Source organism: Lemur catta, chromosome 21 (assembly GCF_020740605.2).
Source record: "Lemur catta isolate mLemCat1 chromosome 21, mLemCat1.pri, whole genome shotgun sequence".
NCBI lineage: Eukaryota > Metazoa > Chordata > Mammalia > Primates > Lemuridae > Lemur > Lemur catta.
In genome coordinates this window covers 9,477,768-9,618,325 of record NC_059148.1, presented here as the reverse complement: position 1 = coordinate 9,618,325, position 140,558 = coordinate 9,477,768, and the positions used below count along the sequence as shown (strand labels likewise).

The 140,558-nt window shown below is 48.3% G+C and overlaps 7 protein-coding genes, 1 pseudogene and 3 gene segments (V, D, J or C); all 11 read right to left on the bottom strand.

The window, feature by feature from the left end:
* Positions 1-2,175: 2,175 nt before the first annotated feature.
* Positions 2,176-8,699, bottom strand: LOC123625966. The segment is given in 4 exon segments: positions 2,176-2,260; positions 2,492-2,611; positions 3,864-4,203; positions 8,654-8,699. Coding segments are annotated over 4 exon segments (591 nt in total).
* A 5,694-nt stretch (positions 8,700-14,393) lies between these two features.
* LOC123625965 lies at positions 14,394-14,935 on the bottom strand. The segment is given in 2 exon segments: positions 14,394-14,716; positions 14,824-14,935. Coding segments are annotated over 2 exon segments (369 nt in total).
* A 5,693-nt stretch (positions 14,936-20,628) lies between these two features.
* Positions 20,629-21,332, bottom strand: LOC123625673. The segment is given in 2 exon segments: positions 20,629-21,103; positions 21,223-21,332. Coding segments are annotated over 2 exon segments (384 nt in total).
* A 3,009-nt stretch (positions 21,333-24,341) lies between these two features.
* Positions 24,342-64,603, bottom strand: LOC123625964. Its single transcript, XM_045534709.1, has 12 exons — positions 64,521-64,603; positions 60,090-60,185; positions 59,109-59,194; positions 58,850-58,942; positions 55,969-56,036; positions 55,481-55,505; positions 53,765-53,832; positions 53,251-53,275; positions 51,217-51,270; positions 30,108-30,233; positions 25,192-25,508; positions 24,342-24,430 (listed from the first exon to the last, which is right to left on the bottom strand). The coding sequence occupies exons 1-11, from the start codon at positions 64,601-64,603 to the stop codon at positions 25,225-25,227; spliced, it is 1,008 nt and encodes a 335-aa protein (XP_045390665.1). The 3' UTR covers positions 24,342-24,430; positions 25,192-25,224.
* Positions 64,604-67,132: 2,529 nt separating this feature from the next.
* LOC123625683 (calcineurin-binding protein cabin-1-like) lies at positions 67,133-95,180 on the bottom strand. Its single transcript, XM_045534198.1, has 5 exons — positions 95,129-95,180; positions 72,799-72,875; positions 72,154-72,246; positions 69,751-69,864; positions 67,133-67,161 (listed from the first exon to the last, which is right to left on the bottom strand). Exons 2-5 carry the CDS (start codon positions 72,799-72,801, stop codon positions 67,141-67,143), a joined length of 231 nt encoding a protein of 76 aa, XP_045390154.1. The 5' UTR covers positions 72,802-72,875; positions 95,129-95,180; the 3' UTR covers positions 67,133-67,140.
* On the bottom strand, positions 82,873-83,194 carry LOC123625963 (annotated as a pseudogene).
* Positions 95,181-97,442: 2,262 nt separating the features above from the next.
* Positions 97,443-100,605, bottom strand: LOC123625601 (D-dopachrome decarboxylase-like). Of its 2 annotated transcripts, XR_006730591.1 has the most exons (5): positions 100,585-100,605; positions 100,046-100,228; positions 99,538-99,713; positions 98,740-98,865; positions 97,443-97,680 (listed from the first exon to the last, which is right to left on the bottom strand). XR_006730591.1 is itself a non-coding variant. In XM_045534075.1 (4 exons), exons 1-4 carry the CDS (start codon positions 100,588-100,590, stop codon positions 97,608-97,610), a joined length of 438 nt encoding a protein of 145 aa, XP_045390031.1. In that variant the 5' UTR covers positions 100,591-100,605; the 3' UTR covers positions 97,443-97,607. The 2 variants fall into 2 exon arrangements, 1 of the variants encoding a protein (XP_045390031.1); XM_045534075.1 differs by lacking the exon at positions 98,740-98,865.
* Positions 100,606-101,641: 1,036 nt separating this feature from the next.
* LOC123625745 (glutathione S-transferase theta-3-like) lies at positions 101,642-107,763 on the bottom strand. Its single transcript, XM_045534278.1, has 5 exons — positions 107,502-107,763; positions 105,988-106,075; positions 104,112-104,262; positions 102,390-102,566; positions 101,642-102,053 (listed from the first exon to the last, which is right to left on the bottom strand). The coding sequence occupies exons 1-5, from the start codon at positions 107,611-107,613 to the stop codon at positions 101,859-101,861; spliced, it is 723 nt and encodes a 240-aa protein (XP_045390234.1). The 5' UTR covers positions 107,614-107,763; the 3' UTR covers positions 101,642-101,858.
* A 1,443-nt stretch (positions 107,764-109,206) lies between these two features.
* LOC123625744 (glutathione S-transferase theta-1-like) lies at positions 109,207-118,784 on the bottom strand. Its single transcript, XM_045534276.1, has 5 exons — positions 118,574-118,784; positions 115,995-116,082; positions 114,447-114,597; positions 109,884-110,060; positions 109,207-109,677 (listed from the first exon to the last, which is right to left on the bottom strand). The coding sequence occupies exons 1-5, from the start codon at positions 118,683-118,685 to the stop codon at positions 109,483-109,485; spliced, it is 723 nt and encodes a 240-aa protein (XP_045390232.1). The 5' UTR covers positions 118,686-118,784; the 3' UTR covers positions 109,207-109,482.
* Positions 118,785-122,748: 3,964 nt separating this feature from the next.
* LOC123625743 (glutathione S-transferase theta-4) lies at positions 122,749-127,095 on the bottom strand. The gene is made up of 5 exons (XM_045534275.1): positions 126,967-127,095; positions 125,920-126,007; positions 124,571-124,721; positions 123,828-124,004; positions 122,749-123,121 (listed from the first exon to the last, which is right to left on the bottom strand). Exons 1-5 carry the CDS (start codon positions 127,076-127,078, stop codon positions 122,924-122,926), a joined length of 726 nt encoding a protein of 241 aa, XP_045390231.1. The 5' UTR covers positions 127,079-127,095; the 3' UTR covers positions 122,749-122,923.
* Positions 127,096-131,572: 4,477 nt separating this feature from the next.
* On the bottom strand, positions 131,573-134,509 carry LOC123625742 (glutathione S-transferase theta-2B-like). Its single transcript, XM_045534274.1, has 5 exons — positions 134,361-134,509; positions 133,515-133,602; positions 132,433-132,583; positions 132,171-132,344; positions 131,573-131,838 (listed from the first exon to the last, which is right to left on the bottom strand). The coding sequence occupies exons 1-5, from the start codon at positions 134,470-134,472 to the stop codon at positions 131,629-131,631; spliced, it is 735 nt and encodes a 244-aa protein (XP_045390230.1). The 5' UTR covers positions 134,473-134,509; the 3' UTR covers positions 131,573-131,628.
* Positions 134,510-140,558: the final 6,049 nt, after the last annotated feature.

The window sequence follows — 140,558 nt, the reverse complement described above, 5'->3', positions numbered from 1 at the left end:
TGACCTGCATCCTGCATTTCTTCTCTGGAAACTTCAGGGCTGAAGGATGAGCTGCATGAGGTCCCAACATCCTGCCCCGATGACCTAATTGTCCCCAAACCTAACCCCTGCCCTGTGAACATTTTCTTGCCTGCACAGGTGAAATGACGCCGCGCCTTCTTTGTCGGTGATTAGAGGGCCCTCCTCCCCCCAGCAGGGAATTGAGCCCCCTGAGAAATCTCAGAGCCTGTGGCTGGGAGTGCGAAGGAACAGGAGTTTCCGGCTGGCACAGTCTGTAAACTGTGTGCAGTGGCAGCAGTGTGGGGACCAGGGCTGCGGGTGTGACACACAGAGTGGCTCTGCCAGGCTGGGCTGCTGACCCTCCCTCACTCCAAGTAACTGCCCATAACCAGCGGGAGCTTCAGTGGAACTGCCTGTTCAGAGGAGAAACAGCGTCATCATTAAAGTAAGAGATTCATCCAGACTACACACAGAGCAAAATAGACATGTGTCTCATAATCAGAATTTTTTTTAAAAAAATGTAATGTGTTTGAGTGATTTGGGGTGAACATCATGGAACATTTAAACATGCTTCATTTTTCAACAGTCCTACGGAGCAGAAGGAACAGGGACACCCGTGTATCTTTGTTTTAACAAACTCTATTTTTATCTCATCCATCCATAAATTTCCATTTAGTACAATTACTGATATTGCTTCTGTGTCTACCTTTTTCTTTCTTCTTCTGGGCTTTGTGGCTTAATTCCTCCTTTCTCACTTTTTATTTTTCATGAATCAAGCATTTCCACTACATTATTTTATACTTAGTAACGATTTACTTTTAAATTCTACTATTTTAGTAGTGACCCTAGATACTGCCAGTTGCAAGCTTGCCTTCTGCAAACTCACATTAAGATTTTTGGCTAATTTCCCTACAACATAGAGTCTTAGAAAAGTTTACAGAAAGCTTATCCATTTTGATAATTAATATTGCTAGATGTTGTACAAGTCCACATGTATTAATTATAAAATCTATTTAAACTATGGCTATTGCTGGCAGTGGTGGTGTTCCCAACATCAATAGAACTGTGTACAATCAACACATTTCCGTCTCCCTGTGCTGTGACCCTGCAGGACTTTCAAGTGAGCCCCTGGCAGGGATCTATCACATCAGCACCAAGAAATTGTGGAAATTCCCATCTGGCTTCCAGAAGTTTCTACGCATCTCTTTTACCCCTGCCACACGTGGGATGGAATGCAGCGTGTGTTTTCACAAGGGCCTAGTGGTGATTTAAAACCCTCAATGTCCAATTTGTTTTTATACATTAAAGAAATGATTTACACGCAAATGTCTATTAATATCCTTTGGCACAATCAAGTGTCATTGCTTTGTTTATTCCAAAGTCTGCACCTCTTCTTGCCGGATTTTTTGGGGTGTCCGAGTCATCCAGTCTAGGGAATGTTCCTGCTCCATTTGAGGACAATCACAGAAATCTGCAGACTTCGCAAGGCTGCCTTAGGTAAAGCCAAGGGCAGTGACACGTGTGAGTTTCCTCTTTGACTTGTCAAAGCTCAACATCTTTTTCCTGGACCCATACAGTGACCACACTCACTCCTAACCACACACCTGTCCTGAGACATGGACACAGACACACAGCAAGGACACATGACTGGACATCTGAGATGACCAAGGGCATTTTGCACCTGAGCTGCCAGCCTATGTGGCAATGACCTCACTGGGACGTCTTATCCTAACAGCTTAGTATTAAGATTGGCTGGATAGAAGGTTCCAGGTCCCGGGAAGTGCCTCAGAACTTTGGTCCTGGCGTGAGAAATGACTCCAGGAATGTCCCTGACCATGGTATTGGTCATAGGATGATAAAGTGTGTCTATGGACCAGGATGGGGGAACAGACAGGAGACTTGTGCCTCATTGCCCTGTGGGGCAGGTGCCCTGGGTTAGCACTGGGCTCCTCCCACATCCTGAGCAGTAATCATCGCCCTCATGTTCAGACAGGGCCCAGAGTATTGTAGGGGCTCCAGTGGCCAGGACTGAATCAAGAGATATGATTGGGACCCTGCAAGTTGGGAATCACCAGGTATCACCATTTGTGGCTTCTCCTGGGAGCCAGTGGTGCCAGGTCACACTGCCCATCCCACTGTGTGCTTGTTCCAGTGCAGGAGGAGGTGATGTTACTCTCAGATGATGGGGAAGCTGAGTGAGCACAGACTGAGTGCAGGCCCCTGGAAGGGCACAGGGTTCACATCACTGCCGGCACAGAGCCTGGCACAGGGAGGGCAAAGCCATCGCTGTGTGCTGAACAGTGACTTGTGTTTGTTATGCAACAATCCCTTTCTTGAGTTCATCCCTGAAATGAAAGCAAGACCTACTGGGGTAGGATGACCTGGAGTCGAAAACAAGAACTGAGAATCCAAGAGTACGTGGTTGTTTCAAAGGGTCTAGAATTATGATGCGATATCCCCAGTGAAAACATAACAAATATGACCATTCTACCCAGTACTGTTATGTCTTCCAGAGCAGTAGATGGTTTTCTGTCCTGGTGGCCTGGACCCTGCAGGAGGCTGGACCAGCAGGGCGAAGTCCAGAGACCTGTGAGCACAGGGCAGGATCCTCCTAAGGGTGGGCAGAGCTGGAGAGGGAAACCAGCAGAGGCCCATGAGCCTGGGCCTGCATAAGGTTTCAGAACAGAGAGGAAGAGGGGACCCGGGGCAGGATGGGGTCAGCTCATAGCCTTGCCCTTTAGGATCCAAAGTGAAGACAGAGCTTCCTTCAATCTCATTCCCTGCCCCATTCACAGTACAATGTCAGAGGCACTTTGTCCAAATTGTCATCCTTCTCTTTGTGTTTCTGGCCTTTCCTGGGTCTTGTTCTGTGGAATATTCTATGGTAACTGCTGGAGGATGGGGCAGCCTGTGCCCTGAGTTCTACAAAAGCCCTCAGATGTCTGAGTCTCAGAATTTTCCCATATGCATCACACCCCACTCTGTACCCCCACAGGACCAGGCCAGCAGCACCAATCTGGGCAGGGACCTGCCCACCCATTCTGGGACCGCCTGTGGCAGCTGTTAGAGGGGGTGTGTTTTGTGAGGAAGGACTTTGTATTGCTTGGCAAAAGATTATGGTTGGAGGTTCCATTTCTAACTTTGAAAATACAATCAAGAATCTTGAAATTATGAGGTTATCATCTACTCTGTAGAGACATTATGCTGATTCCCTTCAAATAGGTTGCAGGTCATGCTTCACTGGGGTGAGGGGACAATGAACCACATCCCCTTAAGTCCACACTGCAGGTGACAGCACAGTCTCAGGCCAGCAGTGCCCAGCCCCGGCCTGCTGCTCTCACACTCTGCCCATTGGCCTCAGAGCAGCGAGTCCTGCACCCGGTCTGGGCCTCTGCCCCGACCACCTTGTCGGGTTCCCCTAACTTCCTGCCAGCTGCCTACGCCTCCCCTTCCTCACACACCAGCAGGTCACGTGCACCCAGAACAGCATCTCCCAGGACTACAACCCCACTTACATCTTACCTTGGACTTTCTGCCCTGTCCTAGACATGACCCAAATGAACTTCTTTTGGTCTCCTCTAAAGTCTCTAATGACAGAATTTTTATCACAAATAAGGAATTTCTGTTGCAAAACATGGACAGGGTGAGAAGAAATGAACAGTGGATTAGCCTAGAAGTTGAACTGAAGAGCAGGGTATGACAATGTCATATCTGCTTGCCCAAGAAAAATTAAACAGTGTTTGAACATCTGGCAACAGAAGTCACCCATTGAACTAGACTTTCTCAGAGCCACCAGCAAGGGGTGACTGCACCAGACCAGAAAAGTGTGGGGGGCAGGTTTTTGTTCCACTTTTCCATGTGACCGTAGCACTATACAAGTCCTAGAGCTGCCATGCCATGTAAGACAGTAGTAGTCAGCCTCGTCCTCAGGCTGCAGCCCAGAGATGTGCAGGATCCCTGCGTTGGCCGAGGCATCTTTGGAACCAGAGAAGCGGCTGGGGACCCTGGAGCCCTGGTGCTTATCTGCGTCTGAGTGGTAGTACAGCAGGTACCGGGGAGGGCTCCCTGGCTTCTGCTGGTGCCAGTGTATCCAGAAGTTACCAACACTGAAGCCACTGCTCAAGGTGCAGGTGAGTCTGACAGAGGCTCCAGGAGATGCAGAGAGGGAGGGCGGCTGGGTCAGCACAGGCTGGGACAGGGAACCTGCAAACACAGAAGTTCATGGGTGCTGGGGCACCTGCCAGCATGAAGCTGCAGGGAGATCTGAGCCAAGGGGACCAGTCAGGCTTGTGGGGCTGACCCTGGATGTGTGAGTCCTGTTCCTACCTGAGAAATGGGAGAGGACCAGGAGAAGGAGAGGGGCCCAGGCCATGGCGGACACAGTCCTACTGAGTTTCAGTGCTGGAGGGGCTGCCCCAGGCTTCTCTTATCCCTCCACTGGCCTCACAGAGGAGGGGTTATGGATGCAAATGTGTTACCCTCACTGACTGTCCCCACCCTTCTTCATGCATTTGTTCAGCCTCCGTGGCCTGATGCAATGCCAAGGCTAGAGGCAAGCCCTAAAAGGAGGCCGGTGCTGGGGCCACACCCAGAGGGTGAGCTGCTGAGTCCTCGTCGGTGAGTGGAGGCCCCATTGCTCCTCCCTGTGGAGTTTGGTGGGTGGGCAGCTGTGGGTGCCCCCTGTGCAGACGCTGGGAAGACCCTCAGGTCACTGTGCGAACTGCAGTCTCTCAGTGGGCATCGTGTGAGTGGAGTCACCTGAGAGCCTGGTCACTGTCAGTCCGCAGCATTCATGGGCCACACCCTGGTGTCTCCCGAGTAACCGATGGTGATGAACAACCTTTGCAGGGAGGACACCTGGACTACTAGGAGACGCCGTGTGGGAACAATGACGACCTGCAGTGTGAGGAGGCTGCAGTGAGGGGAGGACGCAGAGGGCTGTGGGGACAAAGGTCTGAGCAGCTCCTTTTGTGGGGACCAGGTAAGGAGGAGACTGTGCCCTGGGTGTGAGTAGAGAGTGGGGCCCTGCTGTAAGGCAAGTCCTTACACAGCATTCCTAGAAATGGTTCAGGAATGATAGGAAATTAGCAATGTGGGCAAACACTCAGACACGAAAGAGCACAGCATGTTGAGGGAATGGCAAACCCACAGGTCACTGTGCCCTGTGCTGGATCCTGGGGCGCCCACACCCTCTGCTCCCAGGTGCAGCCCCCAGAGCTCTTTCCCCCTCCCCATGACTTCTCCCTCTTGTGAGTTCCCAGGGACTCCCAGGTGGGTTGGGTCCCTTAGGGTCCCTGGGAAGGAGACCCTGTCCAGAAGGAAAGAGAAGAAACTGCCTCCCTTCCCCAGCAGGCCTAGGGCACCCTGGCACTTCCTGATGAAGGAGGCCCGGGCATTTGGTCAGGAGGAAGAGGAATCCCAGGGTCAGGGGGAATAATTCACAGTCATAAGACACAGGGGAAGGGGGACAGCTATCAGGAGTGTGGGGACAGAGGGTGACTGAACCTTGGGGCTACATGGGACAATGCCACCTTGGCCCAAATGCCACATGCCAGGGCTGCCATAGGTCAGGGGGTGCTGCTTATCTCTGCAAGAGAAGGATTTTCTCTCATGGAGACTCTTGCAGCTTTACTCACAATAATTGTATGCTGTGTCTTTATTTTGAAAAGAGTATGCAGTGAAATAATGGCAAATAAGAACAATTAACATTTGAGAAATAGCATCTGAAAACAGGCAAGACCATATTTCCAATCAGCATGATATTGTAGGCTTTTCACGTTGTGTGCCACATTCTGACTGTCCGTGCTCTGTGGGACACTTGTGTGTATGGGGACTGGGATCTACAGATGCTGCTGTGAGCATCACGAGTTTGCAGCACTTTTATTGTGAAGTGGCATCGTGGGATATGGGTGGACCCCTGGCTGCTTTGCTGTCTGCCCACTGAGGGGCATTTCGGTCGTTCCCAGTTATGTACTATGGTAAATAGAGCTGCCACGAACAGTCAGGTATAAGTTTTTGCAGGCATATACATTTGTCTCTCTCTAGCAAAATTTCTCAGAACTGCAATTAAATTAAAAGGTGATAAGGTGAGTATGTGTGTGTGCATTAACTGACATATCTGTTCATGCCTTTGACCATTTCAATATGTACATGCTGTTAATATTTACCATAGTGACTTTGCAGTCGTACACTTTCAGCAGCAATGCTTCATAGACCCATTTTCTCCTTGTCCTCACTAGACTTCAATACTATTTTTTCCTAGCTGTTCCAATCCATGTATACTGATATCTCATCTTAATCTTAATTTGCGTTTCTCCAATGGTTAGTTTGGTTGAGCATCTTCTTATATGCTTATCACTTGTATATTCTATTCATGAAATATCTGCTCATGTCTTTTAATCCTTTTCTGACTGGATTTCTTATTTTTTAGTGTGGAGTTTTAAAAATCCATTGTATGTTCCAACTACGAGTCCTTTGTTAGATAAGTGATTTGAAACTACTTTCTCCCAGCCTGCATGTAACGTTTTCGTTATCTCACCAGGATGTTTCACACAGCAAAAGTTTTCCTTCTGATGACATCCATTTATTGATTTTTTAAAATCTTATGGATTGTGTTCTTGGTTTCTTGTATGGGAACGTTGAGACCTTCCCTAGACGCTGAAGATTTTCTCCTATGTTATTCTCTAGGTTAAGTTTTATGATCAAGTCTATGATACATTTTAAGTTACCTTTTGTTAAAGATAATAAAAGAATTGAAAATGTATTATCACTTTTGAGTGAATGTAAATGATATTGTAGTTTCTGTTTCCTCTTGTTCTCTGCACGTATGCAAAAGTCTAAGTGATCTTTCTAAGCTGACCTTGTATCCTGTGGCCTGGATGAAATTATTTATTAATATCAGTCTCAGCATTTTAAAAATATACACTCATAGATTCCTATGTATTTTATATGTAGACCATCCCACCATGTGAGAATAGGGGCAGGTGCATTTTATTCTTTATAGTATGTTTGCCTTTTAATTATCTTTCGTGACTGATGGTGCTGGCTGAACTTTCTGGCCCTGGTTGTGCTGCAGTGCTCAGAGGGCACCTGCTTGCTTCCCTTCCTACCTCCAGGGAAATGTGGTCAGTGTTTCATCTTCATGTCTGATGTGAGCTGTAGGTGTAATAGAGGCTGATTATCACGTTGAGAAAGTTCCTCTCCATTCCTGCATATCTGAAGAATAATTTTATCATGAATGGGCATTGAGTTTTGTCAAGTTATTCTTCTGTATTGATTGATAAGGTCATGTGCTTGCTCTTCCTGAGCCTGAACAGATGGTGGATTGACTTGATTGATCTTTGCGTAGTGAAACATCTTTCCAATAAACTGCATCTGGCCATGATGTGCACTTTTCATTATCCGTCCCTAAGGTATATTTGGTAATCTTTTCAAAAAAAATAGCATTTTGTGTTTCTGAGTGACATTTGATTTGTTTTTTGTTGGTCGATTGGTTGGTTGCTTTTTCTACCAAGAGGCTGTTGTGCCAAAAACAGATTGTTCAGTTAGGGAAGTATTATTATCTCAAAAATATTGTGGCTTTGATAATTGTGTTATTTAAATAACAGACTAAGAATTACTATTTATTTATTTAATTTTTGTTCATTTCCTTTTCAATGTTTTATAGTTTTCAGGGTACAAATCTTTTGGTTTTCTCACATTTATCTTTAATTTATCATGTTGATGCTATTATATACTAAATAGTGATTTTCAAAATAATGTTTGGCAATTCATCACTAGTATATAGAATAAAAATTATTTCTGGATGTTGCTATTGTATCACGAAACCTAGACTGAAGCATTTAGACCAGAAGCATCTCTGAGTCACTCCTAGGCACGGAAGAGGGTATGGTCAGAATCAAACTCATTTTGTCTCTTCCAATGTCTCTAATGAGAGCTTGTTTTTATTTAACCTCTAATCAAACCATTTTTTGCCTCAGAAAGCATGAACATAATATGAATATATTAGCAATCTAAAAGAAAAACTGAATAAAAGTTTACAACATTTTAAGATGTACTGATTTGAAGAAAATTGAGTGTTGGTTGAAGATGTGACAGTAGAAGTCATCCCTTGAGCTAGATTTGGTCACAGCCACCAGCAGGGATCACTGCACCAGGTCAAGACAGTGGAGTGAGGTTTTTGTCTCATTTCCCCATGCCGCTGGAGCACTGTGTAAACATTAGTGTTACCATGCCATGTACTGCAGTAATAGTCAGCCTCGTCCTCAGGCTGCAGCCCAGAGATGTGCAGAATCCCTGCATTGCCCGAGGCATCTTTGGAGCCAGAGAAGCGATTTGGGACACCAGAGCCCTGGTGCTTAGTTGAGTCTGAGTAGTAGCTCAGGAGGTACCGGGGAGGGCTCCCTGGCTTCTGCTGGAGCCAGTTAATCCAGTAACTACCAACACTGAAACCACTGCTCAGGGTGCAGGTGAGTCTGGCTGATGCTCCAGGAGATGCAGAGAGGGAGGGCGGCTGGGTCAGCACAGGCTGGGACAGGGAACCTGCAAAGAGAAACACTCGTGGGTGCTGGGGCAGAGTTCAGGGTAAAGTCCTTAGACAAAGGGGCTAATACAAGATGGAAACTGAGACTCAGTTTAAAAGGCCTGTCCCTACCTGTGCAGTGAGAGAGGAACATGAGGATGAGCGGAGCCCAGGCCATGGTGGACACAGCCCCTGGTCCCCACAGTGGGGCTGGGCGCCCCAGGCCTCCTTTTGTTCCCACCCTCTGCAGAGGAGGGGCTGCTCATGCAAATGTGTTTCCATCCAGGGACTGCCCAGCCCCTCCCTGAGCCCTGGGCTGGAGCTCAGCTCTCCCTGCACACTGAGGAGGAGGCAGCTTTGCTTTGCCCCTTGGGGGAGCCCTGGGAGGAAGCCCCTTCTGAGACCATACAAAGTGCCCTGCTCAGGGGACTGTGCCAGGCCAGAGAGGACACAGCTGCTGAGTCCCCATCAGTGAGCACAGGGCCCAGCCCTGAGGCCCAGGATCCTTGGAGTGAATTGTCCTCACTGAGCAGCTGTGTAGGGACCACAGGGCAGTCCCCCAATGCTCCCTTCTGGTCACAGGCACACACCACCCCATGGCCCAGAGACCTGAGAGCCCAGCTGGTCTCTGCAGCTCCAAAGTCACTGTCTCTGGTCACACAGCCATGGCCTGACTCCCTGGTGGAGTGACCCCAACACACTGTGAGTGATCACTGGGGTTTCTCACTCCCAGAAGGAGCCCTGGACTATGAGAGGTGCAATCATGTGCATATATAACATTTTTAGGTACCAGCTCCCCATAATTTTCTACATTCTACAAAAACCAAAATGTCCCTCGTGTCCCATCGTTGTAGGCACCACAGATGCTGATACAGTTGTGCTGATTTAAATGGCAGGGACAGGCTGTGCAGGGCAGTGGAATGCAAGAACAACGTTCCCTTCCAGGAATTGGCTCAGTAATGGGTTTAATATTCAGCAACTCAGAAAGCATTTGAAAAGTCACACAATGATTTTAGAATGTTGATAGTGACCAAATTTGATTTGTGAAAAATTAGTAGCTGGGTGTGGATAACATTTACTTGTTCATAGTGTAACACATTTCTTAATTTTATGAAGTGAGTTCTATCTTCCTAAATTTGTACTTTTCCGATTATCTGTGTTTTATATTTCTTATTAGTGTTTTGTTTTAGATAGAATATAATTTGCTTATATTTTAAACATTTCCTGTTTGTGTTTTCTTATTCATATTTTTTACAGTTTATTAAGAAGGTCAGTGTGACATTTTAATGTCCCTGCAGAAATGTTGATGCCTGCGCAGATGAATGCAGACACCATCCCTTCCTCTCTGCATCCCAGATGCAAATCTGCTTTAAGTCTAAAAATCATCCCCAAACTCCTAGATTCTGAGGTTCTTCTGGTAAATAACTATGACCAGAATTCTCTGATTCCCTCAGGCCTCTCTCCTCAAGACACCAGGAGAGATCCTTTGCACTCAGGTCAGGCAGGTCACCCCGGGATTCAACTCCATCAGTGACTCCCCATGGCTGTTTGCAGGAACCCCACAGTCCCGCCCCCTCAGCCCCTTCCTGGTCTGGCCCCGCCCACCCCACAGCCCCCCTGCAGCCCCTCCCCTGGCTCTGGGGCTCCAGCCACGCCCACTGCTCTGTCCTGGGACACCCTGAGCTCCTGCCCCTGCCCTGGCTGCAGCCAGCGCCTGCTCTGTCTGTGGGAGAGACGGGCTCCAGATGGAGGCCAGGGTGGGAGTGACATTCTGAAATAGTCTTGGATACATTGTGTGTGTCATACATGGTTCTGTACTATTTAGTCATGTATGTAGTGGTATTTATTATGTGTTGTCATCTGGACGGATTTCACCTTCTGTTCCACAGTTCTTTTACCAGTGTGAATTGGAGAGTAATATTAGTATTTTTTAGTACCTGTAAAATTTTTGTGTTTTGATTAAAACTTTCCAGAGACTCTCTGGGCATCTTGGGCAAAAATGGGACAGAGTCCATCAGAGACGGCCCATGTGGAATCCTGGTCCGGGAGGCCATGTCACCTGCTCTGGAGCAGAGCACAGAGAGGATCTCTCCGGGACGATGGCTCAGAGGAGGGGCCCTTGCTCGGGATGCTGGGTGTCACTAGGAGGTCACCGAGGGGGAAATGGGGTTCATAAAGGGAACACAGACTGTGGGGATGCTCAGCCCTTTCCAGAGCAAGGCTCAGAGAGGGGATGGCAGACACTGGTGTGGGGGCAGAGGGGGTGGGGGTGGGGCTGAGGCATCCAGGGGGACAAGGCCCAGGGCCATGAGGCTGATTCTCCTTCACTTAAGGGGAGATGTTTACCCACAGCTGTGCCTGTCCTCAGTTACCCTAGTAGAGACTCAGCTCTAGGACAGGAATTTTCAGAGACCTTGAAGCTCAGACCTGGCAGGAAACATTCCTGGGAGGCTGGAGGGAGATGACAGCAGAGGAAATAGCGAAGGGGTGGAATGGCATGTGCCTCTGAGGTGGGACATGGGGACAGAAGACTGAAGCCCAGCCTGTGGGAGAGGAGGTGACAGTCCAGAGTGTGCAGTGGGGGAGGGTGACTCCAGAGAGGCCGTGATGCTGCAGCTGATGCAGGGAAGGCCGCAGGGAAGAGCAGGTCTGAGGGCCACAGTAGGGCTGGTTGTGCATTTGTCACCATGGAGTGACAGACTGGAAAGAAGTCAGCACAATTTAGAGACATTCATGCCCAGGGAACTCAATTGTCTCTTCATAGGAGTAATGGGGGTGTGAAAATAATCATCTGTCAGGGAACTTAGGCTGACTTATTCATTCATTCATTCTTTAAATGAGTATTTTTTTTGGAAGGCCGGCCATGTATTAGGTGCTGGGAATGGAACAGGAGTTTAGGGACAGGACCCAGGTGACTGGAGCAGGAAGAGCCAGCACTCGAGTAGGATAAGGATGGCTCCAGAGGACACCCCAGGCCTGAGGACCTCAGTTTGACCTCAGAAGAGTTGACTGCTGTGAGTCAGTCCTTCCACAGACTCTGCTCCCTGGCATTCAGCTTGGGTAGACGGGGTGACTCAGTGGCTGCAGGGCCTGTGGGTGCCCAAGGCTCCCAACCCCAGGACACCTCAGGTTTGACCTTGCTTGGGGTGTATGTGCAGCAGGACACAGCCCTGTCCTGAGGGTGGACACAGCAGCAGAGGGCAGTTGTGGTCATGGAAGTGCCCGCTCAGACCTCTCTCCAAAAGAACCTGCAGGGAGGAGCACAGGGGACTGACCCCTTCCCCTGGGCTGGCTCAGGCAATGATGAGCCCGGGGTCCCTGCAGCCAGGTCTTCCTGCAGGAAGCAGGATCCTCCAGTGGGCACCCCATGGGCAAGGACCTGCTCAGCCTGCTGGGGCATCCTCAGACCTGCCTGTGGTCTGAGGCTGGTCCTGCCCATCCTTCCTCCCTCTCTGTTTTCACAGGGGTCAGAGCTGTGGTCTGAAGCCCCTCCCCCACCAGTCCCCTCCCCATGTGTCTTTCAGCAGTGCCCCACCCCCACAGTATATCACTTCCTTGTCATATGATTGTCAGAGGCTCCAAACTCAGATCAATTTTAATTTACAGAGAAAGATCCATCCATGATGTTGTGAGAAATACTATTGTGTCATTGGTAGCCTGGAGCTCAAGCTGGAGCCCAGCGGTGACCGAAGGCCTAGCGCTGGGGACGCTTCCCTGGATCCAGAGAAGTGGCTGGAACCCTGAGCCCTGGTGCCCACTTGAGTCTGAGTAGGATCTCAGGAGACCCCAGGGACGGCTCCGTGGCTTGCCCAGTAAATGTCAGAGCCCACATCAGTGACATCACCTCATTGTGCTTTCTCTCAAGATCCCAGCCCTGCACTACCTGCTACCTTAGGATGGAAAATTTTGAAGTCACTATTGTCCCGTTCTCAGGTAGTTCCTGAGTAGTGAAAGGCTTTCTATGCTATTCCATCAGGGATGGGACTGTTCTTTTAAATTCACAGAAAAGATTTTTTTATATATATCATTCTGAATCCCATTTTGTTCAAAATTTAGAAGTAATGTTTTTATAATGATTCATGCCTCTGTTTGGTCGTTGAGAGCGTTGTGTTTGCCACATGGTACTTGAAATCTATCCTAATGCATTCCATCGCTAGGTCTGTTTCCCAGCTGTTAATGAAACTTTGTTGTATCTGTTCCAGCAACAGCTTTAGACTGTCTAAACTAATTTTGCTTTAAGCTCTGTCTCAAAGTCTAAGTGTGTGTCCACTGGACATCCCCAACAGTACACTGTGCCTGTTAGCTGTGATTGCACCCTTGGTGTATTAAATACAGGTTTTTTATATTTTTGTTAACAAAATCCTACCCATTGATATGGTCCACCTCTACACTTACTTAAGTCTCATTTTATTACATTTAAAGGAATTTGTATTTTTTCATAGAACACCGTTTTGCATTCTCTGTCATGAGGGTGTCTGGATGCTGATGGGCTGTTTGGCCACTGATGCTGGCACCGTGTGAACACAGAGAGAAGTGACTGCAGTCACATCCCCATGCAAGTCCCAGTTCCCAGTGGAAAATCCCCTGCTGAGGCACCGGGGGACCCTCACTGAATGTGCTGTGTGTCCCCCGTGGTGAGTGACAGAGTGGCATGCTCAGGAGCAGGCTCTAGAACAGGCCTGGAGCCCTGAAGCTGCAGAGCCCAGCATAGGTGGAGTCTGCAAGATGCTTTATCTTCTGGGCCTGGAATGGAGGTTTCCCCTCACTCTGCCCATTCCACTGTCTGTGACAGGAGCTCTGCTCCTGAACAAAAATGTTCTGCTTCATGGAGGGGGGCAGGCTGAGTGTGGGATTCAACACGGCCTCAGTCCCAAGTGACCTGAAGTCAGTGACCCATGAAGGGCCTCAGACCTTCAGCTGCTCTTGTGTGACTGGAAGCAGGATGGCGTTTGCATAGATCCCCAACACCACCAGCCACTAGGGAAATGCAGTCAAGTCTAAAGAGATAGACCACTGCAGACCCATTGGGGTGGCTATAAACAAAGTGACAGGTTATGACAAATGTTTATGGAAATGTGGAGAAATTTTAACTCTTATATATTATTCATGGAAAGTAAACTGGTGCAACCCCAGTTTCGAAAGCACTCAAACATTTCCTCAAAAACAGTAATTTTATCACCCTGAACGTCCACTCCAACCAAACCCAACAAAAACACACACATAAGTCCACAGGGAAATTTGGAACGTGTGTACCAATGATTACAGCAGTGTTACTCATAAAATGGAAAGTCTTAAGCAAAGTAAATGTCCAACACTCTCGAATGGTTTAACAACATGTACTACATACATACAGTGGGATATTTTTTGGTAATAAAAATAAATGAAGTACTAAATTATGTCTTGATATATTTCATATATGAAAATTAACCTAATAAACATTTTCATGCATTAATCTGCTAAGTTATGGAGAAAACAAAAATTCGACTTATAAGCCACACTTATAATAATACTAGCTATTAGACTAATAATTGTTTATCTGTGGAGTGATGAAAATATTCTAAATTCATGTTATGGTGATGGTTGCACAACTCAATAAATACTAAAAAGAATTTGAAGTGTATACTTTAAATGGGAGCAATTTATGACATACACATTATGATATATCTTAATAAGGATGTTTCAAAAAACAACATGAAAGCGGGCAAGGTCACTGGCTTTGGAAGGTCCCTGACCATTGAAAGCAGGTCTGTGCTCTGAGAGTTGGATCTTCAGATGTGAATATCCTGGGGTTGGCCACAGTCAATCTTTTGCCTGGAGTTTGAAACAGGCAGTCATGACAGTGATGACAAGAAAGCAGGGACAGGTTTTTGTCTCAGTTCCCCCTGTGTCTGCAGCACTGTGGAGCACCCAGGCTGCTCTCATAGGACTGGCAGTAATAATCAGCCTCGTCCTCAGCCTGGAGCCCCGTGATGGTCAGAGAGGCCGAGCTGCCAGACTTGGAGCCAGAGAATCGGGCAGGGACCCCAGAGGGTCTGTTGCTATTATCATAGATGAGGAGTCTGGGGGCCGTTCCTGGGAGCTGCTGGTGCCAGTGCACATAACTACCCTGGATGTTGCTGCAGGAGATGGTGACCGTCTGCCCCGGGGCTCCAGACACCGAGGGCGGCTGAGTCAGCACAGACTGGGCCCAGGACCCTGGAAGGGGAGAGACACAGACAGGGTGATTCTGGGTCTGGAGACAAGAGGACAGAGCAGGGCCCCATGGTGTTCCCAGGGCCCTTCCCCTGCCCGAGTCAGGTCACCTGCGCAGTGAGCCAGGAGGGTGAGGAGCAGAGGGGCCCAGGCCATGGTGGAGACTGTCCCGAGTGCTGCCTTCTGTGCCCGCAGCTGAAGCAGCTTCCCCAGGTCTGTCCTTCCCCTCTTCATCCCCTGAGAGGGGAGGCTCCCTCCATGCAAATGAGCCCCATCTTTCTGCCCCCACCCTGGGCCCTGCTCAGGCCCCTGTGCCTGAGGGTGTCAGGGGTGGGCAGGGGCGGAGCTGTGCGGTCCCAGGGGCTGGGGAGGTCACAGCTGTGCCCTGAGCAGAGGGGGCACCAGGCAGGGCAGGTGGCTGGTCCCAGCTCTGATCAAACCACACCCCTCGGGAGCAGTCCCTGCGCGCCCCCTGGTGTCCAGGCCCAGACACAGGATCGTGTGCATTTTGACCAGAGTGTCCCAGGGCCAGCCCTGTCTCCCCACTGCTCTGTCCACTGCCCAAGTCTCATATGACCCTGATTTGTGAGCACCATTAGGAATGACCCTTCAATGTACGGGGTTAGGAGAAAACAGGGTTATACTGAATGAGGAGTGTTGTCAATCTTGTTAAAAATGACAACATTCTAACAATTTCTCACCAAAATGAATATGCAGTGTATATTATTTTGACATAAAAAGAATAAGGCTTAGCAGAAAAGATAATTTCAATTACTACAGCCACAAAAAGCAAACAAAAGCTTGTGTCTGACTAGAAAACTTCTGGAAATATTACATGTGCACCAGACTGCCGTGTGTGTGTGTGTGTGTGTGTGTGGTGTGTGTGTGTGTGCGTGTGTGTGCGTGTGTGCAGGGTGATGTGCAGTTATTTTTCCCACATTGTCCACTTTGATTATCCCCGGGTCAAACCAGGTCCCTAGCTCTTCACTTCCTCACTCCCTAATGTTCACTTTATTCTCACGTGGTGGGAAAACCTTCCCCCGTGACGGATTCTCAGATGTTACCAGCCCTTGAGTCCATCCTGAACTTTCTTTTTAAAATTCCATCTATTATATTCTTTGGTTCTTTAGTTTTTATTTGGTTTGAATGTATATATCTTAATTTTCTGATATTTTCTCCTTTCCCATTTGTTTACAGAGTGGTCATAGTTACTCAAGGAAGGGATTTTATGGTTGTTGCTTTACAAACCTCGGTGACGTCATTTAGCGTCTGAGCTGTTAATATCACAGTGTTCATGTGTGTTGATTTCATCTCTCATTTAAGTTGTCATTTTTCTGGTTCCTGATAAGACGAGTGGCAGTTTTTGGGCCCCAGACACTGCGGGGTTCTATTAGGAGACTCTGGCTCCCATTTAACCCTCTGTTGTCAGGGGACCCTCCTGCCCAGGCGAAGCACAAGGGCCCGGGGTCGCGGCTCAGCTCCCCACTGCCCAGCAGAGCGGGGCCCTGACTCTCGCCGCCCCAGGGCTGCTCACACCTTCCTGGGGAGAGGGGAGCTGATTTGCACAGACGTGTCCCCTTCAAGAGGGCTGGGAGATTAGCTGCCCACTGGACTCTGCTGTGTCTCACTGACACCAGGCAGGGGAGGGGACAGCTGCAGAGCTAGTGACCCGGAACCCTCCCTCTGTCCAGTGTTCTCATCACTGGGGGGAGTCAAAGCTCCGCTCCTCACTGGCTGTCAAGATCCCCCAGGTCAGGGGTCAGGGTGGGGTCCTGGGGTGCTGACTGGCTGTGCCTGGTCCCACGTCATTCATCTCGTTGCTGGGGGTGGGGGTTCAAGTTTGAGTCTGCACTGGGCCCAGCCAAACTCACACGGGGGGATTGAAGACAACCAGCTCACGCCAGCACTGCCCTGCCCGGCCTTGTGGATGCTGGTTGGGGGTGAAGGTTTCGCTGGTCACTGAACCCCACCGACTCTGCCCAAATGGGCCATCGGAGCACGGCCAGCTCCTGCTGGGCAGGGAGGTGTTGACAAAAGTGTTTCTGAGTCACCACAGCCTGGAGCTGCTGGGACCAGAATAAAATAACATAAAATCAACAGATGCCCACAGCCAGCATCGCTGCTGCTTCTAGGGAAGGAAACGGGGCCGTCTGCCCCACACGCTGGGTGCTGCCGACGGTCACAGCAGCACAGACGGGGTCCAGCACCCTGACCTTCAGGACAGCAGAGTGAGGGGGTGGGTCAGGGGACAGAGACACACCCAGGATCCCTGGTCCTTCATCCCCAGCCGGACACCTGGCCCAAGCCCTTCTAATCCGCACCAGCTGTCCAGGGGTAGAGAGAGACCCTTCATGTATCCAGTCACCCCCTGGGCTGTCACAGCCCCACCCTGAACCCTGCCCCTGCCCCCTGCCTGGAAAGCTGACCCTGGGAGGGGTGGGTCTGGGCAGGGCTGTTCTGTGGCTCCCCAGGGACCAGTGAGGACACAGCTGCTGGCCCAGTGAGCAGGAGACAGAGGGCTCCAGACCTGGGCCAGGTGGGGCTCCCAGCTGGGTCCCACAGCACAGGCCTCAGGGACAGGCCACAGTGCCCCCTGCTTCCCAGGGCCCAGACACACCCATGTGTCCTGTCTGCTCCACTCTGCACTTTTCCTCCCCCAAAAGGATGGAGCTGGGCAGTGTCCCTGCCCCACACACCTTAGTCTCAGGTCTGCACACAGCCTCCTCCCCTGCCCAGCGTCCTGTGAGGTTCACAGGACAGTCCTGGGAGCTCAGCCTCCCTGAAGGGCTACCCCTGGGGACACAGAGCAGGAAGCCCAGTGGGGACAGGGAGCACCTCCCTGCAGGGCACCAGGAGCTGCTGCCTCTTCCTCCTCCCAGGCAGAGCAGAGGCTGCTCCCCAGATGGCCAGGAGCTGTCCTTGGGCCCAGCGGCTCCCTCTAGGACCCCTCTTCCTCTCAGCCTCTTGCTGACCTGCATTGCAGAATGAGAAGAATATAAATACTCAATATCTGCCAATCCCAGACATAAATGGCATAGTGGCGCAGACACTGAGTGTGACTTTGAGGGAGAGGAGGCCACTGAGCCCTTTGGCGGGAGCCTCCTGTGTCCTGACCCCTCTCCCCCCTCACCGGGCACTGAGCGGTGATCAGCGCCTTTTACGTGGGGACCAGCAGCCTCTAATCACGCTGTGGGCACGGGGACCAAATGCTCCTGCCATCTCAGAGACAGCCCTGCAGAGTGTGGGGACAGTGCTGGGACGGAGGCCCTGGGCTGTGCAGGGCCCTCAGGCAGCCCTGAGTCCTCACCTGGGCTGAGCCTCAGTGAGCAGAGGGAGGGAGGAGGGGAAGGGGGGAGTCCAGGCGTGGGGAGCACCTCTGAGCTCTGCTCCCCAAGGCCCGCTCCTCACCCCCCCACACCCGGGGCGAACATGGCCTGTTACCATCTGTGCTTCTCCACTGGGCTGTGCAAGCCCCACTCAGGGCAGGGTGTGACCTGCTCCTGGGAGCTGGTGCTGGGAGGGAGACCACTGGGAAGGGTGTGACCTGCACACCTCAGAGGCTCTGGGTGGGACAGCAGGTGGGACAGGGAGCCATGGACACAGCACACTGAACATGGATCTCATGTGATCTTCTCCAGGGACACTCAGGGACAGGCCCAGGCCCACTTCAGCTCCAGGGCCCGGGTCCTGCCAGGTCTCTTCTATTTCACAGCTCTAGGTCCCATGTTTCCTCCCTCTTAGGCTCACAAAGGACAATGTCTTCTTCATTGCACACCCCTGTTACCACAGGATGCCCCATGCCTGTCCTCCAACCTCCTCTGCAGACCACCCCCTGCTCACTGCAGTTTGCTTTTCTGCATAATCCTGGGGTCTCAGCCTCCCTGAGGATGTCTCTGCAGGAAACTCACACTGCAGACAGCTCAGCCCTGGACAGGACAGCTGGGCCTGGGTCTCCCAAGGCTGAGCTTCGCTCTGACTTCTCTTCTACCCTTGCCCTAGGACAAGCCAGAGCCCCTCAGAATGATGAGCCTGTGTGTCCTTAAGTGTCAGACTGCACTGTCACAGCCAGTTTCTGAGGATCAGACGTGGAGATGGAGATGTTGTCTTCAAAGACTATTGGAAGTGTGTTCTGATAGTCGCAGACGGAAACTGTCTACCCATTAAGCAATGGCCACTCCCACCCCCCAGCCCCTGGGCACCCATGGAGCACAGGGGGATTGGGGACCTGGATGAGGCAGAAGAGCCCAGGTCCAGGAGCCCATCATGATGCAGGAAGGAGCAGGGAGCAGAGAGCAGCTCCCCTGGTGGCTCTTGGCAGATGCTGCTAGACCAGGTGACAGCTTTCTGTGGGCTGTGACTTTCATCCCTCTTGTCCCCAGGGAACTGAGGTGCCTTCCAGCATCATCCCAACCAAAGCCCCAGAGAGGGGAAAGAATAAGGCTCATGGGATTAAAGTCGGGAAGGAAGGCAGTGCTGGATCCCAGAGCCACCTCCTCACAGGGAGGTCTCCTCCTGCACCTGTGACTCCAGGGGCTCCCTGGGGACACCCTCTGAGCATACAGAGGACCCAGCTTCACTAAGGCTTCAGAGCTCAGGGAACAATCCCCAAAGCCTCAGCCAGGTGAAAGGAACATCTCAGGGACCAAACAGAGGGATCCTGGGCTTCTGGGTCTAGCACCGTCTGCTCCCCGAGAGCCCCCACCACACACATGGGTGCTCTTACAGCCTCTGGAGAGAAACATTCCCTTCGTGCTGGGATGCCAGTCAGAGAAGGTGCTATTGTCATTGACGTCTTAAAGATTAGCAAGTTAAAAGCATCAGACCTTCTGGGAGCAGAGGTGACATCAGACCTGAGCAGGTGTTGGTCACAGACAGGGACAGGGGAGAGATGGATTTGATGGCGGCATGGAGGGCAGATCCTTGCCTCACTCCCCCACGGATGGGAGCTTCTGGTGGCACCTGGTTATATTCAGCTGTGACAATGATGATTAGCCTGTCCCTCAGCCTGGAGCCCAGGGGTGTCAAGGAGAATCAGCCTGGGACCCCTGAGGGTCCATCACTCCTGTCCTTGGTCACAAACTCTGGCTTTCTTTCTAGAACCCTCGGTGCCAGTTTCCATGGTCGCCCCAATCTCTCTGCAGCTCCCTGTGTAGTAGAAGGTGACTTTGGGACCTGCGCACATCACAAGCTGCAGGGGGGATGACACCTGCGTATCTTGGTGAGTTTCTGCTCCCTGGCGTCCTTCAGCTCCCACATCACAGCCTGGACCATTGAGAAGCCCCAGTGGGGCAGGACAGGAGAGGACACAAGTCAGTGCCCGTAGGCTCAGGAAAACCCACCCGTGGGGTCCACGTGGTCCTGAGAGGGATGAGCTGGTCACATTCATGGGACCTACTTCCCCCGACTCCCCTGGGGCAGGCTCAGCATTTCCCAGCAGTGGTGGGCTCTGCCCCTCCCCCTCTCTCCTCCCACTGGGAGCTTTGCTGGTCTCAGGGACACAGTTGCCTCCACAGTTACCCCCTACCTAGACCTGACAGCTGCAGGTTCAAGCAGCAGCAGGGGAGCCAGGCCAGCTCTGTGCCTGGAACCTGTCCCTGACCTGTGTCCTCAGGCAGTATTTTGCATCTCACTTCCTGGTCCCTGTGACACAGGGGGCCCTGGACAGCCCTGAGCACACCTGACTGTTGAGGGAGGCGGAGGTCTCCGCTCTGACCCCTGGAAGAGCAGAGTCCATGCTGTAGGGGACTGTCCCCATTCTGGGTTGGTCCCCAGCTCCTGAGCAGGATATGAGGTAAAAAGGGATCACTTGCCCCTTTCAAGAAAAAAAAAAAAAAAAAGCTCCACATGGATAAGGGGTCAACATTTCAGTGTCATCAGGATTTTTATTTTCATTTTTAGTTTTCCTGAGACTTCAGAAACATTGAAGGAAAATTAAGAGTAGAAATATTTGAAACCACCAGGTGCTTTCAAGTTTGTATACGTTTAACATATTTTAAAATTTGAAAATCGTCACAGAACAAAACCCTGAGCAGGCTGAGGTTTTTGTCCCACTTCCTCATCTGCCTGTGTCACTGTGATTTTTACCACTGCTGTCCCAGGTCTGACAGTAATAGTCAGCCTCGTCCTCAGACTGGATGTTGGAGATGGTTAAGTAGTGGTCAGCCCCGGAGCTGGAGCCCGAGAAGCGATTGGGGATCCCGTCCCCCTTGCCTTGGCTTCCATCACTCTTAACATACATCACGTACCGAGGGGCCTTCCCCGGCTGCTGCTGAAGCCACGCAATGGTGTAGCCGCTGTGTCCACTGCTCAGGGTGCAGGTGAGCTTGACCGAGGCTCCCAGGGAGGCAGATGCAGAGGGCGGCTGAGTCAGCACAGGCTGGGAGAGGGACCCTGGAAACACAGACACACATTATGTCCTGGAGGAAGGACAAGAGGGAAGGGCAGGGTGGCATGGGTCTGGGAGGTGGCGTCAGTGAGCTGGGGGTCGGGATGCTGAGGACCGTCCTGACCTGTGCAGTGGAGGAGGAGGGTGAGGAGGAGGAGGGGGGCCCAGGCCATGGTGCAGACGCCCCAGAGCTGTGCTGAGGCTGCCACGCTGCAGGTGTCTCTTATCCACCCTCCAGCCCCAGAGGAGGGAGGGGGCCCTGCATGCAAATGTGCTGCTCCTCCCCTGCCCACCAAGCCAGGCCTGGGCCTGTGTGCAGCCCCAGTGTCTGGGTGTCATTACTGGGAGGGAGGCCTGGGCTGGGCCTGGTGCAAGTCTCCCCAGGGGCCCAGACAGGACCCACCTGCTGTCACCAATGAGCTCTCAGCAGGGGACTGTGCCAGGCCAGAGAGGACACAGCTGTGAGTCCCCATCAGTGAGCACAGGGCACAGTCCTGAGGCCCAGGCTCCATGGAGAGAATGGTCCTCACTGAGCAGCTGTGTAGGGACCACAGGGCAGTCCCCCAGCACCCCTGCTGGTCATGGGCACACACCTCCCCATGGCCCAGAGACCTGAGTGCCCATCTGGTCTCTGCAGCTCCCCAGTCACTGTCTCTGGTCACACAGCCACGGGCTGACTCCCTGGTGGAGTGACCCCAACACACTGTGAGTGATCACTGGGGTTTTTTACTCCCAGAAGGAGCCCTGGACTACGACTATCATGTGCATATATAATTTTTTTTAGGTACCAGCCCCATATAATTTTCTACATTCTAGAAAAACCTAAATATCCCTCACATGCCATCATTGTAGGCACCACAGATGCTGGAACATTGAGCTGATGTGAACGGCAGGGACAGGCTATTTGGGGGAATGGGATGGAAGGACAACATTCCAGGAATTGGCTCAGTGATGTGTTTAAAATTAAGCAACTGAAAAAACATTTCAAAACTCACACAATGAGGATACTGACTAGACATGATTTGTGAAAAATTAGCAGTTGGGTAGAAATAACGTTTACTTGTTCATAGTCTAACATATTTCTTAAATTTTTGAAGTGAGTTTTTTCTTCCTAAATTTGTACTTTTTTGATTATCTGTGTCTTATATTTCTGGCTAGTATTTTGTTTTAGAGAGAATGCAATGTGTTTGTATTCCAAACATAGTTTTCCTTATTTTTATTGTCTTACTCATATTTTTTATAGTTTACTAAGAATGTCAGTGTGACATTTTAATGTTTCTGCAGAAATGTTGATGCCTCGACACATGAATAGAAACACCATCCCTTCCTCACTGTATCCCAGATGCAAATCTGCACACAATGGTCCCAGACTCCCAGACTCAGAGGCTCTTTTGGTAAATAACTATGTCCAGGATTCTCTGATTCCCTCAGGCCTCTCTCCTCAAGGTACCGAGGGAGATCCTTCCATTCAGGTCTGGCAGGTCGCCCTGGGATTAGACTCCATCCTTCCCATTGATGTAGTCCATCTCTACACTTACTTAAGTCTCATTTTATTCCATCTAAAGGAATTTCTATTTTTTCATAGAACACTGTTTTGCATTCTCTGTCATGAGGGTGTCTGGATGCTGATGGGCTGTTTGGCCACTGATGCTGGCTCCATGTGAGCACAGAGAGAAGTGACTGCAGTCACGTCCCCATCCAAGTCCCGGTTCCCAGTGGAACATCCCCCGCTGAGGCCTCAGGGGACACTCACTGGATCTGCTATGTGTCCCCCATGGTGAATGACAGAGTGGCATGCTCAGGAGCAGGCTCTAGAACAGACCTGGAGCCCTGAAGCTGCAGAGCCCAGCATAGGTGGAGTCTGCAAGATGCTTTATCTCCTGGGCCTGGGATGGAGGTTTCCCCTCACTCTGCCCATTCCACTGTCTGTGACAGGAGCTCTGCTCTTGAACAAAAATGTTCTGCTTCATGGAGAGGAGCAGGATGAGTGTGGGACTCAACACGGCCTCAGTCCCAAGTGTCCTGAAGTCAGTGAGTCATGAAGGACCTCAGACCTTCAGCTACTCCTGTGTGACTGGAAGCAGGATGGCGTTTGCATAGATCCCCAACACCACCAGCCACTAGGGAAATGCAATCGAATCTAAAGACATAGACCACTGCAGACCCATTAGGGTGGCTATAAACAAAATGACAGGTAATGACAAATGTTGGTGAGAATGTGGAGAAATTAGAACTCTTATATATTATTTATTTAAATGTAAACTGGTGCAACCCCTTTGGAAAGTACTCAGATATTTTCTCAAAATCAGTAATTATATCACCATGAATGTCCACTCCTACCAAATCCAACAAAAATACATCATTCCACAGGGAAATTCGAAACTTGTGTACCAATGATTACAGCAGCGTTACTCATAAAATCAAAAGTCTTAAGCAAACTAAATGTCCAACAACACATCAATGGTTTAACAACTTGTAGTACATACATACAGTAGTGTATTTTTTGTCAATAAAAATGAATGAAGTACTAAATTATGTGTTGATATATTTCATGTATGAAAATTAACCTAATAAACATTTACATGCATTAGTATCCTCAGGTATGTAGAAAACAGAAATTGGATTTACAAGCCAAAGTTATAGTAATACTAGTTATTAGACTAATAATTGTTTATTTGTAGAGTGTTGAAAATATTCTAAATTCATGTTACAGTGAGGGATACACAACTCAATAAATGCTAAAGAAAATTTGAAGTGTATATTTTAAATGGGAGAATTTATGACATACACATTATAATATATCTCAATAAAGATGTTTCAAAACACAACATGAAAGAGGGCAAGGTCACTGGCTTTGGAAGGTCCCTGACCATTGAAAGCAGGTCTGTGCTCTGAGAGTTGGATCCTCAGATGTGAATGCCGTGGGGTTGGCCACAGTCGATCTTTTGCCTGGAGTTTGTCACAGGCAGTCATGACAGTGATCACAAGAAAGCAGGGACAGGTTATGTCTCAGTTCCCCCTGTGTCTGCAGCACTGGGGAGCACTCAGGCTGTCATCCCAGGCTGAACAGTAATAATCAGCCTCGTCCTCAGCCTGGAGCCCCGTGATGGTCAGGGAGGCCGAGCTGCCAGACTTGGAGCCAGAGAATCGGGCAGGGACCCCTGAGGCTCTATCACTATCACCATAGATGAGGAGTCTGGGGGCCGTTCCTGGGAGCTGCTGGTGCCAGTGCACATAACTACCCTGGATGTTGCTGCAGGAGATGGTGACCGTCTGCCCCGGGGCTCCAGACACCGAGGGCGGCTGAGTCAGCCCAGACTGGGCCCAGGACCCTGGAAGGGGAGAGACATAGACAGGGTGATTCTGGGTCTGGAGACAAGAGGACAGAGCAGGGCCCCATGGTCTTCCCAGGGCCCTTCCCCTGCCCGAGTCAGGTCACCTGTGCAGTGAGCCAGGAGGGTGAGGAGCAGAGGGGCCCAGGCCATGGTGGAGACTGTCCCGAGTGCTGCCTTCTGTGCCCACAGCTGAAGCAGCTTCCCCAGGTCTGTCCTTCCCCTCTTCATCCCCTGAGAGGGGAGGCTCCCTCCATGCAAATGAGCCCCAGATTTCTGCCCCCACCCTGGGCCCTGCTCAGGCCCCTGTGCCTGAGGGTGTCAGGGGTGGGCAGGGGCGGGGCTGTGTGGTCCCAGGGGGTGGGGAGGTCACAGCTGTGCCCTGAGCAGAGGGCACCAGGCAGGGCAGGTGGCTGGTCCCAGCTCTGATCACCCCCAGACACCTTAAGGAATAGGCCCTGAGCACCCTCTGGTGTCCAGACCCTGACAAAGCCTCATGTGACATGGTGACCAGAGCACCCCAGAGCCAGCCCTGCCTCCCCACTGCTCTGTTCACTGCCCCTGACTCAGGCCAGGCCAGGCAGCCACTCCTGCGTCCTCCCCATTCCCTCAATGCAGTCCTCACGCCCTACTGGGCTCCTCAGTGTGACCCTGTTCACATCCCCAGGCTGTTCCTTGGTCAGGACTGAGGTGGGGTCTATATACAGAGTCCTTGTAGGGCAGGATCAAATCCAGACCAGGGACAGTCCCCATGGACTCACTTCCCTGGCCGTGGAGGATTCCAGGTCCTTTCCTCATATGTGGTCCCTCCGGGTGGCCAGAGCTGTCCCGGCTGTGGGTCCTGCAGTGCTGAGAACAGGATCTCTTCTTCCTAGGGACGGGGAGGTGACAGGAGAAGCCCTCAGGGGCATTCCTGGAGAGTTGTCTGGGGAAATCTTTGTTTCCTGTCTAATCTCCACAGACTTGAAATAATAGTCAGACGGATACTGCGACCAGGGATTCTCTCCCAGGAATCTGTCTTCCAAGACCCTAAGGCAGGTCTGCAGGGGCCAAGGCAACTGTCTGTGCAGCATTTTTCCTAGGAGCAAAAACGGCAAACATGCTCAGTAGATGAAGGTGGGAAGAGTTAAGAATTTAAATTTCCTTTGCCAGTGTCTGATCCCAGGTGAGCCTGACACCTGGTGGCTGTTCGATCAACCTCTCCAAACAGGATGTTTAGAGAATAAAAATAAATGGCTCATATTAAGTAATGAGCACTGTCAGAGGTGTAAATATGAGAGCAATTATTGATCTCTAAATTGTAAGATATCTAACACATAATGTATTTGAAAAGCAATTAAATAAAAGATGATTCCTTTTAAGAAAACAAAACAAAAAAAAATAGAACAAACTATACCTATGACTGCAGGAGTCTTGGCATTATATTGCCCTGAACTCTTAACAAATTTTTATTTGGGGGGTGGAGGAGGGCGAAGAAGAACATCAGGATTGACATGTTGATATTTATGTTGGTGAGTTTATCACTAGGCAGTTGCAATACTTTAAAAGATGGAACAGTGACATCTACTGTAGTCATGTAAATAAAACCAGCCCACATAGATAACTGAATATAAATGGATGCCACATTTTAGGTTTGCAAGTCATGGGTGTCCTCATTTGAAATGTTCTTTTTCTTTGCAAGCTGTGTGTTTTACCATATTTTTAGATTCAATTTTTAACATATTTATTGGGTTTACAAAGGAAATATTAAGTTCTATTTTTTTAGTAAGGAGAAAACATATCACAACTGTGCTTGATTCCGTGTTTTGTTGTCATTGCTTCCTCGGTGATGGTGCACATGTTCACAGTGAATTGTGTTTCCCTTTTCCTCCCACTTGAATGCGCAGGATTCACCCAGGCTGAAGTGTCTCTCACACAGGACGAGGCTGCCTGTGCCCCTCCCTGCCCACACTGATAGTGAATTGCAAGTTTATCTTTCCAGGTGCAGAGCAGAGATAAGATCAAACATTCTTCCACCTACCCAGGGACATCTACATAATTGATGCTTCCTTTACTCCCCTTTTTCCCTCTTCTAACAGATCTTTATCTTATGTAAAATGTACATTTTCCAGGTCTCACAAGAATGTAACATTTTTTCTCACTGCCCACCTTTTGCTTCTTTGGTTTTATTCTGTGTACCTAATCCCTCTTAAATACTGCAGTTCCCAAATGCCTCTTTGGAGACAGCCACAAATTTCTCTGTGGTTTGTATTTTTTTTCTGGACACAACCTCACATGCTGGCTTAATAAACCTCCATTGATCGAGATCATTGCCTCAGTCACTTTTTTGGATTGTCAACCTCCTTAATCATATTTGGATCACAAAAAAGCTCATTTTCATACATAAATTTTCTATATCATGTGAGAATCAAAACTATGCCAATGTACTTTTTCTCCCCCTGGAAAGATTCTGTGTCCTGAGCTAGGAGTTGTTGCCCACATAGGGATGAGGCTCAGAATGTCCTATTAGGGATGGTGAAGATATGCTCTAAGTGACAGCTCCATGGGAGGGCTGCAGACTCTCCCAATGGGGCATAAGTGGCTAAAATTGTCACCACTGATGATGGATGGTGTCACAGGAAGTGAGAGCTGACAACGCAAAATGATTGACTGAGGAAAGGGTCTCAATCAATGAAGGTTTATTAAGGAAAACACAAGCCAGAGAAACATGTATAACTGTTTATTTCAAAGAAATTTTTAGCAGGTTCAACATTTATACACTTCCACAAAGGGTGGGGCATGTGGGAAGAGGGGCAGGTAGGCAGTAAGGCAAATTATTATAGTCTTATGAGATTTAATTTAGCGCCCAAGAAATCTATGTTTTAAATAAGATAACATGAATGTTTAAAGTGAAAAAGAAAGTAAAGGGAGAATCAATTATGCCACGTACTAGGTAGCTGGAGGAATGATTGATCTTCTCTTGTTTCTGTTCTGCACTTGGAAAGACAAACTTGTAGCCAACACTATCAGTGTGGTACAGAACAGACTTTAGTTTTAGGAGCTGGACTTAGCCTGCAGACCTACAGTCACAATGTGCATGTCCTTGTTTATGGGAGGCCAGCAAAGAATCTCCTTTAGAATTATGGGTGGGGATAGTCCTTCCGGATGCCTGAGCCCTTCCGCCTTCCCCTGGGGATCTGCCGAATGCATAATGTCGGTAGGAACTGTTCTTTAGGAAGGGAGTGTGGCATGATTCAGCCTCCAGGCTTGATCTTCCCCTTTTGCATAAGTATATGGGGGGAATGGGTCCTGAGATTTTTACTTTCCTTTGCAGGGCCTAGTGAGAGCCCAAGCAGCACACGTAGGGGGTTTGTCTCCCTTTCTCCTTGGCCTGGAGCACAGTGTAGGCAGCAGCCCTGCAGCCATCTGAGAATAATAATCGTCTTTACGCTCAAGGTGAAGGTGAGAGAGAGCTGGGACTCCAGTTAGGGGCTGCCAGGCCCCCAGGCATGAAAATAAAATAAAATCTTGAGTCCCTTCAGGAGAAGTCTGGAGCACCTAGCTGTCTTTCCAACAACGGCCCTCCAGGCAAACCAGAATCAGAAGGTGTATTTAATCCCTATGGAAACTGGACATATGTTTTTGAGTTGTGTTTCAAAAATACCCACAAGATGGAGAATTTAGACAAGGGAGAACTGAGGAATTGAACTCTGATCTCTGTTCCCTGTTCTAAATTTCCTCCTGAGGGGCCTGTTGCACCCACCCTAACATTCCTTCCCACTAATCTGAGAATCTGAATCCATCTGTGCTCCCAGCCCAGTTCAGGACATCCTGCCTGTTGGGCTGGGCAATGTATAACTGCCATATATTGATCTGCAGTTTTGCTTGCCTGAAATGTACATCTCTGCCTTTAAAACCCTGACTTGTAAGCCATCGGGGACTCTGCATCTTAAGCATTAGCTGCCTGCACTCCTTGCTGGTGCCCCCTGCAACAGAGACTTCTTCTTCGCCTGCACCTCTCAGCCTCACTGTTCAGCTTTACTGCACTGAGCCAGCAGACCCTAGTGTGGTTTGGTAACAAAGGCCTGAGACACCCACATAACCTGAGTATCTGGGGCCCCCGTGCCATGGTGCTTATTAGAGTCTGACAGATTCTAAGGAGGTAGTGGGGAGGGCTCCCTGATATCTGCTTACACCAGAAGACACTTTTGCCACCAACACTGAAGCCAGCGCTCAGGGTGCAGATGCGTCTGGTTATTGTTCCCAAGGACACAAAAGGAGAGGGTGGCTGAGTCAGCACAGGCTGGCAGAGGGAACATGGAAACACAGACATTAATGGTTACTGGGTCACCTGCTGGTCGGAAGCTGCTGGAAGATGTGAACCAGAAGGGACTGGAAAAGCCTGGGGGACATGTCCTGACATATGAGGCCTGTCTCTACCTGAGAAGTGAGAGGACCAGAAGCAGGAGAGGGGCCCAGGCCGTGGTGGGCACAGCCTTCCTGAGGTCCGGAGCAGAAGGGGCTGCCATAGTCCTCTGACGTCTGCTCCGCTGGCCTCACTGAGGAGGGGTTATGGATGCCAACGTGTCCCCCACTGCCTTCCCCCTCCCTGCCCCATGCATTTATTCAGGACCTGGGGGCCGGTGGAGGGGGAGGCTGGCAGGCAGGACCTGGGAGGAGGCAGGAGCTGGGGTCACACCCGGAGAGGACACAGCTGCTGAGTCGGCATCAGTGAGTACGGGCCCCACTGCCCCAGCCCTGGCAAGTGTGAGGGGTGGTGCAGCTGTGGGTGCCCCGTGGGCAGACCCTGAGACACAGCCATGGCGTCCCCTGCTGCTCGCGGGCCACACTGCAGTCTCTCAGTTAATACTGTGTTAGTGGAGTCGGCTTGGTCACCGCCAGCCCACAGCACCCACAGACCGCACTCCTGCTCTGTCCCCAGGTAACTGATAGTCACAAACAGCCTTTCCAGTGAGAACATCTGGATACTGGGAGACGGTCAGGCGGGAAATATGCCCATCCAGAGGGAACCCAGACACACCTTAAAACTGAGTTCCCAGCCATGACAAGATGGGAGGTAGAAAGCACAGTTACACATGTGCATGATTTCTCTTTTCATAAATAGTCACAACTCCTCCTGCATCTTGTTAAATACGTATATTTAGCCACCCCACTCAGTATGAAATCCGGTTTGTTTTGTCTGTCCCTTGAAGCACATGTTCCTGGCTTGTGGCTGAGACGTGTTTCCCAGCTTGGCAGAATGGCCACTGCAACCTCCAAAAAGGCCCTTTATGAGAAATAAAGGTCTCCTCCCAAAATATAAACCTCATTATTTTTTAGTTAACACTACTCACCCCCTTCTTAGATACAGTTGTGTCAGGTGGAACTTGAGCAGGGTTAACCTAGGGCCATGTCTCATTGATGCCTTTTCTTACACTTCTTATTTCTTTGCTCAGCGATCTACATTATCATTCCCTAAAAGCATATTTTATAGGAAGACCTTGCAGTGAATCTGTCAAACAAATAGGGAAAAATTATTAATTTATCCATATTGAGTGTTTGGAAACACAAACTGAGACTATAGTATTTATTCATTTATTTACAATAATATTTCTTTAATTTATCTTGCATTGTTTTGTCCCCAAGGCATCTTTGGATCCAGAGAAGCGGCTGGGGACCCCAGAGCCCTGGTGCTTACTTGAGTCTGAGTAGCAGCTCAGGAGGTACCGGGGAGGGCTCCCTGGCTTCTGCTGGTACCAGCGTATGCTGTAGCTAGTGACACTGAAGCCACTGCTCAGGGTGCAGGTGAGTCTGGCTGATGCCCCTGGGGATGCAGAGAGGGAGGACAGCTGGGTCAGCACAGGCTGGGACAGGGAACCTACGAACACAGACACTGATGTGTGACAGGGCACAGACCAAGATCAAGTGTCTTGGTGGTCTCTACCAGAGAAGCTGACACAATCTAAGGACCTAAATCTGGACACCTGAGGCCTGTTCTCACCTGTGCAGGGATTGAGGAGCTCGAGCAGGATAGGGATCCAGGCCATGGTGGGCACAGCCCCCTGTGGTCCCAGTGGGACATGCTATCCTCATTCCCTCCCTGTGGGCCTTGCTCAGGAGGGGCTGCTCATGCAGATGTGGTCCCAGACGCCATCTACCCCACCTCTCCCTGGGCACTAAATCAGCATCCTGAGCTGAGAGTCTTGTGGGTGGAGAAGGCTGAAGGGAAGGGAGACTCTGCCTGCCCCACAGGGGAGGACAGGGAGGAGGCAGCTGCTGGGGCAGACCCCAGGCCTGTGAGCAGGGGCTCTTCCAGGACCAGGAGGGCCCTACCCTCAGTCCCCACCGCAGCCCCGGCTTGCTGGCTGCAGAGCACACCCCCTCAAGAACCCCGCAATGGGAGCCTCAGTGCAGTGCTCGGTGTCCCTTGCCATCCACAGTCAATCTTCTATCTCCTCAAGGGCTCTAGGACTTTCTGTCATCTCACCTGGTCACTGCCATGCAATAAACAGTGACTGGAAATCCTGTGTGTCAGGGCTGTGACCAGCTCCTGTGTACTTTATATTTATATATTCCACGTCTTTTGGAAAAAAAACCTATCAGGCCATCAAAAGACATAGATATAACCTTAGACGAATATTACTAAATGAAAGAAGCCGATCTGTAAATTACACAGCAATGTATGATTCCAACCATATTACCTTCCAGAAATGAAAATAAAAAATCATAGGAATAGCAAAAAAAAAAAAAAAAAGGCATTCATTGTCTTGGGTTAGGGGAGAGGGAGGGGTGAGCAGATAAAAGATTTTTAGGGAAGTAAAAATACCCTGTATGATACTATAATGGTTGATATATGCCTTTATAACTTTGTCAAAACCCATAGAATGTACAACTCCAAGAGTAATCTCTGAAGTAAACTACTGATTTGTGGTGATAATGACCTGTCAATGTGAGTTCATCAGGTACAGCAAATGGACCTTTCTCACGAGGCCTGCGGATAAGGCGGAGGCAGCGGGGCCACAGGGTATGGGGTTTCTCTGCATCTTTCTATTTTGCTGTGAACCTAAAACTGCACCAAAAATAAGTACTTACAAATACCATGCAAAATTTTAAAAATAAAATATTAAGTAGCTGAATTCAACACCAGATTTATAAAATGATACATCATTGTCAAGTGCAATTTATTTCTGAAGTGTAGGTTGTGCTCAGTATTAATAAAGCCTTGAATAGAATACACCATGTTATTACATCACAACACAATATCATATTGGGTCAATGGATTTTCCAAGAATCTTTGTCCAATTTTAACAACTATTCCTAATAACAAAAAGCAGCTAAGAGTAGAGAAACAGAAAAAAAATCTGTTTAAAATATGGTAACATGCACACACAGACAACACACACGTTAGACCTAAGCCAGCTTCTCACTTCATGGGGGACATTTACACTTAGATCAGGAAAATGCAAAGGGACCTCCTTCCCCTTACCTCCCTCATAACTCAACATTGATCTGCAACTATTAGATGGTAAAATTAAACAAGATAAATCAATGGTTAGGTCTAAGCCTTAAGAGGAACAGTAGAATAGACAGCGTTACCAAGTGAATGTATGACCTTAGACACTCAGGTTTTTGTTTCAGAAATGAAAGATATATTTCCAATGAGCTAGAGTTGGTGACAGGCAGTGAGAGGGGATCAAAGTGCCAGACAAAGGCAACAGAGGACAGGTCTTAGGGATTTTCCTGGGGCCAAGAGCACAGCGTCACCTCTGAGGCTGTCATCCCAGTCTGCAATGATGACCAGCCTCCTGCTCAGGGTGCAGCCCGGGGAACAGCAGTCATCACCTTTACAGAGGCTCAGGATGGGAGCTGTTGGTGCCAGACTGCATTAAAGATACCCACATTTCTGAAGCATCCGTTACAGACGTGGTAAGCTCTGACCAATGATCAATACCCTGAGACAGAGAGCTGTGAGTCTGCGGTCACAGCACACCTGTGCCTTTTGGACCAGAATAAGAAGGCAGGTTCTCTGTGACCTCAAGGGCCCCTTTCCCTAACACCCTGGCAAATGTCCCCTTTTATAAAGGATGGAGGGAGAAAGACTCCAGGGCATGGTGGAGATGCCTCAGAGCTCTGTCTCCAGAATCCCCACCGTGGGAATTATGATCACAGCCGTGTCCCATCCCCTGGCCAGGCTATCACAGGAGCACAACTGCTCCATCCACATACGTCCTGGGTCCTCACCATCTACAAGCACTTTCTGTACCAGATTTGGGCAAAGCCATTAAAGAGGATAAAGAGGTGATGCCTCCAATCTGAAACAACGGATTGGGACAGTCGGACTCAGGAGCAGATGGGGTAATGGGGGGCTCACAGAGGGAGGAAAGTCACACACCAGTGACAACACCATTTGGTCAACTTCCCTAGAGCTGAGTGGTTAACCAGCTGTCTGCACAGCACCTGCCTCTCAGGGCATCACACAGCGCCCCCTGCTGGCCACAGGGCTCACGTCCTGCAGCCACTGTGACAGCTCTAAGTATGTGGGACAGCGTTCTTTTCACACAGTAGTTTCTCCTGGTGTCACAACCCAAGAAAGTGGGGAGAGAAGGGGTCTCTGTACATCCATCGTTGGAACCCTGATGGTTCCACACTTTGATTTCCATCTCTGTGGAAAGCCATCCTTGAACTAGCTATGATTTGTTCTTTTTTCAAAATGTCAAAATTGTTGTCAATTGGACCCCAAAGCTCCTACCTTGCCTGCTGTTCCCAGACACTGCTTGTGGTGTGTCAGAGAGCAGTGAAAGGGCACAAGAACACACAAGTGGGGACACTGTCCTGTGTGGAGGATGGGGGTACACAGGGAAGTGGGGCCGAAGAAGCCTCAAGCAAGAGAGGTATTCAAGTCTGGATCTATAGGATGAGTCAAGGGATCCTCATGACAGAGGGGGTCGGGGTGTTCTCACGAGAGCTCAGGACATGTGCCCAGGCCACAGGAAGGGAGGTGGTTGCTGGTGGCCCTTTTGAAGGGACTCTCAGGGGCAGGGAGATGGACCATCTGACCACTGAGTCTAGCACCTCCAAATGGAATGGAAAAGAAAAACACGGGAAAATAAATAATTATTTAGTTAAGCTCTGTATTCCTTTATACCAAATACTAGTGCATGTGTCCGTTTATATATGTACATAGCCACAAATATATTCACAGTGACGCTGCCTACACAGGTCTGCCAATAAGACAGGTTCAGTCATTTTAACTCATGGTATTATTTTAAATTGCCCTGAATACTATACACTATTATGACTTGGGACCAGCCCTTGTCTTTCTTCAAGGCTAGTTTAGACAATGGCCTATGTTGTCCCCAGGTGCTGAGTGAGGCCAGGGGAGCGCATGAGTCTTTGTCTCACTTCCCCACTGACCCGAAGCACTGTGCAAGCACTGAGGCTTCTGTCCCAGGCTGAACAGTAGTAGTCAGCCTCGTCCTCGGGCTGGAGCCCAGAGATGGTCAGGGAGGCCGTGTTCCCCGACCTGGACCCAGTGAATCTCTCTGAGATCCCTGAGGGTCGATTGTTATTCCTGGGCATCAGGAATTTGGGGACTTCACCCGGGTCCTGCTGCAGCCAAGCTGCTCCCTCGTAGCCAACATTGTTGCCATCCCCAGTGCAAGTGAGTGTGACTGTCTGTCCCAAGCCCTGGGACACTGATGGTGGCTGAGTGAGCCCTGCCTGGGCCACAGACACTGTGAGGGGAACAGAGAGGACGCTGAGAACAGGATCACAGCCCACTGTGCGTGCGAGCGAGGAGTGGGGAGCAGAGTTGGGTGTGGATCCTTTACCTTCCCTTACCCCCCATAAGGTGCACCCTCACCTGTGTAGTGAGTGAGGACGGTGAGGAGGAGAGGAGCCCAGGTCATGGTGAGACTCAGACTCTGCTTCCTGAATCTCAGATTTAGAGATTGAGCTTTACTAATCCTTCTTATAGCTCCCACAGTCTTCATGGGGGTGGAGTCACTACATTCAAATAAGACCTTATCTGTCCATTGCTGGGCCACCTGCCCAGAAACTCACATGTCAGAAGGAGACAGAGACAGAGGAGATGAGCTGAACCTGTGGGTGGAGGTGGCCTGGCCCGTGATGACCCATGGGTCCTGGCAGGTCATTGTTGCAGCCCAAACTTAGTGTGGTGAACACACTGATGGCTGAACTGCCCTGGAGGCCCTGAGAGGTTTCCCAGCTGGGTGGGGCCATCTCAGGAGTGTCCCCCTCTGTCCCTCACTGCCCACAGACTCCAAACCCTACCTGCCTCTCCAACACACCTGGGAATTCTAGGTAGAGGAACACTGGTTGTCATGACCCTCTTTTCTGAACTGCTCATGATGTTGGTGAGGGACACAGGACAGCTGAGAATTCTAAATATGGGAGTGCCAGGCTAAGTGATGGCCTTGTCATTAAAGAAGAGCTACACAGAGCTTGTCTTTCAGCTGCATCAGCACAGCATACATCGTCACTTTATTTAGATTATCTGTTACAGCTCCAAAAATAAAGAATATTTTTGTTTCCTTTTTTTGGAGTTTAGTCACACTTATTTTATTAACACTCTCATCATCAGCCTCTGAAAAGCCTCTTTATTGTTTGAATTTATCTTATTTTTAGAACCATTATAAATGTCTCTTTGTTTGAGGTCCTCCCACTTGAGTGTAAATAATAATATTCCTGTCTACTTTCCAAATAGCTCATTACATAATCTTGAAATTTCATGTGTGTCTGTGTTTTAAAATAAACAACTCACTTTTTTCGTTGCTTTTATATTCAGTGATTCTTTTTTCCTTTTTAAACTGATAATTATACTTTGAATTTTATCCATATTGTATATGAAATTGTTTCATTACTTCCAACTGGTTAGCATTCCATCTTCTATGTGTTGGTTATAAATCCCCTAGTGTTGGACAACTACCTTGCTTCCAATACTTTGCTCACAGTAAGGACCTTCTTGTAAACAGTCCCTGCATCTCTGCACAGGGTGGACATCTGCATGACACGTTCAAAAATGTTTATTTTCTTTGTGTGCTGAGGAAGTTTCCTCCAGATGGCTGAGTGTGTTTGTTCACCCAGCCTTGACAGTTTGTGATCTCACACATTCTCACTGGCATTTTATTGTATCTTATAAGTACTACATTCTGACCAAATGGGTTGTACTGTGGGATTGCAAGGGTATTTTGACATTAGAAATAATGTAATTTACTATAACAACAAAAACTATACAACCATGTCAACAGGTGCAGAAAACATTTGACAAATTTCAACAACCGTTAATAATAAAAACTATCAGCAAACTAAATATACGAAGGAACTTCCTCAACTGGGAAAAGGCTATCTTCAAAGATTCTAAGGAAATCATGCTTAACTGTGAAAGACTCAATGTTATCCCCCTGTGATCTGGAACAAGACAAGGATACCTGGCCTTATTCAACCTCATGCCACCAACTGAGCCAGTGCAATATGGAGAGAAAAAGGAAGGATACATATCAATACATATAGAAAAGAACATAATAAAATCCCCTCTGTTTTTAGATGACATGATTGAAAATGCAATAAAATCCATTTTTACAAATGTTAACTCATTCACTATTCAGAACCACCCAAGGGCAGATTCTGTTACTATCTGCACGTTGAAGAAGAGGAAACTGAGGTTCAGAGGAGAGGCTGTTGTGCAGGTCCTGTGGGAGAAGATGTGTGCTAGAGGAGGAAGTGGCTGGATAGCAAAGGACAATCACGCAATAGGAAGAGTCCAAACAAGTGAAGAGTAGAGGACACTTCCTGATGCATTCTATGACATTTGCATTACCCTGATCCCAAAGCCGGACACAGACAGCGCAAGAAAAGGGAACTGCAGACACGTGTGTGTCAGTGGGTGAGAAAAGAGCCACAAGAAGACTGTGTGCACATGTGTGTTAGAGCATGTGTGTGTCGGCTGTGGGGCAGAGCATGGATGACGGACTGAGACAAGGCATAACAGTGTGAGTGAGCAACACTGGAGAAGAGAGTGAGAGTGTATATGAGAGTGTGTGTGACAAAGGGGTGCGTGTGCATTTCTGAAACTATTCCAAAAGAATCAAAGAGGAGGGACTTCTCCCCAACTCATTCTATGAGGCCTGTATCACCCTGACACCCAAAACAGACAAGGATACAAGAAAAAAGTAAACTGCAGACTAATTTCCCTGATGAACACAGACACAAGAATCCTCAAGAAAATACTAGCAAACCAAATCCAACAGCATGCCAAAAAGATAATACACTATGGTCAAGTGGTTTTGTATAGCAGGACCACGGGGATGGTTCAACATACACAAATCAACAAATGTGATACATCACATAAGCAGAATCAAAGATAAAAACTATGTGATCACCTTGACAGATGCAGACAAATCATTTGTTAAAATTTAAAACCTTTTCATGATAAAAACCTTCAAGGAATTAGGCATAGAAGGAACGTTCCTAAAAATAACAAAGCTTATCAAACCTACAGCTAACATTATACTGATGGGGAAAAGTGGAAAGTGTTTCTTCAAAGAACTGGAAGAAGACCAGCATGCTCACTTTCATCACTCTCATTCAGCATAGTACAGGAAGTTTCAACCAGAGCAATCTGGCAAAAGAAATAAAAGTCATCCTTATTGGAAAAGAGAAAATCATGGTATCCCTGTTTGCAGATGATATGATCTTATACTTAGAAAACCCTAAAGACCTCACCAGAAAACTCTTAGATTTGATAAATGAATTAAGTAAAGTTGTGAGATACAAAATCAATGTACAAAAATCAGTAGCATTTCTATGTATCAATAATCATCTAGCTGAGAAAGAAATCAAGAAGGCAATCCCATTTACAATAGGTACAGAAAAATACCTAGGAATACATTTAACCAAGAAGGTGAAAGATCGCCACAAGAAAAACTACAAAACACTGATGAAAGAAACTGAAGAGGACACAAATGAAAAAAGACCCCATCCATGCTCATGAATCATGAGAATCCTGGTGGGATCAGAGACACTGGCTACTGCTCCAGGAAGCTCTCCTTTGAGTGCAGCATTCACTTCTTGGATCCCAAGGGAGTTGAGCCACACCTGGAGGAGGATGACCTGGTACATGGCTCAGCAGTTCTGTGTCCAGCAGAAAGCCAGGCAAGTGACAAGGGGGCCCCAAATACAAGGTTCCTCCTCACAGGGCCCATGCAAGAAGTAGGCTTGTTAGGGTCAGAGGCTGGCCTGGACGTGTACCTAGAGGCAGCCTTGCTTGCAGGGGTGCTGGGCCCTTGACTTGAAATTAGGTGCTTCTTCTTGGGCAGACCCCTGAGGATGTGGCTAAAAGTAGGGGCAACAGTGCCTCCAAACACAGAGATATTCATCATGCTGGTTCCCACACTCACCATGGGGGTGCCCTGGCCAGGAGAGTTCCAGCTCTTCAAGCCCAGGCTTCCCCCATAGCTTGTGTGGTGGTTGGGGCCCCTCTTCTTTCTGCTGTAGTGCTGAGTGCTCCAAAGGCAGAGCTCAGATCTAGGGCTGCCTCTCTGCTCCCAAAGCCCACTGGGGTTGGTGAAACCATGAGTCTCAAGGGGGGTGGGCTTGTGCTGCCCAGTATTGAGCAGAGATGCCAAATATTTGGTAAATATTGGTTGCAGGGCTGGGTGTGTAGGTGGCAACTGCAAAGCCAGAGGCAGTGCATGAGTCAGGGGAAAAATACAGTTTTGGTGCCAGCAAAGGCTGGCTGGGTGCTGGCATCGGTGCTGTAGGTGGAATTTGTGGTAACCACCCCCCTAAATCTGAGCATGTTGTGCTTCCCCAGGCTGGGTGACCTGGACAAGAGATTGGGGAGAAGAGGCTGGAGCTGAAGCTACCAGGTCTTCAAACTGGAGAGAACTCCAGTCAAAGGCAGTTTCAAGGCCTGCTGAAACGCACATGTCGAAGCTCTAATCTCCAACATGATGGCATTTTGAGGCGGGGACTTTGGGAGGTGATTAGATTTAGATAAGGTCATGAGGGTGAACCACCCATAAGATTAGTGCCCTTATAAGAAGGATAAGAAGAGACACCAGAGTTTTCTCTCTGTCCTCCATGTGAGGACTCACAAGAAGTGGCCATCTGCAAGCCAGAAAGAGAGTCCTCACCAGTAACCAAATCTGCAGGCACTTTGGTCTGGGACTTCCTAATCTCTAGAACTGTGAACAAAGTTTCTGTTGTTTAAATCACTCAGTCTATGTCATTTTTTTACAGCAGCCTCAGTGAACTCAGGCAGTCACTCTGAGAAGGTGATAATGTAAGAAAACCCCAGTACCTGTGTAGTCCACAAAATGCTCAGGCTGCCATAACAAAATGACATAGATTGAGCAGGAACTTGATTTTTTGGGAATAGTTTTCAGGAAGAGTGGTACTAGTTTTTATTCACACATTTGGTAGAATTTGGCTGTAAATCTATCCGGTCCTGGGATTTTCTTTGTTGGGAGACTTTATTACTGATTCAATCTCATTATTGTTCTGTTCAGGATTTCTACTTCTTCCTGGTTCAAACTTGGTAGGTTGCATGTTTACAGGAATTTATCTGTTTCCTTTTGCTATCTAGTCTATAAGCGTATAGTTCTTCATAATAGTCTCTGACGACATTTTATATTTTTGTGGTATTCGTTGTAATGTCTCCTTTTTCATTTCTAATTTTGTTTACTTCGGACTTATCTCCTGTTTTCTTGGTTAGTCTCACTAGCAGTTTATCAATTTTGTTTATCTTTCAAAAAACCAACTTTTCATTTTGTTAACTATTTTTATTTTTTACTCTGTTTTATTTAGTTCTACACTGATCTTTTTTCTTTCTTTCTTCTGATAACTTTGGAGTTGATTGGTTCTTGCTTTTCTAGTTTCTTGAGGTTTGTCATCAGTCTGTTAATTTGTAAACTTTCTACATTTTTGATGTAAGCTTTTATTGCTATAAACTTCCCTCATAGCACTGCATTTGTGCCATCCCACAAGTTTTAGTATATTATGTTTGTATTTCATTTGTTTCCAATTTTTGAAATTTCTATCTTTAATTTCTTCATTGACCTAATGCTCATTCAAGAGAATGTTTAATTTCCATGTATTGGTAAAGTTTTTGAAGTTCCTGTTGATATTGATTTCTTGGTTTATTCAACTGTGATCTGAGAAGATACTTCATATGATTTTAATTTTTTACACTTTGTTGAGGGGGACAAGGTAGATGACTACACACATTGCTTGCCAGGCCATCCTGGAGGGAAGACAGGAATTTTGATAAAGCAGAGAGAAGAGATGCAGAGTGGGTGTGGACCACAGAGAGAGGTGCCACAGCCACCAGGGATCTCATGGAGGAAAACTGCAAAGCAGAGAAGGTAGAAGATAAAGAAAGAAAGATATCAGAAATGCTCAAACCCAGAGAGACTCCAAGCCCAGTGACAGGGTAAGGGGGATCCCTCTCACCCTTCCATTTTGTGACCACCAGACTACCAAGTCTCTTGGGGGCTTTTCCACTCTCTCAAGCCTAGGCACAGCGGCAAACATGGTATAGTGGGGAGAACTTGTGTGACCCAGAGCTTGGACACTCTGTGTTGGGCTCCCCTCCAAAGAGAGTGTCATGAGAGGCCAGAGAGCTGGCTTCCTTCCATTCAGACACTTCCTTCCCTGCCCCTCCCTCACCCACTGCAACAACGAAAGCAGTTTGCACTGAGAATGTGGAGAGCGGCCTTCCCCACCAGTGGGCACATGCTACAGGCTGAGGCTCCCATGGAAAGTGGGACCCACGCCTTTCCCTCTGGGGCCTGCAGTGGATCCCGGATGTCTGATTTGGGAATTCCTGCCCAACAGTGTTTCACAGAGTGGCACGCCACTGGGTCAGACAAGCAGGCCAGACCCCATGCCTGCAGGACTCGCATGGGTTGCTGGGGACACAGGAGGGAGGTCTGTGAGTCGGACTCGGGTGGTGAGGGACCCCATGTGGACAGATCTGACAGTAGAACACTGTGGGGCTCGCAGACATGGCAAGCCGGGAGACTGCCCACCCCCCCATAGGAAAATCACTTCGTTTGATTTGGGTGGGTTCTACCAGAGGAAGAACACAGCTCTGGGTGCCATAGCAACCAGGCATGGTTCATTCAGACACTGAGGCCTCCCACCCATTCCAGTCAGGAGAGCAGCGTGTGCCAAGAAGTAGGCGAGCGGCTGCCTCCCTTCAGCAGGCGCGGGCAACAGGCTGAGGCTTCTGTGCAAAGTGGGACCCACACTCTCCCTCTAGCGCCTGCAGTAGATCCGGGGTACCTGATTTGGGAAATCCCGGCCCGGCGATGTTTTGGGGAGTCACATGCCAGTGGGTTAGATAAGCAGGCCGGACTCCCTGTCCCCTGGACTCGAGCTGGTTGCTGGAGACACAGTGGGGAGGTGTGTGGGTTGGACTCGGGTGTGAGGAAGCCTGTGTGGACAGATCTGACAGCAGAATAATGTGGGGTTCTGGGAGGTGGGGAGCTAAGAGATTCCTGCCCTCCCCCACACACACAGGAAAACCACCGTGTTTGACTGGGGCGGGTTCTGCAGAAAGGAGGAGCCCACCTCTGGGAGCCATGGAAACCAGGCACATCTTATGCAGGCCCTGGGGCAGACCAGGAGCAGCAGCCCCTCTCCCACCCATTCCAACCAGGAGAGCAGTTCCTGCCAAGAATTTGGCAACTACTCCCTCTCCCCACTGGGTGTGTAACTCCAGGCTGAGTCATCCACAGAGAGCACGGTCCACGCCTCTTCATTTGTGGACTTACAGTGGACCCGGGGTGCCCAATTTTGGAGTGCCCTGCCTGCCGGTGTTTCATAGGGAGGCACCCAAGTGGGGCGGGCACACAGGCCAGGGGGAGTGTGAGAGCTGGACAGTCAGATTGTGAATCTCAGATGGCCCCATCTCCACAAGCAGACTTTCTGGCTGAGCAGGGTCACTTCAGCCCCTCCCTGGCAGCTTTCCCAGAAGCTGGGAGCAGACCTTTGAGCCCTGTAGAAATAGTTACCTTACCAGCTTTTGTGGAGCCTGAACCCAGCTAGCCCAACCCAGCCCCGCCCAGCCTGACTCCCCCACCGGCCTCTACTGAGGCAGAGAATAAGGACGCCCCTGCGAGTTCCAGGGTCCCACCCACCACCTGGGGCATTAGGTGCTCCTCCTGAGGGAGTAGGGCCAGTCACAAAAACAACACGCAGCCTGTTCCTTCTGGCAAAGGCCATCTACTGACAGGGAGGTCAGCTTGCACAGCCCTTTATGACATTTACTGACTCAGTGGTACAGGATGAGATCGATGATCGATTCTAATGCACAAGCGCCCCCTCCTGTCTCAGAGATTAAACTGGTTGTGCCAGTAGGATTCACAGTGCTAGTTAGAACACACGCTGGGGAAAGAGCAAGGATTTCCAAGGCCTCCATCCTCTCTCATGAAAGAGAGACAAGGACTCTGTCCACACCCACAGCTCAGCACTCCTAGAGCATACAAGCAGCTGAGAAAAGCCATTACACTAAGGATTATTCATAACTAAGGCATCTGTCAGGAACATAGATCGCCATCAGAGCACTCCCAAACAAAGCCAAAGTTTCTTACCCAACATAAGCTACAAACAGCACCATGTGAGGTAGGGGGGAGGATAGGGAGTCTCATCTAAGCAAGAGAAAATCCAAAACTGTCTACGGCCATACCACCCTGAACACACCCAATCTCGTCTGAATAGGATTTTTAAAATTTTTACTTCCATCACCTCTTCTAGGTGGTTTCTTCAATATTTAAAAGAACTAATGATTTTAATGCCCATTATGGAATCTATGATATATGCTCTAAATTTTTAAAACCAGAAATGTGGCCTAAAGACCATGAAGTATAAATGCTAAGGCAAAAAAAAAAAAAAAAAAAAAAAGATTGCATAGAAAACAGAGTTGGTTAAAAACATGAAACAACTCGATTTTAATGGCAAAAAATAAAAGTCAACTTTAGTAACTGTGCATATTAGAGATTAGTCACAGGTGAGAGTGACTGTTCCCTCCTGGAACAGAATCAGCGAGGGCTCCTGAGTCCTCACAGCCTGAGAGCTGGACCCTGAAACAAAAACAGGCACATGTCATGAGTGAGGAAAGAGGACAGAGGATCACCCTACATGCTGGTTTGAACTCTAACGAATCTGAGGAGAGTGAGGAGGAGCAGCAGGAGAGGAGCCCAGGCCTTGATGGGGATGTGCCAAGGACACTGTGGCCACACAGCTGGTGATGCCTCTGTGGTGGCCTTTTATCTCCCTTCAGCTCCCTGGGGGCAAAGTTTATTTCTGGGTGGTGCTTTATTCCAGTCTGAGCCCTTTCCCACCCACAACCACACTGTTCTGTGTCCCCAGGCCCAGTTGTGGCTCCAGTGTCAGGAGGCTCTGGTGAGTGTGAGTTCTGAGTGTTTCCCTGGGCAGGAAGCAGCTGCTGTGACCTCCAACCCAGGCCAGTGAGCAGGGACCCAGGGCCCATTGAACTTGAACTTGCTTCTGGCCTTGCTCACCCATTAGCACACCTGTAGCACCCTGGTGACCCCTTCCAGAGAATGCTAATGGTGGTGAGTGCTATGCAGACTGAAAGGTCACCTTTATCTTCTAATAAATAAATGTTGATTAATCTGTTTAATGTTTCTACATTTCTTGCCAGGTCAAACCAGCTTCACTGTTTTTTATGTCTTTAGCTAATTCTTATTAGTAATTATTGTTCTCTGGTCGTGTGAAATAGCTTCCCACATCTCTGGAATAATATTTAGGTGTTACCTGTCCCTGAGTCCACACAGCGAGATTTTACTTTCTCTATCACGATATTCAGCCCTCTAATTTCTATTTTGTGTATGCATAACTTATCTATCATTTCTGAGATTTTCTCATTTTCCATTTGTGAAAAAGTGACTATTATTGCTCATCATAGTGATTTTATGATTTCCTCCCTAAAATGTGTGTCACAGAACTCCAGTAACTCCAGCATCTCAGTGTTGGTGTCTATTGATTGTCTTTCCTCAGTCAACTGGTGATTTTTCTGGATCTTGTTATGACGTGTGATTATCTTTATTGTATTTGGGCATTTTAGAAGTTATATTATGAGACTTTGGGTCTTACTGAATCTTCCTGTGGTCCTGGATCCTCCTGTGGAGTGCAGCACAAGGGCCAGGGTGTGTGGTCAGCTTCCCACTGGCCGCAGCAAAGTGGAGCCCTGACTCTCAGTGCTTTGGTGCTGCTGACTCCTTCCTGGGGAACATGGGCTGTGATTGATCCTGACTCCTTGCTTCCAAGTGACGTACAGTTCATTGTGCCTGTGTCACCTCCATCCCCATCACTATGGCCACTGTGCCATGAACATTTAGGCAATGACTGGAGTATCTGGGGAAAGATGCTGACAGATACACACTGAAAGGGACATCCTAACTCCATGAGTATAAAAGGACATCCTAACTCTACGAGTATTTGTTTGCGATGTGAACATTCACATCGCAAATGAATATCTTCTTGGTTTTTGTCCATTTAGACAGGTTCCTCCCTTATACCACTTCTCCAGACCTCCTTGTCACCAATTTCCAATCATGTCCCTTCCATGTCCCTGACCATCCAGAGAAACCATTGGCAACAGCTCAGAAATTTCTTCCAAGTTCTCCCCCATTGGGCAATGAAAGAACCATGAAAATGCTTTAGAAATTAAAGAAGGAAGCAGTGCAAAGGCCCTGAGGCAGAAATGAGCATGCTGTGTTAAAGGAATGACAAGAAGGCCAGTATGGCTGCAAAGAAATGGGGAGGGGCATTAACTAGATGGGGGAGCCACTCTGTACACTATTACAAGGCCATTTAAAATTAGAAAGAAAGACTTCATACAAGAAGGAAGAAAGAAGGAAAGATAGGACCACAAAACAACAAGCAATCAAAGAACAACATGGTAAGTAATATCATCCTTACCTATTGCTGGTAACATTGAAAGTGAATAAATTAAACTCCATAATCAAAAGACATAGAGTGGCTGGATGAACAAAAAAACAAGAGCCAATGATGTACTGACTTCAAGAAATCCACTTCACCTATAAGGACACACAAAGACAAAAACAATGGGATGAAAGAAGATATTCAATGCAAATGGAACACAAAAAAGAGCAGGGGTAGCTATGCTCCTATCAGACATAATAGACTTCAAGACAAAACATATAAAAGAGAGAAAGAGCATCTGTCTATAATGATAAAGAGGTCAATTCAGCAGTAAATATACATGCAGCCAACACTGGAAAACCTGGAAATATAAAGTAAATATTACCAGAGCTACAGAAACAGAGAGCCCAATACAATAATTGTTGTAGACCTCAACACTGCACTTTCAGCACTGGACATAACATTCGGACTGGAAATAAACAAAGAAACACTGGACTTTAATCTGCACTAGAGACCAAATGGACCTCATGGATATTTACAGAATGTTTCATCCAATAGCTGCAGAACACACATTTTTCTCCTCACCTCATGGATCATTCTTAGGGATAGACCATACGTTAGGCCACAAAACAAGTCTTAAAAACCTCATAAAAATGCATAAAATCATACCAAGTATTTTTTCTGGCCATAACGGAATAAAACAGGAATTCAATAACAAGAGGAACACTAGAAACTGTATGAACACATGGAGACTAAATATGTTCCTGAATGACCAGTGGGCCAATGAAGGGATTAAAAAGGAATTTAAAACAGTTTGGAAAACAAATGAACATGAAAGCACAATATATCAAAATCTATGGGATACAGTAAAAGCAGTAATAAGAGGAAAGTTCATAGCAAGAAGTGCCTATATCAAAAAATAGAAAAGCTTCAAATAAACAACCAAATGATGCATCTCAAAAGCCTACAACAAGAGCAAACCAAAAGCAAAATTAGTAGAAGAAAAGACATAATAAAATCACAGCATAAATAAAAGAAATTGAAATAAAACTGGATACAAAAGATAAACAAAATGAAAAGTCGGTTGGACAAAAACCATATGAGTTTTTGATTAATGCTCAAACAGTATTCGATAAAATTCAATATCCAATTGTGACAAAAACTCTCAAAAAACTGAGTATAGAAGGAACTTACCACAATATGATAAAAAGGCATATATGACAGAACCACAGCCTGTATCACACTGAATGGGGAAAAACTGAAAGCCTTTCCTCTAAGATGTAGAAGAGGACAAGGTTGCACACTTTTCACCAATGTTATTGAACACAGTACTGGAAATTCTAGCTAAAACAATCTGACAAGAGAAAGAAATAAAGGGTATTCAAACTGTAATGGAAAAAGTCAAATTATCTTTTCTTTTTGCAGAGGATATTATATCTAGAGAAACCCAAAGACTCCTCAAAAAACTGTTAGAAGTGATAAACAAATTCAGTAAAGTTGCAGAATATAAAATCAACATATAAAAATCAGTAGCATTTCTAAATGCCAGCAGGAAATGATCTGAAAAAGAATTGAAGAAAGTAATTCCATTTACAATACAAATAAAATAAAATACCTAGGAATAAACTTAACCAAAGAAGTGAAATATATCTATGATGAAAACTCTAGACATAGATGAAAGAAATTAATGATGACAGACAAAAAAATGGAAAGATATTCCAGAGTCATGGATTGGAAGAATTAATACTGTTAAAATGTCCGTGCAACCCAAAGCAACCTACAGATTCAATGCAATCTCCATCAAAATACCAAAGACATTCTTCACAGAGATATAAAAAATAATCCTGAAATTTACATGGAGCCACAAAAGATGCAGAATAGCCACAGCCATCCTGAGCAAAAAGAAATTGCATTACCTGACTTCAAATTATACTACAGAGCTATAATAACCAAAACAGCATAGTAATAGCATAATAACGGGCACACAGATTACTGGAACAGAATGCAGAACCCAGGAATAAATCCACACATCTATAGTGAACTTATCTTTCTTTGGTAAAGATGCCAAGAACATACAGCACGGAGATGATGGTGATCTCTTCAACAGACAGTGATGGGAAAACTGAATATCCGCATGCAGAAAAATAATGCTAGACCCTTATCTCTCACCATATACACAAATCAAATCAAAATGAATTAAAGACTTTAATCTAAGGTCTGAATCTATGAAACTACTGAAAGAAAACATTGAGGAAATGCTTCAGGACACTGGTCTGTGCAAGGAGTTCTTGAGTAATGCCCCCAAGCACAGGCATCCAAAGAAAATTGGACAAAGGGGATCACAGCAAGTGAAAAACCTTCTTTGTAGCAAAGTAAACAATCAACAAAGGGAAGTGACAACCCACAGAATAGGAGAAAATGTTTGCAAACTCCCCATGTGACAAGAGATTAACAACTAGAACATATAAGAAGCTCTAAAAATGCAATAAGAAAAAAAATCAAATAATCCAATTTAAAAATGGGCAAAGGATCTGAGTAGACATCTCTCAAAAGAAGACACACAAATGGGCAACAGGTGCATGAAACAACATTCGACATCATTAAGCATCAGAGAAATGTAAATCAAAACCACACTGAGATGACACTAGTTAAAATTCATTCATAAAAAAGACAGGCAACCCCACCATATTCTTTCTTCCTCCTAGAATAGCTGTGGCAATGAACTAAAGTAATGTTAGTGAAAAATCCCATCCCCACAACACAGAGAGATCTATATCCTCTTATTTCTGTAAAATAAATAATAAATGTTCAAAAAAAAAAAGATAGGCAATAGCGAATGCTGGTGAGGATGTGGAGAAAGGGGAACACTCTTGCACTGTTGGAAGGAATGTAAGTTAGTGTAACCACTATGGAGAATGGTATAGAGATTCTTCAAAATATTAAAAACACAACTACCATTTGACCCAGCCATTTCCACTGCTGGGTATATAGCCAAGAAGAGGGGAATTCAGGATATAGAGACGGTATCTGCACTCCTGTTTCTTGCAGAGCTATTCACAATAGCCAAGATTTAGAATCACCGTCCAGCTATGAGGAGCTCACTTTCCCTGTCTCTCTGATGCTGCTTCAAGTCCATTGCGTAGAAGCTTAGAAAAGAGGGTGCTGGTGCTGTTAAGGATGGAGATGACCAGAAGCATTGGGCCTCCAAGTCCTGGGACCAGAGGAAGGTACAAGCGCTGGGTAGTGGCCGGACACCATGACCCATGAGGCATAGATAGAAATGAAACCAGAGTCACTCCAATATAAAAGTGTCATCTGGAACATTGATGAACCTAATCTACTTATACATCAACATGTGGAGTTCCCTGTGTGTGTTCTGGTGATTGGAGAATGATCTGGTATAGAACTTTAGTCTTAAATATAAATGTAGAGAGTATCTGGTGGACCCTGCTCTTTGTAGAAGGGAAATGGTGCTGCCATATACTCCTATAAGCAAGGGCTCTTGTCATCCTTTAGACGTAGAGAACCGGAGAGGACACAGCCTCGTGGGTGGTTCTGCTGCACAGTCATGGGTGGGGAAAGCTGAGGGATTTTAAACACTGTGGCTGTTTCATCCTCCAGTTCCCTCTGTCTGTCTGCTCACGCACCTTGGCCTCCTAGGACACAGTGTGGAAAGAGGTGGATGGATGTGTAAATTGTGGGTCACATTCCCTTGTTGTTGAAAATGCTGCCATGTGTCAGGAAGGAGAAAAGCCACAGGAGCATTAGCCAATCCTCAATGGGCCTAAGACACGGGACCACCTGAGCTGTCCTGAGCCCTGTCCCTGCTGTGTTTCTGTCACCACAGCAATGGCAACCTCCCCAGGTCCTGTCTCATTTATCTGTTTAATATGCATGTGGCTTGTTTCTATCTCAGGAGACTAGACCTTAGCTCCAAGAAACAAAAAAAAATTGTGTGTCTGTTTTACTAAATATTCCCTAGCCTGAGTGCAATGGCTGGCATATAGTAGGTGCTCAATAAATAATCATAAATGATACAAAAATGGATCAATTGTATAGTAACACTGGCCCATATCACTCCAAAAAAAAAAAGTTACTTTTAGTCTTCTGAGTTCATAAGCTTAGGAATGTGGAGCTCTTATTTACAAATAAGTATAAGTGACATATAAAGAAAAGCAAATGACAATCTCATCTACCTTTTTGAGAGAAATACTTTGTCCCTAAAAGCAATGCAATAGCGTATATAAGATATTCAAAAAGAGAAACTGTGAGCTGTGAACCTCACATTTAGCAAAGCTAACATTTACGTGAAAAAGACCCCCTGATGCCACACTGTCATGGAAGACATTAAGTAATATTATTTCCATGATCTCTTCCAGAGGAATGAAGAAACTTCAGACAATAAAAAAGCCTGGAAAGACATAAACATAAGATACATCACAAGTACTAAATTTCTGGTTACTTGCACAACGAAGTCTAAATGAGTGTGATGTGAGAGGGTGGGATCTTTCTGGTGGTCACTAGGGTGATTGCCTTATAATAAATTATTAAGATCTTTGTATGTTTGGATGCTTTTCCACATATCAATTTTATTTCATATGAAAAGGTTTTAAAAAAAACTATAATAGATAACTATTGTTTAATGAAACAAAGATGAGCATTAAATATAAAATACCACTAAAGATAACTCTAAATACATACAATGCATAAATGAAATAGCTGGAGCTACGTGAGCTGACTTGGGGAGGACAACAGTGAGCCGGCCCCTCTTCTGTGGCCTCGTGTCTGATTCAAGCTTCCCAACCCAATTCCAGCTGCAGGTCCCCTGGGGCCCAGTCTGACACCTGCACATCACGGCCTGACCAGTTGTCCGCACAGGAATGTGCAGCACAGACACAGGTGCAGGGACCCCTGGGGAGGCACAGAGGTGGGGAGCAGGACTCTCTGTGGTGGGTGTGCAGGACCCAGCATGGAGGGAGATTTTATACACATTAAAGATGCAAGTATATCAACTGGCTGCTGAAACCAGAGCCTTCCGGGAGAGAGTCATGGAAAGAGGGAAAGAGGGCATGGGAAAGAGCCACAAAGAGGAGTTGATGGATAGGGAATAGAGTAAAACAGCAATGCAAATAGGAAATAAATTACATGTAAGCTGGTGGTCTACTCTTCATCTGAGAACCCTGCCTCCGCATGCACCAGAGCTACGATTGTTACAAGGTGGCCTTGGGGAAAGAAAGGACAGAGTTAAATTTGAGGTAAGAACCTGGACCCTGCTGCTCCTCATGTTTTATCTGCCAGTGAGAGAACCCAATTCTTCCTCATCTCTGCTAACTAGTCCCAGAACCGCATTCCTTCACCTCTGCAGTGAGTAATGGGTTGTGGCTCTCCAGGGCCCCTTATCCAGATTAAAATCTGTAACTGTAGCCAGGAAGGGATGCCTGTGTCATCTGTCCCTGCCAAAGGCAGTCACTGTCCCCATGGCCTCCTGTGCATGGCACTGCCTTCCCTCTGCCATTTCCCTCCATCATCATATTTTTCTCTCACATGGGAACGCAGGTAGAAAGATCCAGGCAACCCTGCAACCCACCCTAATCAATCAGTTGATCAATTATCGATCAATCCAAACCCAGGGGCCACCTGTCATAAGCCTAGGATTGCACTGGGTCCTGTGGGAGAGAAGTACGGCAAACATATGTCAAGCAAGGTTTCTTGACCTGAGATGACCTTAGGAACTTTGGAATCACTTGATCTTCACAACAACCATGTAACGTCCCTAAGCAATAAGAGGGGAGGAACACACTAAAAAGTGTGGTGTCTAAATTCCCGTAATCTGCAAGTGAGACAAGCAGTTGTTGCCACATTGATAAAGGGGACCCGCCAGCATTTGCACTGAGCCAAGGGAGGGCTGGGAGGGAGGGGACCTGGCAGGCCTGAGGAAGGGGAACAGTGGGGTCTGACAGGAGGGTGGGGACCAGGGCAGCACTGTCTGGCTGGAGCAGTGGGTCTGAGAGGAGCAGTGACCTCTGCCCCTGCTGCCCTGAGGCTCTGTCCTGGTCCTGCTCTATTCCAGGAATTAGGTCACTGGGACTGTGAGAGCCAGTGAGGGCAGCAAGCCCAGCAGCCCCTCATGCAGATTCCGGAGTCCTGCTGGCCTTGGAGGGTCTCAACGGGCCGTGGGACACGGGTCTCCCCAATGGAAGAAAATCCAGATTGTATTCCCAGACCAGGAGTTGGCATTTGGGTGAGGAGCGGAGGCCAGAAATCTGCTCAAGATCGTGTTCTTCCTTCATGTCTCCAGGAAGCTGGGGCATAGGTAGTAATCCCAGAGCAAGAATTCTTTACCTCTCCCATCCCAGCAGTGTCTTTTCACCCAGGAGTAGACACGACAAAACGTGAAGGTGCTACTGCAAGTCCTGAAGGTGCACAGGGAGAGGGTGGACTTCTTGCCCCTCACCTGTCACACTGGGAGGTTCCCATAGTGCTGGTGGGGTACGTGTTTCCTGTTAGATTTTCCCAGTGTGGGTCAACAATCAACATTCAAACAATAATGTCTAATGCACATCTCCCAAGAGTTGTTGACCAATGAAAGCTAAAGGCTCTCATGTTTGGCAGAGCCAGAAACAAGAAAAAATAGGTATTTTAGGAAAGATTATCATCATCCAACAAAGTAAAAAAGAGGCTACAAATAGTATGTTCAATGCCCATAGACATAACAGCTCCTATTCTTATGTCAGCATGGTAGGAAAAGAGCACATATTTCTGTTTTTCTTAGGATTTCATGCCCCCTGCCTCAGTACCCTCAGCAGCTGGAGGAAGCCAGCACCCCCCAGGAATCTCTCTCCTTGGGACCTGGCTCAAAGGTGGTTGCCTACCTGCGGAGTCTTCCTCCTCATCACTGGAGGGATACTGGATGTTGTATGTCCACTCTGCAGAGACACAAACATGAGCAAGGATGTTGTCCAAGGGACTGCCACGCCCATCCCTCCTACTCCAGGTGAGGCCACCTGGATGACACAGGATCACCCTGCTCTTTCCTCTGGGATCTCAGACCTTCCCTGGGCCCAGTGGAGTCAGAGGGCTTCAACAAGGCACTGCTCACAGTTGCAGACCCTCAGGTGAGAGGATCCCCCTTCCTCATCTCACTTCCCCATTTCCACTGGAGCATCACAGCTCTTAAGTCCACTCTCCTTAACCTGAAACTCTAACTCGCTCACACGCTGTGAGTCAGGTGAGTTCAATAAGCAGACGCTGGGCCAGGCTGTCCAAGAGAACGTGTTGGAATGATGGAGCTGCTGTCTGGGGCATAGACACACTATTATTGGGCATGTATAATGGGGCTCGTATAATGAAGTGGTGAATTTTAAGTTTACTTATTTTAATGAATTAAGACGTGAGCAGGCACGTCTGTCTACTGATGACCACACTGCCTAGCGCAGCTCTAGGATCCAAAGATGATGAAAACAGAACTCCCTTCCCCGGTGTGTCCTTGCAGGATAGTTGGCTGCTCTGATCCAGTCATTCATTGATGGGCACTTCCTGGGCACAGTGTCAGGGCCAGGAACTCTGTGACCCTGGGACACTGTGACAGTGAGGAAAGCCTGCAGGATCAGAGGGGTTTCCTGCAGAGAGTGCAGTATTAAACAGAGAGGAGGAGCATGGCCCTGCACACAGTCCCTGGGCAGGATCAGAGCAGGCAGCACAGAGGGGTAGGGGGACACCTCGCTGTCCTCAGGAGCCCACCCTCATCTCTCCTGAGCCTGACTAGAACCTGGGAAAGCACCTGGACCATTGTGGGGCCAACAGGCTGGACACACTGAGGAGGGAGCCTTTCCCCACCTGAGCTCGTTCCCAGCCCAGGGGTGTATCTCTCAGCTGCTCATGGGGCCCAACCGGCTTCCCAGGGCTGAGCTCTGGAAGGGGGAGAGATGAGGAGGATCCAGTCCCTGCCCTTGCAGTGACCGGCCATGGCCCATGAGTGGGAGGAGGCTCGGTGTTGGGAGACTGAGTTTCCACGTGAACGTGGCATTTCCTATTCTGGGCAACAGTATCTGAAGATTCATGTTAGACCTCAGTGGAGAAAGTTGGAGTGCTTTTCCCCCTACTCTGCCTGTGGGCTCCTCCTTTGCAGTTTCCTGAAAGAACTGGGTCCAGCGTGTGGCTATACCAGGGTCTAACTGCAAAGGCAGGAGCCTGCCCCACTCTTTGTGCTGAAGATGGTTCTGGAAGGTTAATTTTGAGGTCGCTCCTAGAAAAGGTTTGTGAAGGAGGGACATGGCAACAGTGAAGTGTCATGATCACTCACATCTCAGGAGAAAACAGAAAGGCCTATAAAGCAGTGAGATTATTAAATGAATGAAGTTGTAACTGACACGAGCAGGGATTCACACAGTGAATCCTTTCAGAAACTAATGAACAATTTCCAGGTGTAGATCGGATTCATTTTAAAGGTTAATTGAGAAACATGCAGCATGCAATGAACTGAAAACATGTAAAACTTGAAATTTATGAATTTTTTTAAATGCTTATAATTGTGCTATAGTGATAATTGTACTTTTCCATTACAAATGTAGACACTGGTAATAGGATAACATATATCTGAAGAAACACTAAAACATGCAAAAATACACACTCACACACTATCAAAATGCAACCACTGGATTCACACGCAGACACAGTCCACCGCATGCACACAGCCCTGCACCACCTAGAGGGAACACAGCTGCTTCCAGGGCTATTGACAGGGGCCATGGTTCCTTGGAAAATCAGCTTCTATCATCACACCCCCAATCCTCCTCTACAGAAGACAGCTGGAATCAGGGCCTCCCCATAGGAAGGCCGACAGGGTAGTGCCACCTTTCCCATCATCTAGTCATTCTTCAGTAAATGGGGGATTCTAGAATACGTACTCTCTGTCTTGACTCCTGAGGCCACCTGTAATTACAGAAAAGGAATTACCATGAGCATGAGACCATTCCGTATCATATTTGCAGAGGGCTTTTGTGCACTTGGAGACAGTAGAAAACCAGATGGGAGACAGTGGGGAAGGCCAGGGACCCCAAAAGCAAGAACGGAGTGAACTTGCTCATGCCTAAAGTCACAGTCTTCTGTGGAGGATGTATCCGTCAAGCCCGTTTTGATTGGCAATTACAAAAACTTTTTCCAAAGAGATAAAAATGCTGCTGAGGAAAAATCTCACTAGAATAGAGTCTGTAACTGATGCCTTGATATTTTAACGACATCTTGAATCTTTGAGTCAGGTCTCAGTTGGCAATACACTCTCAGCCAAAATTTTACCCACCAAGGAAAACACATAAGACATCTCAAATATCCTTGTTCAGCTTGTCATATATTTTTTCAATTGGAAAAGAAAGAAACCAAGAAAGGAACATTTTCATTTCAGACAAAGACAGGTGGCCTGACCTTGGACATAGATGGAATTATGTCTCCTCTGGTGCCAGCGAGCTCGATCTGTGGGTCCTCAGATGGAACTAGGAGACAGAGTGAATGTCAGTACCTTGCAGGTGTCGGTCATGGATCATTAAGGGGACATTGCTTGACGTGGACTCGGGATGAGAGAAAAGGCAAATGCATGAAACAGGACAGACTCGAGAAACAGAGCATGTGGTTGTCCAGCTGAAGGCCACCTAACCAACGGGCAGTAAGCTGTTTGTTAGTGACAGAGTCTCAGGGCTCCTCCTGCCCACTGGGAAGCCGAGGTAAATGCCACTACCTTACTGATACCTTCCAAGATCCTGTCTTCCCCCAGGGTCCACCTGTGCTGCTGTTATCTAGACCTTCTCCTCTAGCAGACTGCACGCTTGCTGCGAGCAATCTTTATTGGGAGACTGGATGCAATTCTAGGCAAAATATTCCGTGATGTGTATTTCCTTATCTTTTTTTACAAGGATAATTAAATGAAAAAGATTTGAAAATATAAAACTCTCCTATAATTTAGAGATAATCACTACTGTATTTTCCTTTCTAAATTCCTGTTCAATATATTGTGTGTGTCCGTGGATCAGCGGCTGCTCATGCTCACACGAGCCTCTGGCAGTGGGACAGTGCAGCGTGGGGTCAGCATGTGGGGAGTGCGGACCCTCTCTGGCCTGGCTCTGTAGGACATTCACAATTAGGAAATGTCATTTGGCCACCAGGTTGACAACCACATCATCCTTTGAATTCTTATTTGGAAATGTCCTTGGAGTTTGTGCACTGCTGGATTTGAGCATTTCTAAGGCTTGTGATGATGATGGTATTCAATACCAAACAGTATCTCCCTGCTGCTTCTCTGCTTTTGCCCACGTGTTGAGGAGTGACCTCAGCATTGCCATGTGGTGTCTCCCACTGCTCAGAATCTGCCAGCTGATCAGAATCCTGAGAGTTTTCCATGTGTGCTTCACACTGATAGTCACACCCGAGTTCACTGTAAAATGTACCTGTTGCTACCCTGAGTGATGTGACCATCGAGGCCACCTTATATTGATGGACAGTGTTTAGGATGTTTGTAGACTACAACACTTCCAGGTGTGCTCTTGGAATTCCCTGCCCTGTAGGTAAGGTACTGGACCCTACAGGTGAGTGTTGACTTCAGCTCAGTGACCCAGAGCATCAACAGTGTGACGTAGAACTGAGTTCACATTGGCCTCTGCTTAGGTTAACATCTTGAGCCATGCATGTCTGCACCATCTCCACTGAAGGGGGGACAATATGAAACCAACCTTCAAATGTGTCTTTGATGAAGGATGACTGAGTAGAGTCATGTAAAGTGGGAGGGCATGTTAGTATTTTTTTTTTAAGAAAAGTGACACTTATACTGTGCTGTGCATGGAGGTGCAAATCTTGGGAAATACACACACTCACAACCACACTAGTAATCACTGCACATAGGCTCACCCCTCGGTGCCTCCCAACCCTCATGCACACGTGTCCATGCCAGCTAATAACTCAGGTGTCGTAGAGACTCTAGTTGATGGTCACAGTTCTTTCTTGGACCATAAGTTTCCTGCCCCACACCCTCAGTCCTTGTCTCCAGCAGGAAGCCAGAACGAGGTGGCTCTACAGACAACAGCAAGCTAGTCCCACTTTTCTCATCACTTAGATTTTTCCACAGCCAGAGATTGACCCCAGAATACGTACTGTTTATATTTGCCCTGGAGTCCACCTGCAAGTAGAGAAAGGAAAACACTATGAGGATCAGGCCTTGCTGTCTTCTGCCTGCAGAAGTCTTTTGCTCTCTTGCTAACATCAGAAAACCAGATGGGAAACAGTGATTGAGGCAATGGCCCAAGAATAAAGCAAAGAAGATGATTGTGCAAAAGCAGAAGATTTTCAGGAAGGATTTCTTAAGTCCAATTTGGTAAATGCAAAATTCTTTTTCAAGAAGGAAAATTACTACTGAGGAAAATGCTCACTACCATGTAGTTTGTAACTGATGTTATCATTTATAAATGCCATCTTCAGTCAGGTTCAGCTGGTAATAAACTCTCACTAGACATTCCCCCCACCAAGAAATTCCATCTATAATTTATAATGGACATGGTCAGACTTTAATATCTTAATTCAAGTGAAAAAGAAAGAAACCAAGAAAAAGCATTTCAGTCCCTTACAAGGAAAGACAACCTTACCTTCTCAAAAGACAGGGCCTCTTCTGAGTTCTCACTGCCCACCTCTTCCACCACAACCTGCGGGGATGCTGGGGAAGCACAGAGGAACTGTCAGCACAAGGGTGTTGCTGAAGACTCACTTAGGGGGCCTGGCGTGGTGTGGACACGGGGCTGCAGTGTGTGCAGATGTGTGGTTAACGGCACAGACTGAGCTGCTGCTGGGCTGTCCTTGACAGTGAAGGGAGGCAAAGGAGAGGAGTAGGAAAGATGAAACAGAGCCTTCGCTTTCCATCTAGGGCTGCCTAAGCCAGGTGAAATGGTCGTTCTACACACAGGCCAATATGAAAATCCACATCATTATTCAAATACCAGGCCTCTTCACTCCTCTGGCTCATTTTGAAGCCCAGGCAAGACACACTTATTTCTTGAAACGTCACAAGGTCATTTGGCTTCTGTGTAGCTCCATATGCTGATACTGCAGTTATCATCACTTCTATTGGATTGCCAAAAAAATATTGTGGTGAAATATACACATTATTGTTTTAGTTATTAAATATACACATCAGTGGCATTAGTTACATTCGTAAATCTGTGTGGAGAATAAGAAAGAATTTAATCTAATAACATAAGCTTTCACCTTAGGAAACTAGACATAAAAAGAGATGTGTGATGTAAAGTAAAGAGAAGTAAAGAAAAAAAAAAGATTGCAGAATTCAGTCTAATGGAAAAATAGGAAAACAACACAGACAACTCTCAAAACCTAAAACTGATTCTTCAAAAGGATCAATAAAATTGAAAAGGTTCTAGTCACAGTAACCACAAAGAAAAGAAGACACAGTGTAGTAATAATATAAATTAAAGAGGAATCATCAATACTGATCCCATGGGCATTAAGAAGACAATGAGGGAATCTTTGTGTATATCCATGCCCACAAACTGCATGGTTTAGATAAAGTGGACCGATTCCTTCAATGTGTGAAACTACCAAAACTCAGCGAATGAGAAACAGATAACTAAATAGGCGTGTATGTATTTTTAGAATTTGAATTAATAACTAATACCTTGTGGAAACAATGACAATAACAAAACAACAACTGTCTCAGAGGGTTTCACTTGTGAATTCCACCAAATTCTTACAGCGGAAAACACAGTTTTATTCTACAAGTTGGTTATCACAAACTTAAGTATTTACCCAAGTAAATTGAAAAACAATGTCCACACACAAAAAAAGTACAAGGAATTATGGCAACTTTATTCATAACTGCCCAAACTAGAAGTAACCAGGACATCTTACAAGAGGTGAATGTTCCACCAAACTTTGTTACATTGATCCAATGGAGTATTACTTATTGATAAAACCCACTGACATAGCAAGCTACAAACACATATAAAAAATCTTCAGTGCATATTGCTGTGTAAATAAGTCTGTCTGAAAAGCTGCATCCTCTGTGATTCTAACTCTATACAGTTCTGAAAAATAAAAAAAAAAACTAAAGAGACAGTAAAAAGATCAGTGATTGCCAGCAATTCTGGCAAAAGGGGAGAGGGGTTAATAGGTAAAGCATGGGTCATGTTTAGGGCATGACACTGTTGTGTAATGGTGATGAAGGACATTATGAGTTTGTCAAAATCATTAGACTGTACAACACAGAGTGAACCTTAACCCAAAGTCTGGACTTTAGCCAATAGTAATAATAATATATGGTCAACTGAAAAAGTCACAGTCTATAAATGTAGAAAGGAGTCTTTCTTTCTTAGAAAGGTTCACAACCTGCAGGCGGGTCATCATGAAAAGCTGGGAAGTGCAGCCTCAGCAGAAGCCAGGTGACAGGCGCTTGGAGGGAGGGAGGGTAAGACAGGAGTTTATGCTGAACAAGGCTGGTCAGGTGTACATATGGAGCAGGTTACAGGAGGAGCTATGAATATTGATGATGATAATGACAGAGACCCGTGCACATGCGTATTAGGTTTACATGTATTAACATACATCTCGTGATCACTTTGAGATGGAGATTTAATACTGAAATGCATTATAATTAGATCCTATGCATAAAAGGGTCAAGTGTACAGTAGAAGTCCATGAACTTCACACCTTCAGGAGACCAGCCAGAGCCACTCCACAACCTGCAGCTGCTTATTAAGAAGAAACTCTTTGTGGTTTAAAATGGACGTCATGTTGGACACATAAAAATGGGAAGTGTGTTCAGGGTCAGATGACATAAGCAGAGGGGTCTTCCAGCCTTTCGGTCTCTCACACCGGCCTTTAGTAAAACCTGCTAATGATTAGTAAGGGGAGGGGTGGATAAATGGAACATGACCATCTTTCTATCCTGCCATAGCCAGAAGCTCTAAAATTTGGATATTTTAGCCAAAGGAGGATACATTAATGTGCTTAAGGGGTTTAGGACTTTTATTTAAGTCTTCAGTACCAATATAGGCTCAGTCATTGTACTACTAAAAATAACACATGGACCACATCAATCAAGGACATGATTAAGAAAAGAAAGCCATGGGGTGAGGGGTATGGCAACTTTCTGTACACTCTGTTCAATTTATACATTAAATTAAAACCCTTCTACATAATGTCTATTAATTTTTAGACATCTGGCAACACTGTTTCAGGAAAAAATTCATTTTAGTTAATGTTTAAAAATGAGCCAAATCTCTGAACATTAGGTTAAGATGTCACGCTGTTTTCTATTAAAATGTGCAAAAGCTTACATTGTAAATATATCTTTATTTCTGTAGCTGTATCACTAGTGACTGTTTTCATAATTATGAATTTGCACACAGCAAATAAAAAATATAGTGTCATATGTTGAGAATGCATCTTAAATATGGGACACTGAATAAATTTAACTACTATTCTTGAATGTACTTAATAATGCCATTTAAACAGTACCTTCATTTGCTTTGTTTCTTGGGTGTACTCTCTTCAATGGCCACTTTTGGATTCTTTTGACCGACTTCCTAGAGCCAGCAGATTTTCTTGTCCCTGGAAGAGAGAGACTTTTTATATCCTGGAGGTGAGATCCTGGGAATGTATTACAATAAGGATAGCTGTGGACATCTTGCTGGCAGAAGACTATAGAAAATTAGGAGAATTTATTCACAGCTTGAGCATTTCATCCCATTTTTCTGCATCTGCTTGGCAAAGTCACCTGACCCAGAGTTGGCCTTTAGGATGATCTTGTAGTGTGGGTTGCACTGAAAACTCAACAGACTAATTGTGTAGGCAAATCCCTTTCTGTGGACCCAGTAACGTAGGAAAGCAGCAGAGCAGAGTGACCAAGAACACAGGGGCTGGTGCCTGATGGCCTGGGTTCAAATTCTCTTTGCAGTCTGCATGCACCTGGGAAGTTAGAGAGCCCTCTATTCCTAAGTTCCCTGCTGTGAGATGTGGACATGTAAATTCGTTTAAAAATGATTAAATGCATGTAAAGCCCTAAGATGACAGGTGCTTGCTTCATAAGCACCCGGCAATATTCAATCATCAAATGTGTGAAAGGATAAGCCAGACACTTGGTGGTGGTTGAATACAGGGAGGGAGCCTGGATGGCTGCAGGGCAGTGCAGGCTGGAAGTTCACTTCATCCTTTCCATGGCTGTGATGCCTTCCAGCTCACAGAGACTATCTGTGATTTTCTGTGACACCCAACGTAAGCCCTGAGGGACAGGTATAGCAGGAGCTACAACCCATCATTTACACTTTAGGAAAGTGAAATTTAGAGATTTTAAGTGACTTTCCCAAAGTCACAGCACTGATGAGTGATGGATCTGGGACAAAATCATAGTTGATTTTCAGGTTACAGAGATATCTGAACACCTGAGACCTCTACACCATCCCCTGGAATGAGAAGCAAGGGCTGTTCTCACACACTTTCTCACATCCTGCCTCAAGCTTTCTTCAGAGAGGTCGAAGCCCTGGAGGAGGTGGCTGAGTCAAGAGAAGGGCTCAAAACATGACTTGGCCTCTCCCCTCTAGGATTCTACCCTGACCTAAAATTCGACAGTTTCCTGCAAAGGATGTATGAAAGGCAAGTCCCAGTGTGTGGCCTCCTCCCCCAGCACCTTCACGCTGCCAGCTGCCTTGGCATGAGCCTCGCCATTGCCAGTTGGCCATTCCATGTGACCAGTGGTCACCTTGTCTCCCAAGCTGGCTCAGAATCCTGGATGTTCCAAACCGACTGCCATGTGATGGCTACGCCAGGAATGAACTTCCCCTTCAGCTGGCCAAGTCTGGAGGAGCAGCATATGAGAATTAACTAGGAGTGTGGCCATCTGGGGGGTGCCTCAGTGGTTTGATGAATGAAGTCTGTGACACCCCACTGTCTCCCTGACCTCTTACCTGAGGAGCTGCCTGAGCAGCCTTGGTTGAGGAGCAGTGGCTGCACCAGCACAGAGTGTGCACCTCCCTGCTCACACCCTTCCACACCAAACTAATTCTTCACACACTCCCCATCCGTCCCTCCATCTTACAGGGGTAGGGGCAGAGTCCCTTCTCCTCTTAGAGGGACCTGGCCATGGATACAAACTGGAGGACCCACCCCAGGGCCCTCCCTGAGGACCTCACAGGCCCTCCTTCCCTTTTTACCAAATGTCCTTTCCACTAACCCCTTGGCACTGTCCCTTCTCATCACTCTTCCTGGCAGCACCCAAACAGCCAACGATCCTGTTCTCATCAGCCCCTTAGATACCTCCCCATGAAATCTCAGTTTCTTTTCTTTTGAAAATCTCTGGTTTCAGAGTGTAATAAAATTTGGTTTTGGATTTTGACAGCTACATTCAGAACAGTGTGGCCTTAATTCCCCTTCCCTCTAGTGTCTCTTGCTATATTTTTTGTCAGGATTCTCCAAATCTGATGAAGGTCATGTGGGTGTTTTCCGTTCCATGCCTATTCTCTGGTAGACTGTATACAAAATTGGATTAGGAAATAGTACAGTTTCCTAAATTTAGGAAACTATTTAAAGCAACTAACTCGATAGAAGAATCAACACTATAAATTGAGAAATAAGACAAAACTCTATCAGACATCTACAACTCTGTGCACAAAGTAGAGTAAGGGAAGTGAAAATAAATAACTGGCCCGTCTGAAGAAAGGACAATCTGATGGTCAATGTCAGCACACCTGTCCAACAGGAATTCACGTTTCCCATGTTGAAGGACTCTGGACCAATGAACAAAGGAAAGATCAGTAGGACTGCCGTGAAGTATCAACTTCTCAGCTGAGATTAACAGTTGAGATGTCAGGGAGATATACATCATCACATTACCATGGCGACAGGTCATCACAGAACTTCCAGAGAGAACAAAGGCCACCCAATGGGGTCCAACTGCTGCTCTCTAACAAGCGTATTTTTACATGTACAAGGGTATCATTTAAGAGTATGTGGGTATTTGTCAAAAACTCAATCTAGGACTCACACATTATTATCCTCTGTTTATGAAAACACGTGACGAAAAGTGACAAGGCCTGCCCCCCCAAATACAGTTGATAGTGAAAATTTCAGGGTGAAGAAGGACAAAGCTAACATGTTAAAAATAAAAGTAACTTCCATTCTTGATTGAAAATACCATCCCCATCCATTGATAGCATTTCTGACTCACCAGACATTTCTCAATCTAGTAATTTAAAAATTGTGCCAGTAAATAAAAACAACACATTTTAAAAATTCATTTTGCCTAAGACACATTAGTTGTCAATGATATAAATCCTTCCCTTATCACCTGTGTATATACCCTTTGCCCTGTGCAACTAAGAGTATGTACTTGCAGTTAACAAGCCCTGTGAGCTCACTGAGCAATTGCTTTGTCATTGTATATGGCAAAGACTGGCTGATCACTGAGTCGTTTTTTTCAAAAAAGGATTGTCATATATTCACCCTTTGGTTGGTGGAAAATATATAATTAATAATTCTCTAAATGGAGAGTTTTGGATAACCTCAACCTCTGGCATTGAAAATGTGTTCAGGCTCATAAGTCAACCACCGGTCACACCCGTTCTTATGATTTGGTCATGAATATTGGGTACAGGAAGGGATGGAAAAGCCCCCAAAGCAACAAACAAGTGACATTATTAAGATAAAAATGAAACGGTTCCCTTGTTTCAAACTAGTTGCCCTTCAAGAGATGAGACTCTACAGTACAAACCTCCATCACTGCCAGTTCTTCCCAAGTTTCTAGAACTAATAAATCAAATAAGACACTGATGAGGTATAAAAACCCCATTAATATAGATGTTGCCAGATTTTCTCTAGGAATTATCCAGTTCAGGGGATGGTTGAGAGCGTGTGGGAAGGAACAGGTTGTGTTACATTGTTCTAAATGGAGGACTTTTAATGGTCCCCAGCTGGATAGAAAAATGTGTGTATATGCGGGAATGTTTGACACGTACATATATATACACACACACATGTACACACATAACACGGGTGTTTGTGTAGATAGATAGGTAAATAGATATTATGTATAAGAGAGAGAGATCTTGGAAGGCCAGATTGTGGGAGAAAATGAAAAAGAATTAGGGAACATGTTAATAAATGAGAAACCATCTGATCAGAGTAACAGCATGTTAAAGGCAGAAACCAAGAGCAGTTCAGACTGGCATTCGTAGACAACTGGTAGACTGAGCAAGGGACTTTCCTTCCTGCTGCCTCCTGAGTGTGCACAGTAGATGAACAATAAATGAGTAAATGTGGGCAAAGCCCTTAGAAAGCTTCATGGCAGTGCCAGCGCTGTATAATTACTATTTAATACATCTGGGAGGATGTGCAGACACTTTCACAGTTGTTACTTCCAGAGGCAGAACCTGGTAGGCTGCACAAGAGGGAAGGGAGAAAACCCAGATTTAATGCACATCTTTTTGTACCTTTTGAATTTCCTACAAGTGTGTTATTCTTGTGCTCTCGCTGTGAAATTCTCTTTAAAAGATGAATGCCCCTCAAAAATATAGTGGCATCAAACAACCATTTTATCTTGCTTATGGTTCTCAGGGACAGGGACTCAGACCATGTGCAGTGGAGATGGCTCTTTCCCGCTAGCTGACGTGTCTGGGAGCTGCAGAGACGCCTTGCTGGCCGGGGTTGCATCCACACCAAGGGGCTGGACTCATCTGGAGGTGACATCACTCACAGGTCTGCACTGGAATTTGGGTTTGGCTGGGGGACCTAGAGGTGGCCTCCCCATGTGGCCTGGGCTTCCTGGCAGCAGAGAAGTCCCAGGGCACTCAGAGCTCTGATTTGGTGGCCAAGGGCTTCCCAGGTCAGTGACCTTCGATAGCCAGGCAGAGGTCCTTGGTCTTTTCAAACATAACCTTGAGAGACACAGGGTGTCACTTTCTGCCTGGGTTTAAATCCTGGATCGGACATTTTCTAGTGAGCAATATAGCTTTCCTGTGACTCACTTTCTTCATCTGTAAAATGGGGATATAATAGCACCTACTTCCTGGGGCTTTTATGAAGACTAAGTTAGTTAATGGACGTGAATTACTTAAAATAAGATCTGGCACGTAGCCGGCACTCACTGCAGGCCACCTATCGGCATCAATACTTTTCACAGATGAGGACACTGAGGTTCAAAGGGTGACTTCACTGATTAGTTTCACGTAGCTCAGTCGGTGGTGGAGCCAGGCCAGTGGGGAGCCCTGGTCTGACAGAGTCTGAGTTACAACCCTGCACTCCTGGGAGTTCCAGACTGTCCACCACACCGGGCTCTGCCTCTGGGGACCAGAGTTCCTGTCTCAGGGTCAAATGAGGACTTGCTCTTTCAGTCCAGGCTACACACATGGATCACAGCCTGATTCCTGAGAAACCGCATCCAGGCCTCCGAAGCTATGCAAAGACTCTGCTCCACCATTTATCACATCATGTGTGTTTTCTAGTCATCTTTTCAACTAATAAAACAGTTCCCATATGTCACCGGTCTGCTGTGCCCTGACCATCCTCATGCACTCATTGCACCATTTAATCTGGACAGTGACCCCACAAGGACATTGATTAGAACTATTCTATAAATCAAGAAACAGAAGCTTGGAGTACTGAAACCTTTTGTCATCTTGCATCTATTCTCTTGAGGGTCAAGAGTCTGGGGTCAGCTCACCTGCCTGGTCCTGGCTCAGGGTGTCTGGTAAGGTTGCCGTCAGATGAAGGCTTGACTGACCCTCCACTCCCACCTCCAAGGCAGTTCACACACGTGGCTGACAAGCTGATCCTGGCTGCGGATGGGAGTCCTCAGTGCCTCATCCGATGGGGTCTTTGACTTAGTGTCCTCATGACGTGGTGACTGGCTTCACCCAGACTGATAGACTCAGAAGACCAAGGGACAAGCTGCAGTGCCTTTTATGATGTAGTCTTGAAACTCACACACTGCCGTTTCCGCCATATCCTGTTGTCCACTCAGGTCAGCTCCTATTCATTTGCAAGGTGATCACATAGGACATGGATATTCACATGTGTGGATCACTGGGGGTCATCTGACAGACAGGCTGCCATTTCTGAGGACACCTACTGTGTTCAGGGACCATGCCAGGCTCTGGCCAGGAGCATCTCTCACGGAATCACTGGAGCCCATCCTCACTGGTCTCCTTCTCTGAAAAACACCTTCCACCCAGAACCCTCAGAGATCCCCAGCACAGTGCTGTCGATAGAACCCTCTGTCATGATGGGAACGCTCGTTACATGTGCTGTCCAGTAGGGGAGCCACGGGGAGCTATTGAACACTTGAAACACAACATATCCCAATGAGGAACTGAAATTTTTTTAGTTTTATTTAAATTAATTTAAATTAACCACATGGCTAGCAACTACCATATTGCACAGTGCAGCTCTACAGGGAAAAGCTGACCACATCTCTCCATAATTTGCAACCCTTTATGGGTCCCCTGGGGCTTCTGGATCACATCCAGACTCCTGACAATGACCTACAAGGCTCTGCATGGTCTGTGCCCTGCCCACTGCCCTGCCCGGCTGTCCGTCTGTCACACAGTTCACTTAGAGTTTGCCGAGGCCAGAGCACCTCAGGGCTTTTGCACCAGCTCTTCGCTCTGCCTGGAACACAGTTTCCCACTTCTCACTCCCCTCACAACTCCCACATCCTGGGTCCCTGTTGGCCTTCTGTGAGGGGGCCTCCTGCATTCTGTTGGGAAGCTTTGGATCATGGTGTTGGGCTGTTGACAGTGACACAAGGTCCACATCAGCTGCCCCACCCCCCAGAGATGTTCCCCAGGGACTCCCAAGGATAATGCACAAAGGTGGGCTCAGAGAGCTGAGGGACAATGACCAACATGAAGAGGAAGAACTTTGGGTACTGCTCCAGGAAGCTCTCCTTTGAGTGCAGCATTTACTTCTTGGATCCCAAGGGAGTTGAGCCACACCGGGAGGAGGATGTCCTGGTACATGGCTCAGCAGTTCTGTGTCCAGCAGAAAGCCAGGCAAGTGACAAGGGGGCCCCAAATACAAGGTTCCTCCTCACAGGGCCCATGAAAGAAGTAGGCTTGCTAGGGTCAGAGGCTGGCCTGGCCGTGTACCCAGAGGCAGCCTTGCTTGCAGTGATACTGGGCCCCTGACTTGAAATTAGGGGTTTCTTCTTGGGCAGACCCCTGAGGGTGTGGCTAAAAGTAGGGGCAACAGTGCCTCCAAACACAGAGATATTCATCATGCTGGTTCCCACACTCACCATGGGGGTGTCCTGGCCAGGAGAGTTCCAGCTCTTCAAGCCCAGGCTTCCCCCATAGCTTGTGTGGTGGTTGGGGCCCCTCTTCTTTCTGCTGTAGTGCTGAGTGCTTCAAAGGCAGAGCTCAGATCTAGGGCTGCCTCTCTGCTCCCAAAGCCCACTGGGGTTGGTGAAACCATGAGTCTCAAGGGGGGTGGGCTTGTGCTGCCCAGTATTGAGCAGAGATGCCAAATATTTGGTAAATATTGGTTGCAGGGCTGGGTGTGTAGGTGGCAACTGCAAAGCCAGAGGTAGTGGATGAGTCAGGGGAAAAATACAGTTTTGGTGCCAGCAAAGGCTGGCTGGGTGCTGGCATGGGTGCTCAAGGTGGCATTTGTGGGAAACAACCCCCCTAAATCTGAGCATGTTGTGCTTCCCCAGGCTGGGTGACCTGGACAAGAGATTGGGGAGAAGAGGCTGGAGCTGAAGCTACCAGGTCTTCAAACTGGAGAGAACTCCAGTCAAAGGCAGTTTCAAGGCCTGCTGAAACGCACATGTCGAAGCTCTAATCTCCAACATGATGGCATTTTGAGGCGGGGACTTTGGGAGGTGATTAGATTTAGATAAGGTCATGAGGGTGAACCACCCATGATAAGATTAGTGCCCGTATAAGAAGGATAAGAAGAGACACCAGAGTTTTCTCTCTGTCCTCCATGTGAGGACTCACAAGAAGCGGCCATCTGCAAGCCAGAAAGAGAGTCCTCTCCAGGAACCAAATCTGCAGGCACTTTGGTCTGGGACTTCCTAATCTCTAGAACTGTGAACAAAGTTTCTGTTGTTTTTGTTATAGCAGCCTGAGCTAACTAACGCAGTCACTCTGAGAAGGTGATAATGTAAGAAAACCCTGGTCCCTGTGTAGGCCACAAAACGCTCAGGCTGCTAGAACAAAATGACATAGATTGAGCAGGAACGTGATTTTTTGGGAATAGTTTTCAGGAACAGTGGTATTAGTTTTTCTTCACACATTTGGTAGAATTTGGCTGTAAATCTATCTGGTCCTGGGAGTTTCTTTGTTGGGAGACTTTATTACTGATTAAATTTCATTATTGTTCTGTTCAGGGTTGCTACTTCTTCCTGGTTCAAACTTGGTAGGTTGCATGTTTACAGGAATTTATCTGTTTCCTTTTGCTATCTAGTCTGTAAGTGTATAGTTCTTCATAATAGTCTCTGACGACATTTTATATTTTTGTGGTATCCGTTGTAATGTCTCCTTTTTCATTTCTAATTTTGTTTACTTCGGACTTACGTGATATTTTCTTGGTAGTCTCACTAGCAGTTTATCAATTTTGTTTATCTTTCAAAAAACCAACTTTTCATTTTGTTAATTATTTTTATTTTTTACTCTCTTTTATTTAGTTCTACACTGATATTTATTATTTATTTCTTCTGATAACTTTGGAGTTGATTGGTAAGGTGGTGTGTGCCTGTAGTCCCAGCTACTCAGGAAGAGGATAGCTTGAGCCCAGGAGTTTGAGGTTGCAGGGAGCTATGATGACGCCACTACATTCTACCCAGGGTGACAGATGAGAGCCCGTATCACAAAAAAAAAAAAAAAAGGAAAAGAAAAGAGAAGAAAAAGGAAAGGAAAGGAAAGGAAAGGAAAGGAAAGGAAAGGAAAGGAAAGGAAAGGAAAGGAAAGGAAAGGAAAGGAAAGGAAAGGAAAGGAAAGGAAATTAAAAGAAACAAAACCTTATTTAAATAACAAAACAAAACAAACTACTGATTAGAAAACTATTGGTCTAACCACAGGACAAAGAGAAAAACATTTCTAAAAGGAAAATTTTACTGGCACAAAGAGGATATTTACTGGGACAAGTGGCTTCCACACATTGATCTTTATGTTTAGAACAGGCAAGACCCAAGGACATGCCACCCTCAGGAAGCATCCACTGGCTAATCCAAGAATCTACCTATTTTTGGAGCTTTTGAGGAATTCCATCAAGAAGACCAAAAAGCTCAAATCAAGCCCCATTCAGTCATATTTTACTGTTGTACAGCTTATGCCACAAAAATGTCTGCAAGAACCAGCTAACCAGGGCAGGATCCCAGGTACCTTTGCCCTTCCAGGTACATAATTCTTCAAAAAATAATGTGAACAAGTTTACACAGGCTGTGCAAGTCTACTGCAGACTAAACTGTCAGCAATACATGTGCACTAACAGTGGAAGCTCTTAACTAACCTCCACCTAACTGACCACCGATATTCAGCACCACCCCCCACCCTCCCTGAAAGACTCGCCCTAACAAGCCTTCCAGGATGCCCACCACCCAGGCTGAACACTTCTTAGGAGTCAGCTGTGGTCCAGGGCCTGTTCATGCCAATCGTCTGTGAGACTGTAATAACATAATTTAGTTTAATAATAAGTACACCAATCAATGGCATATGAGTGTAAAAAGAAACTTTTCTATACTTTTCTATTGTTTACAATGAGCATATTTTAGTTTTATAAGCATGAGGGGGAGGTGTTAAAATAACCTTTGAGGCTGAAAGCAATCTGCTGAACAGAGAAAGATGCACATACCCACAGCAACAAGCCTGACACCTGGCCAGTGCCCTTAGGTCAAAGGCTTCTTGCCTCGCACCTGCTGGGTGCTGGGCTCACCCAGCATGCGCTCTGTAATTAAAGTGCCTGCTCAGTGCCATGCCTGCCTGTTCGCTTCTCCGAGGCCCCGTCTACCATGGGCTGAGAGGGAAGACCCATTCCTGAAACATGCCTAGCACCTGGCCCATAACCAAAGTTCAGCAAATATAGAATAAATTATTTTTCCCTCTCTGGGCCCTCACTCCATTCATACTAATGAGGGGCAGGGACAGGTCACAATTCCCATGACCCTAATTCCAAGTCATTCTAACCAGTAATCAAAGATTCTTGACAAGCTATGCAATTAGGAATATGAGGAAATGAGAGAAGGAATAGATGCTTTCTGCACACAATTAGAACGCAGTTAGCAGTCTGTCTGATCAGTGGCAGAAGTCATCCAGGGGTGGAACTTAAGACACAAGCGTCTGCCTTCCTAGCCATGTAGGAGACTGCTCACCTGAAGGACTGTGCGGTCCAGAGAACGCCTGTGGAGTCTGTCTGCTTCCTTAATGCCCATCATCTGTGTTGGGTACTTGACAACAAAAGCCTTTCCTCCTAATGAAATTGGGGTCTTCCTAAATCAATGTCAGTTTAAGTAATTCCCAGACCTTCAGGTGACATTTCCATGACCCAGCCAACTCCATGCTTAATTTACTCACCACTCTAGCACGGTCCCCATGCGGGGACCAGGTCCTGCCCTGCTCGCCCCTCTCTGCCATTCCTGCTGTCCCCAACCCTTCTCTCTGACTACATTCCAAAGTCCATGACATGCTTACACAAACTCCCCAAGCTCTTTGTCTGTCACTCAAATGGCATTTACCAGCCAGGCGTAGTGGCTCACACCTGTAATCTTAGCACCCTGGGAGGCCGAGGCAAGAGGATGGCTTGGGCTCAGGAGTTGGAGACCAGCCTGAGCTAGAGTGAGACCCTGTCTCTACTAAAAAGAGTAAAAATTAGCCAGGTGTGGTGGTGCAAGCCTATAGTCCTAGCTACTCGGGAGGCAAGAGGATCGCTTGAGCCAAGGAATTTCAGGTTGCTGTGGGCTAGACTGATGCTACAGCACTCTAGCCCAGGCAACAGAGTGAGACTGTCTCAAAAAAAAAAAAAAAAAAAAATGGCATTTACCAAAATGTGCTGCCAACAAGATCATTAGGCATCAGAACACCATGGACTCCAATCCTGGTTCTAATGCTTCACTTCCTTAGGTGGCTTTGAGCCATCAACACCTCACTAAGCCTGTTTCCACATCTGTAAAACGGGGACAACACCTCCACCTACTTGGCAGAGTGGCTGTGAGGATTAAGTAATGATGATAGGTGGCACTTCCTGAGCGCTTAAATTCACTCAACCCTCATAACAACTCAGTGAGGCAGGTACTCTACAAGGGGGAACGAGGGGGAGAGAGGTGAAATGATGTGTCTAAGGTTACCCAGCCAAGAAATGCCCAGGCTACGTGGTCCCAGAGTCCACGTGCTGACCCCCACAGCACCCCGCCCGGCCTGCTGGCACCTCACCTCCCGCAGCAGGCGCGCCTCCAGGAGCTCATGGTAGGCTTTGGCAGACTCCTCAAACCGGTCATGTTTCTGCAGATCCAGGGCCTTATGGTACAAGGCAAAAGCCTCTGCTTCCTGCAAACCACGACAAGAGATGTTTTCATGCAGCACACAGGTTTGTCTTTCTTAAGCCAAAAATGTGTATAAGGGGGGCTGTAGTCATGGCCGTGTTAACTGTCAGCTATACCTTCTGAGTGAAAAAAACCCTAATACTCCAACTTGCCAGGAGCTCATCACAGGGAGAAGAGACACGAGCGATGCAAGCACCACCGAGTCCAAGCGACAGTGAAGAAAACACAAGAGAGCACTGCCAAGATGTGAGCCTAGCTGGTACATTCTGGGTGAAGCTAAGAGTGGCTACATCGGCCAGAGAAACCGGAGAATCCTAGAGAGTGTGTGTGGCATCATAAGAAATGTATATATTTGGTCTTTGTCCCTGGTTTCTGACAAGAGCTTCTAAAACCCTTGGAGTTTCCGGAGTAATGGGGTGATAGGAGCATCTTTTGTTATTCATAATGAGCCCCTTAACCACACCTGAGTTTATGCTAATGTGATGACAGGTAGCTGGGGTCCTCTAGAAAGCTTCAGGATGGGAATGTTGCCAGAGAAACAAGTCATGTGATTAAAGGCTTGGACCTTTCCGCTCCCCCATCTCCCGACCTCCAGGGAAAGAAGAGGAGCTGGAGACTGAGGTAATCACCATGGTTTCATCAATCATGCCAATGTAATGGAGCCTCCATAAAAACCCCTAAAGGACAGGGTTCAAAAGCATCTGAGTTGGTGAACAACGCACAGAGGTCCTGGGAGGGTGGCACTTGGAGAGAGCATGGAAGCTTCACACATCCCTCCCCTGAACCTTGCCATAAACATCTCTTTCGTTTGGCTGTTCCTGACTTGTATCCTTTGTAATAAACCTGTAAATGTAAGTAAAGCATTTTCCTGAGTTCTGTGAGCCATTCTAGCAAATTATCAAAACAAAAAAGGGCAAGGCATAAGAATCCTCAACTTTGTAGCCCAGTTGGAGAGAAGTGTGAGTATCCTGGCACTCAACACATGGCAACTGGCTTCTGAAATGAGGATAGTCTTTGTGGGACTGAGCTGTTAACCTGTGGAGTCTGACACTAACTGAACTGAATCACAGGACATCCAGTTGTTATCCTGAGAGCTGGAGAACTGGTTGGTATAGGGAAAAAAAAATACCCCAAACATTTGATGTCAGAAATGTTGTGAGTAAAAAGTTCAGTGTGGCTGGTTGCAGTGGCTCACACCTGTAATCCCAGCACTTTGGGAGGCCAAGGTGGGAGGATTGATTGAAGCCTGGAGTTCGAGACTAGCCTGGGCAACATAACAAGACCCTGTCTCTACAAAAAAAAATTAAAAATTAGCTGGTGTGGTGGTGCATGCCTATAGTCCTAGCTACTCAGGAGGCTGAGGAAGGAGGATCATTTGAGCCCAGGAGTTCAAGGCTGCAGTGAGCTATGATTGTGCCACCACACTCCAGCCTGGATGACCGAGCGAGATCCTCCATCTCTAAAAAATAGAAAATAAATAAATAAAAGTTCAGTGTGAATGGTTTCCATTGCTTCCTACCAGCCATTCTGCCCTAACCTGATCACTGCCTGGGAGGATGACAATCTCCTCTGGGAGGGAGGGGATACTGAGCAGGCTGCACGCCACTGACATTCTCTGCAGAACAGGAACAGCTGACTTCTGAGAGAGCTCTGGAACTGTCCTGATTTCTCCCCATAAAATGCAGGATGGGGACAGGCGGAGGGCCAATATACATTTATTCTAAGAAAAACAAAGACAGGAGTACACCCTTGTTACAGTAGGGTAGGACACGGTGGAGACAGATGGATGGAAAGAAGAAAAGCTGAAATGGAAGAGATGCCAGGCCTCGTGGTATAGGGGAGTGACTGAGAACCCAGGGAGCTGAAGTCAGACCTGGCTCTCCACTGCACTGGAGCACGATCCCAGGCAAGGCAGCTCCCCTCAAGGGTCTCATCACACTGTACAGTGAGGGACATGCAGTAAGGAACCTCAAAGCACCAGCTCCCATTAATACTCTACCATTCCCTGGGCACACCAATGCCCAAGGCCTGCACAAAGAACGGGCTGCGTGGAAAGCTGGCACCAGCTGGAAAAGTGGGCACCAGGGCTGAACTGACAGAATAGATATAATTTCTCTTCACTATGACTGTCTCCTAAGTGAAACAGGTTTAACATGAGATGGAGAGCTAGGGATCTTTCAGAAATTTCCCCTAAAATCCCATTACGGAGATATCTGATAGCATCTAAAATGAGGCTCCATCTAGAGAATAAGCAGCAAGGTCTACCCGCAGAGGAAGACCTTGGATTACATACCTGGGCCTCCTTTGTCTGGGTCTTGTGACTTTTAAAGCTTCCTTCATGATCATCCTCAACGGTGGAGCTGGCATTTAAGGCTGCAATTCGAATCTAGAAACAGGGGTTTGGAGGAAGAAACGAGTTACTTTCAGTTGAAATGTCACTCATCTCTTCAACCATGTGCAGATGAGTACAGTTCTGCCCCAGCATATAATCTGTTCTACCTGGAAACGCTATGGCCCTATCAGAATGTTGGCAGTAAACGACAAATGATCACTGAGGGGGGAAAAAAGGATTAGGACATGTTGGGAGAGGGCCATGCCAATCTGTGCAGGGAGCATTTCCTGGATATTGTCCACTGCAAAAGGAACAGAGGCTGGGGACACTTCAGCAACAGCTCAACATGATGGAAGACCCACATATTGGAATAACAGATTCCAAGGAAATATGCTAACTTTGTGCCTTTCCAGCAGCTGTGACAAGGCCCTGCAAGCCACTTCAACTGCCCGTCAGGCATTCACACCCTCAAATGTGCCAACAGCCCTCCCGGGAAGAAGGCTGCTCCATAATGAGAGCCTTCAGAGTCCACCAGGAAAATGCCCCTCACCCCTAGGAGTAAAGTAACGAAAGAAAGCAGCACAATAGGCAGGCATCCATCCTTACCATATTCAGAGAGACTCAGCACTGCCACGCAGCATCACTCCTATCACGGGCGATGGTTGCACCAGTCCACAGATCTCCTAGAGAGGAAACAGGACAGTCTGAGACAGGGCCCATGAAGAGCCAGGAATGTCACAGCGCCAGGGGCCCACTGGGGACCAGTCCCTCCCTGGGCTCCATGTACACAGGCTGGTGAATAGAACTGCCTTGAGACAGTGGTGTGGTCTATCACACAGGGAGCCCCTTGGTCCCTCACCAGGGCATCTACCACTGTGGGCAAGGTACCAGGTGCCAGGCACACAAAAGAGTGAGAACAACTCCTGCCCCCAGGGTTCTCTGCTCAGCAGAGTTAACAGGCCTATAAACAGTTATTTTTTACAAAAGCTGAATAATATAAAGAGAAACACAGGCAACATCTAAGGGCAGAGAACAATTCATTCAAAGGGATTAAGGAAGGCGAAGGAGTAAGCCCTGCATTAAGGCTTGAGGAACGGAATGCACTGCAGCGGAAGCCAGTAGTGAAACAAAGAGGCAGGGAGAGTGTGGTGTGATGGGGAAAGTAGGAGACAAGGCCTTGGAGTAGTGATGTGCTTGGAGGACGAAAGGTAGTTGAGGCCCAAGCACAGAGGCCCTGAGCCCTAAACTCTATCTGCAGCCACCAGGGAGCTGCTGTGGGCTTTAGGAAAATGAAATGTTTCACCTATGTTTTAGAAATATAATGGGAAAAAATAATCAGAGGTAGCCAGAGCAGTTTGAAGGGTGCAAAAGATGACAGGATCGGCAAGATGTGGAGAAATCAGAACCTCATACATTGTTGCTGGGAATGTAAAATGGTGCAGCCCCTGCGGAAAACACTCTGGCAGTTCCTCAAAACATTAAACAGAGCTAGCATGTAACCTAGAAATTCCACTACTATGGCTCTACCCAAGAGAAATGGAAACATGTCCATATCCAAACTTGTTCATGAATGTTCACAGCAGCATTATTCATTAACAGCCAAAAGGTAGAAACAACCCACATGTCCATCAACTGATGAATGGATCACCAGAAAATTGGTTTCCCTGATCATCACCTAAATGCACATTGGGGAAGGATACCAATTGGATATCAGACTGAGACGGGGAGTGGGGGGAGGGGATGGGTGTATGCCTACATGATGAGTGCGTTGCGCACCATCTGGGGAATGGTCATGCTTGAAGGTGCTGACTCGGGGAGGTGGGGGGTGGGGGGAGGGGATGGAGGTATGACTACATGGTGAGTGCCAAGTGCACTGTGTGGGGAATGGACACGCTTGAGGCTCTGACTCAGGGGGATGGGCGGGACATGGACAATGTATATAACCTGACCTTATGTACCCCCATGATGAGCTGAAATGAAAAAAAAAGAAAATGAAGTATGTCCATCAGGGAATATTATCAATCATAAAAAGGAATAAAGTTCTGATACATGCTATAACATGGAAGAACCTCAAAGACATTACACTGAGTAAAATAAGCCAGACACAAAAGGACAAACATTGTATGATTCCATTTATAGGAGGAACCTAGAATAGGCAAAGTCACAGGGACAGAAAGTAGAATGGTGGTTGCCAGGGCCTGGCGGAGGGGACAATGGGGAGTGACTGTTTAATGGGTACAAAGTTTCAGTCTTACAAGATGCAAAGAGTTCTGGAGATGGATAGTGATGGTAACACCACAATGTGAATGTAAACTTAATATCACTTAGCTGTTCACTTAAAAAATGGGTAAAATGGTAAATTTTGTTTGTATATTTTACCACACTTCTTTAAAAAAACGTAATCAACAATCAATAAAGAGTTTCCAATTAGGATCAAAGTTGAATGTATTTTCAAAGCTCAAAGATGTTTGTCCCAATAAAGTCTCTGCAAGACCCTGATAATCCCCCAGGCAGGCCAACAGCCCACAGCCAGACCAGCAGCTCAAGCCACTCCCTGATGACTCAGCAGACAGAGCCCACAGCCCCGGGGGCCAGCCATGGAGCCCACTGGGGATCAGAAGAAGTGGGGGTGCCTCTCAAGCCCCCACTTTGCAGCCTCTCTCCTGCTCAGCCACCAGCTCTGTGTGCTGAATCCCAGAAGACCTCCAATCCCACTGGGCATAACACAGCCTCCACTGAATTGCTGCCTTCACTTACAGAGCGGTAACTTAGTAACTATGCAGTAACCACTTAATAACTACTCACTGGTTGACTTTTTTCACCACTACCTTAGTATTTTAATAAAAATTGGCTATCCTACATAGACCTGGGGTTATAAGAAGGGAAAACTGAAAGGGCACTGGATTTGGAACGGGAAGATTTCAGAGAGTGGCTGGGCTGTGTCTCGAGATGCCTGAGACCCTGATCCATTACCAGCCTTGGTGTCCTTGTGTATAAAATGCGGACAATGGCCTGACTATACTCAGAGCTCCTCTAGCCAGAGACCAGCAGGCTCAGCTGGGATTCCCCATGTCACACCCACACCATAACCAATCCACTGGCCTTGTCTCTGCCCCCAAGCCCCCCACAGGGGCAGGAGAGAAGTCAGAGGGTGGCACTCATACCTAGCCACAGGCCTCTCAACCCACTTTCCTCAGAGCTCCAGGTCGTGGCAAGTCTTCCCAGATGCCAACTGAATCCTTGTGGGGACAACAAGAGGAGGGTCCAGGGATGGCTGAGGGATCAGGTCTCCACGTGGTGGTGGCAGGGTCCACGTGTGCAGGTGGGAGAGCATCAGTACAGCCACTGTGCCCAGACTGGCCCACTCCTGAAGGAAGAAAGCCTGCCTGCTCCCTGCCTTGGTGACTCCTTGCAGGAAAGCACCCAGCTGCCACCAGGATTGTGCAGGATAGGCCCGTGCCTTCCCCTGAGGCACCTCCTTCTGTGTCTCCAAGGACCACCATGGGTGTAGGTCCAATCTCAGGGGTGACAGGAGATGACCCCTGGAGACAGACTGGATGATTACATGAGCAGGCTAGTCAAAGGGGGAAAAAAAAAAAAACCACAGTGAGCTCCAAATCCAGAGTGGAGTTTCTAGCCCCACATGCTGAGCGTCCCTGTCCCCTCTCCTTCCTCCATCTCCATAAAGATTAGGCACCTGGACTCCTTGAAGCAAAGCTCCCTGAGTACTCTGATCAGCAGGGCTGAAGACCCTCAAGGAGCCCACAGTATTTATCAGGCTTCCTAATTATTTTCAAAATTGTTCCATGTTAAAACTCAAGGCAACTCTCCCCACTGAAAGGGCACCTGTGTTAATAACTTTAACAACCTAAAGAAAAGAGTACCTTGTACCTTTCCAACTCTCTAGACCACCCCAGACATTTATAAAGCACATTCATGTAATCTCACTTGAATTTAAAGCAGCCTTACAAGATGGGCATTATCATCCCCATTTTCCAGAATAGGAAACTGAGACTTAGGGAGACTGGCTGATTTGCCCAAAGTCACAATGCTAGAAAGGGACAAAAATAGAACTCCAGGCCCCACTGCTCTTTCCAGCACAGCAAAAAGTGACCTGCCTCAGCAAAGAATCTCCTGCTTCTCACCCTGGCTTCCCTAGGACACACACAGTTGTGAGCTCCTTGAGCTAAGAGCCATATCTGGTGCCTTGCAAGGGCCCTGACAGGTTTGCTGAAGGCCATGGAATAAACTGTATTTGTCCAGGTGGTTGGGCTATCACTTTTGCACCATCAAGATCGCTCCAGAGAACGAGAAAACATTATGTCCAACTCTCTAATAACAGTACTACCAAAAAGCTACTCAATATCCAAGCATTGCACTATTCATAAACTCACAGAGACCAGCTCCCATTTTATAGATGAGGCACCTCAGGCTTGCCATGTCAGATGATTTGTCTCGGGTTACCCAGCTGGTCTGCAGCAGAACCCAAGCTTTATGCTTGGCACTGCTTTTTAATGGAGGTCTTGAGGGCTGGACACAGACACCTACTGAAACTGAGGCATACTCACGAGTTTCCACTTTCCATCAAGGGGAACCTAAAAACCTAAAATGACCCATCATGTACATTAAACCCATGACACTAGCCATTGTCCCCCAATTCTGCCCCATCATTAACACTCTTCCTCAGCTCCCCCAAATTCCCAGTAGCAAAATTAAGAAGTACACACTGGGAAGACCGTGCAGGCTCTGCAACACATACTGTATAATCCCCTCTACTGGTAACTGCTACCTCAAAACTGGCCTTTACCTAAGACATAAAAATAAAATATCTTCTTAAAACTAAAAATCTTACACTGACTTAATAAAGCAAGAGACTGTTCTTTCTAAATTTCCCCTCTACACACCCTCACCTCTGCACTGGAATCACTCTGTCTCTGGGTCTGTCCCTCCCACTACCCTGTAAACTCCTCAAGGGTAGCAGTCCTGTCTTATTCATCTTTGTAGCCCTGTGTCTGGGCTCCACAAAGGAAGGAGCGAGGGAGTAGATGAGTGGTATCTAGGCAGTTCATCTATTTTTCAGTCATGCCCTCCATGTGGGGTTAAGAGTCAAGCAGAAAGCGAAGTGCTTCCTGTGCAGGACAAATTTGCAACCACACTTTAGAGATGAGGCAGCTGAGACCTGCATCCACATTTCTAAGGACAGAATAGTCAATAACGGTACCATTCCATAACAAAGAGTAGGCGCTAGAAAGAAGAAACTGGAGGACACATTTAACTTTTCAGTCAAATCTTTCTCCAAGATCAGCATCCAGCATTCATAGGACGGCTCTCGAAGGACAAGACAAGCTTCAAAAATCAGACAAAAGTACCCTGCAGAAAAGTGGCTCACTGATGGCTTTGCAGACACCACGGACTGCAGCACTCCAGTATGAAGAGAAGCGTTCCTATCTCAGTTCATGGGATTTCCTCAGTCCCATTTATCACGGGCAGTGGCATTTTGCTTGTCTATTTAAATTTCTCATACTTTTGGAGGCTAGGAAGTCCACGGTTAAGGTGCTGGCAGATTCAGTATCTGGTGACGATCTGCTCTCTGGTTCATAGATGGAGACTTCTCACTGAATCCTCCTATGGTGGAAGGGTGGTGCCATTTTTCCACCCTGACCCCTACCCCTCTGAGATGTGGCCTCCACTGCACATGCCCATCACATACTACATCCTCCATGACAGGCGTACTTCAATTTACTGTGCTTTACTTTATTGAGCTTCGCAGATAATGTGTTTTTGACAAATTGAAGGTTTGTGGTAACCCTGCATCAAGCAAGTCAACTGGTGCCATTTTGTTACTAACATTTTCTATTTGTTCATTAAAAAGTGCACAGCACAAGCCCTTTATCCCAATCCAAGTGTTCAGTAAAAGATTCACAATAAACCCTGGGTAGCACAGACATGACTTGTTTGGGATGACTTAAACATATAAAAGCAGCAATTAACATTTAGTATATCACATGACCACTTTTACTTTTAACAAAGTAATCACAGACATGATAACAAATACACAGGAGAAATAAGACTAAACTGACTATTGCAACAATAAAAATTTAACCCATTAACTGTACACTCTCTTCATTTTTCCTTCTTCAGGTTGCTGTTTTGTGTCTTAACTGAGCTGGTCACATTTGAGCACATATCCACTTAGACTGACAGACTGACAAGACTTTCATTTACAGTGATAGACTTTCAAGGTTCCTTTGAAATTTTCAGATATTGTTAATTCCATAAACACTATCACATCACATACCACAAAGCCACTAAAAGGAACCATGGAATAGCTATATTCAATAGTTATTTCGAAAATCCCTGCAAGTTGTAAAATAATACTTGCTGACCATGGGATAGTGATTGGATAAAGTGATAAAATCCTTTACTATAAGTATTTCTAATGTTAACCTTTTCCATATGGAAAGAAAAAAACAAAAACAAAACCACCATTATTTCTAATAACATTAAATGACTCTAAAACACAATAAACTCTTAATGGCACCTGTGAATCTTTAAGAGCCAAAAGTGATGAAATGTAAGCTTTATTTTTCTTTTTTCCAGATTATTTTGAAAGGATTATAGCCACAGTTTGGGTAAATGTTTACAAGCTAAGTAATGATTTAACAGTGTGCTAAATAAAAAAGGCCACATGTAGAAGCTTTATGCAGAAAAACTGGAAAATGTGGAGGAAACGGACAAATTTTTAGAAATACATAGCCTTCCCAGGCTCAACGAGGAAGAAATAGAATTCCTGAATAGACCAATATCAAGAACTGAAATTAAAACAGCAATAAAAAACCTTCCCAAAAAGAAAAGCCCTGGAGTAGATGGGTTCACACCTGAACTTTATCATACCTACAAAGAACTGGTGCCCATCCTACATAAACTATTCTCCAACATCGAGAAGGATGGAATTCCCCCCAACACATTTTACCAAGCCAACATAATTTTGATACCAAAACCAGGAAAGGATGCAACAAAAAAAGAAAACTACAGACCAATATCCCTCATGAATATAGATGCAAAAATTCTCAATAAAATCCTAGCAAATCGAATCCAAGTGCTTATCAAAAAAATAATCCATCACGACCAAGTGGGCTTCATCCCAGAGATGCAGGGGTGGTTTAACATATGCAAATCTATAAATGTAATTCACCACATAAATAGAAGCAAAAATAAAGATCATATGATCCTCTCAATAGATGCAGAAAAAGCATTTGACAAATTCAACACCCTTTTATGATAAGAACACTTAACAAAATAGGCATAGAAGGGGCCTATCTAAAAATGATACAAGCCATATATGACAAACCCACAGCCAACATCATACTGAATGGGGAAAAATTGAAAGCATTCCCACTTCGAACTGGAACCAGACAAGGCTGCCCACTGTCCCCATTACTTTTCAACATAGTATTGGAAGTCCTTGCGAGAGCTATCAGGCAAGAGAGCAGATTCAAGGGAGTCCAAATAGGGAAAGAAGAGATCAAACTCTCACTCTCTGCTAATGATATGATTTTATATCTAGAAAACCCCAGGATTCAACCAAGAGACTCCTGGGATTGATTAATGAATTCAGTAAAGTCTCAGGATACAAAATCAATACACACAAATCAGAAGCATTCATATATGCCAATAACAGTCAAACGGAGAACCAAATTAAGGACTCAATACCCTTCAAAATAGTAACAAAGAAAATAAAATACCTAGGAATATATTTAATTAAGGAGGCAAAGGACCTCTATAGGGAGAACTACGAAACACTGAGGAAGGAAATCGCAGAGCATGTAAATAGGTGGAAAACCGTACCATGCTCGTGGATCGGAAGAATCAACATTGTTAAAATGTCTATACTGCCCAAAGTGATCTACAGATTCAATGCCATCCCTATTAAATAACCAACACCATTTTTCACAGATATACAAAAAATAATTTTATGCTTTGTATGGAACCAGAGAAGACCCCGTTTAGCAAAAGCAATTTTAAGCAACAAAAACAAAATGGGAGGTATTAATTTGCCAGACTTCAAACTATACTACAAAGCTGTGATTATTAAAACTGCTTGGTATTGACACAAGTGCAGGGACACAGACCAGTGGAACAGAACAGAAAATCCAAATATAAAACCATCCTCATATAGCCATCTAATCTTTGACAAAGCAGACAAAAACATACTCTGGGGAAAAGATTGCTTATTTAATAAATGGTGTTGGGAAAACCGGATAGACACATGTAAAAGACTAAAACAGGACCCACAGCTTTCACCTCTCACAAAAATCAAATCACGGTGGATAACAGACTTAAACCTTAGGTGGGAAACTATTAGAATTCTAGAAGAAAATGTAGGAAAGACTCTCACAGACATTGGCCTAGGCAAAGAATTTATGAAGAAGACCCCTAAGGCAATCACAGCAACAACAAAAATAAATAAATGGGACTTGATCAAATTAAAAAGCTTCTGCACAACCAAAGAAACAGTCACGAGAGTAAACAGACAACCTACAGAATGGGAAAAAATTTTCGCATATTGCACATCAGATAAAGGACTGATAACAAGAATCTATTTAGAACTCAGGAAAATCAGCAAGAAAAAATCAAACAACCCTATCAAAAAGTGGGCAAAGGATATGAACAGAAATTTTTCAAAAGAATATATAAACATGGCTAACAAACATATGAAAAAATGTTCAACATCTCTAATCATCAGGGAAATGAAAATCAAAACCACAATGAGATATCACTTAACTCCAGTGAGAATGGCCTTTATCAAAAAGTCCCAAAACAATACATGTTGGCGTGGATGCGGAGAGACAGGAAATCTCATACTCTGCTGGTGGGAATGCAAACTAGTGCAACCCCTATGGAAAACTATATGGAGATACCTTAAACAGATTCAAGTAGACCTACCATTTGATCCAGCAATCCCATTATTGGGCATCTACCCAGAAGAACAAAAGTCATTCTATAAAAAATACACCTGCACCCGAATGTTTATAGCAGTACAATTCACAATTGCAAAGATGTGGAAACAACCCAAATGCCCATCAATTCATGAATGGATTAGCAAAATGTGGTATATGTATACCATGGAATATTACTCAGCTATAAGAAATAATGGTAATATGGCATCACTTTGGTTCTCCTGGAGAGAGTTGGAACCCATTCTATTAAGTGAAGTATCCCAAAAGTGGAAAAATAAGCACCACATGTACTCACCAGCAAACTGGTTTCCCTGATCATCACCTAAGTGCACATTTGGGAATAACACCAATTGGATATTGGACAGAGGTGGGGGCTGGGGGGAAGGGATGGGTGTGCACCTACTTGATGAGTGTGATGCGCGCTGTCTGGGGAATAGACACGCTTGAAGTTCTGACTGGGGGGGATGCGGGGGAGGGGATGGGTGCATACCTACATGATGAGTGCGATGAGCACTGTCTAGGGAATGGACACACTTGAAGCTCAGACTCGGGGGGATGGAGGGACATGGGCAATATATATAACCTGAACTTTTGTACCCCCATAATGAGCTGAAATAAAAAAATAAATAAATAAAAGTGATGCAATTTAAAAAAAAAAAAAGAATTAGCTGCACATGGTGGCCCATGCCTGTAATCCTAGCACTCTTGGAGGCCAAGGTGGGCAGATCGTTTCAGCTCAGGAGTTCGAAACCAGCCTGAGCAAGAGCGAGAACCCGTCTCCACTAAAAAATAGAAAGACATTATCTGGACAACTAAAAATATATAGGAAAAAATTAGCTGGGCATGGTGGTGCATGCCTGTAGTCCCAGCGACTCGGGAGGCTGAGGCAGAAGGATTGCTTAAGCCCAGGAGTTTGAGGTTGCTGTGAGCTAGGCTGAAGCCACAGCACTCTAGCCAGGGCAAAAGAGCCAGACTCTGTCTCCCCCCCCAAAAAAAAGAAAAAGAAAAAAAAAGAATTAAATAGAATATTCCTGTAAATCATATTAATAAAGAAAAAAACTAATTAAACATAATAATATAAATTACTAGTTAGGTTAACAAGCATACTGTATGTCTCAGGAATGCAGAGAAATTTTACAAGCAAAAAACTCAAGACTAAAAACTTCACTAATAACATTTGTTACTAACTAAATAGTCCATACAGGAAAAGGCAAATATATTTAGACATAATGTCAAGTGTATGGGACAGAAATGAAGAACCAGGAGTAAGAATCAAGATTTTTTTCATGTGTCTGATACTAGACATTCTATATCCTTGTTTCGGCCACTTATTCAACCAAAGCCGATTCCCAATTATTTCTTAGCCATAGATTCAGTGACTGCATAAGTTTCTCTGACAGGGATTGGCTTTCCAGAAATTCAGAGAACAGACTGTTAGGATACATGGGCAGAAATCATCAAAAAAATTATACTGACAGTTGCAAATAGAATGAATGGAATGTTTAAGTTTAGGACAACCAAACAAGCCCATATAGGAATGGCGATAACATAGGAAGCAAAAATAAGCTTGCAAGTGCAATTCTGAGAAGCTCCTGAAAACAATAACATCCCATATTGCAGATGAAAAAGGAAAAGCAGTTCTAATGGGGTTAAGAGTACTCTGGTCATCTTTGTTCCTTTGGTCATACAAGGTGTTAACTATTTTCACCATATTACAAAGTTAGTCCCCAGAAGGTGCTAGTAGATCTTGTCCATTATGAAGACTGGTTGGCATTCAGGTAGGTTGGATACTCTTAGATCAGGAGGTCTCAGTAAGACCAAGGTCACTGCAATAACCATCCAGGCCATCAGGATCATAGTAACACTGACACCATCATCACCAGAGAGGGTCCTGGTAATTCCTGAAGACATTCTGCAGCTGTGCGATAGGACTGGGACTGTAGCAACAGATTGATCAGTCTTCTCATTTCACGTTCAGGAGGCAAATCCACTCAAAGGGATCGAATCCACCTTCTGCCATGATTACCCAGCTTGATTTTACTTGACTGTTTAAATTTCTCACACTTTGGAAGCTAGGAAGTCCAAGATCAAGGCGCTGGTAGATTCAGTACGTGGTGACGACCTGCTCTCTGGTTCACAGATGGTGACTTCTCACTGAATCCTCCTATGGCAGAAGGGCGTGCATCCAACAGCATGTGCCCACTTTGTTCCTCTGCCAGTATTTTTCAGCAATGAAGTATTTCTTAACCAAGGTATGTACATTGTTGTTTTAGACATAATGCTATTGCATACTTAACAGACTACCATATAGTATAAACATAACTTTTACATGCACTGGGAAGCCAAAAAATTTGTGTGACTTGCTTTACTATGATATTCACTTTATTGAGGTGGTCTGGAACCAAACCCACAAGATCTCTGAGTTTGCCTGTAATGATAAAAACTATCAGCAACCTAAAAATAGAAGGAAAATTCCTCAGTCCGTGTCTTAGTCTGTTTTGTGCTGCTACCACTGGATACCTGTGACTGGGTAATTTATAAAGAACAGAAATCTGTTGGCTCACAGTCCTGGAGCCTGGGAAGTCCAAGAGCATGGCTCTGGCACCTGGGGAGGGTCTTCATACATTATCACATGGTGGAAGGCAGAAGGGCAAGAGAGTGTGAGAGGGCAAGAGAGGGCCAAACTCATTTTTATAACAAGCTGAACTTGTGACGACAAACCTATTCCAGCAGTAACAACATTAATCCATTCATGAAGGCAGATCCCTTATGACCTTATCACCTCTTACAGGTTCCACCCATCAACACTACTGCTTTGGGGAATAAGTTTCCAACACATGAACTTTGGGGGACACATGTAAACCATGGCAACCTGATAAAAGGCATTTACAAAAAAACCTACAGCCAACATAATACTTAATGGTAAAGGACACAATGCTTTCCCTTTAGGACCGGGAACAAGGCAAGGGCATTCACTCTCACAGTCCCATTCAACAATGTACTGGAAGTCCTAGCCACTACAATAAAGCAAGAAAAAGAAATAAATGTGAAGAGATTAAAAAGGAAAAATAGAACTGTTCCTCTTCACAGATGGCATAATTGTCTTCATAGAAAACCCTAAGGAATCTATAAAATAAAGCCCTAGAATTATCAAATGAGTTTAGCAAAGTCATAGAGTAAAGGTCAACACATAAGAAATAATTCTATTTCTGCAAACTATCAATAAACAATTTGGTATCAAAATTGAAAAGAATATCATTTATCATAGCTCCCAAAACAATAAAAAAAACTTAGGTACAAATCTAACAAAATATGTTACAAAGTCTATATTCTGAAACCTAGAAAACAATGATGAAAGAACTCAAAGATCTAAATAAAAGGAAATACATACCATGTTAATGAACTGGAAGATTTAACACAGTAAAGATGTCAATTTTCCCCAAACAGATCTATAGATTTAATGCAATCCCAATTAATATCAAAGGAGGGTCTTTTGAAATTATAGCAAGCTGATTCTAACATTTAGATGGAAAGGCAGAGAGGTACTAGAGTGACCCAGTTTTGAAAAGAAGAATAAAGTTGAAGGAATCATACTATGCAATTTTAAGACTTACAATAAAGCTGCAATAATCAAGGACGTGTGGTATTGGAGAAGGGATAGACACACAGATCAATAAAACAAAACAGAGAGCCCATAAATAGACCCAAATAAATATGGCCAATTGATTGCTGACAGCAGTACAAAAGCAATTCAATAGAGAAAGGATCCTCTTTGCAACAAATGGTGTTGGAACAATTAAACATCAACACTTTAAAAAAAAAAAAGAACTTTGACCAAAAATTCACATCTAATACGAAAATAACTCAGGCCAGGCATGGCTCATGCCTGTAATCCTAGCACTTTGGAAGGCAGAGGCAGGATTGCTTGAGGTCAGGAGTTCAACCAGCCTGAGCAGGAGTAAGACCCTCTCTCTAAAAAAAATAGAAAAATTAGCGGGGCGTGGTGGTTAGTACCTGTAGTCTCAGCTACTCAGGAGGCTGAGGAAACAGGATTGCTTGAGCCCAGGAGTTTGAGGTTACAATGAACTGTGATGACACCATTGCACTCTAGCCAGGGCAACAGAGTGAGACTCCGTCTCAAAAAAACAAAAAACAAAACAAAACAAAAACCTTAAAATGGATATCTAAACATAAAATGTAAAACTAAGAAAACTGAGGAGAAGATCTTTAAAACCTGGGGTTAGATAAGAAGCCTTCAGACGTAACACAAAAAGCATAATCCATAAGCAAAAAAAACTGATAAATTGGATTTCAAAATTTAAAAACTTTGGCTTTACAAAAGACACTGTTACAAGAATGAAAAGAAAAGCTACAAATGGAAAGAAAATAATGGCAAATCACATATCCAACAAAGGACTTATATCTAGACTATATAAAGAAATCTCAGGACCAGGTGCAGTGGCTCACACCTGCAACCCTAGCACTTTGGGAGGCCAAGGTGGAAGGATCGCTTGACGACAAGAGTTGGAGACCAGCCTGGGCACATAGCAAGGCCCCCATCTCTACCAAACAAAAATTAAAAATCAGCCAGGCATGGTGGTGTGCACCTGTAGTCCCAGCTACTCAGGAAGTTGAAGCAAGAGGATCACATGAGCCCAGGAATTTGAGGCTACAGTAAGCTATGATCATGCCACTGTACTCCAGCCTGTGCAACAGAGCAAGATCCTATCTCAAAAAACAAACAAAAAAGAACTCTCACAACTTGCCAATAAGAAAATAATCCACTGACTCAAAATGGCAGCAAGGGAAGCTCTAGGGGTCCATTCCTCTACATAAACAACCAGTAAACTGGAAAAAAATTATCAAATCAACTATTTCAAACTTTAGAACCTGCTCAAACACTTATTTATAACAACCAGGAGAGTGCTTGATGAAGAGGGAGGCTCCTGATTTTGGTAAGAGAATGACTTCCTTAAACCAGCTACCATACCCCACTCTTCAGCCCAGCCACCCACAGCTATAAGGGTAGAAGCCCATGTTCCTGGGGTGGCTGGCTGGTGCCAGGGTGGGCAGTGGGGACTTTGACCTACAAAAATTTGGTTTATGCACTTTAGTTGGTCTGGCTGATCCCTGTGGAACTAGTATATATTTGCCTTGGTTTCAGCCTTCTCATGTTGCAGTTGTTTTCACAAGTGGCTTCTACTGGAAAATTTAAAGGGATGGGAACACTTTTTTCCCCCTTTTGTGAGCCAGATTTAAGGAAATCTTTCTCAGGACAATGGCTGACCGAAGAGATAATGAAACAGCCCAGGTGTAGTGGCTCACGCCTGTAATTCCAGCACTCTGGGAGGCAAGGTAGGAGGATTGCTTGAGTTTAGGAGTTAGAGACCAGCCTAAACAAGAGGGAGAACCCATATCTACAAAAACCAGAAAAATCTGCTGGGCGCAGTGGTGCATGCCTGTAGTCCCAGCTACTCTAGAAGCTGAGGCAGGAGGATCATTTGAGTCCAAGAGTTTGAGGTTGCTGTGAGCTAGGCTGATGCCAGGGCACTCTTGCCTGGGCAACAGAGCAAGGCTCTGTTTCAAAAAAATAAAGAAAAAGTAAAGAAAAGAAAAAACCATCCCTAAGGAGCCCAGATATTGAAATTACTAGTAAAAAAAAATGTTAATTAATATGCTGAATCAGCTAAGAAAACCAGGACAAATGGAGACGATACTAAAGGAAAGAAAGGAAAACAATGTAAGAACAAAATGAGATTATCACTAAAGAGACACATTATAAAAAGAAATCAAACAAATTCTGGAGACCAAAAATACAATAACTGAAATGAAAAATTCACTAAAAGGTTCGACAACAAATTTGGGCAGAAGAAAGGATCAGTAAATCCAAAGATAAGGTAATTGAAATTATCCCATGTGAGAAAGAGAAAGAAAAAATAAGGAAAAATGAACAGAGCCAGAGGGGCATATGGGATACCATCTAGAAGACAAACATATGAACTATAGGAGTCTCAGAAGGGTAAGAGAAAGAGAAAGGGGTAGAAAAATTTGAAGAAATAACGGCTGAAAACTTCCCAAACCGAATTGAAGACATGAATATCCATATCCAAGAAGCTAAATGGACTCTAAGCAATATATATTCAAAGACATCCATACTGAGACATATCACAGTCAAATTATTGAAACCCAAAGACAAAGAGAGAATTTTGAAAGCAGCAAGAAAGAAGCAACTCTTAGAAAAAAAACATAATGGAAAATCTTCATGACCTCAGATTTGGCAATGGTCTCTTAAGTATGACACCAAAAGCATAAGAAACAAATGAAAAAATTGATAAATTAGACTTCATCAAAATTTAAAACTTTTATGCAAAGGACACTATCAAGAGAGTGGAAAGACAACCCACAGAATGGAAGAAAATATTTGCAAATCATATATTTAACAAGAGGTTAATATCCAGAATATATGAAGAACTCCTACAAGTCAACAGCACAGAAACAACTGACTCGATCAAAAAATGGGAGAATGACTTCAAAAGACATTTTCTCTAAAGAAAACATACAAACATCTATGAGTGCATAACAAGATGCTCATCATCAATAGTCATTAGAGAAATGTAACTCAAAACCACAATGAGATACCACTTCACACCCACTAGGACAGCTATCATAAAAAAACAAAAACAAAAACAAAAATAACAAGTGTTGGCAAAGATGCAGAGAAGCTGGAGCACTCACGGATTGCTGGTAGGAATGTAAAATGGTGTAGCCCTGTGGAACAGTTTGGTAGTTCCTCCAAAAGATAAACACAGAAGTGCCATATAACCCAACAATTCCACTCAGGTATACATCCAAAAGAACAGGGACTCAAACAGATACTTGTACTCCCATGTTCACTACAGCATTATTCACAAAGAGCCAAAAAATGGAAACAACCCAAGTGTCCAATAATGGATAACTAGATAAACAAAATGTGGGATATACATACAATGGAATATTTTCGGCCATAAAAAGGAATGAAATTCTGATACATGCTATAACATGAATGAACCTTGAAAACACTATGCTAAGTAAAGTAAGCCAGACACAAAAAGACAAATACTGTATAATTGCACTTATACAAGGTACCTAGCAAATTCACAGAGACTGCAATGCAAGTACAATAGAGGTTACCAGGGGTTGCAAGGAGGGAGAAATCAGGAGTTATTGTTGAGTGCATACAGAGTTTCTGTTTGGGATGATAAAAATTTTCTGGAAACAGTGGTGACAGTTACACATTGTGACTGTACTTAATACCAATGAACTGTTAATTTAAAAATGATTAAAATCGGCCAGGCACGGTGGCTCATGACTGTAATCCTAGCACTCTGGGAGGCCAAAGTGGGGGGATGCTTGAGGTTAGGAGTTCGAGACCAGCCTGAGCAAGAGCAAGACCCTGTCTCTACCAAAATTAGAAAAAAATTATTCAGGTGACTAAAAATAGAAAAAAAATTAGCCAGGCGTGGTAGTGTGCATCTGTAGTCCCAGCTACTGGGGTTGCTGTGGCAGGAGGATTGCTTGAGCCCAGGAGTTTGAGGTTGCTTTGAGCTAGGCTAATGCCATGGCACTCTAGCCCGGGCAACAGAGCAAGACTCCATCTCAAAAAAAAAGAAAAAGAAAAAGAAAAAAATGACTAAAATGGTAAATTTTATGTTACACATATTTTGGCACAATATTAAAAAAAACAACCCATTAAAAAATAGGCAAAAGACTTGACCAGACACTCCCCAAAGAAGATATGCAGATTGCAAATAAGTACATTAAAAATGTTCAACTTAGGAATTCAAGACCACCCTAACCAAGAGCAAGACCCATTTCTACTAAAAATTAAAAAAACTTAGCCAGGTATGGTGGCTCATACTTTTAGTCCCAACTACTCAGGAAGCTGAGGCAGGAGAATCACTTGAGCCCAACAGTTTGAGGTTGCAGTGAGCTAGGCTGACGCCACAGCACTCTAGCCTGGGCAACAGAGCAAGACTCTGTCAATAAATGAATAAAAGATGTTCAACCTCTTAGTCATTAGAGAAGTACAAATTAAAACCATGATGAGATAACATACACACTTAGTAGAACGGCCAAAAAAAGTTTTTTTGAGACAGGGTCTCGCTCAGCTGTCCAGGTTGGAGTGCAGTGGCGTGATCATAGCTCACTGCAGCCTGTAACTCCTGGGCTCAGTAGATCCTCCTGCCTCAGCTTCTAAAGTAGGTAGGATTATGGGTGTGGGCCACACCCAGCAAAATGGCCAAGTTTTGATAACGCCAAGTCCTGATGAGGATGCAGAGCGACTGGAACTCTCATACAAAGCTGATGTAAAATGGTTCAATCGTACTGGAAAACAGTTTCTTATAAAGGTAAACAAGGCCAGGCAGGGTGGCTCACACCTGTAAACCCAGCACTTTAGGAGGCCGGGGCAGGAGGATCACTTGAGGCCAGGAGTTCAAGACCAGCCAGGGCAACATAGCTAGACCACGTCTCTTAAAAAAAAAAAAAAAAAAGCTAAACATACACGTAGCATATGACACAACAAACTCCCTCCTAGTTATTTATCCTAGAGAAATGTTCACACAAAACCTGTACAAAAGTGTTTACAGCAGCTCCATTCAAACCACCAAAAACTGGAAACAACTCAAATATCGTTTATCAGATGAGTGGATAAACTGTGATATACCATACGATGTAATACTACTCAGTACAATGGAATACTGTACTACCACCAATTTAAAAGAAACAAATAGGCTGGGCATGGTGGCTCATGCCTGTAATCCTAGCACTTTGGGAGGCCAAGGCAGGAGGATCCTTTGAGGTCAGGAGTTCAAGATCAGCCTCAGCAAGAGTGAGACCCTGTCTCTCCAAAAAAAACAGAAAAATTAGCTGGGTGTGATGGCACATGCCTGTAGCCCCAGCTACTCAAGAGGCTGAAGCAGGCAGGAGGACTGCTTGAGTCCAGGAGTTTGAGGTTGCTCTAAGCTATGATTACACCACTGCAAGCTAGCCCGGGCCATAGAACAAGACCCTGTCCCCCCCCCCCAAAAAGGATGAACTTTGCAATACAAGATGTTGGGACAAACTCGTAGGCATTTGGAAAAGATAAAATTAGATCCATACCTCACACCAAATATAAGAATGAACTCCAAATGGATTAGGAATCTAAATGAAAAAAGAAAATCAAAATCATACAACTATTAAAAGAAATGTGGGTGAATTTCTCTTTAATCTCAGTATGAATATTTAATATTCTTTGTTTGTTTTTGAGACAGAGTCTCGCTCTGTCACCTGGGCTAGAGTAAAGTGGTGTCATCATAGCTCACCGCAACCTCAAACTCCTGGGCTCAAGCGATTCTCCTACCTCAGCCTCCTAAGTAGCTGGGACTACAAGCACATGCCACCACACCCAGCTAATTTTCCTATTTTTAGTAGAGATGGAGTCTTGTTCTTGCTTAGGCTGGTCTCGAACTCCTGGCCTCAAGCAATCCTCCCACCTTGGCCTCCCAGAGTGCTAGGATTACAATATTTATTATTCTTTTTCTTTTTTTATTTCTTTTTTTTCCCCACTCAGTTTCTGACATAATTACTTAGTACTAAGTATTAGAGAAGGCCTTCTAACTATAATTTAAAATCCAGAGATGGTAAAGGACTGATAAATTTAACTACACAAAAATTTAAGAAATTTTGAGGCTAGACACAGTGGCTCATGCCTATAATCCTAGCACTCTGGGAGACTGAGGCAGGAGGATCACTTGAGGCCAGAAATTTGAGACCAGTCTGAGTAAGAGAGAGACCTTGTATCTACAAAAAATAGAAAAATTTCCCAGGTGGGGTGGTATACACCCTTAATCCCCACTATTCAGGAGGCTGAGGCAGGAAGATCACTTGAGCCCAGGAGTTTGAGGTTGCAGTGAGCTATGACGGCCCCACTGCACTCTACCCAGGAGGCAGAGAAAGACCCTGCTCAAAAAAAAAAAAAAAAAAACTTTGCATGATCAAAGAAATCAGAAAAAAAATCAAAAGACAAGTGAGAAACTGGGAGAAAATATCTGCAACATATACCACCAAGGGACTAATATCCTTAACATATAAACAGCTCTTAAACCTGAGGGACACAGCATTATTTACAATAGCCAAAAGGTGGAAGCAACCCAACTGTCCATCAACAGATGAATGGATAAACAAAATGTAGTACATACATACAATTCAATATTACTCAGCCTTAAAAAGGAAGGTAAGTTAGCATATGTTTCAAAAATAAAAGGTAATTCTCAAATATGCTACAACATGGAAGAATCTTGAAGACATTATGCTTAGTGAAATAAGCCAGTCACACAAAAAGGACAAATACTGTACGATAACACTTATATGTGGTACCTAGAGTAATCAAATTCATAGCAACAGAAAGCAGAATGGTGGCTGACAGGGACTAGGTGGGAGGGGAAAATGGGGAGTTATTGTTTAATGGGGACAAAGTTTCAGTTTGAAAAGATGAAAAAAGTTCTGGAGCTGGATGGTGGTGATGGCTGCATAACAACGTGGATGTATTTAATGGCACAAAATTATACACTTAAATATGGTAAATTGTGGCCAGGCACAGCAGCTCACACCTGTAATCCCAGCACTTTGGGAGGCTGAGGGACGATGATCACTTTGGGCCAGGAGTTCAAGACCAGCCTGGGCAACATAGAGAGACCCCATCTTTCAAAAAATTTAAAAATAAAAAAATTACAGGTGCACACCTGTAGTCCCAGCTACTCAGGAGGCTGAGGTGGAAGGATTGCTTAAGCTCAGGACTTCAAGGCTGTAGTGAGCTATGATTGCACCACTGCACTCTAGCCTGGGTGACAGAATGAGACCTTGTCTTTGAAAACAAAGAAAGAAAAGAAAGAAAGAGGAAAATCCCTAAGAACAGATATGGGGTGATTTTCAAGACATACTGTCAGGTAAAAAAGGCAAACAATTATCTACAGCATGCCACCCTTCACATAAGAAAGAAGAGGATATGAGAAAATACACAACTATGTATTTCATTTGTGCAAAAGAAACACAGGATAATCCAGATACTAAAGTTAGCTATTAGCTATACTGGGTAGGCCAGATAGGGGTGAAAAGAACAGCGAATGCGAACAGAGTAGTAGGGATGACGAAGGAGTAACTCTTTTCTGAGCATACCTTTGTGTGTAGCTCTGACTCTCAGAACCACAATCATGTTTCAGATCCCCAAAATAAACAACTAAATTCAACTAGGATACAGGAGGAACCCAAAATGAAATATAACCATTAACAATGAATCTAACCGTATTATAAGTAATATAACCACACTGAAGGGCATGAGGAAAAAAGGAACTAACCCAAGTAACTGTGGAAACAGTATCTGTGGAAACTGTGAGGCTAACGAAAAACCGAATAGTGATTCCAGGGTTGGGGTAGAGAAAATACAAGATGAGCCTGGAACACCTTGTGGTACCATAAAAGAACTGCTCAAAAAAATGATGAGGGCCTATTCATAGGATATAGAAGATAACCTGAAGGAGATCTTAAATAGTCAATGTTCACACAGTAAGTAACAAAAATTATGTGGATTATGCTGGATTATAATACTGGATTTTAACTCATAGAATAAAATGAATATCCAAGGTCCAAACTGATACAAATAAATAATCAAATAAATAAATAAATGAGAGCATGTATTGCTCTTCCTTCAGTAGAATTTCAATTAATAAATGTAGAAGGAAAGAGATAAATAGATAAATACCTTTAGGCAAATGCCACAAAGATCCACAGATGTCTGCTAAAGTCAGTGAGCACAAATTTGTGAAGAATCAGAATTTGGGTCCTCGCAAAGTATCTCCCCCAAGATACTTATTAACTACAAAGGGAAAAAGAACAACTTTATAGTGTAGAAATCTGGCAGACACCAAGTAAACCAAGATATCAAGGTAAATGTCATCAGTAATAAGATATATCAGTATCTTGGACTCCTTCATCTGATGCACTGAGAAGGACAGAAACATCATCTATGTTTTTCTAGCCAAAAATGTATAACCTCACTCCAATTGTGAGAAGACACTGGACAAACCTAAACTGAGAGATATTACACAAAATAACTGATCAGTACACTTTAAAAGGATCAAAGCCAAAGAAGATAAGAAAAAATGAGGAACTATTACGGAGCACAGCAGACCAAGGAGAAATAACTAAATGTAAAATGGGATCTTGGATAGGATCCTGAAATAAAACCAGAACCTTGGTGCAAAAACTGGTGAAATTCAAATCAGATCTATAATGTAGTTAATAGTATCGTACCAATGTTAGTTTCCTGTTCTTGATAAATGCACTTTGATTGTGTAAGATGTTAAAATCATGGGAACCAGGGCGAGGGGCATACGGAATTTTTTGTATCATCGTTGCAACTTTTCTCTAAATCTAAAATTAGTTTAAAATAAAAAGCTTAAAAAGAAATAACCATTTAGATCACACATTTATCATCTGTAAGCAATGTGAGCAAGGTGACTACGTACGTGTTGTTCACCATGAACCACAGAAACTCACTAAAAAGAGCTTAAAAAAAAAAAAACTACTGAATAAAGATGGGAAAGGAAATATCTATTCATTTCTGACTACCAGCCCAGCAGCTGCATTTTCTCAGAACAGCATTCATCAGTTTCAGCTCACAAGTCCAAACCCTTTTAGAGTATGGTTTCCATGGCCTAAGAGCACATGATAAGGAACAGCACACTTCGGACACCTCAGCACCTGGATCCTGAGGGATGGTGTTTCCTGGCCTGCTCTGGAATGGGAGCTGGAAAGCCTAGGTCTTAGGCTCAGTTGTGGCACCACATGGCTGTGTGACTGGACATATGATGCGCCTCTCTGGGTCCCCTATTGCATAGTGCTTTGGAGTAGACAAGAGTTCTGCAAGCTAACTAGCCCATTGTTTTCATACAGCCCAAGATCAAAGAGTGGTTTTTACATTTCCAGAAGGTTGGGAAAAAAATACGCGGCACATGAAAATTATATAAAAATCATATAAAATTCAAGTTTCAGTGTCCATAAGTAAAATTTTATTGGAACACAGCCACTCTCTTATATATTGCCTTTGGCTGTATCCACACTACAACACTAGAACTGAGTAGACAGAGTATGACCCTCAGAGCCTAAAACACTATTATAAATACTATTATGCTTATATTCACAACATATTATAACAACATAAATATTATATTTACAACAAAAGTTCGACGACCCCCTAACGGGACCCTTCTAAAAATACTCTATTTCTAACCACAATAATCACATAGAAGGAATCTTTGCTGCATGGAATCCGGCGGTTCCACACTTAACGACCTGTAATAACTCAAGTCCTGGAGAGTAAAGTAAGCCCCACGGTCACCTGTGCAGCCACACCTGGGAGTGTCAGGTGAGCTCTGTCTAGCCAGGGCCTGCTCCTAGGGGGCTGCAGAGTGGTCAAGATTTTCAGTCTGGAATAGGGCGGACCCACTGGGCAAGTCATTTCACCTTCCCTCGGCCTCAGTTTCCACCCCTGTAAGAGGCACTAAGAACAGCACCCACCTCGCAGGGCTGCCGTGAAGGTGAAGGGAAAGGACGCGAATAAAAGGTCAGTGCCAGGCTCTGCATCCGGCAGACGCCGGGTCAGCGGCGGTTCCCGCTGTTCCTGTGACCATTCCGGAGGCCGGACCCGCGCTGGGCCGCCCAGGGCCGCGGCGCGAGCTGTGAAGACGCCCGCGGGGCAGCCGGGAAGCCGGGCCTAGGCCCGCCCGCTCTCCGGCCTCGGTTTCCCCGACTGTGGCTCTGGGGCTGCCCGAGGAAGCCCCAGCGGTCTCACGTGACTCCGCCCCGCGCCGGGAGCCCCTCTGGCCCGCGCCCCCTGGCTCGGCCTAGCCGCGCGCCCACCCCGGTGCAGCCCCCAAACCGGCAGCCCAGGAACTCACCGGGCGTCTCCACGGCAACGGCGCGTCAGCCCGGACCCCAGCGCCGGCCGGCTGCGCGCCTGACAACAAGGCGCGCTCCCATTGGCTCCGATGCCGGCTCCGCCAGCCAATCAGCGCGGGCCCACGCGCCACTCGCTCGCCGGCTGTGTAGTTCCCCCCCGGCCCTGCGGGCGGCGCCCCTCGGAGCGGCCCGGCGTCCGTCTGGGAAAGGCCGGACGGCGGCCTGTGGGTCCCGGAGCCTGGCTCAGGAGTGTGTTGGGGGCTCGGAGCGCCAGCTCGTGGTCGGATTCTGGCTCTACCTCTTGCAACGCTCGGCGCCAGGCCCTGAGCCGTCGCTAAATGACGGGCTGTGTGTCGTTACCGCCTGGGACAGGTGCTGTAATGGGACAGGTGCTGTAAAGGCCGTGGGAACTTGGGGAATATTTAGGGGGAACTAGGGAGCAAGAGCATCCTTATTCATCATATGACCCGTGCCTCACCTCTTTCCGAAAAGGATTTGAAACCCAAAAAGCACAGGTACAATCGAACTATTGAAACAAAGGGAAAGAAAGGAGACCCAGTAAATGAATGGGGTGGGGGCGGGGACGTGGGGGTGGGGTGCTGGTGTCAGAATTCCAGAACTGAGAAGGGACTCCAGAGTTGAAGGTCTTAAGGCAGAAAGAGATTAGTCTCTTGGCAAGTGATAATAAAGCCTTTTAGGCGTCCCTTCACGCTGTGGTTGAATTCATAGCTGCTTGAGTCCAGCAAGGATGATTTAAATAGGAATGAATGTTAGGGCCTTCTTTTTGACCTTAAAGGCAGTAAAATCACGGTAAAGTTCTGTGCTATAAAGCTTTCCTGATATGCTGTGAGTTTCGAAATTTATTGAGTCACCAACCTTGACTTGAGAAAAGTTATTGGGGGGAGAGCGAGGGTGTTACACAGAAGCATAAACAAATGATTTCAAAATTGCACGGATGACATGCAGCCTTGGATGCAGCTCCCACCCCTGAGTTGTATATTGAAAGATGTGTAGGAGTGAAAGCAGTTGAAAAAAGGTGGGAAGGGTGGTCTGAGCAGCAGGGAGCTGTGTGGCAAGGGTTCTAAGGTGAGAAACTTTAGATCATACAGGAGTCTCAGGCTGCACAGTATTATCATAATGCAAAGCTCGGGGCCACAGTGGGGAGAGGACTCTGGAGAGGTGGGAAAAGGCCAGTCCACACAAGCAAGCAGGTAACGTATCACTCTTGCCACAGTGGGGATGATAGATTTAACATGGGAGGACTTGGTAAAAGAGCCTGTTGCCTTGTGGTCCTAGTGAGAATTAAGCCTGAAACCCATCCTTGGGCACTGCAACCAGTCATTCATATTCAATCCACAAACATTCCCTGAGTCCTTCTGAGAAGCAGGACACCCATGAAACATGTTGGCAGAGAGATGGGTGCAGAAAGAGTTGAGCCACGGAGCCCAGGAAAGGAACTCCAAGGCCTAGCTTTTAAGGAGAGTCCTTAGCAACAGTCAGATACAAACACAGCAGGCACAGGCATATTCCATTAGAAACTAACTTTATTAACTATGTAGACTTCACAGACTCAAAACCTGAATTTGGTATTTCACTGGGGCCCTAAAGACAAGGATCATCAAATGTTTAACTGTGTAGGGAAACAGTGTCCACCACAGTGTCTAAGGATCATGAGATGAAAACTCTGCATCATAGTTCTGGAAAGCTACTGAAACGGAGAGTTCCTTCGGGCTCCCCCACTCCACCCATACATACTCTGAAATGCAAAAGCTTAGACAGAGGGCTCGGACCACACTGATTCAGTTTCTAGTAGCAAATGCTGCATTTCCAGGTTTGGCATTCTGGGACACGAGTTTTACAAAGTGGACAACTCCAAAGAATTCTCAACAAGAGTCAAGGAAGACAGTGGCAGTTTTCTTCCCTGGAATGCCCAGAGAAGGTTCCTGAAGCCCAGCCTGCCCTGTTCCCCTGCCTGGTACAGCAGACCATGGACAGAAAATGGCCTAGCGTACCCAAGGCTGAGGACAAGAGCCTGAGGAGATCTCAGCAGAATATACAGGAAAGCCCAGGGTGGACCAGCTAAAGCTGCCTGCACCTCCCCACCGGCCTGCATGTGGGTGTGGAGAGGAAAGCCTCCAGGCTGAGCCCTCCACCCCGAGATCTGAGCAGTCTGAACATATCAGACAGCAGCCCTGAAGACAGGAAACATCCCACCTCCGGGTTCCCTAAGGTCTCCTCCTCATCCACCAGCCCTGCTGCCCCCAGTGGCCCAGCATGCCCAGGAGAAGTATAGGGAGGTAAATAAGTCATGTGTGAACCATGAAGCTCTCTTCATTTATTTAGCATGAGGATGGGGAAAAAGAGGACTGTGAGGTCACAGACATGTCTGCATGAAGGATTGTCCAAAGCTGGTATCCACTAGGCCATCGCTCTGCCAGGAAGTCTTTCTGCAAGGGGCAATCAGCTCACAGATGCCAATCACAAAAAAGTCACGACTGTCCCATCCTTGCCAATCTGCCAGGGCTCCAGGGGTAAAAAGCGGATAAGGATCCTTCAGGAGATAGAGAAAAAGAAGTCATCAGCTCCTTGGCTAACACCTCATCTTGCAAGGCCCCCATCAGGTGCTCCCATTGTGGGATCCCAGGACAGCCCACCAGGCATTTTGCAAACGTTTTCATCACAGTATGATCTTCCCCTGACCCCTGACAGGGCAATGGGAATGTCAGATGTGGGATGATGGCTGCACATCGGCATGGCCCACCCAGGACAGACACTGAACACAGTAGTCTCAGTGTGTATGCTGTATGCACAATCACAGACCTATCAGTCTGTGGGCTGGGAGGGGCAGCCCACCTCCTCCTAACTGCAGGTTCCCTGAGGGCATGCAGTGCCTCAGGCACCCTTGTTTTCTCAAAGCCTGGCCCAAGGCCAGGCACAGGGTGACCCCCATCTACTGTCTTTGGAAAGAGTGAACATGATGCCCCTCTAACAGAGGTGTCAGGAAGTTTCCAGGGAAGAGCACCAGAGCTTGGGATAACCTGGCTGGGGCAGGGGAGGACAATTATGACAGCTTCAGTCTTTCCACCTGTGAAATCCACCTAATGGAGATATCTACCTCAAAGGGATGGCATGTTTGCATGAGGGGAGTGTGGACAGGGTTTGTAAGCACCGAACAAGATCATGCATGTAAAGTACCTGTAGAGTACCTGGCACATGGCAAGCATTCGTACACTATTGTTAGTATTACGATTGTCCCTCAGTATCCATGGGGGATTTGTTCCAGGACCCCCTAAGATACCAAAATCTATATGTTCAAGCCCTTATAAAAAAAATGGTGTAGCATTTGCATATAACCTATGCATAGTCTCCCATATACTTTAAATAATCTCTAGATTATTTATAATACCTAATGCAAAGTATATGCTATGTGGTTATACTGCATTGTTTAGGAAATAATGACAAGAATAAAAGTCTGTACGTGTTCAGCCTTTTTTTTTCCTTGAATATTTTCAACCCACAGTTTGTTGACTCTACACATACAGAATCCACAGACACAGAGGGCTAACTGTATTATCCCTCCCCAGAATGAGAACGAGGTCTGAGCACCCACCAGCCTTCCTGGGCCAACAAAGGCTCCATTCTGAACTGTCCTTTCAAGCTGCTCAGGCCCGTATTTCCTCACAGGTATGGACTTGGCTCAGGAATATTTTTCACCCAAGAGGAAACTTGAACTGTGCTGCAAAATGCCAAGTTTGGGTTGTAAGGGCTTCTTGTGGAGCTTCTTGTAGGGGCAGGAACTCATTTAATCAACCTTCCCCCAGCCATTCCCAAAAGAGGTTGCAAACAGGAGATAGTTCATTTCCAGGTTTGCCTGGTGTCCCCCAGCTATGCTGGGTCTAGAACCCAGGTGTGTACACACCCAGGCCAATGCTCTTTTCACACTCTGTGACCCTCTCCCAAGCCTCACCTGGAACTGGGTTGGACCACAAGTCCAAAGGTCACAACCTCTGGACTGGGGTTCCTCTGAGACCCAGAATTCCTCTGAGCAGCCTAGAAAAGTTCGAGGAAAGCACACTCTCTGGCTTCTTCAGCCAGATGCCAGGGCATGTACAGCACACAGACCATCCCACAAGACCCTTGCGATGCCTCTGGGGAGTGGTTAAAAAACAGCCTTCCCAGTTCAAAGATGGAAACACTGAGGAGCAGAGCCAGGAATGCACTCCATCCGGCTGCCACAGTGACGATGGACCCACCCCCTGGGAGCTTAAGGGGTCAAGGAGCCCCAGGGCACCAGGCCCTGATGGGACCCTCCTGGGCAGGATAAGAAATGTATTTTTTTCCTGATTTGGGATCACCGCCTCCTGTCTCGCAGCAGTCCAGAATGGGTCCTCTCACGACCCCTACGCACCGGTCCTGGCCCAGGGCCAGCTCCTTGGTGAGGAACTCGAAGAGGCGAGCGCTGTGGCCTCGGTTCTGCTCCGCGGTGCCCACCACGCCAATCGAGGAGACGACCACCTGCGCGCAGGGCTCCGTGGAGCCGCCCAGCGCCATGGACAGGCCCGGACGCACCGTCACGTTCGTGCGCTGCGGAGGACACGAAAGTTTTTCCCTAAGCTGGGGCGGACCAGGCTACCTCTAGGGACCCGGGCGCCCGAGAGCCGAGACGCACAGGGCTCGCGGGGTCAGGGCTGTGGGCACAGGTTAGGGTCCTTGGAGGTCACGTCGGGGTCATGGCAGAGGAGGGCAGACGTGGGGAGGGGGAGCCACGGGGTCACGGCGCACGGAAAGTCAGAGCTTGGCGGGCGCAGTGGGGGTGTTTCTGGAAAGAAAAGCCGGGGTCGCTGCGGGGCAGGAACAAAGCCAGACTCTTGGACCACCAACCTCCCCTCGCCCGGAGCTCCCCGGCCCACGCTCACGTCCGCAGGTTTGCCCAGGGTGGCGGCAGCGGCCACGCGGAGACGTTTGTCCAGCCCCGCGGGGATGCGATCGGCGGGCAAGTTCGTGTCCAGCTCAACGTAAGGCATGTCCACAGGAGCGCTGGCGGCCGCGGCGGAGACAGAACGAGCGGAGTGCGGCCGGGGGTGTCCAAGGGTCCGGGACTAGGGAGCAGGGGCGGGGCACCGCGGCAACCAGGGTCCTCATTGGCTGGGCAGAGGCCCAACGCTCCCGATTGGCTGTATTAGGCTACACCCTCGCCACTACCGCTCGGCACACTGCGTTAACCACGCCCCCAAACGACTTTGGCCCCGTCGTGGCCCCGCCCACCGCGTCCCTGCCCCGCCTCCGCCCCGTCCGGCTAGCGAAAGTTTTCCGCGTTGTGGTCGCCGGGTTCCTAGCCCATAGTTAGGTAGAAATCAAAACATCCCCCAAAACACACACACTTGTAGGGGCCTTTCTCAGGCTTGACCCTAATCACGAATGTCATGGGAGTTTAAAAATTTTTTGAATGAGTTACCACCATTTCAAAGGTAATTTCGCCTCCAATCTGGAGATCTGAGATTCTCTCGAACAATCAGGAGACCTGGTGACGCCAGCTTTGTAGCCTCTTGTGCCAGCGGTGAGCCACTGTCCGCCGTGGGTGGCAAAGGTATTATTTATAACATGAAAATCTGTTGGCGTGACTAAACCTAGTCTTTCATCAGTGTTGCAAATTTGAATTGTAAATTTCAAATATAATTGAAACTGTGGGGGTATATGTGTACAATTTCAATTACATATAAACATTGTGTACAAGTGTGCATATTAAAGGAGCCTCCATGGGAAGGCAGGCGGGCCAAGAGTCTGCATCTGTCATGGCCCTGACCTGTTAGCATTTCATCTACTGGATGACTCAGATATCAGAGGGTCTGGGACACAAGATAAATAGGTTGTGATAGTCCTGAGGGGAGAGCACAGGGACAGGTGGCAAGTCTAGGAGCCAGAGTGGGGCATGGAGAAGCCAGTGGTCAGGGCTACAAGACCTGGGAGACCAGCTGCTCAGAGGCACCTAGAGAGCCAGGAATAACCAGGGGCTTCCCTCCCTACAAGCGGGTTTATGAACCCAGCCCTGCACCCCACCTGTGGAAGGCAGCATCATCCCAGAGGGAGACTTAGGAGTTGGAGGCCATGCCTGATTCAGACATCTCTCCACCAGGTCAGCCCCCATCTGTGATTCATGCTCAGCCCAGGGGCATGGAGCCTGCTGAGACTGAGGGTGGGAAACAATGGGCTGAGGAGCCCAGGGGGTCACCTGACCTGGGCTGGGGCTGGGGAGGTTAGGGAAGTGTCCCCGGAGAAGTGACCGGGTGCCAAATGCCAATAGTCCAGGAAGGTCTACCAGGCAAAAAAGATAAGGAGGGAACAGCAGGAGCCAAGGCCAGGAGGCCGAGGTGGGAGCTGGGAGAGGGGTCTGAAATGTGTGTGGCCAGAAGCGGGTGGCCTGGAGACATGGGGGCAAGGTCTTGAAAGCAAAGTTCAATGCCATGTGCTTTAGCCTCAGGGCAGTGAGGAACCACAGAAAGTTTCACACAGAAGAAGGGCAAAGTCCACTAAGTGTTTACTAAAGCAGGTTCCAGAGGTGACACGGAAGCTGGAACACAAGGGAAAAAGTAGGGTGGGGAGACAAAGGGAACACACACAGGCACGATGCCTGGAGGGTACTAGGGACCAGAGCCCACTCAGACGGGAAGTCCTGACAGCCAAGGAGACAGGCAGCTCCATCTCAGTATTCTGCCAGCACAGGCCACCCGCTCACTGCAACAAAGCCTGCATTGAGAGCCTCAGCTTCTCCCTTGTGACAGGGTCTGCCGGAGGCAGGTCCTTGAGCTTCAGGATGTCTGCATTGGCCTCCCGGAACAGATCCTCCCCCACCGCAGCCTCCACGCGCTGGCGCCACGTGGCCAGCTTGGGTCGGCTTTCGAAGACTCGGCAGCCAGCGCCAACAGGCTACAGGGAGAGACAGCCAGGCGGAGGGGCTGGACACAGCCAAGCACAGGGCAGCATGACCTGCATTAGAGACTCCCCGATTGATCCTCCCTCCTCCCCCATGTGCGTGCGTGATGGGATGGGGGGTCCCTCTCCCAGGGGACAATGGGAAGTTCCCCAACATCCTTGTGTTGAGGGGTTGTGAAGCCCTATTTTATAGATGAGAACACTGAGGCTCAGTGGGGGAAGTGACTTGCCCAGGGTCCCACAGCCAGAAAGGACAACATGGGCTGAGATGTCGGCTCCCTCCCTGGACTCCCCGCTGCCCACTGGGCCAGCCCACCTCCTGGCACTCACATGCATTAGCTCTGCCATGGCCACCAAGTCAGCCAGCGAGATACGGGACCCAGTGAGGAAGGCCTGGTCCCGCAGGAACTTGTCCTCAAGCAGCTGCAGGCACCTGTCCAGCTCAGCCAAAGTGGCCGCCAATGTCTCAGGGGGCACTGGCTCACGCAGGAACACAGGGAACATCATCTAGTGGGCCGGCAGGCAGAGAGAGAGGTCAGGCTCTGCCCTAAGCCCATCCTGGTTCCCCCCTCATCCCTTCATCACCAGCCCTCTGGATTTCTCCTCACCTCTGCCCACCCCTTTCCACCCATGGCCACCAGCAGCCCTCTTCTCCTGCTCAGACAGGACAACCTCTACCTCTCCCTGGGTCCTCCACAGGGCAGCCAGTGGGATCCTTCTGTGATCTCAGTCTGCCCATACCCTTTCCTGCATAAAACCTTGCATGGCTCCCCACTGCCCTCATAATGAAGGTCACAACACAGAGCCCTCCCCAGGCAGTAGCCATTCTCTCCTGACTCCCCACCCCGTCTGCTGCTATACCCAGGTTTCTCAAATGGGAATGTGTGTGCAAATCCCCCTGACATCTGGTTAAAGTGCATGTTCCCAATCAGTAGGTCGAGGTGGGGCCTGAGACTCTGCATTTCCGACAAACACGCTCCCCGGTGACACCAATGCTCCCGGTCCATGGACCACACTTTGAGTAGCAAGGGTCTGCCCTCACTCCACTCAACTTCTCTCCATTCTGTCCTCAAATGCACCAGGCTCCCTCCCTACCAGCTTGGGGGTGGGGGGCTCTGCTCCCAGCCCCCAGAGGCTCCAGGAGGGCACAGCTAAGTTTATGGAAACCTAGTTATTGCCATGAGCAGGCCGGTTTCATGCTCCCTCATACACACAGGGCACTCCCTGTGTACTGGGCACCGCATAAGCACTCTGCAAATATTAGTTTGGAGTACACATTTCAAAAACATATGCACATGTGGTAAGTAAAAATAATATGTGCATGTTGTGTTACTGTGCACTTATTTCACTATTATTAGAGTTAAACATGTTTTCATCCATTTATTGACTGTTTCTCCCTGTCCTTCAATTAAACCCCTACTGGTTTCCTTTGCCCATTTTTTTCTGGCATCTTTGTCTGACAGCCAGTTCTAAGAGCATCTCAAAGATAAAATTTCTAACATATCTTTCCTAGCGTTTTGCTTGTTTTAAATTTAATCTTTTTTCTTGTATAAAATTTCATTGTATATGTAAAATCTATGAGTCTTTTCTCTGTTGAGTTCCTCCAGTGTTCTTGGGCCCAGAAATCAGACCAACATTTATTGAAATGTTTCCTCACTTCTCCCTAGTTTGGCTTTTTTTACTTAATTCCTCTCCATCTGCGAATTATGTGTGTAGCAAAGTGAAGATCTGGATTTTTTTCCTCCCCCAAAAGGCAACATTCGCAGGCAGCCTGGAGTGTGCAGAAGGCATAGGATTGACTTCTAGTAAATCAGGAATCAAGGCACATTGACGGAATCACTCCCGGCTCCGTGCCTTGGTTTCCCCTCTGAGAAACAAGTTGGTTGGATCAGGCAGTCTCTGGCATTCCAGGATTGGGTGTTCTAAGGTCTCAGGTCTGAACGGAATTTTTTGTATTGTTTTGTTATTTTTTTATTTTTGAATGGAATTTTTAAACATGAAGCACGATCCCTTGAGCATACTGGGAGGTGTCCCTGCCTCCCTGTGACTCACCTTCTGCCACATGGCCCGGGAGCAGCTACTCCGTAGGGTCGTGTGCTGCCATGCCAGGTACTCATCCACGCGGGCGCGGGCCTGCAGGTCCTGGGGGTACCAGTGGTCAGGGGCTTTGTACTTGCGGCTCAGATACAGCAAGATGGCCACGCTGGGGGGACATGGCAGAGGCAAAGACATGCCCCAGGCACTCTTGAGCTATTTTGTGGGGCATTTTCACTGTCCCCATGGTGCAGAGGAGGAATGTGAGGCCCAGAGAGATTAGGTAATGGCCCAAGGTCACACAACTCCACTGGGCCAGCCCATCATCTGAACTAAGGGCAGCAAGTAAGAAACAAAATACCACGGATTTCAGAAGGGGCCAGGGGCTCAGGGAAGGCTTCCAGGAGGAAGGGGAACTTAGTGTGAGTCTTAAAGGATGAGAGCAACTTACATACCACTCCCCAAAATATACAAAGCATTGACAGTGCCACAAGCATGGCCAGCTACCTCCTCAGACTCTTCTGGGGTTGGGAGAAGGCCTCCCAGGTGACATAGGAGCATTCCTTCCTACACCATCCCACCTCCCCTCCACCTGCCCACTGCTCCAGCCCCCTCCCCCAGGAAGTCCTCCCTAACCTCTCCCCCATCACGTGTGGCCCGTGCAGCCTAACCCCCAGAGCTCATCATGCCTCTGTTGGTGTTGGCCTGTCCAGCGACCACAGGCTCTGGAGTCAAATGGCTCTGAAAATGAATCCAGCTCTAACACAGAGGCACTATGTGGCACTATTCAGCCACCAACCTGGAGGCCAGTCTTGGCTCCCATCTCTCCAACCCTTCAGCAAAGCCTGCAGCTCAACTTTCAAGAACAGTCAGAACCCACCGCCCCCACGATGCACCACCACCATCTTGGCCTGGGGCCCCAGCGCTGATTGCTGGGTGACTGCAGTAGCCTTGTCATACCAGCCAGAGGGATCCTTTAAAACATAAGTCAGATCACAGCTCTCCTCTGCTCAAAACCCTCCAATGGCCCCATCCCGCTGCAGGAAGAGCCAAAAGCTTCCTTGTCCCCCGCACTACCCTCTGCCCTCACCTCCTGATTCTCTCACTTTTCCTCAGCCACTCTGGCCCCCTGCTCTCCAGCCTGCACCCCACCCATCGTCCCACCTCAGGCCTTCACCCCCACCCTTCCCTACAGCCAGAACACTCTTCCCCGCATGCCTTGTACCTCCGTTCCTGCAAGTCTCTGCTCAGATGCCACCTCCTCCAGGGGGCCTTCCCTCAACATCCTACTCTTACCGTGTTTATTTTCTCCACTCATCAACACCGGCAGCGTTACATGCTTACAGGGGTTACTGTCAGCTGTCCAGTCTAGGACGTGAGCTCCGTGAGTGCAAGGGCTCAGACACGTTCACTGCTCAAGCCCAGGCCTCGATGGGCTGGCCCTGGTGGATGCTCAGAAAACAGCCACTGAAGCTCGCTGGGTGTTCCCTTGACCCCCCACTGTGGGAAATAGCACTTGCCCCACAGGATTTGTAGGAGAAGTGGTAGCTCTAAGGTGCCTGGGACAGCGGCCGCTCGATACTTAGCACTCTTCTTATCTCTAAGGGCTGGGCTGGCAGTGAGGAAGCCCAGAAGCAGGCTGGGCCCTGTGCCCTTGTGCAAGTCCCTCCTCTCCCCTGGCCTCAGTTTCCTCATCTGTACCATGCAGGGGGACAGCAGGGATGCTGTGACAGCCCCTTCCAGCCCTGGGTGCCTCTCCCCAACTCAGCGCACTCTCCTCACTGGGGCTGGCACAGGTGCTGGGCCCACAGGCTGTGGTCCAACCCATCAACAGCGGACACATAGATGGCTGACTCGCCCCACAAGGCCTGGCAGCAGCCCAAGGACCTGTTACCTCTCAGCCAAGGTGAAGTCCCCGTCCTTCAAGGCTGGCACCTTCTTCAGGGGGTTCACCTGGGCAAAGGCATCGCTGTGGTGCTGACCTTTGAGGAAGAGCAGTGGGGTGAGTGTGGGGCGGGAGGAACCCTGAGCCCTCTGGGGTCTCTGCCTGACCTCACCCCCACCCCAAAACCTAGGCACTAGCTTTCTGAGGCCCCTATAAGGGAGGCATCAGGGAAGAGGAGGCCACTCTGCTAGTCACTGGATCACAGAGCCTGAGACCATCAGAGATCCGCCTTTCCTGGGTCCACCCCCTTGGAGCATGGCAGAGGATGATTCCCTTGGAGCTGTAATCCCCAGCCAGTTCCATCCATAGGTCAGCCCCTCCAGTCTCCTCCCTGGGCTCTAGGCATGTCCCCTCTGATCCATCTTCCTATGCCAGGTGGGAAATCAGGCCCCTCTGACCAAGCTGGGTGACTTGTCCACACCCCAGAGCCCCACGCACACCTGCTCCCAGCCCTCAGGCCAACCTCACTCTTGCCAGGAACACCGGCCCCATTCAGCCACCCAGCCGCCAGCAGCTAAGCTCTTCTTCCTTTCCTGTGCCAAACTCTCAAGGTCCCTTCCCACTGGGGGTTCCCAGGTCTGACTCACTTCCACATACACCGCCCTAGCCCAGGCCAGTTCTGGAGGCTGCATTAGGTGCCCAGTTAAGGTGTGTGGATCGGAGGGCCTCAGTCAAGCCAGGCTCCAGCTGGATCAGAGGCCTACCTGTGGGCCTCTTTGCTTCTCTACTGAATGGACACAATCACTCCTGCCCATTCTCCCTCCAGAAGCTGCCTCTGTCCTGCAGGAGGTGCTCAAGCTAGGGGTACCACGGGCAGCCTGTGGGAGGGCTCAGCTAAGCAGGGGCCTCCGTCTGGCCGGCCCACGGGGCTCGGGCCCTGGTGCCTGCCCTACTGTCTAGCTATAGCCCCGCCTCCTCCACTGAATTCTGCTCCAGCTGTGTTCTTGGCCAGCCAGACCAGCAAACCCTGCAGCCTCAGGTGAGGGTGCTGGCCTCCCCCACAGTCCTGCCGCAGGCCCCTCCATCCTCTAGGAACAGGTCCTCCAGCTGGGTGAGAAGCTTCATGGGTGAGAAGCAGGAAAAAGAAAAGGCGGAAGAATGGCAAGGAAGACATAAAAGTGGAAGGGATCTAGCCAGGGGCAGGTAGGAGTAAAGAGGAGACCAACCCTCTCCACCAGGAAAGGAGGAGGCAGTTTAATTGTTTCTCCAAGCCCCCGGGTTGAGATATTCCGGCCCACACTCTTCGTCCCTACACTCCCCCTGCATCTGCTCTGCCCCCTCTTAACCTGTATTTGGAAGAATGTTTTGGATTCACTGGGCAATAACTGATGCAACGGTTTCCACACTGGAGACCCCGACTCTTCCCGTCGGCCTGCACGCTGGCCCGACCGCGAAGCTGCGCGGACAGGCGGGGTCGGCCTGCACCCGGGGCCCCGGATCCCCCCGCCGGCTCTCCGGGCCACCTTTGAGCAGATCCACGGTGCGCAGCTCGAAGGGGATGCCGTTCTTCTTGGCGAAGATGTAGACGGCGCGGCAGGGCTGCGACAGCAGGTTCAGGTAGAGCTCCAGGACCATGGCGGGGCGGCCAGGCGCGGGAGTGCGGGCAGATCTGCGGGGCGGGCGCGGTGGACAAGCCCAGGGGACAGCCCCGAGAAAGAGCCGCGGCAGGAACAGCGAGGCGCAGACCCCCGGCTCACGGCCCGGGACGCCCGGGGCCGGCCACGCCCCCCCCGCCCATTGGTTGGCTCCGGAGAACTTTGGGCCAATCAGAGGCTCCCCTGCTCTGCCGCCTCCCCTCTCCCGGACCCAGTCCAGGCTGAGGGTCTCTTCCCTTGCCGGGACCGCACAGGCGAACCTCAACTCCGACCCGGGCGTGGCTGACGGGTCACACCCCTTCCCTTGACCTCAGTGTCCACCCTCCCTTGGGGCAGGGAGAATGGCAACGAGAAGCGGGACACCAAGGGCGCTTCCAGCACAGACCCTCAGTGAATTTAGGGGCGGAAGGCCTGGGCTCCTCGTGGTCGACCCAAGCCCCCTGGCTTCGGAGTCTCCCTGAAACACAAGGGGCGGAGGGGAAGGGAGGTGCCGCCGCCTCCTCACCCCCTGCCTGGGCTCAGCTCCCAGAAGGGAAGCTGGGGAGGGAGAGTACCGGGCCCTGCGCTCGCTGTGGAGGCCAGACCCACACCCTGGGAAAGAATGAGCTGTCCCTCCCCAGTCCCCGGTAGGGTCGAATTCATTACAATGCAGCTAATCCCTCTCTCCCAAGGCTGAGGCCCTGTGAGGCCTATTCAGAAGTTTCCTGGGGTGCCCGGGATTACACATAACTTCTCCACCCACTTTGCTGAGCCAAATCCCTCCAACTGCAACGTGGGGGCTCCTGAGGACTGTGGCTAATGATACCCCCGTTTCCCAGGAGGCCTTCCTGAGGTGAGAAGACCCTGTCCCCAAATCCAAGATTCAGAGAAAGCTCCTTGGCAAGAGGATTGGTTACTGGAGAATAACCAATGCTTGAGAATAGCTTTGCCTCCCTGGTCCCCATGGTCCCATTTAAGGAAGACCTATCCCCCAAGGAGTGTGCCTTCCTGGCCTGGTGCTGCAGCCCTCTCCAGACTGAGAGTGGCCACATCCTCCACCCCCCTCGGTGGCCTGCCCTTTTCCACAAGTCGTCTTTGGCCCAGATTACTGCAATATCCAATCTCCCCGCTTGCTCCCTGGCTGCCTTCCAGTCCTACCCCCACCAGCAGCCACACTGTTATCAGCTATCAGAGCGCTCCGTTCCTGTTTATGGTTACAGCCACGCACCTAGGCACAGCATTTAAGCCCCTGCAGGACTGGGTCCCCAGCAGGAGAGCTGCTGTCTAGATCTTCTCCTGACCAATTCCTCAGGAGAGATGCAGGATTTGGGATTAACAGTAAGGACCATGTCCTGGGAGGCTAACTCTGCCAATTTATGGGTTAACCAGGCCCATAGCCCACATGTGTGAGATGCCTGCTGCCCCCTGTGCTGGCACTTTCTTCAAGAATTAGAAGGCTATAGGGCATTTGTTAATCCCACTCTTGGCAACCATTGGGGGAAGCTGGCAAAGGCCTGAGAAGGGGCTTGTCTTTTGGACAGAGATGAAAACCAGGGCCAGGACAGAGAAAGGTCAAATAAATCGTACATCAGAGTTAGAAGCAGAGGCTCAGGCTGAGCCCAGGTTTATTATCCAAACTTAAAATGAAATTCAGTAATTAAAGGAGATAAGGTCTGGGCGTGCATCATTATTGTGGCTGTCAGGCAGCTGCAGAAGAGGGTGGGGGGGACCCCCGGCCTGGGGAGCCCCGTGGGACTCAGGCAAGTCTCAGATAAGCCACTCCTGCTCGCGGAGCCTGCCTCCCATGGGGCATTGGAAATGAAGGTGCTTTGTGAACTGCCACGGGCAGTGCAAGGTGAGGCTTCCCAGATCACCGGATCATGGCCAGCACCCCAGGCATCAGCTTCTGCTTGATAATGGGGTCTGCAGGGGGAGAGTCTCTGGCCTTCAGAATGACCTCGTGGGCCTCCCGGAAGAGCTCCTCCCCCACCGCTGCCACCACGCGCTGCTGCCATGCAGCCAGCTTGGGTCGGCCTTCGAAGATTTGACAGCCAGCGCCCACCGGCTGTAGGGCAAAGGGCAGAATGGGGATGAATGGGTAAGGCCAAGGACGGGCAGCACAGGCCCAGTTTGCGGAGCACAGAGCTCCAGAAGGGGTTTCCACACGTAAGCACAGGCCCACCGCTGGGGAGAGAGGGGGCACCGCATAAGCAGCACTTCAGCAACTAGCCAGGGCCCCTGCCTGGTGGCCCCCGTGCCCGCAGTACTCACATGCATCAGCTCCGTGACGGCCACCAGGTCTGCCAGGGAGATGTGGGGCCCGGCGAGGAAGGCCTTGTTCTGGAGGAACTGGTCCTCAAGCAACTGCAGGGTCTCATCCAACTCTGCCAGAGTGGCTGCCAGCATCTGGGGAGATACCGGCTCACCCAGAAAAACAGGGAGCATCACCTGGGGGTGGGTAGGAAAAGAGGAGGTTCGGGGCCTGCCTAGCCTTGCAAGCAGGAAAACAACCCCCCCCCCCAAAAAAAACCCACAAAACTTGGATTTGACTCCTGGTCCCATGCACCTTTCCTCCCCAGCCTGGTTAGGGACTCCTTTCCCCAGAAATATTTCTATTTCTATGATTTCTTACTGGCTGAGCCTAAGGGGCATCAGAAAGAATGATTCAAACTGAACAACCGGTTTAATACTTTTGAGGGGAGGGAGCTAGCTTAGGAACTATCTATTTTACAGCCCCTTTCCCCTCTGAATATAAAACCAGTACCTCTTACAGTATAAGTAATCAGGAGGCTGGGCTTTTAAGACCTCTGCTCTGTCCCTTGCAAACTGTGTGATCCTGAGCAAGATGCTCAAACCCTCTGAGCCTCAATTTCCTCATCCATAATGTAGGAACAACAGAGTGTATGGCTCATTTCGTAAATGGCTAGTGAGGCCCAGAGAGGGGCAGTCAGTTGCCCAAGATGGCACAGCCAAGAAAAGACTAAGTCAAGCACAGAACCGATGTCTTCTAACCCAGTGATCTTCCAGACTAAGGAGAGTTAGGAGAGAGTGGGTGGTGTCCAGGATTCGCGGAGGAGGGCGTTGGAAGGGGAAGCCCTCAGCAACTCTCTCAGGCTAGACAGAGCCATCAGGGACACACGGTGCATGCTGAATGAGGGAGGGGCTATTTCTTAGCCAGGTGTTTCATTTGATCAAACTGCTCTGGGGAGCTTGGGGTTCAGGAAACAGTTAACAGGGCTAGGATTGTACACAAGCCCTGGCTTTGGGCATCAGCTTCCTCCCCATGCAAGGTAGATCAGAGATAGCCCACTGGTGGCCTGGAAGCCAGTGCACATTTCTTTGGCTGCAGAGTTTTAAAAAAATATGCGTCAGTTGTTGATATTTAAAAATTGAGACATTTCATAGAAAAGTCCAGACTTCCAGCTTCTTTTTAACTTAAAAATTCCTACCTGGTATCCCTGCTCAGCCTCTAAGGCTGCCACTCGGGAGAAGCTTCTCCTTCGGGAGGGTTGCAGTGGGCTCTTAGTCCACAGACCCCCACCCTGCTGACCTCCCTCACTTACTAACCTGCCTCTCCCCTGCAAGCCTGCATTTCCCCTTCGCTCTGATTCAGTGGTTCCAAAGTTCTTATGGTTTTAAAAAATGTCTTTGTTCCTCTTTACATTTCAAATGCAATAATAATAAAAAAAATCTGATTTATTCATATAATGAAATACTATAGAGCAGTTAAAAATGAGAAATTTACCCAGATCTAACCATAGCACTACGAAAAAGAACCTAAGACACATAATGCTGAGTGAAAAACACAAGTTGCAAAATGGTGTGAGAGCATTGATATAAAATGTTAAACACTCAAAGCAAAACTTCATTTTGCTGATGGCTGGCTACACATCAATGTGATAATGTATTAAATTGTGAAGAGAAAGGATGGTCTCTCAGGAAGGACTGAGGACAGTTCACTAGTGTTTCCTTTTTTATATAAAAAATGATATGAGACAGAAAAAAAAACCCTGTGACACAGAATTAGCCATACGTTTTAAAAAATGAGTTCCACTTCTGATCAGGACATCGACAGTCACAAAAGGCCATTGCACACGCCGTAACAATGACACTGGAAAGAAAGCCATCTTATTTTTTTCTAAAGCCATCAAAGGGTTATGGAACTTTTAAAAAAGGAAAAGAAAAGAGAAAAGAAAAAAAAAGCATAAACCTCTGCTGTTCAATATGGCAGCCACCAGCCACAAGGAACTACTGAGCTCTCGAAATGTGCTGGGATTACCTCTGGGAGGCCGAGGTGGGAGGATCATTTGAGCTAAGGAGTTCGAGACCAGCCTGAGCAAGAGCGAGACCCCATCTCTACTAAAAATAGAAAACTTAGCTGGGCATGGTGGTGCATGCCTGTAGTCTCAGCTACTTGAGAGGCTGAGGCAGGAGGATCACCTGAGTCCAGGAGTTTGAGGTTGCTGTGAGCTAGGCTGACACTAGTGCACCCCAGCCTGGGAGACAGAGTGAGACTCTGTCTCAAAAAAAAAAAAAAATGTGGCTGATCCTAGCTGGGATGTGCTGTACACATAAAATACATACCAGATTTTGAGGACTTAGTACAAAAAAGAATGTAAAATGGCTCATTAATGATGTTTCTACTGATTACAAGTCAAAATATTTTTGAAAATTTTTAGCTGTAAAAGCCACATAACAAAATTTACCATTCTGTTTTAAGGGTACAGTTCAGAAATGTATATTGTATACTTAAAAGTACAGTTTAATATACATAGTTTCAGTATATTCACATTGTTGTGCAATCATCACTACCATCCATCTCTAGAACACTTTTCATCGTGTAAAACTGAAACTCTGTACCCATTAAACTGTAACCCCACATTGCCCCCTCCTCCCAGCCCCTAGCAATCACCATTCTACTTTCTGTCTCTATGAATTTGACTACTCTAGGTACTTTGAATAAGTGGAACCATACAGCATTTGGCCTTTTTGTGTGACTGGCTTATTTCACTTAGCATAATATCTTCAAGGTTCATCTATGTTGTAGCATGTGTCAGAATTTTCTTTCCTTTTCAAGGCTCAATAATATTCCCTTGTATGTATACCCCACACTTTGTTCATCCGTTCATCTGTTGATGGACACTTGGTTATCATGAATAATAATGCTATGAACATGGGTATACACATATCTCTTTAGGACCCCACTTTCAATTATTTTAGGTATATACCCAGAAGTGGAATTGCTGGATCACTTAGTAATTCTATTTTTAATTTTTTTTTGAGGATCTGCCATACTGTTTACCATAGGAGCAGCATCATTTTACATTGGTACCAACAGTGCATGAGGGTTCCAATTTCTCCACAGTCTTACCCATACTTGTTATTTGTTTTTTTTGTTTGTTTGTTTGTTTGTTTGTTTTTTGAGACAGAGTCTCACTCTGTTGCCCGGGCTAGAGTGCCGTGGCATCAGCCTAGCTCACAGCAACCTCAGACTCCTGGGCTCAAGCGATCCTGCTGCCTCAGCCTCCCAAGTAGCTGGGACTACAGGCATGCGCCACCACGCCCGGCTAATTTTTCTATATATGTTTTTAGCTGTCCATATAATTTCTTTCTATTTTTAGTAGAGACAGGGTCTCACTCTTGCTCAGGCTGGTCTCCAACTCCTGAGCTCAAACAATCCGCCCACCTCGGCCTCCCAAGTGCTAGGATTACAGGCGTGAGCCACCGTGCCCGGCCTGGTTTTTGTTTTTGATGATAGCCATCTTAATGGGCATGAAATGGCATCTCATAGTTTTTATTTGCATTTCCCTAATGATTAGTGATGCTGAGCATCTTTTCATGTGCTTGTTGGCCAAAATGATAATATTCTGAATATATTGGGTTAAGCAAAATATATTAATTTCTGTTTACTTTTTAAATGTGGGTACTAGAAAATTCAAAATTACATATGTGACTCACTTTGTATTTCTATTGGACAGCACTTAACTAAATGAATTAAATTCCTGAGAGGCATGAGCCCTTCCTAGGTAAGTTATTTTTATTCCAATTTCATTTTCCTTGGGCACAGCAGGCAGAGAGAAGGCTTGCCACAGGCATAGGGCTTTTCTGACTAAGCAGCAATTTGAGAACTGGTGGGTAGGGCTAAAAAGTAGAGAGATCTCACAGTCATGGTGACAGTTGGTTTTTAGATTCCAAAGTTCTATTGGAGTGAGCTAGCAATCTTATCTCACTTTCAAAATATTTGAAACCAGAGATAACTGAAACTAACTAAAGCTGCAACCCAGCTCACGCCCTGATTAGCTAGAAGAGATTAGCCTCACATCCTGGCAGCCCGACAAAGGAAAGTGCAAGCCCTTTCTGGGGCATTTATTATATAACTCAATCTCTACTCTTCTTTTACACATAATGTCCAGCACAAAATAGGAAATTATGAGACGTGCAAAGAGGTAGGAAAATGTGACCCACAATCAAGGGGAGAAAAGACAGGCAATAGAAACAGACCCAGAGAGGACCCAGGGGTTCAAATTAGCTGACAAAGACTTTAGGAAACAGTGATAAAAAGAATTTAGAAGAAAAGATAGATGAAATGGATGAACAGATAGTGAATTTCAGCAGAGAAATGAAAACAAAAAAAAATGGAATTTCTAGAACTGAAAAATACATATCTCAAACAAAGACTGTATTAGATGGGCTTAACAGTAACCTGGCACAACAGAAGAAAGAATCAAAGACAGGTCAGTAGAAACCATCCAAACTGAAAAGAAGAATTCGATGGTGCCTGAGCGCCTTTGGGGTGATGTCATCAATGCCACCCCCTCATCGCCCCAGCCTCACCTTATGCCACAGGGCCCGGAGGCAGTTTCTCCGCAGGGTTGTGTGCTGCCATGCCAGGTACTCATCCACACGGGCTCGGGCCTGCAGGTCCTGAGGGTACCAGTGGTCAGGGACCTCATACTTTCGAGTCAGGTAGAGAAGGATGGCCACACTGTGAGGGTGCGTGCATGATGGGTGAGGGAAGGGCATTGTGCTAGGAACTTTATACACAGTAGCTTCTTTAATTGTCCTGACAATCTAAGGTATTAGCCTCATTTTCCAGACAAGGAAACCAGGCTTAGAATGGGGCAGGAACTTGCCCCAGGGCACTCAGCCCTTAGTGGCACAGCTGAGAGTCTTTCTGAGGCTAATATTATACCCAAACTTGTCCTACCACCAGGCAAAGTCCCACAGTAGAGTGTCCCACTAACTGTTCGGAGACAGTTTCTGATCAGAGGAGAGTTTCCTGGATGAGGTGAAATCAAAGCTGAGCCTTAAGGAAGCTCAATTCTTTCCAGTTTGCATCCACTCTCATCCTCTGGCATTCAGACCAGCCTCCCATGGCCTGACTGTTCAAAAGGCTTTCTTGTTGTCCCTTTGTCTTTATGTCATTCTTTCTGCCAAGGAGTAGCTCCTATCTAAAACAAGGTAGTTTGGCTTCTAAAATATCACTTGGGAAACACCGGGGAGCTACAGGGTCCTGGAATTGCAGTACAGACAGGGCCCCCTGGCGCTCTCCTCTGGCCCTGGGTTATGAAGGCTGCCATGGTGTTGGACAGGGCTAGACCTGGACAGACACTGAGGATGTATCAATTTGGGGCCATAGAAAAGCTTTCAGGAACTTGGGGTATCCCAGGGGTTGGGCACCCCAGCCAAAAGAGCAGAAAGCCTCTGTATCTGCCATTGGCCCATGTCCCCTATGAAGAATCCTGCACCCACGCCCCAGCTTAATGATGCGGTTGTCTGTGCGGGGTGCCCCAGAGCTCCTTTTGCTCCCAGCTGACTGTTTAAGCCACCTTGGGGAGGGCTGCAGGTCCCTGTGAGCCACAGACCTCCCCAGGGTGAGAGCAGTGACAGAGAAATGCAGAGCCTGCACATTGCCCCTGGCTGGTACCCAGGAGCTTCAACACTGAGCAGACACAAGGACTCAGGACACCAGGGGCACCAGAAAGGAAGAATGTCACTGGCACAATGTCAGAGGAACTCAATCAGAGGTGCATCTATCCCAAGATTTCAGAGATGAGCTCTGAAACACAAATGCCAGGTTCTCCTTTTTACGGGATGGGTGACTCAGGTGACAAAAAGGGTCCACCCTGCGCCCCTGCCCCAGGGGTACTGTCACCAGCAATCTAAGTACTGGTGGAGAAGTAAAGCAGATGCTTACTGTCCCAAGCCTCTGGGAACCGGAATAGCAGGCCAGCAGGGGCCTGGATTCCAGTCTCAACTCTCTGTGGGATGTCAGGCAAAGGGGCCCATTGCCTTTGACTTTAGTTTCCTCATCTATAAAATGGAGCGTTAGGACAGGATGGTTCCAGCAGGGCCTAGCAGCAGCCCCAGGGTCCTGGTTACCTTTCAGTCAAGGTGAAGTCCCTGTCCTTCAAGGCCGGCACTTTCTTCAGGGGATTCACCTGGGCAAAGGCATCGCTGAGGTGCTGGCCTGCAGAGAGCCCAGCATGGTGGGTGGCGGGAGGAAGACACCGAGCCCTCCATGGCCTGTGCCCGCTCCCTGCGATGCCCAGGCCCCAATTTCATGGCTCTTCGCCCTACCGGGCTGTCCTCCCAGATGGTAAAGGCTGGTGGGGGCCCCTGTGGGACAAGGAGGAGGCTACTCTGCCAGATGCTGCAAAATAGATCTCAACACCCCTCGCCAAGCCCCTGTGGGCACAGCCCAGGCGTCTGCAACAGAGCTCACCCCCGGGGCATGGTGCCTGGGAATTCACATACACCCCACCTGCCTCCTCTTCCCACCACGGTCAGCCTCTTGAACTGACATTTGGAGTGCCCCAAGCTGCAGGGGCAGGTCACCTGAGTTAGCTGACTTGCTACAGCATCCTTCCCGCATGGACTCTCAGGCAGGGTCACCAAACACAGAGAAGTGGCCTTTTCCTGGAATCTATTTAGTTGTAACCAACTTCTACTGGCCCCTGTGTCACCTTGCTCACCCTGCCCTGGGCACTGGGGACACAGAGCTGGCCCTGCCCGTAGGCTCTGATGAAGCCAGGACAGTCACATTTCTTGCCCCACTCTCAGTTCCTGAAAGGTGCAGCCCAGGGACCCTGGCTTCTACTTGAGCTGGTCTGAGTGGTTTTCTGCTGCAGATGCAGCCAGAGAAAAGCTTCTCAGGGAACTTAAGTCTCATCACTGCCCTGCTCTATAGCTCTCAGTGGCTCCCCATTACCCCTGCATCAGCTTTTCAAAGCCATACACAGTCACCTTAACCCTCCAGCCTCGCCCACACCTGCTACTCTCTCTTTATCCTCCCTTCAGACGGTTCCCTCACCAGGAGCACCTGCCCTTCTCCCCTAGTAAAACACATCTCTGTCTGCACCACTGTATTTGACAGCCAACTTGGACGTCCCCTTGTCCCCCGTGTCCCGTCCCCTGCCCCACACTCTGCAGAAGTAATCCCCTGTGCAGGACAAGCGGGCAGTTCCCAGAAGAGGCCAGGAGGAGACGAAGTTTCAGGCAGAGGGACAGGCGAGTGCAAAGACACAAAGGCAGGTGAGGGCCAGCTACGGCGCGGAGGAGCGTTGGGTGGAAAGCTTGGCCTACGAGGGTGCCCCCCAGCAACACCCAGGTCCTGCGTCCCACCCCCTCCTGCCAGCTGGGTCCTCGAGGGCCCTGGAGGCCTGTCAGAGAAACAAACACCCTACTCAATGTGCAGGGCTCACCACGCCCTGTCCCCTCCTGCTCCCAGCACCCCCTGGGGCAGCCTCCATCCCCAGCAGCGACAGGAGAGGAGGAAGACAGAGTGAGTAGAGGCAAAACAGGAGCAGCAGAAGGAAAGGGCTCCCCAGCGCAGACCGGGCCAGTACAGAGTGCAGGCCTGGAAAGTCCCCTCCTGGAGCAAAGCCTCATCTGCCTGCTGTCGCGGAATCTCAGCAGTGGGGCCAACTGTCCCGACACTGTCCCAGCGTCTACACTCTGCCCCCATCGCTATTCCGGAGGTCCCCAAGCCCTAGGCCCAGGTCTCTCCTCTCTTCATGCCCCCGCCCCTTTACTGGGCCTCAACTGAGCCCCATAGTCTATTCTGTGGGACCCAGCAGAGTTTGGCGGGATTCCTGAATCTTGGGGTCTCCTTGGTGGCTCATCTTTCTGGGCCCGGTCTCCGAACCAGACCGGCGATGGCCCCAGGAAGTGGGTGGCACGGGGAGGGGTTCCCTAAGGCTGTGGTCCCCAACTCCCAGGCCACAGCCTGTTACTGGTTACCGGCCCTTGGCCTGTTAGGAAAACAGGGCCGAGCATCGCCGCCTGAGCACCGCCTCCCCACACCCCTGCCTGCCCTCCCCTCCGTCCCCGCTCCTCCCCTCCCCGCCCCTTTCCCCTCCCCCCGCCCCGCCCCGCCCCGCCCCTTTCCCCGACCCCTCCTCCACCTCGCCCCCGCTCCCTCCCCGCCCCTTCCCCCGCCCCCGCTCCTCCCCTCCCCTCCCCGCCCCCGCTCCTCCCCTCCCCGCCCCTTCCCCCGCTGCCCCCTCCCCGCCCCCTCCCCGCCCCCGCTCCCGCTCTTCCCCTCCCCGACCCTTCCCCCGCCCCCGCTTCCCCCTCCCCGCCCCTTCCCCCGCCCCCGCTCCCCCCGCCCCCGCTCCTCCCCCTCCTCGTCCCGCTCCCCCCTCCTTCCCCTCCCCCGCTCCTCCCCCAGCCCGTTCCTGCTCCCCCACCCCTTCCCCGCCCCCTCTCCTCCCCCGCCCCGCCCCCGATCTTCTCCCCGCTCCTCCCCTCTTCCCCGCCCCGCCCCTTCCCCGCGCCTTCCCCCGCCCCCACTCCTCCCCCCGCCCCCCCGCTCCTTCCCCCCACCCAAGTCCGTGGAAAAATCGTCTTCCATGAAACCTGTCCCTGGTGCCAGAAAGGCTGCAGACTGCTGCCTACGGGATGTTTGCCTCCGGGTCCCTCCCCGACCCCTCAGTTCCCCAAACCCAAGGCCGGGCCACCTTTGAGCAGCTCCACGGCGCGCAGCTCGAAGGGGATGCCGTTCTTCTTGGCGAAGATGTAGACGGCGCGGCAGGGCTGCGACAGCAGGTCCAGGTAGAGCTCCAGGCCCATGGCGGGGACGGGCTGACGGGACTCGCGACGGGGAGGGGACGACAAACTCCTGCGGGGTGTCTCGGGTCTCAGACCAGGCCCCGCGCGGCCACGCCCCCCGGCCGCCGCGTCCCATTGGGTGGCTCAGGCGCCTGGGACTTAGGCCAATGGCAGGAGCCCTGGGGCACGTCCGAGGGGCCGGGCCCACCAGCTCCAGAGCGATCCCAGGCATTGGCCAAGGGACAAGTCGCCCCTGGAAGGTTGAGCAGAGGGGCCCCAGTCCCCGTCTTTTCGTGACTGGCTCATTTCACTTAGTATAATGTCTTCAAGTTGCATCCACGCTGCAGCATCTGTCAGAATTTCTTATCGTTCCCATTTTACAGATGGGGAAACTGAGGCACTGAATGATTCTAGACTCAGAAAATCTGGCTCCAGAGTCTGTCCTCTTGGCCCAACACTCCAGAGATGTGGGTGCCAACAAGTGGCAAAGCCTCAAGTTATGTTCAGCCTTTTGTGGTCACTCACATCATTCCAATTGCCCACCCTGGAACGTGACAGCCTTGGTCTTCCTGCTCCTGCCAGGGCATGGCCCTCAGTCACATTCCCTGGGTCTGTTTCTTCCCTTCTCCAGGCCTCCGTTTTTCCATCTTAAAATGACAGGGAAGCGCGAGCCCTCCAGGGCCCTTGCAAGTCCCCGCCCCTGGACTCACCTGTTGAGCCTTTAGCCCAGGCCTGCCCCTTGCCGACCAGAGACCCCCAGGACCCTCCACCGGTTAAATGGTATCAGGCTCATGTGTGATTTTCTAAAACAAGTCCAACTAAAACTGTGTCAGCAGGAGCATAATGCTTTCTACAATAAGGAATAGTTCTACAAAGAAAGTGAAGATTAGTAATAATGATTTTTTTCCGTTTCCTTTTCTTTTTTTTAGAGACAGAGTGTCTCACTATGTTGCCCAGGATGGAGTGCAGCGGCTATTCACAGGCACAATCATCGCACACTACACCCTTGAACTCCTGGGGGCTCAAGTGATCCTCCTGCCTCAGCCTCTGAAGTAGCTGGGACTACAGGTGTGCCACTGTGCCCAGCTCATAATGATGTTTATCTGAAAAAAAAAGTTTAAGATGAGAAATCCGGATCTCCATGTTAAAAGTTTTAACAAAGGAGCTAAACAGAGGATGTCAGAGGATACAACAGTTTCTTATCCGCACCTCTGGGTGACTCCGCCCTTCCATGGCTTGGCCTGTCTTGCAGGTTCAAAACCAAATTTGGTCCACATTTCAGAATTGATCTTTAATTTCTTTCAACAGCACTTTGTAGTAATAGTTTTCAGTGTTCAAATGTTACACTTCTTTGGCTAAATTTATTGTAAGTATTTTATTCTTTCTGATGCTATTGTAAATGGAAGTGTTGTCTTCATTTTTTGATTGTTCATTGCAAATGTATGCTATTGATTTTTGTGTATTGATCCTGTATCCTGCAACTTTGCTGAACATCTTTATTTGCTCTACTAGTTTTTTACTGAATTCATTAGGGTTTCTGATATACAATATGTCATCTGTGAATAGAGATAGTTTTACTTTTTACCCTTCCAATTTGGATGTCTTTTATTCCTTTTTCTTGCCTAATTTCCCTAGCTAGAACCTGCTGTACAACGTTAAATAGAAGCAGTGAGAGTGATCATTTTTGTCTCATTCCTGATCTTAGCGGGGGAAGTATTGAGTCTTTCACCAATAAGTATAATGTTAGTTGCAGGTTTTTCATAGATGCCCTTTATCTGGTTGAGGAAGTTCTCATCTTCATCTGTTTAGTGATTTCATCATGTAAGTACGTTAGATTTTATCAAATGCCGTTTCTGCATCATCAAAATAATCACGTGATTTTTGTTCTTTATTAATATAGTGCGTTTCATTGATTGGTTTTCATACACTGAGCCACCTTTGCCCTCCTGGGATAAATCCCAGGGTGTGTAATCCTTTTAATATGCTGCCAGATTCCACTGGCTCATGTTTTGTTGAGGGCTTTTGTGTCTACATTCATAGGACATTACTTTGTGATTTTATTTTCTCGTGATGTCATTTTCTGGCTTTGGTTTCGGGGTAACGCTTGTCTCATAGAACGAGTTGGGAAGTCTCTCCTCATCTTCTATTTTTTTTTTGGAAGACTTTGTAATGGTTTGATTTTAATTCAAGCACTTGATAGAATTTACCAACGAAACCATCTGATCGTGGGCTTTTCTTTGTAGGAAGTTTTTAAAAATGAATATTTCAGTCTCTTTACCTGTTATAGGTATATTCAAATTTTCTATTTCTTCTTGAGTCAGTTTTGTTAGATTGTGTGTTTCTAGGAATTTGCTCATTTCATTTAATTATCTAATTTGTTTACATGCAATTATTCGTAGTATTTATTTCTTTATAATTCTTTGTACTTCTGTAAGATCAGTAGTGATGTCTCCACTTTCTTTCCTGAGAAGTAATTTGAGTCTTATCTTTTTTTCTTGGTTATACTAGCTAAAGATTTGTCAATTTTGTTGATCTTTTCAAAGATCCAATTTTTGATTTCATTGATTTTTTTCTATTTCATTTATCTCCATTCTTTTTTTTTTTTTTTTTTTTTTTTTGAGACAGAGTCTCACTCTGTTGCCCAGGCTAGAGTGCCGTGGCATCAGCCCAGCTCATAGCAACCTCAAACTCCTGGGCTCAAGCAATCCTCCTGCCTCAGCCTCCCAAGTAGCTGGGACTACAGGCATGCGCCACCATGCCTGGCTAATTTTTTCTATTTTTAGTTGTTTGGATAATTTCTTCTCTTTTTAGTAGAGACGGGGTCTTGCTCTTGCTCAGGCTGGTCTCGAACTCCTGAGCTCAAACGATCCTCCTGCCTCGGCCTCCCAGAGTGCTAGGATTACAGGCATGAGACACCGTGCCCAGCTTATCTCCATTCTTTTTTCCTTTCTTTTTTCCTTGCCCAGGCTGAAGTGCAGTGGCCTGATCATAGCTCACTGTAACCTCAAATTCCTGGGCTCAACTGATTGCCTTGCTAATTTTTTTTCTTTCTTTTTCTTCCTTTCTTTTCTTTTCTTTTTTTTTTTTTTTTTTTTTTTTTTTGGTAGAGATGAAATCTCACAAAGTTGCCCAGGCTGGTCTCAAATTCCTGGGCTAAAGTGATCCTCCCACCTCAGCCTCCCACGGTGCTGGGATTACAGGCATGAACCATCATGCCTCGCCTATCTCCATTCTACATTCTAATCTTTATTATTTCCTTTCTTCTGCTGGTGTTGGGTTTAGTTTGCTCTTATTTTTCTAGTTCTTTATGGTGTAAAGTTAGGTTATTGATCTGAGATTGTTCTTTTTCAATGTATGTGTTTACAACTGTAAATTTCCCTCTTGGCATGGCTTCTGCTGCATCCCATATATTTTGGTGTGTTGTCTTTTCATTTGCATTAGTTCAAAGTAATTTCTAATTTCTCTTGTAATTTCTTCTTTGACCCATTGTTTGTTTAAAAGCGTGTTGTTTAATTTCTACATAGTTGTGAATTTTTAAAATTTCCTTCTGTTATTGATTCCTAATTTTATTCCATTATGTTCAGAGAACATATTTGGTATGATTTCAATCCTCTTAAATTTGAGACTTATCTTATGACAGAATATATCTATGCTGGAGACTATTCCAAATACTCTTGAGAACAATCTTTATTCTGCTATTGTTGGGTGGAGCGTTCTGTACATGTCTAGCAGGTCCAGTTGCTTTATAGTGTTGTTCAAGTCCTCTATTTCCTTCTATGGTTTTCTGTAGTTATTCTATCTATTTTTATAATAAAAGCAGGAGCTGGGCATGGTGGCACACCTGTAGGTGGCCTACTCAGGAGGCTGAGGCAGGAGGATAACTTGAGCTCAGGAGCTGGAGGCTGCAGTGAGTTATGATCATGCCACTGCACTCCAGCATGGGTACCAAAGTAAGACTCTGTCTCTAAAAAAAAAACCATGCTGTATAAAAGTCATCAACTATTATTATTGACAATGTAATCATATTTAACCTTTAATTTAAAATTCCTTTTGGAAACCGAAACTGGGAGGACCTTTGGCCACATCTGCTCCTGCATCAGACCCTACAATTACACCAACTGTCCCTGGCTCAGCAGCCATGATGGTTGTTCCGGTTGTTTATTAGGCAAAAAACAGAGTTGTTTTTTGGCATCTTCCCTGAGGAAGAAGGCTCAGAGGGCTGGGCCAGCCAGGCCCTACAGGATGGGCTGCCTCTGCAGTCACTTGTACTTGTGCAGAAACTCACAGATCCTCTCCTTGACCATCGGATCCAACGTGGAACAGTCCCATTCTGCCAACTTCACCAGCCGCTCGTGGGCCTCCCAGAAGAGGCCAGAGCCGATGCTCAACTCCACGCGCGTGCGCCAGTCGGCCAGCTTGGCACTGTTGAGGAAGACGTTATGGTTGCTTGCTATGGGCTGTGGGTAGACAAAGAGGAAAGTGTGGTCAGCCTGCAGCCCAGCCCCACCTGGGTCCTCTCCTACAGCCTCAGGGGCCCTACCCATCTGCCTCTGCAAAGAATTAGTCTGTTCACCCCCAAGGCCTGGGCAAGGGGTCACAGACTCTGGAATAGACGCAGGGTAGGGATGGTGGATCCAGAATCCCCCAGGGATCTTGGTCACTCCCTCCCCTGCATGGTGGAGGCCACATAAGTGCACCACACCCACTTATGCCTTCAAATGCACCATGGACGCCCCTCAGACCCAGCCAGGAGAGCTGCCCGGCATAGCCGTCTGTCCAGAGCTCTGGAAATGAGGCCAGGCCAGAAGGACAGGTTAGAAGCCTCTGAACATTTTCTGGAGAGTCCAGCGGGAGGAGGGGGTATCTGGGATCCTGGCGGATTAACTGAGAAACGCAGTGTTCTCCCCAACCAGGGCTCACCCTCCAGCTCCTCCCCATACTGGAGAATCTTTGTCAAGCATGGAAGAACGTGGCGCTCCCTGATTCAAAACACCCTGTGCTTGCTCTTGCACCCCAGGTTGAGTCCAGGCACCTAGACCCGGCTCCCGCAGCCCCCATGGTGGCTCTGCCTCTGCCTCTCTGGCTTCACCAGCCTGTTCTCAAGTTACAGACACACTGGTCACAGCAACAGAGGAGTCCTGCCCCCACTGCCCCACCCCACACCTGCATCATCTCCACCAGGGCCACCAGGTCCGCCAGGGATATTTGATCCCCAGTGATGAACATCCTGTCCTGCAGAAACTTCTCCTCAAAGAGTTGTAGGCTCTTCTTCACCTCTTCCAGCATCTGCTCCGTCTTCTCTGCTGGAACCTCCTCCCCCGTGATCATCGGGATCAGCAACTGGCCAGAGTGGGGGAGAGGAGAGGAGAGGAGGCTCCACCCCAGCCCCACCTGCCCCCCAGGCCTCTGCACCCTTGTCTGCTAGGCAGACACTGGACAGTTCCAAGGTCATAAAGCAATTTCATTCTTTTAACCATTCTGATTGGTGGGTGTTGCCTGGGATCATGTGTTCAGGAAGATTTGGGGAGCTCAGCAGGAAAAAAATCCTGTGATTGATTAGTGATGTCTGTCACAGGCATAGGATTAGAAGTAGGGATACGTGTGCTAGTATTAGTCATCTTCACTCTGACATTTTTCTGGTTCAGAATGAAATGTCTTGAGTCCTGTCCTGGGGTAAGTAATATCAGCCCCTCCTGTGTGCCCTTCCCTTTGTCTTCACAAGACTGTTTTATACCCAGCAGTTCTGTCCACACTCCAGATAGCTCAGGCAGGAGAGAGAGCTGAGGAAATGAAGCTCAGAGAGGGATAGAGACTAGCTTGAGCTCACCAGTGGTCAGCGGGGCCAGGACTGGACTCCAGGCTTCCTAACTCCCTTGTCCCCAAGCCCCAGACATGGCTCTGCTCACCTTGATCCAGAGTATCTTGTTCATGGGCAGTTGAATGGCCGTGTGCTGCCAGGCCATGAACTCATCCACACGTGCACGTGTGTGCAGGTCTGGCGGGTACCAGTGTGAGGGTGCGCTGTACTTGCGGCACAGGTAGAAGAGGATGGCCACACTGCGGAAAGGGCAGGTCAGGGACACCACCCTTACCTTTCTGAATGCCCCCGCATGGCCCAGGACCCAATGCTGAGTTCCCCCTGCACAGACAGGCTCTAGGTACTGATGTTCCTCCTGGGCAGGACGGAGCCTAAAGAACCCTGGGAAAGCCCCCCCCAAGCTGCCAGACAGTCACTAGGGCAGAGAGGGAGACCGGCAGGGTGAGTAGGAGATGGTGGGCGATGTAAGAAAAGGCAGGCCAGTAGGGGGACAACAGGTGCTGAAATACCAGGTGAGAGAGAGTCAGGTGAGTTTGGAGAAGGGAGAGTAGGTGGGTGGGTGGGAGGAGGTGGAGAGTAGTGAGATGGCCAGAGACTCGGTGGAGGCCACAGTGGAGGCCCCAGGGGGTGCGGGGAGTATGTAGATTTAATCCTTAGGATTCAGGGTTACACAACCCAGGCGATGGGAGGATCCCTCCCTCTGGTGCTGGATGGACAGTGTGCCCAAGGGTGCAGAATCAACGACAGGGAGGGTCATTGTTGTCTGGGGAGGACAGAGACCGCGGGGACACGGGAGGGGACGGATGGGAGACTGCTCTGGGGACATGTCCCAGGCCTTGCTGATTGATGATGCATGTGAGAAATTCCACAGGACAAAGGACTCAGTTTCTTTGCCATCAACAACAACAAACTGCCAAGGCAAAACGTTGGGGCGCGGAGGGCACTAGAGATTAAAAGAGGCGGGGGAGACAGACCTGCCGGCTGTGCTACTCGAAACTTCTTGGGACCCCCCATTCAAACAAACTGCCAAGAAAATGTTTCTGGGATAATAGGAGACTTGTGAATAGGAACTAGATATTTGATGAAATCCAGGAGTTATTTTATTAGGTGTCCTAATGGTATTGTGGTGACGATTTTTTTTTCGAGGCTTTATCTCTTAGAGGTACATTCCTAAATATTTATGGACGAAATGATGGGGCGTCTGGATGGCGGGGTGACGGAGTCAGATACAGATGGTGCCACATGGGCCCCAAGTGGATGGATGACAGCTGGAGCTGCGCCTGGGTCGGTGGGCTCCTTATGCCCCCCATGGGTTGATATTCCTTCTGCTTTAGTGAGCGTGTGAAATGTCCCCCAATAAGACAGACAAAGGCTCCCACTGAGTCTCCCAGGAGGAGCAGAGACAGACCACGGAAGGGCCCTGGGGAAGACTGTTACCTTTCGGATAAGATAAATTTCCCATCTTTGAGGCTGGGCAGCTTCCGCAGGGGGTTGATCTCGATGTATTCCTTGCTGTGGTGGTGACCTGAGAGGGGCAGGGAAGGCCTGAGACTGTGAGACCCTAGGGAGGAGAGACCTGGGACTCCCAGGGACCGAAATGCCTTCCTCTCTGTTTTCTCAAGAAGGGGAAACTGAGGCCTTGAGGGACACTGTGGCTCGCCCCAGGTCACAGGGCAAGGCAGTGACAGAAGAGGGACCAGGATCAGGGCTCCCACCTCCCAGCCTGTCCCCACCCCAGGCTCGGCAGCTCCCATGACATCCCACCTGTGCCCTGGGACCAGGACGACCCTTTGGCTCAGAAGCTGGAGGCCTCCAGCCCCCTCCCCCAGCGCTGGGTGTGAAGCCCTCGGGGCCTGGCTGCTCCCCTCCTGTCGCCCCTCACTCTGTCCCCCCTTGAAGGGCAGCTGCAGCTGGCAGCACAGGAAGCCCAGGCCCAGCACACGGTGGGGCATTTAAAGGGGAGCCTCTCAGCCACAGTTGGGGGTCACCCCCGCATGTCCCCTCCTCTACATTCTAGAACCTTCTGCTTCTGCCAGCTGAGCTTCTGGAGCCCCTTCTGTGCATGCGGTGGGGCTGGAGCCTGACCCACTGACCTCCCAGGGGGTCAGCGTAGGCCTGAGCAGGTCTGCACACCCGGGTGGGGTGGTGAGGACGGGCTGCACCCCTGCCCTTGCGGCAGCCTGGTGGGCAGGTGCTGGACCCCCGAAGCAGAGGGAAGGTGAGGGTGGGAGCCACAGATTCCCAGCTGCTCTCCCTCCCCCTTCACTCTAGAGCAGCCTGTTCTTCTCTGCGTGGGGACTGTCATTAGCGGAGCTGGCTAAGGTAGGCTGGACAGGGACGCAGCCTACGTGTTTCTCGGCACCTTTTCGGTCCCTGCGGACCTTTGTGGGGTCTCCTGGGGCTCTGTCTCTACTCCACAGAACCGCCCCTACCCTGTGCCCGCCCGCCCCCAGGGCCAGGCCTGCGGGCAGCAGAGGGGCTGACCTTTCAGCAGATCCACGAACTGGAAGTTGAAGGGGATGCTGTTCTTCCTGGCGAAGATATAGACGGCGCGACACGGCGCGGACAGCAGATCCATGTAGAGCTCCAGGGACATGCCGCCCTGAGCCTGTGTCCAGCCCCCTGTGCCCTCTCTGTCCTGGGCCCAGGACCCTGCATTCTGGAACTTCTTGTTTCCCTTGGTATTGTCACGGGGCCAGGAAGCCCGGAATTCTCCCAGCAGCGAGGGTTCCGAGGAGCAGCCTGGGGAGAGGCCCCGGCACAGGGTTGGGGTGGGGGGCTGTGACCCTGCCTTCTCCTTCCGCGTGGGCCTGTGCCCCCTGGTGCCGCCCCAGACAGACACCCTGTCTGAGAAGGGCTCGTGCATGCATGGGCATTCCCAGGGTCCAAAATGAGGATGAGGCCATGAGAACTAACGCTGGAGGGTTCCAGAAGTAGGGACTGGGGTTACCCACAGGTAAATCTAGCCTGAACTGTGGCTAGAAAAGGATCGGGAGGGAGAGACACAGGAGCCTGGGGAGCTGTAGGGCCACTGGGGACAACACCACTGGGGAGTCAGGGGCAGAGGGGCCCAGAAACTTCCTGGCCTGGGCCGGGACTGCAGTGGCTGGACTGTGCAGCTGGTGGCTGAGGAAGGTCACTAGAGCCTGTGGGGAGGCCTGGGCGCTACTCACTCCCTGCTGTGTGACCTCGGGACATTCCCTGTCCTAATAGGCCTCGGCTCAGAAGTGGGACAGACTCTTCCCCGGAGGCGGGTGGAGAGCACACAGTGTGTTTGTTGCAGACTCAGCGGAGCCTCTCCTGCGGCCCCTGCACCAGCTTCTGGGCCAGCTGGGGGTGCTGCTGGACCTCCTCCGTGTCCCAAGGCTAGAGGATGAGCTTGTGGGCCTCCCCGACGGGCCCGACACCCAGGGCAGCCTCCACGCAGGTCTGCACGCTGCCAGCTGGGGCTGGTCTTGGAAGAGGTCGCAGCCAACAGTGGTGGGGTGGAGAGCAGGCCGGCTGGGGTGGAGTCTCAGTGCTGCGCTCAGAGTCCCCCCCAGGAGGGAGGCAGGCAGGGGGGAGAGCCTTACCTGCATCAGCTCTGTGAACGCCACCAGGTCTCCCAGGGAGACCTGCTCCATCGCTGTGAGGGGCCTGGCCCTCTGGCTCCATGTTGTCCAGGCTTGGCTGGGTGACCCATGTCCCCTCCTCACCCCAGCCCCTCCAGCTGGCTCAGGCTCCCAGCTTTAGCCCTAAGCGCCCCCTGGGTCTAACCCCTGCCCCAGAGCTGGGCAGGCTGAAATGAGGGACGCATTGCAGTGGTTTGGAAAGGTCTCCAAGCCAGGGGTGATCAGCTTTCTCCCTCCTCCCTGCTCCCCCCAACCCTGTGAAGGGCCTGGCCCCCAGGACCCCTCGTCCAGGTGCTGCAGGGCTGGCATCCGCGTCCCAACAGCTGCTCCAGCTGTGCAGCACCCACAGGCTGCCCCGAGAAGCGGGCAAGAGAGACTGGGCTGGGAGAGGAGACTGGTACCAAGCAGAGCCTGGTCCTGACCCTGCGTGGGCACCAGGTCACCGTGACCTCTCTGCCAGCAGGAAGCCATCATCCCCAAGGGCAGGCACTTTCCCCAGGGGTTTTGCCTTAAGGAACTGAAAGGACAGTCTTACTAACGGGCTAACAGGAAAAAAATAAATAAATAAATTTCTAACTGGCAGCCTCCTGGAGTGGCATGATCTTTGTCCCCAGGGTTAGTAACATGAATATCTCTCCTGCAGAGATGTCTGTCTAGCAAGCTGACAAAGGAAAGCCTAAATTCTCATTCACATCCTAAATCCTCAATTCACGTCCCGAAAGCGAAAGGAGCCTCCAGGAGGTGGGGGTGTGGGAGGCTGAACAATCTGACCAACTGTCGTTTTAGATTCACTACCTGGAGACAGAAAGGTTTTCTTGAGTTTGTTTAAACAGCCTTGACAGTTCCTGGGTGGACAGCGGAGGCTCGAGCTCCCCCCACCTCCTCAAGGAGAGACGCCCCAGATGTCCCCGCTATCAAGAAGAAAGAAGAAATCAATCCACTCATATATTGATCGGCAAAAGAAAAAAAAAAAGAGAGAAAGAAGAAACCAATCCCTGTTACCCTCCGGCCGCGTGAGAGACAGAAAAGGCCGAGCTCAGCAGTTTCTCCGCTGTTCTGTGCCCATGGGGCTGGGATCATAAATCCCCCCGCCCTCCTCAGCCTGCCCTAATAAAGGGTCAGAGGCATGTGGCCTTGGGGGCCCGGCCTCTCTTTATTTCCTGGTGCTGTGTCCTCTCTCTCTTCGGAGAAAGAGTGACATAAACTCGGTGCTTCTTTCTATCCCCGACTCTGAGAACTCTCTCTCGCCAGCGTGTGGACCCCACACCTCACAGGAAGGTGCTCCCTGGTGGGCGAGGGGAGGGCAGGCTCAGCGCAGGGCTTGGCCCCTTGGCACCCCCTGCTTGGGGCCCTACCCAGCCCCCTGGCTCAACCCCCAGCTGCACTGCCGCAGGTCACAGGGGACGCCATTCCTCCCAGCGAAAATGCGGATGGGGTGGGCGAGGCGAGTGCAGGTGCAGGAAGAGCTCCAGCCCCATGGCTGCACCTGCCCTGACCTCCGAGGGTCGCTCAGCCCCTCTGGCCAGCGCCCTCCCGCCACAATGGGGCCGGAGCTCTGTGCACCTCCCTGGAGCCTCCTTCCTCCCGACTGGCTGGGTGGCCTGCTAAGCCACCACCCCTGCCTGGCCTCTGCGGAGTGGAGGCAGGGCTTGGCGGCCGCCTTCTCCACACTTCCAGTGGAGGTGCAGGCAGGCAGGGAGGACGCGCTTCAGGGTGTCCTTGGGCTTTCTGTGTCTTCTCTTCCCCCGCCCTGTGCCACGCACGCCACGTGCGCACCCGCACACTCACACGCACACAGACTCACACGATGCACTCACAGGGCTCAAAAGCCCGTCCTTATCTTGCTGCGATTCCCTTTTCAGCGTCGCTTCCCCCTCACCTCTCGGCACCCCCTTCTCATGCCTCAAGAGCCCTTTGCACGCCCCATCTCCGATGCCTCCAGTGCTTCCCTCCGCTAAGAGCACCAGCTGGGATTCAAGGTCACTTTGCCCCTCCTCCTGCCAGGAGACCTGGGACCCTGCCACCCCTGCGCTGACCCACAGCATGGTTGGCTCAGCTGGGGTCACTCTCCAGGACTTACCTGCCACCTACACAGCATGGAGACTGACTGACTTTACTTCTTACACTTTGTTGGAGTGTCTGTTGAAAGCAAAACCATCCAATTGTGAATCACCAAAAAGCAGCCTGCATGCACCAAGAAAGCACAGGCTGCTGCCGCCCAACCCTGATGCCCAGGGTGGGGGCATGACGGAAAAGCCCAGGAAAACAAGCCAGGGTGTCCCGCAAAGTATGAAGCGTCTCTGCAAGGGAGAGACAGCCAGAATGGGACCAGAGAGGGAAGCCGCACACCAGGCACCTCCAGGGCAGGACAGCTGCAGTGCGGTTGCTGCTTGGGGTGCTCCAGGCTAGGAGTGGCACACGGTGGGCCACCAGTGCCACAAGAGGGGCAGGCAGGTAGATCAGAGCGTGGTGCTAAGGACCCCATTTATTTGTTAGCAGTGACATCTACAGTCAAATCCTAAAATTGCATGCCCATCAGCCACATAACCTCCTGTGAAGACCTAGGGGCAAACTGGGCTACTGCCCCTCTCTCAGAAGGTGATGCCAGCACACTCCTCGGAGGTTTGAGTTCCACGGGCTTCTCCTCCAGCATCTAGGTTTTCATAATGCCAATGTCCTCCCTTGGTCCCCCAACCCTAGGGGTTGTAGCTTCATGCAGTGTCCACCTGTGTGATAATCTGGCATCTCTCTGCCTATAGAGTTCTCCAATGCCTGGCTACCAATTCTTTTTATTAAATTCTCCCTGTTAAAATAACTAGGGTGGGTTCCATCCCACGGATAAACATGGAGGTTTGTATAATAATGTATAATCCTGCTGTTTGTTTGCTATTATTATGAAACTGTCCTGGAAGACAGGAGTGCTTGTTAAAAGAAATCTTTTAAGTTTCCTAGACTTCAAAGACTGTTACTACATCCTATGAAACATCACTTGTATCTTTTAATAGTTATTTATAATATTTAACATCACTTGTATCCTTTAATTGGTTACTTACTTTCATTGGTTCCTTGCTTATTTAATATTTTATTGTCCTTATGATGATGCTGTGTTGACTTGTTATCCATGAGTTTACTTTGGATTAACCATCATGAGACTTACTGGCAAATGCTTTTACTCCATGCATATAATACAACAACGTAATAAAACCAGTAACTCTTGGTTCCTCATTCAAAGTGTTCATAATCTTTACTATATTTAAAATACTGATGATATTTGCCAACTTTTAATTAGTTTGTTTTTCTTCATGTTATTGTTTTTAGGAGCTCTTTATATATTGTGGATTTCAGTCTCACCTATTGCTTATATATACCACACCTTGGGAGTAGCAGTGCCAAGGACACCATGGGTCCTGCCTATACAGAGCTCCTCTTGAAGACGGAGACAAGGGACTGGGGCAAGATGGACAAGGAGAAAGGGGGGAAACGAGGAACAGAATGACTCTTTATTGCTAATCTCCCAGCCCCCATCCCAGACTTCTCAGGGGATCCTGCTGATACGACGCAGCATGCCCAGATAGGCCTCTGCTGGGGGCACGGGAAGTGTTTTTTTGGCCTCCTGTTCCAGGATGGTCAAGACGAGGCCATGGGCCTCCTGGCACAGCTTGGCTCCCAGGAAAGCCTCCACTCGCCCACGCCACGCTGCCAGTCGCTGCCGCCCCTCAAACACGTCATAGCCAACAGCCACAGGCTGCAGGGACAAGAGTGGGAAAATTGTGGGGATACTAGAGCCCCAGTGTTGGAAGCACAGGCAAAGGTATCAGGGACATGGTCCCCTTTCGCAGCCCCGACACGAGGCCCAGAGAGTGTGGTCAGCCTCCCGACCCGGAGCAGCCAGGATGAGACCTACACCCAGGGAGGAGGTAGAGGCCAGGGCTCTGGCCCCAGTTCACCCAGAGACTCGCTCTGCAATTCAGGCAGCCCCATGGCTTTCCCCAGGCCTCAGTGTTTCTGTCTGACTCGTGGGGGTGGCCCTAGGAGTGACGCTGCCCACAGCTGCCACTCCGCTGGCTGAGCTCACACCTGTATCAGCTCCTCCAGCGCCATGAGATCAGCCAGTGTCACGTGCTGGCCGACAAGGAAGGCCTTATCCCCCAGGAACTTGTCCTCCAGCTGTTGCAGTGCCCGGTCCATGGCAGTCCTGTTGCGGTCCATCTTCTCCTCCGGCACCTGTGTCCCAATGAGTGGTGCCAGCACCTGATGGGGGCAGAGGGTGGGCTCAGTCTATGGCCCCTGCCTCTTCCCAGCTCCCTGATGGTCAACCCCTCTCCAGATGTGGCCTCACCCGGATCCACAGGGGCACGCCAAAGGTGCCGCGGATGCAGTCGGCATGCCAGCCCAGATACTCATGGATGCGGGCACGGGCCTGCAGGTCAGCTGGGTACCAGTGGTCTGCCGTCTGGCACTTACAGCTCAGGTAAATCAGGATGGCCGTGCTGGGAACAGGGCGGGGGACACAGGCCATAAGGGTCCTGGCGCCAGGCCTTTACCCCGAGCTGCTCCCAGCCCCCAGTGGGGCCCTGGGGCTCCTCTGCTTTTGACAGACCCCCTCTAGACTCACCCTCCATCCCCAGCTGCCCGGCACGGTCTCCCTCCGCCACCCCCCCACCCCCCCCTGCTTTCTTTGTTATCTTGGGCGCTGACACTTGGCCAGACTTTCTGCTTTGCACTTTAGCAATCGTATCTCTGTGATATCCCAGCTGGTGCCCTATGAGGTAGACTCTTATCCCTTTTGCACACGAGGAAACTAAAGCTCAGAATAGGTAAGTGACTTGACGGGGGCTGCAGAGCTCAGAAAAGGCTCCTTGGACCCCTGGAACCCTGCGAGGGGCCGGTTCACAGTGGGTGCTCAGTGGAGTCCTGTGCATGGGTTGGGGATGCGGAGGGAGGCAGAGGCATGACCTCAGGTCTCCTCTGGCAGGTCCTCCAGCCATCACTTCTGTAGCCACCTCACCTCTTGTGCCCTTCCTGCCTGGTGGCCGAACCTTACCAGGAGCTGTGCCCTCAGGCTCTGGCACTGCCTCCAGGACCAGCCTGGGCAGATGGCAGGGGTGGGGCTTGAGAAGTCAGCAGAGGCCCTTTCTACCTTCCATTTGTTGAACCTACTCTCTTCAACACTGGACAAATGTCCCCTTGTCCTCTGTTCCAATATCCCTCAGTCTGGGGGTGGGGAGGCCCAGGGTTCAAAAGAGAAGGCTGAAGACAAGACAGGTACAGGGTCGAGATGGGTCCGACCCTGCTGGTCCCACATTGCCCAGGCTCTCTGCTCTCCCCACGCCCTCGCCTTTCCCCTCACTGCCCGTGGGGTCTGGAGGGCCCACAGTGGGGACAACCCGAGGTCGGGAGGGTAAGAGGGAAGGGAGGCACCTCTCCGTTAAGATGAAGTCACCATCCTTAAGGGCGGGCACCCTCTGCAGGCTGTTCACCTGGAGGAACTCCTTGCTGGCATGCTGCCCTGCAGGGGAGGAAAAGGTCTGCAGTCCCCCCCGCCCCCCCCCCCAAGGCTGGGCTGAGAAACAGCCCGGCTGGGGCCAGAGGGCTGGGCCAGCCCCACACCCTGCATGGGCCTCCCTGCTTTGCCACATCCTGGGGCGGCCAAGGGGCTTTGGTGGGTGCAGAGAAGTTATTTAGCCAGGACTGGGGTGGGCCAGCAGGGAGGAAGGAGAGTGGGTGGCTCAGCTCTCTCCATCTCTCTCTCTCTCTTTTAATACATAGGGTCTGACTCTGTGGCCCAGGCTGGAGTGCAGAGGCACAATCACAGCTCACTGTAACCTCGAACTCCTGGGCCCCAGCGATCCTCCCGCCTCAGCCTCCCAAAGTGCTGGGATGAGAGGCGTGCGCCACCCTGCCGGCCTCTCCCCATTCTTCCTTCTCACAACCGCATGCCGTTCTCCCACGGTCTTCAGGGCTTTGGGAATTTCTTCTTCTTTTTTTTACAGGGCTTTGTGAATTTAGAGGCGTGCTTTCGACGCAGAACTCTGAAAAGTATTTCCTTTCCACCCCCCACAAAGCAGAGGGTAACATTATCCTCCTTCGCGGAGGGCAAGCTACGCTGCGGAGAGGGCGGTGGCCTGTCCAGGGCCCCTCAGTCGAGGGCAGTTTCCGGTGGGAGAGGAGATGGGGGGCTGGGAGGGGACGCTCAGGAAGGAGCCAGGCGAGGGGCCCGGGGGCGCACGGGGCCTGCGGACACACGGGGAGACTGGCCGAGCGCACCTTTGAGCAGATCCACGGTGCGCAGCTCGAAGGGGATGTCGTTCTTCTTGGCGAAGATGTAGACGGCGCGGCAGGGCTGCGACAGCAGGTCCAGGTAGAGCTCCAGGACCATGGCGGGGCGGCGGGCACAGGCGGGACAGCAATCGCGGCTGCGGTCGGAGCAGCAGTTGCGGCAGGTGCAGAGGGGCCCCGAGAAATAGGGGCTCAGGCCCCGCCCCCGGGGGGCCACAGCCAATGGAAGCGTGCCGCGCCCAGATGGTTTCCGCCCCACCCTGGGGCAGGGTCTGCGCTGTGACCCGCGCACGGCGGGGAGGGGGAGCCGGGCACAGGGCTCACGAGGGGGGGGTGTGGCGAGGGTTGGGGGACCCACGGTGGGGACGCGGGGGCCCAGGGCGGAGAGGGTTGCAGGGTGGGGCAGGGGGACGCGGGTGCAGGAGACCGCGCTGGCAGGGAGTCGGGCGGGGAGGACCCGGCTTGCTTTTCGGATCCCGGGTGCCGGGATCTCACTCCGGTGCCGGGCCTCGCCCGGACCCGAAACGGCTGGGTCCCGCCGTCCCGGAAAGCCCCCCGCCCGCCGGCGTCGGAGCGTGCTTTCGGAGCTTTGTTTCCGGACGCTGCGACGGGGCGGATGAGACCCTCGCTTGCTGTCGCTGGGGGAATCTTAGCGGTCGCCAGCGGGTCGCCACACCTGCAGGTGTGGCCCAGGCTGCTGGGAACCTTGACTGTTTAAGGAAGAACTTCGTACAATCCAAGCCGTCCCTGGCAGGGGCAGCTGCCATGGGAAAGCCGAGCTCTCCTCGGTGGACAGGATGGGCCCCGAGCCCGCGCTGCCTCGGGAACCTCCGTCCCTCTCCCTGTCTTCCTCTCGCTCCCCTCACCCACCCCTGCATCTTCCCAGGGGCCAGGGCGACGCCCGGCCCGGCGCGGGACTCCAGCTGAATCTTTCACGGTAGCCCGACCCTTTGGCCGGGGACCCAGGCGGGCGAACCACAGCGCTTCCCTGAGAGTCCTGAAGTTGGAACTCGGGAGAGAGGAGGTCCGTCTGGGGGCAAATGGGAGCTGGAGCACCTGTGGTGACATTTCCAGAGTTCAGGGAGCAGGCCGGACTGGAGAGAAGCTGACTCAGAGAAAAGGAGAGTGGGGACAGAAGCAGGTTCTGACTGCAGTTCTGCCAGGATCTATCCCCACCAACTTCCCCCCCAGGACCTGACAAGTTTCCAGAAATCCCCTTTTTGGCCTAAACCAGTTGGCACTGAGTTTCTGCCTCTTGTCAGGAAAAGAATTCTGACAAACACAAGGAGGTTCCAGTAAAAGCTTAAGAAGCCCTGGTGGACTGAGGGTTCAGCCGGTGAGGATGGAAGTTGGAAAAAGAAATGGCCCAAGAAGTTTGTATCCAGGAAAGGAGACCAAGGGGTCAGTTGACCTAGTTGGGTTCCAGAAGAGCCTGAGAGTGTCCTGAGCTAGTTCATTGCAGGTTCCAGTGGGCAGACTCCTGTGGGCTGGGTCCCCCTCCCCACCATGGGGTCAGACCTGGCTCATGAACGGGGGTGTCTCTAAGCTCCCCTGGCCTCCATCCTCGGGTGGCCCGGCCCAGGAGGCTGCTCGTGCATCTTCCCTGACCTCAGAGTCCCCTCCACCCTCAGCAAGGACCTCACCTGGCCAGTTAGCTCCTCTCTCCACCTTCAACTTCTCCCCCTCTTCTGGCTTCTTCCCCCATGCACAAACCTGCTTGAATCTTCCCAACAATCTTTCCCCCTCAACCACTAACATTTTTCCTTCTGCTCATCACTTGATTAAAAGCATCACTGCCAGGCTATTGCCATCTCTGCATCACTCGCCTGCCTCTTACCCTTTGCAACTTGGCTCTGGGCCCCCAAGCTCCAGGGATCCCTAAAGCCAGCAGCCTCGGTCAATCTCCCGTGGCTGACTGCTGCCTGTCTCCCCTCATCCAGAAAGAGGAGGGGAGAAGGGACAGCCTCAGCTAAGCCAGAAGGAGAAGGAGAGAAAGACCAAGGGGGAGGAAATACTAAAATCGGATGCTTAACTCCAAAGGGGATGTATGGCAGGGGAGTGATGTGGCAGTGACAGCCTTTGCTGAGGTTGGTGGTTGAAGGGAGAGAGTGGCAGGGACTCCAGAAGAAACTCATCAAAGGCACAGGAACATCATTAATATAAGGAGGATGTCTTAGTCTGTTTGTGCTGCTATCACAGAATACCACCCACTGGGTAATTCATAGTGAATGGAGATTTGTTGGCTCGTGGTTCTGAAGGCTGGAGAGTCTAAGATCAAGGGGCTGGCATCTGGCAAGAACCTTCTTGTTCCATCATCCCACAGTGAAAGTGCAAAGAGAGGGCGACAGAGAGTGAGAGGTCAAGCTCATAATAGCATCAAGCCCTTTATAATGGGTATTAATCCATTCATGAGGGTGGAGCCCTCATAACCTAAACACCTGTCATTAGGCCCCGTTTCCAACACCGTTGCTTTGGGGAGCCCCCCCAACACTGAGTGACTGAGCCTGCCTTGGGCAACGGGGAGCACACCTATGGCTGACCCTGCTGCTGAGTGACTAAACCTGCCTTGGGCAAAGGGGAGCACACGCATGGCTGAGTGACTGAGAGGAGCGAACTCCCAGCTGAGCCTGCCTCGGAGAGAGTGGCTGCTGCTGCAGCTCAGAGAGGAGGGTGGACCGGTGCTTCCCCTCTCCCAGCTCAAGAGCAGTACAGGAAGTCCGTGCCCCCTACTCCCCACCATAGCAGCTGCTGGAGTTTTTGTGCTGAGTGACTCCCTTTCAGCACCAGGGGTGTGTCTCCGCTCTGAGCTGAGCTGGCTGGGCAACCTCAGTTGGTGGCCTTCCTGTCCCCAGGCGTTTGGCCCAGGCAGCTGGCAGGAAGGCATGTGGGAGAGGTCCCAGTCTCAGGGTCAGGCAGCAAGTGAGAGGCCCATTGGGAGGGTGGGAAGGAACACAGGACAGCAGGGGTCAGTAAGTGAGCCTCTTCCCCACCTCCCCTGGAAAACCGCCATATTGAATTTACTGAATCTAGGAGATTCAGTTTGCATAAGTACTGGTTCCCATGGCAACTGAAAGCCTCTAGTGCCTCAGGCTGAATCCAAGTAGTTTCCCCCACCACCACTCACTTTAATAGGGACTTCAGCTTGATCTAAGAGTTACTTGAACTGCTACTCTTCCCCTGGTGGGAGTGTCCCCCTAGGGGAGTTTTCTGGGGTTAGAGAGCAGACTGTCTGGTTGAGTGGGGCCACTTCATACCCTCCCGGGGAGTTTAGCCCAGAGGTGGGGAATGGTCCTTTATTCCCTGCATACCCCTTACCAGCATTTGTGGAGCTGGAGGACAGGCTAACCCAACCTAACCCCACCCACCCTAATTCCCCCACCCGCCTCTGCTATTCTGCGTAGTGGTGAATAAGGTCTCACCTGGAAGTACCAGGGCTCCACCCACCCCCCAGGGGCATTAGAGGGATTCTCCTGAGGAACTAGAGCGGGTCACAGGATCCAAAAACAACTGTGCAGCTTGTTTCCTCCAGCAAACATCACCTGCTGACAGAGAGGTCAGTTTGCACCCCAGTTACAGCATTTACTGACTCAATCATAGAGGGTGTGCTACTGACTCAGAAATTAAACTGGACATGACATTAGCTAAACAAAAGAAAATCCAAAAGTGAGAAGCCAATATCTGCTCCAGATGAGAAGGAACTAGCGAAAGAACTCTGGAAGTATGAAGAATCAGAGGGAAAGGTCACCCCCAAAAGGGAACACCAGCCCCCTAGGGATATTGAAGCAGAATATTGAAATGACAGATGAAGGATTTCAAACATGGATTGTAAGAAAGCTTAATGGAACACAAGATAAAATAACCCAACACAAAGAAACCACAAAACAATGCAGGAAATGAATGAAAAATTCACTAAAGAAATTGAATTATTAAAGAAAAAGCAAACGTAACTTTTGGAAATGAAAAATTCATTCAAGGATTTAGAAAACACAGTGGAAAGCCTTAAGAACAGGTTAGATCAGGCAGAAGAAAGGATCTCAGTGATTGAAGATAATACCTTTTGATTAAACAAGTCAGTCACAGAGATAGAGCAGAGAAATAAGAGGAACGAACAAAACCTATAAGAAACATGGGATTATGTAAAGAAGCCTGACATAAGAATCATAGGTATCCCTGAAGGTGAAGAAGAAAATACACAAGGGTTGGATAATTTATTTGGGGGGAATAATTGAGGAAAATTTCCCTGGCCTTGCTAGAAATCTGGACATCCAGGTACAAGAAGCTCATAGGACTCCTGGAAGATTCATTACGAAGAGAAATACACCACAACACACAGTCATCAGACTGGCCAAAATAAACACGAAGGAGACGCTCCTACAAGCTGTGAGGCAAAAGCAGCAGGTGGCCTACAAAGGAAAACCCATCAGACTAACTGCAGACTTCTCATCTGAGACCCCACAAGCCAGAAGGGATTGGGGACCCATTCTCAGTCTTGTCAAAACAGAATAATGCCCAACCTAGAATTTTATACCCTGCAAAACTAAGTTTCCTAGATGAGGGGAAAATAAAGTCTTTCTCAGACAAGCAAACACTGAGGGAATTCAGCAAGACAAGACCTGGCCTACAGAAAGTTCTGAGAACTGTGGTATTCACGGATCAGCACAATAAACACTTACCAATGTAAAAGTACCTAAAAGCTAAAGGTCAAAGGCCAGATACCAAAATGGCTCAAGAGATGAAACAAAGCAACAAAGTTCAACCTAACAAAGATTAACTGAAATCCCCCACTTATCAATTCCTTCAATAAATGTGAATGGCTTGAATGGCCCACTAAAGAGACATAGGTTGGTGGAGGACTTCCTGAACTATCTTGGTTTCCTCCAGAGACTTGGTGATATTTACATGTCATGTACTGGGAAATAATTTGGTCAGAAATTTTGTGGTTTATCTTTTAGTTCCTTAACTATCCCCCATCTGCATATATGTCCCATTCGATAAGTGAATGCTGAAAGATCAAAAGAAAGGGGGCCACAGGAAGCCCATTTGGCCCAATGTATAATCTGTTGATAGTTGTTTGGTACCATTTTGTATCCATTTGTCTTTTTCAGATTTTGGGACATTTGTCTGATAATCAACAATGATAATATCAGTCAGGGATGAAGGCAGGGATAAATTACATGGAAAAAGGATGGGGGGGGTTCCATTTGTGGCTGCATATTTAGCAGCCTTGTCAGCCCTGTCATTCCCCAGAGATACAGTACCAGGTCTCTTTCGTATGGGCTGAACAGTGAACAATAGTAATTTTACTGTAGAGGTGAATATCCTGTAATAGGGGAACAATTATACAACCATTAGCAAAAGGAGTACCAGCAAAGTTTATGAATTCTCAGGGTTCCCAGATTATGCCAACAGTTGGCAGACTGCAACTGGAGTTGGTGTAAACAGTGGCAGTTTTCCCTTTTGCTAATGTGCAAGCTCTAGTAACATTGCTGCCCAACCAGGTACATTTGCCCACGCCCAAGAAGAAGCCAATGCACTGAGACAGCAGGGTTTGCCGCAGAGAAGGAGTTTAATCCACATAGCACTATGTGGGGAGACAGGAGAAATTTCTGAAATCTGCCTCCCCAAGAATTTGGGAGACAGGGTTTTTAAAGACAGTTTGGCGTAGGCAATTGTGTCTGCTAATTGGCTGGGTTCGAGGTGGAACCATAGGGCTGTAGAAATTGTCTTTTTTGCTGACCAGGTTCTTGGATGGGGGTCACAAGACCAGCTGAGTCCATTCCTCAGTATGGGCCACTGGTCTGCATGGTCAGCCGTTCCACTGGAATGCAGGACCTGGAAGATACCTCAGAAACTATCCCTAGGGTTCAAAAAGGTGATGTTATCTATGGAGAAAGCCAAGAAGCTTTATGACCACCAGCTATGTGGTTCCAGAGTGGCAACTGTGGAGAAGTAAACAGGGAGACAGAGGGTAATTATTATCATTATTTTTAGTTAGGCCTGTGCCTTATTTTTAGCTAGGCCCTTACCACAGTTCTCGCCTTGCACCCCTTTATCAATTTGTAAAGGCGGTTTCAATTTCCCAGTGGGCTATCACTCAAACTCATTCCTGAGGTGTGGGCAAAATGAGAAGGGAAAGGGCAGGTGACTGCTCTGGCTTCTTCTGGCTGAGAAGGGACAGAGTTGGGG

Coding starts and splice junctions, on each gene's coding strand:
- LOC123625742 (XM_045534274.1), bottom strand. CDS start 134,472: ATGGTCCTGGAGCTCTACCTGGACCTGCTGTCGCAGCCCTGCCGCGCC. Junction 132,584..133,514: donor GACTTCATCTTAACGGAGAG/GTGCCTCCCTTC, acceptor CCCTGTTCCCAG/CACGGCCATCCTGATTTACC. Junction 131,839..132,170: donor CGCTGGAGGAGCTGATACAG/GTGTGAGCTCAG, acceptor TTGTCCCTGCAG/CCTGTGGCTGTTGGCTATGA.
- LOC123625683 (XM_045534198.1), bottom strand. Junction 69,865..72,153: donor CCCAGACAAAGGAGGCCCAG/GTATGTAATCCA, acceptor CGTGGTTTGCAG/GAAGCAGAGGCTTTTGCCTT. Junction 67,162..69,750: donor AGGCGCGCCTGCTGCGGGAG/GTGAGGTGCCAG, acceptor CACCCTGGGTAG/AATGTAGTGGCGTCATCATA.
- LOC123625743 (XM_045534275.1), bottom strand. CDS start 127,078: ATGTCCCTGGAGCTCTACATGGATCTGCTGTCCGCGCCGTGTCGCGCC. Junction 126,008..126,966: donor GTTCGTGGATCTGCTGAAAG/GTCAGCCCCTCT, acceptor TGCCCCTCTCAG/GTCACCACCACAGCAAGGAA. Junction 124,005..124,570: donor ACAAGATACTCTGGATCAAG/GTGAGCAGAGCC, acceptor CACTCTGGCCAG/TTGCTGATCCCGATGATCAC.
- LOC123625745 (XM_045534278.1), bottom strand. CDS start 107,613: ATGGTCCTGGAGCTCTACCTGAACCTGCTGTCGCAGCCCTGCCGCGCC. Junction 104,263..105,987: donor GACTTCACCTTGGCTGAGAG/GTAACAGGTCCT, acceptor ATGTCCCCCCAG/CGTGGCCATCTTGCTGTATC. Junction 102,567..104,111: donor CCCGGGCCATGTGGCAGAAG/GTGAGTCACAGG, acceptor CCGGCCCACTAG/ATGATGTTCCCTGTGTTCCT.
- LOC123625744 (XM_045534276.1), bottom strand. CDS start 118,685: ATGGGCCTGGAGCTCTACCTGGACCTGCTGTCGCAGCCCTGCCGCGCC. Junction 114,598..115,994: donor GACTTCACCTTGACTGAAAG/GTAACCAGGACC, acceptor GCACCCTCACAG/TGTGGCCATCCTTCTCTACC. Junction 109,678..109,883: donor CCGTCACGGAGCTGATGCAT/GTGAGTACTGCG, acceptor TTTGCCCTACAG/CCGGTGGGCGCTGGCTGTCA.
- LOC123625601 (XM_045534075.1), bottom strand. Junction 99,714..100,045: donor CCCTGGGCAAACCTGCGGAC/GTGAGCGTGGGC, acceptor TGTCCTCCGCAG/CGCACGAACGTGACGGTGCG. Junction 97,681..99,537: donor CTGGCCCTGGGCCAGGACCG/GTGCGTAGGGGT, acceptor TATCTCCTGAAG/GATCCTTATCCGCTTTTTAC.
- LOC123625964 (XM_045534709.1), bottom strand. CDS start 64,603: ATGACAGAGGGTTCTATCGACAGCACTGTGCTGGGGATCTCTGAGGGT. Junction 55,506..55,968: donor AGGCCCTGTCTTTTGAGAAG/GTAAGGTTGTCT, acceptor CTCTACTTGCAG/GTGGACTCCAGGGCAAATAT. Junction 51,271..53,250: donor CTCAGGAGTCAAGACAGAGA/GTACGTATTCTA, acceptor GTGTCTCTGCAG/AGTGGACATACAACATCCAG.